The 144,179-nt window shown below is 42.0% G+C and overlaps 1 protein-coding gene across 6 annotated transcripts; it reads right to left on the bottom strand.

The window, feature by feature from the left end:
• Nucleotides 1-28,118: 28,118 nt before the first annotated feature.
• FGFR2 (fibroblast growth factor receptor 2) lies at nucleotides 28,119-115,989 on the bottom strand. 6 transcript variants are annotated; one of them, XM_077258717.1, is made up of 18 exons: nucleotides 115,399-115,989; nucleotides 77,995-78,210; nucleotides 68,685-68,951; nucleotides 68,176-68,256; nucleotides 67,874-68,043; nucleotides 56,214-56,337; nucleotides 45,209-45,399; nucleotides 43,947-44,094; nucleotides 41,205-41,410; nucleotides 38,339-38,490; nucleotides 37,010-37,131; nucleotides 35,926-36,036; nucleotides 34,169-34,359; nucleotides 33,523-33,645; nucleotides 32,815-32,885; nucleotides 31,424-31,561; nucleotides 29,888-29,993; nucleotides 28,119-29,657 (listed from the first exon to the last, which is right to left on the bottom strand). In XM_077258717.1, exons 2-18 carry the CDS (start codon nucleotides 78,140-78,142, stop codon nucleotides 29,490-29,492), a joined length of 2,517 nt encoding a protein of 838 aa, XP_077114832.1. In that variant the 5' UTR covers nucleotides 78,143-78,210; nucleotides 115,399-115,989; the 3' UTR covers nucleotides 28,119-29,489. The 6 variants fall into 6 exon arrangements, with proteins under 6 accessions (XP_077114832.1, XP_077114834.1, XP_077114833.1 ...); XM_077258719.1 differs by having other exon boundaries at nucleotides 41,211-41,410; XM_077258718.1 differs by lacking the exon at nucleotides 43,947-44,094 and adding an exon at nucleotides 42,608-42,752 and having other exon boundaries at nucleotides 115,399-115,943.
• Between the last annotated feature and the right edge of the window lie 28,190 nt (nucleotides 115,990-144,179).

Here is a 144,179-nt window from a genome sequence, read left to right as displayed (position 1 = left end):
CGGGGATCGACCGAAACACGAAACCCAATGCAAGTCAATGGGGAAGCATAGTCGGCAGTGAGTGGAGGCCAGGAAAACACCTACAGTGCCCATTTTAATGCCAAAAACATCCATTCTTGTTTCTGAAGCTTGTCAATCTTAATTAACTTTATAATAATAGTTGGGCATAGGGAATTGGGGGTCATTTGGCAAAAGTTGTGGGGGGAGTAGGGCCGGCTCAAGTTTTTCGTGGGCCCAGGAAATGCGGACTACGTCACGGCGGTGTTGCAGGGAAAGGTAATTATTTAAAAGTTGCAAGTGCTGTGATCCTGAGCAAGCAGGGGGGGGGCCCACTCGTTCGCATTGCCACTGGCACAGGGCCCCTCAAAGTACGGCGGTGTGTTTGCATGGCGGGGGCGCCTCCCACCAGCAGCGACACTTTTGCGTACTCTGAGGGGCCCTGTGCCAGTGACGTCGCCAACGAGTATGCCCCCCCACCTGATGAAGGAACCTGCACTTTCATCTGCACCTTCCTCTTTGTCCCTGTGTAAGGTGGTATAACATGCGGGAAGGGGAACCTTACTTTCAGCAGGGACAGATTCTGGCTGTGTAGAGTACAAGGGGAATGTAGTGGTCTCGGTCAATGTACCAGCAGACTCATTTAGCAGTGGCTGGGCAATGGGCAGGATGAGGAGGAAACAGATATAGGGCCAAAGAATAAAGTAGGCTACATGCAGTTCAAAATTGGTAACAGGACTAAACAGGCGGCATTGCTTTGTTCAGTGGAGTAGCAAACCCAAGAGCAGCAGACACTGTTTCAAGGGCCTAACCACACTAGTAGGCCAAATGCAGTTTAATATCTGATAGTATAGGGCGAAAGCCAGAATGTGGAAGCTCAGCTTTGTTCAGTTGAGGACAACACCAGGGAGGGGCAGACACCTTTAGTAGGCCGGAAAAGCCTATTGCATTTTTTAAAATGGTAATTTGGAGCAGAAGGTTGAAGCTCAGCTTTATTTAGTTGAGGGCAACACCAGGGAGGGGCAGAAGCCGTTAGTAGGCCCTAACCACCATTTTTTTTTTAAAACCACTTAATGAGAGCCGGAAGGTTGAAGCTCAGCTTTATTTAGTTGAGGACAACACCAGGGAGGGGCAGAAGCCGTTAGTAGGCCCTAACCACCATTTTTTTTTTTTAAAACCACATAATGAGAGCCGGAAGGTTGAAGCTCAGCTTTATTTAGTTGAGGACAACACCAGGGAGGGGCAGAAGCCGTTAGTAGGCCCTAACCACCTTTTTTTTTTTAAAACCACATAATGAGAGCCGGAAGGTTGAAGCTCAGCTTTATTTAGTTGAGGACAACACCAGGGAGGGGCAGAAGCCGTTAGTAGGCCCTAACCACCTTTTTTTTTTTTAAAACCACATAATGAGAGCCGGAAGGTTGAAGCTCAGCTTTATTTAGTTGAGGACAACACCAGGGAGGGGCAGAAGCCGTTAGTAGGCCCTAACCACCATTTTTTTTTTTAAAACCACATAATGAGAGCCGGAAGGTTGAAGCTCAGCTTTATTTAGTTGAGGACAACACCAGGGAGGGGCAGAAGCCGTTAGTAGGCCCTAACCACCATTTTTTTTTTTAAAACCACATAATGAGAGCCGGAAGGTTGAAGCTCAGCTTTATTTAGTTGAGGACAACACCAGGGAGGGGCAGAAGCCGTTAGTAGGCCCTAACCACCATTTTTTTTTTTAAAACCACATAATGAGAGCCGGAAGGTTGAAGCTCAGCTTTATTTAGTTGAGGACAACACCAGGGAGGGGCAGAAGCCGTTAGTAGGCCCTAACCAAAGTTGAAGGCCAAATGCAGTTTAATTTCTGATACTATAGGCCGAAAGCCAGAAGGTGGAAGTTCCGATTTAGACAGTGGAGCACAATTTGAATTAGGGACTGCAGACAGACTTAGTAGGCTGTCCCCTGTGGACCATGCATCCACCACATTAACCCATTGCGCCGTAATGGACACGTAATCTTCCGTGGCCATGCCTACAGGTCCATGCGTCTGTTGTCAGGTGCACCTTTGTACTCACAGATTGCCAGAGTGCATGGACAATGCGGTCTTCTACATGCTGGTGGAGGGTTGGGATGGCTTTTCTCGCAAAAGAAGTGTCGACTGGTTAGCTTGTAGCGTGGTACAGCGTAGTCCATCATGGCCTTATTAATAGTAAATAAAATATATAACTAGGCTCTATGAACTTTTAAATAGGTTCCAGGGGTACACGGGCAGCATTGGTGTGGTCAGTGGAGGAGTATTGCAAGTAGGGGCTGCAGACAGGCTATCAAAGGCCTAAAATAACAAACAGTAGGCAGTCATGGCAGTTTTACATCGGTTACATGGATACACAGGCAGGCACTCCAGGCAGCATTGTGGTCAGTGGAGGAGTATTGCAAGTAGGGGCCGCAGACAGGCTATCAAAGGCCTAAAATAACAAACAATAGGCTCATTGCAGTTTTACAGCGGTTACATGGATAGACGGGCAGGCAGCTTGGTGGTGGTGAGTGGAGGAGTATTTAAAGTAGGGACCGCAGACAGGCTTCAAAGGCCTAACATAAGAAAATGGGCTGGCTGTAGGCACTTTATAATTGGTTCCAGGGGTACACGGGCAGCAGTGGTCTGGTCAGTGGAGGAGTATTTAAAGTAGGGACCGCAGACAGGCTTCAAAGGCCTAACATAAGAAAATGGGCTGGCTGTAGGCACTTTATAATTGGTTCCAGGGGTACACGGGCAGCAGTGGTCTGGTCAGTGGAGGAGTATTTAAAGTAGGGACCGCAGACAGGCTTCAAAGGCCTAACATAAGAAAATGGGCTGGCTGTAGGCACTTTATAATTGGTTCCAGGGGTACACGGGCAGCAGTGGTCTGGTCAGTGGAGGAGTATTTAAAGTAGGGACCGCAGACAGGCTATCAAAGGCCTAACATAACAAACAATAGGCTCATGGCAGTTTCACAGCGGTTACATGGATACACGGGCAGGCAGCTTGGTGGTGAGTGGAGGAGTATTTAAAGTAGGGACCGCACACAGGCTATCAAAGGCCTAAAATAACAAACAATAGGCTCATGGCAGTTTCACAGCGGTTACATGGATACACGGGCAGGCAGCTTGGTGGTGAGTGGAGGAGTATTTAAAGTAGGGACCGCACACAGGCTATCAAAGGCCTAAAATAACAAACAATAGGCTCATGGCAGTTTCACAGCGGTTACATGGATACACGGGCAGGCAGCTTGGTGGTGGTGAGTGGAGGAGTATTTAAAGTAGGGACCGCAGACAGGCTTCAAAGGCCTAACATAAGAAAATGGGCTGGCTGTAGGCACTTTATAATTGGTTCCAGGGGTACACGGGCAGCAGTGGTCTGGTCAGTGGAGGAGTATTTAAAGTAGGGACCGCAGACAGGCTTCAAAGGCCTAACATAAGAAAATGGGCTGGCTGTAGGCACTTTATAATTGGTTCCAGGGGTACACGGGCAGCAGTGGTCTGGTCAGTGGAGGAGTATTTAAAGTAGGGACCGCAGACAGGCTATCAAAGGCCTAACATAACAAACAATAGGCTCATGGCAGTTTCACAGCGGTTACATGGATACACGGGCAGGCAGCTTGGTGGTCAGTGGAGGAGTATTTAAAGTAGGGACCGCAGACAGGCTATCAAAGGCCTAAAATAACAAACAATAGGCTCATGGCAGTTTTACAGCGGTTACATGGATACACAGGCAGCTTGGTGGTGAGTGGAGGAGTAGTGCAAGGAGTGTCTGTCCCAGTACTCCCAAAATATAAATAGATGTTAATGTCTCGCAAAACAACCAAAACAAAAAAAAAAGGTGGCATACTTAGGTACAGGGGTGGGCTCATCTACTGAGTTTCTGACATTGTAATTTGGCAGTAACTATTTAATGGTGCCAATATAGGACACAGACACAGACTACTTTAAGTTGCATCATAGATGTCTACAAATTTGTATTGTCAGTGCCAGACATTGAATGATGTCAGCGAATAGACTAAAGATTGGTGGAGCTGTGCGACATAATTTTGCACGTGGTAGAGCACATTTTGAGCTGGGGTAGGGGGGAACTCTCTTGAGGCCGGCGGGACCGCCCCAGGGCCCCTCATGTTACAACGGTGTGTCTGACGTTGGGTGCGCACCACCACCGCCAGAGACACTACATTGTACTATGAGGGACCCAGTAGCAATGCCGTCAACCAAAAGCGAGCACACCCACCTCTTCAGACAAACAGCAGTCTCACGGGTGCTTGCGCCAAGTCGCGATATCACGGCCCCGTGTGGGGAGTTTTGCCATTTAGGGAGGTGTAAACATGTCGTATGCTGTACAATCAGCTGCAGCAAATTAGACATTAGAAAAGTAATTCACAGGCAAGAGCTTTTCATAGGAAAGCTAGGTGTCGGCCGGGCAAGGTGGGGCAAAAGATTTCGAAATCCAGTTGTGGTTCATTTTAATGAATGTTAGATCGTCAACATTTTGGGTAGCCAGACGAGTCCTTTTTTCGGTTAATATTGAACCTGCAGCACTGAATACTCTTTCTGATAGGACACTTGCTGCCGGGCAAGCAAGCTCCTGCAATGCATATTCTGCCAATTCTGGCCAGGTGTCTAATTTGGAGGCCCAGTAATCAAATGGGAATGACGGTTGAGGGAGAACATCGATAAGGGATGAAAAATAGTTAGTAACCATACTGGACAAATGTTGTCTCCTGTCACTTTCAATTGATGCAGCAGTACCTGTCCTGTCTGCGGTCATAGCAAAATCACTCCACAACCTGGTCAGAAAACCCCTCTGTCCAACGCCACTTCTGATGTGTGCACCCCTAACACTCCTAGTCTGCTGCCCCCTGGAGCTTGTGTGAGAACGATCACGTGCGCTGTGTGCTGGGAATGCCTGAAGCAAACGGTCAACAAGAGTTGATTGTTTGGTTGCTAATATTAGTTCCAAGTTCTCATGTGGCATAATATTTTGCAATTTGCCTTTATAGCGTGGATCAAGGAGGCAGGCCAACCAGTAATCGTCATCGTTCATCATTTTCGTAATGCGTGTGTCCCTTTTTAGGATACGTAAGGCATAATCCGCCATGTGGGCCAAAGTTCCAGTTGTCAAATCTCCGGTTGTGATTGGTTGAGGGGCAGTTGCAGGCAAATCTACGTCACTTGTGTCCCTCAAAAAACCAGAACCCGGCCGTGACACGCAACCAATTTCCTGTGCCCCCGTGAAAGTTTCCGCATTAAAAATATACTCATCCCCATCATCCTCCTCGTCCTCCACCTCCTCTTCGCCCGCTACCTCGTCCTGTACACTGCCCTGACCAGACAATGGCTGACTGTCATCAAGGCTTCCCTCTTCCTCTGGTGCAGACGCCTGCTCCTTTATGTGCGTCAAACTTTGCATCAGCAGACGCATTAGGGGGATGCTCATGCTTATTACGGCGTTGTCTGCACTAACCAGCCGTGTGCATTCCTCAAAACACTGAAGGACTTGACACATGTCTTGTATCTTCGACCACTGCACACCTGACAACTCCATGTCTGCCATCCTACTGCCTGCCCGTGTATCCTCCCACAAATAAATAACAGCACGCCTCTGTTCGCACAGTCTCTGAAGCATGTGCAGTGTTGAGTTCCACCTTGTTGCAACGTCTATGATTAGGCGATGCTGGGGAAGGTTCAAAGACCGCTGATAGGTCTGCATACGGCTGGCGTGTACAGGCGAACGTCGGATATGTGAGCAAAGTGCACGCACTTTGAGGAGCAGGTCGGAGAACCCAGGATAAGTTTTCAATAAGCACTGCACCACCAGGTTTAAGGTGTGAGCCAGGCAAGGAATGTGTTTCAGTTGGGAAAGGGAGATGGCAGCCATGAAATTCCTTCCGTTATCACTCACTACCTTGCCTGCCTCAAGATCTACTGTGCCCAGCCACGACTGCGTTTCTTGTTGCAAGAACTCGGACAGAACTTCCGCGGTGTGTCTGTTGTCGCCCAAACACTTCATAGCCAATACAGCCTGCTGACGCTTGGCAGTAGCTGGCCCATAATGGGACAACTGGTGTGCAACAGTGTCATCTGCCGATGGAGTGGTTGGCCGACTGCGTTCTGTGGAAGAGCTGTAGCTTCTGCAGGAGGACGAGGAGGAGGAGGAGGGGGTGCGAACGCCTACAGCCAACTGTTTCCTAGACCGTGGGCTAGGCACAACTGTCCCTAAATTGATGTCGCCTGTGGACCCTGCATCCACCACATTCACCCAGTGTGCCGTGATGGACACATAACGTCCCTGGCCATGCCTACTGGTCCATGCATCTGTAGTCAGGTGCACCTTTGTACTCACAGATTGCCTAAGTGCATGGACGATGCGCTGTTTAACATGCTGGTGCAGGGCTGGGATGGCTTTTCTGGAAAAAAAGTGTCGACTAGGTAGCTCGTATCGTGGTTCAGCGTACTCCATCAGGGCTTTAAAAGCTTCGCTTTCAACTAAACGGTAGGGCATCATCTCTAACGAGATTAGTCTAGCTATGTGGGCGTTAAAACCCTGTGTACGCGGATGCGAGGATAAGTACTTCCTTTTTCTAACCAGAGTCTCATGTAGGGTGAGCTGGACTGGAGAGCAGGAGATCGTGGAACTTTCGGGTGTGCCGGTGTACATGGCAGACTGAGAGACGGTTGGAGACGGTATTGTTTCCGCCGGTGCCCTAGATGCAATATTTCCTCCTACTAAACTGGTGATTCCCTGACCCTGACTGCTTTTGGCTGGCAAAGAAACCTGCACAGATACTGCCGGTGGTGCGGAAAATGGTGGCCTTACAGTGACGGAAGGGATGTTGCGTTGCTGACTAGCTTCATTGGCCGAGGGTGCTACAACCTTAAGGGACGTTTGGTAGTTAGTCCAGGCTTGAAAATGCATGGTGGTTAAGTGTCTATGCATGCAACTAGTATTTAGACTTTTCAGATTCTGACCTCTGCTTAAGCTAGTTGAACATTTTTGACAGATGACTTTGCGCTGATCAGTTGGATGTTGTTTAAAAAAATGCCAGACTGCACTCTTCCTAGACTCGGATCCCTTTTCAGGGATTGCAGACTGAGCTTTAACCGGATGGCCACGCTGTCCTCCAACAGGTTTTGGCTTTGACACGCGTTTTGGGCCAGATACGGGCCCGGCAGATGGAACCTGTTGCGATGTTGATGCCTGCTGCGGCCCCTCCTCCACCTCCGCTTCTGAACTACTGCCGCCTGCACCCTGTTCCCCCAATGGCTGCCAATCGGGGTCAATAACTGGGTCATCTATTACCTCCTCTTCGAGCTCGTGTGCAACTTCGTCTGTGTCACTGTGTCGGTCGGTGGTATAGCGTTCGTGGCGGGGCAACATAGTCTCATCAGGGTCTGATTGTGGATCTGTACCCTGAGAGGGCAATGTGGTGGTCTGAGTCAAAGGAGCAGCATAGTACTCTGGCTGTGGCTGTGCATCAGTGCACTCCATGTCAGAATCTACTTGTAATGGGCATGGCCTGTTAAATGTTTCACTTTCTAAGCCAGGGACGGTATGTGTAAAGAGCTCCATGGAGTGACCCGTTGTGTCGCCTGCTGCATCCTTCTCTCTTGTTGTAGTTTTTGCTGAGGAGGACAAGGAAGCGACTTGTCCCTGACCGTGAACATCCACAAGCGACGCGCTGCTTTTACATTTACCAGTTTCGGAAGAGGAGGCAAAAGAGCTAGAGGCTGAGTCTGCAATGTAAGCCAAAACTTGCTGTTGCTGCTCAGCCTTTAAAAGCGGTTTTCCTACTCCCAGAAAAGAGAGCGTTCGAGGCCTTGTGTAGCCTGACGACGAAACTGGCTCCACAGCTCCAGACTTAGGTGGAATATTTTTATCCCCACGACCACCTGATGCTCCACTACCACTACCATCATTACCAGCTGACAATGAACGCCCACGACGACCTCTTGCACCAGACTTCCTCATTGTTTAAAAATCGTAACCAAACTAACTTTATTTGTTGCTGTCAAACAACTTACACGGTGAGCTATAACTTCAGTATGATTTCAATATCCCTTAACAGGTTGGTGAGACCACAAGGAAAATCAGGCACAATGTTACACACTCTGTTTTCTGTGACACCAAATCACAGAGATGACACACACGCAGGACTGTCACTCAAGCACTAATGTCAATATTAATCTCCCACCTAATTTATTTTTTTTTTTTTCTCTGTGAGACTTTAGAAACCAAATAATATTTAAAAAAAAAACAAAAAAACAAGGCTTTCTATGGCCCACTGAATGAGAGATGGCACGCACAGGAGTGGCACACAAGCCCTGACTGAGGCCAATATTTTTCTCCCACTGATTGATGTAGTGTTTTTGTGTTGAGGTTGATTTTAAAACACAAATGAAGGAAAAAAATAAAAAGGCTTTCTATGGCCCACAATTAGAGAGAGAGGTGGCACACCCAGGAGTCAAGACTGGCACACAAGCTGAAATGGCAATATTACTCTCCCACTGTTTTTTTATGTATTTTTTTTTTATTTTCAGGGAGACTTTAGAAACCAAATAATATTTAAAAAAAAAAAAAAAAACAAGGCTTTCTATGGCCCACTGAATGAGAGGGACAGAGGTGGCACACCCAGGAGTCAAGACTGGCACACAAGCTGAAATGGCAATATTACTCTCCCACTGTTTTTTTATGTATTTTTTTTTTTTATTTTCAGGGAGACTTTAGAAACCAAATAATATTAAAAAAACCAAAAAATAAATAGGCTTTCTATGGCCCACTGAATGAAAGGGAGAGAGGTGGCACACCCAGGAGTCAAGACTGGCACACAAGCTGAAAGGGCAATATTACTCTCCCACTGTTTTTTTATGTATTTTTTTTTTTTATTTTCAGGGAGACTTTAGAAACCAAATAATATTAAAAAAACCAAAAAATAAATAGGCTTTCTATGGCCCACAATTAGAGAGAGAGGTGGCACACCCAGGAGTCAAGACTGGCACACAAGCTGAAATGGCAATATTACTCTCCCACTGTTTTTTTATGTTTTTTTTTTTTATTTTCAGGGAGACTTTAGAAACCAAATAATATTAAAAAAAAAACAAAAAAACAAGGCTTTCTATGGCCCACTGAATGAGAGGGAGAGAGGTGGCACACCCAGGAGTCAAGACTGGCACACAAGCTGAAATGGCAATATTACTCTCCCACTGTTTTTTTATGTATTTTTTTTTTTTATTTTCAGGGAGACTTTAGAAACCAAATAATATTAAAAAAACCAAAAAATAAATAGGCTTTCTATGGCCCACTGAATGAAAGGGAGAGAGGTGGCACACCCAGGAGTCAAGACTGGCACACAAGCTGAAAGGGCAATATTACTCTCCCACTGTTTTTTTATGTATTTTTTTTTTTTATTTTCAGGGAGACTTTAGAAACCAAATAATATTAAAAAAACCAAAAAATAAATAGGCTTTCTATGGCCCACAATTAGAGAGAGAGGTGGCACACCCAGGAGTCAAGACTGGCACACAAGCTGAAATGGCAATATTACTCTCCCACTGTTTTTTTATGTTTTTTTTTTTTATTTTCAGGGAGACTTTAGAAACCAAATAATATTAAAAAAAAAACAAAAAAACAAGGCTTTCTATGGCCCACTGAATGAGAGGGAGAGAGGTGGCACACCCAGGAGTCAAGACTGGCACACAAGCTGAAATGGCAATATTACTCTCCCACTGTTTTTTTATGTATTTTTTTTTTTTATTTTCAGGGAGACTTTAGAAACCAAATAATATTAAAAAAACCAAAAAATAAATAGGCTTTCTATGGCCCACTGAATGAAAGGGAGAGAGGTGGCACACCCAGGAGTCAAGACTGGCACACAAGCTGAAAGGGCAATATTACTCTCCCACTGTTTTTTTATGTTTTTTTTTTTTTTTCAGGGAGACTTTAGAAACCAAATAATATTAAAAAAAAAAAAAAAAAAAAAAAAATAGGCTTGCTATAGCCCACTGAATGAGAGATAGCACACACAGCAGTGGCACACAAGCCCTGACTGAGGCCAATATTTTTCTCCCACTGATTGATGTAGTGTTTTTGTGTTGAGGTAGATTTTAGAACACAAATCACGGAAAAAATAAATAGGCTTTCTATGGCCCACTGAATGAAAGGGAGAGAGGTGGCACACCCAGGAGTCAAGACTGGCACACAAGCTGAAAGGGCAATATTACTCTCCCACTGTTTTTTTATGTATTTTTTGTTTTTTCAGGGAGACTTTAGAAACCCAATAATATTTAAAAAAAAAAATAAATAGGCTTTCTATGGCCCACTGAATGAGAGGGAGAGAGGTGGCACACCCAGGAGTCAAGACTGGCACACAAGCTGAAAGGGCAATATTATTCTCCCACTGTTTTTTTAGGTTTTTTTTTTTTTTTTCAGGGAGAATTAGAAACCAAATAATATTAAAAAAAAAAAAAAAAAATAGGCTTGCTATAGCCCACTGAATGAGAGATAGCACACACAGCAGTGGCACACAAGCCCTGACTGAGGCCAATATTTTTCTCCCACTGATTGATGTACTGTTTTTGTGTTGAGGTAGATTTTAGAACACAAATCACGGAAAAAATAAATAGGCTTTCTATGGCCCACTCAGTGAGAGATGGCACACACAGGGATGGCACTGTAGCAGAAATGCCAATCTTAATCTCCCACAAAAAAAAAAAACAAAAAAAAAAAAAAAACTGTCCTACAATTACTATCTCCCTGCAGTAATGTAAGCCAGGTATGGCAGGCAGCAATAGGAGTGGACTGATGCACAAATTAAATAAAAAGTGTGGAAAAACAGAAAAGATAGCTGTGCAGAAAGGAAGGAACAAGAGGATATGTGCTTTGAAAAAAGCAGTTGGTTTCCACAGTGGCGTACACACAGCAATACAGCTATCACGGAGCCTTCTAGGGCAGCCCAATGAGCTACAGCGCTGAGGGGAAAAAAAAAAAAAAATAGCTTCCACAGTCCCTGCACACCGAAGGTGGTGTTGGACAGTGGAAATCGCTGCAGCACAAGCGGTTTGGTGGTTAGTGGACCCTGCCTAACGCTCTCCCTGCTTCTGATGAAGCGGCAGCAACCTGTCCCTAAGCTCAGATCAGCAGCAGTAAGATGGCGGTCGGCGGGAACGCCCCTTTATAGCCCCTGTGACGCCGCAGACAGCAAGCCAATCACTGCAATGCCCTTCTCTAAGATGGTGGGGACCAGGATCTATGTCATCACGCTGCCCACACTCTGCGTTCACCTTCATTGGCTGAGAAATGGCGCTTTTCGCGTCATTGAAACGCGACTTTGGCGCGAAAGTCGCGTACCGCATGGCCGACAAGCACAGGGGTCGGATCGGGTTTCATGAGACGCCGACTTAGCCAAAAGTCGGCGACTTTTGAAAATGATCGACCCGTTTCGCTCAACCCTACTGGTGACGATGAGAGCTTACACTCTACAGGAGAGAGATAAAGAGATAGGATCCCGGTGATGATGAGAGCTTACACTCTACAGGAGAGAGATAAAGAGATAGGATCCCGGTGACGATGAGAGCTTACACTCTACAGGTGAGAGATAAAGAGATAGGACCCCAGTGACGATGAGAGCTTACACTCTACAGGTGAGAGATAAAGAGATAGGACCCCAGTGACCATAAGAACTTACACTCTACAGGTGAGAGATAAAGAGATAGGATCCCGGTGACGATGAGAGCTTACACTCTACAGGTGAGAGATAAAGAGATAGGACCCCAGTGATGATGAGAGCTTACACTCTACAGGTGAGAGATACAGAGATAGGATCCTGGTGACGATGAGAGCTTACACTCTACAGGAGAGAGATAAAGAGATAGGATCCTGGTGACGATGAGAGCTTACACTCTACAGGAGAGAGATAAAGAGATAGGATCTCGGTGACGATGAGAGCTTACACTCTACAGGAGAGAGATAAAGAGATAGGATCCTGGTGATGATGAGAGCTTACACTCTACAGGAGAGAGATAAAGAGATAGGATCCAGGTGATGATGAGAGCTTACACTCTACAAGTGAGAGATAAAGAGATAGGATACCGGTGACGATGAGAGCTTACACTCTACAGGTGAGAGATAAAGAGATAGGACCCCAGTGACGATGAGAGCTTACACTCTACAGGAGAGAGATAAAGAGATAGGATCCCGGTGACTATGAGAGCTTACACTCTACAGTTGAGAGATAAAGAGATAGGATCCCGGTGACGATGAGAGCTTACACTCTACAGGAGAGAGATAAAGAGATAGGATCCTGGTGATGATGAGAGCTTACACTCTACAGGTGAGACATAAAGAGATAGGATCCTGGTGACGATGAGAGCTTACACTCTACAGGAGAGAGATAAAGAGATAGGATCCTGGTGACGATGAGAGCTTACACTCTACAGGAGAGAGATAAAGAGATAGGATCCAGGTGACGATGAGAGCTTACACTCTACAGGAGAGAGATAAAGAGATAGGATCCCAGTGACGATGAGAGCTTACACTCTACAGGAGAGAGATAAAGAGATAGGATCCAGGTGATGATGAGAGCTTACACTCTACAAGTGAGAGATAAAGAGATAGGATACCGGTGATGATGAGAGCTTACACTCTACAGGAGAGAGAGATAGGACCCCAGTGACCATAAGAACTTACACTCTACAGGAGAGAGATAAAGAGATAGGATCCCGGTGACGATGAGAGCTTACACTCTACAGGAGAGAGATAAAGAGATAGGATCCTGGTGACGATGAGAGCTTACACTCTACAGGAGAGAGATAAAGAGATAGGATCCCGGTGATGATGAGAGCTTACACTCTACAGGTGAGAGATAAAGAGATAGGACCCCAGTGACGATGAGAGCTTACACTCTACAGGTGAGAGATAAAGAGATAGGACCCCAGTGACCATAAGAACTTACACTCTACAGGTGAGAGATAAAGAGATAGGATCCCGGTGACGATGAGAGCTTACACTCTACAGGTGAGAGATAAAGAGATAGGACCCCAGTGATGATGAGAGCTTACACTCTACAGGTGAGAGATAAAGAGATAGGATCCTGGTGACGATGAGAGCTTACACTCTACAGGAGAGAGATAAAGAGATAGGATCCTGGTGACGATGAGAGCTTACACTCTACAGGAGAGAGATAAAGAGATAGGATCTCGGTGACGATGAGAGCTTACACTCTACAGGAGAGAGATAAAGAGATAGGATCCCGGTGACGATGAGAGCTTACACTCTACAGGAGAGATATAAAGAGATAGGATCCTGGTGACGATGAGAGCTTACACTCTACAGGAGAGAGATAAAGAGATAGGAGCCCGGTGATGATGAGAGCTTACACTCTACAGGTGAGAGATAAAGAGATAGGACCCCAGTGACCATAAGAACTTACACTCTACAGGTGAGAGATAAAGAGATAGGACCCCAGTGACGATGAGAGCTTACACTCTACAGGTGAGAGATAAAGAGATAGGACCCCAGTGACCATAAGAACTTACACTCTACAGGTGAGAGATAAAGAGATAGGATCCCGGTGACGATGAGAGCTTACACTCTACAGGTGAGAGATAAAGAGATAGGACCCCAGTGATGATGAGAGCTTACACTCTACAGGTGAGAGATAAAGAGATAGGATCCTGGTGACGATGAGAGCTTACACTCTACAGGAGAGAGATAAAGAGATAGGATCTCGGTGACGATGAGAGCTTACACTCTACAGGAGAGAGATAAAGAGATAGGATCTCGGTGACGATGAGAGCTTACACTCTACAGGAGAGAGATAAAGAGATAGGATCCCAGTGACGATGAGAGTTTACACTCTACAGGAGAGAGATAAAGAGATAGGATCCAGGTGACGATGAGAGCTTACACTCTACAAGTGAGAGATAAAGAGATAGGATACCGGTGACGATGAGAGCTTACACTCTACAGGAGAGAGATAAAGAGATAGGATCCTGGTGACGATGAGAGCTTGCACTCTACAGGAGAGAGATAAAGAGATAGGATCCCAGTGACGATGAGAGCTTACACTCTACAGGAGAGAGATAAAGAGATAGGATCCCGGTGACGATGAGAGCTTATACTCTACAGGAGAGAGATAAAGAGATAGGATCCCGGTGACGATGAGAGCTTGCACTCTACAGGAGAGAGATAAAGATATAGGATCCTGGTGACGATGAGAGCTTGCACTCTACAGGAGAGAGATAAAGAGATAGGATCCCAGTGACGATGAGAGCTTACACTCTACAGGAGAGAGATAAAGAGATAGGATCCCGGTGACGATGAGAGCTTACACTCTACAGGAGAGAGATAAAGAGATAGGATCCCGGTGACGATGAGAGCTTGCACTCTACAGGAGAGAGATAAAGAGATAGGATCCCAGTGACGATGAGAGCTTACACTCTACAGGAGAAAGAAAAAGAGATAGGATCCCGGTGACGATGAGAGCTTACACTCTACAGGAGAGAGATAAAGAGATAGGATCCTGGTGACGATGAGAGCTTACACTCTACAGGAGAGAGATAAAGAGATAGGATCCTGGTGATGATGAGAGCTTATACTCTACAGGAGAGAGATAAAGAGATAGGATCCCGGTGACTATGAGAGCTTGCACTCTACAGGAGAGAGATAAAGAGATAGGATCCCAGTGACGATGAGAGCTTACACTCTACAGGAGAAAGAAAAAGAGATAGGATCCCGGTGACGATGAGAGCTTACACTCTACAGGAGAGAGATAAAGAGATAGGATCCTGGTGACGATGAGAGCTTACACTCTACAGGAGAGAGATAAAGAGATAGGATCCCAGTGACGATGAGAGCTTACACTCTACAGGAGAGAGATAAAGAGATAGGATCCTGGTGATGATGAGAGCTTATACTCTACAGGAGAGAGATAAAGAGATAGGATCCCGGTGATGATGAGAGCTTACACTCTACAGGTGAGAGATAAAGAGATAGGATCCAGGTGATGATGAGAGCTTACACTCTACAAGTGAGAGATAAAGAGATAGGATACCGGTGACGATGAGAGCTTACACTCTACAGTTGAGAGATAAAGAGATAGGATCCCGGTGACGATGAGAGCTTACACTCTACAGGTGAGAGATAAAGAGATAGGACCCCAGTGATGATGAGAGCTTACACTCTACAGGTGAGAGATAAAGAGATAGGATCCTGGTGACGATGAGAGCTTACACTCTACAGGAGAGAGATAAAGAGATAGGATCCTGGTGACGATGAGAGCTTACACTCTACAGGAGAGAGATAAAGAGATAGGATCCAGGTGACGATGAGAGCTTACACTCTACAGGAGAGAGATAAAGAGATAGGATCCCAGTGACGATGAGAGCTTACACTCTACAGGTGAGAGATAAAGAGATAGGATCCAGGTGATGATGAGAGCTTACACTCTACAAGTGAGAGATAAAGAGATAGGATCCCAGTGACGATGAGAGCTTACACTCTACAGGAGAGAGATAAAGAGATAGGATCCCGGTGACGATGAGAGCTTACACTCTACAGGAGAGAGATAAAGAGATAGGATCCTGGTGACGATGAGAGCTTACACTCTACAGGAGAGAGATAAAGAGATAGGATCCCGGTGATGATGAGAGCTTACACTCTACAGGTGAGAGATAAAGAGATAGGACCCCAGTGACGATGAGAGCTTACACTCTACAGGTGAGAGATAAAGAGATAGGACCCCAGTGACCATAAGAACTTACACTCTACAGGTGAGAGATAAAGAGATAGGATCCCGGTGACGATGAGAGCTTACACTCTACAGGTGAGAGATAAAGAGATAGGACCCCAGTGATGATGAGAGCTTACACTCTACAGGTGAGAGATAAAGAGATAGGATCCTGGTGACGATGAGAGCTTACACTCTACAGGAGAGAGATAAAGAGATAGGATCCTGGTGACGATGAGAGCTTACACTCTACAGGAGAGAGATAAAGAGATAGGATCTCGGTGACGATGAGAGCTTACACTCTACAGGAGAGAGATAAAGAGATAGGATCCCAGTGACGATGAGAGTTTACACTCTACAGGAGAGAGATAAAGAGATAGGATCCAGGTGACGATGAGAGCTTACACTCTACAGGAGAGAGATAAAGAGATAGGATCCTGGCGACGATGAGAGCTTGCACTCTACAGGAGAGAGATAAAGAGATAGGATCCCAGTGACGATGAGAGCTTACACTCTACAGGAGAGAGATAAAGAGATAGGATCCCGGTGACGATGAGAGCTTATACTCTACAGGAGAGAGATAAAGAGATAGGATCCCGGTGACGATGAGAGCTTGCACTCTACAGGAGAGAGATAAAGATATAGGATCCTGGTGACGATGAGAGCTTACACTCTACAGGAGAGAGATAAAGAGATAGGATCCCGGTGACGATGAGAGCTTGCACTCTACAGGAGAGAGATAAAGAGATAGGATACCGGTGACGATGAGAGCTTACACTCTACAGGAGAGAGATAAAGAGATAGGATCCCAGTGACGATGAGAGCTTACACTCTACAGGAGAAAGAAAAAGAGATAGGATCCCGGTGACGATGAGAGCTTACACTCTACAGGAGAGAGATAAAGAGATAGGATCCCAGTGACGATGAGAGCTTACACTCTACAGGAGAGAGATAAAGAGATAGGATCCTGGTGATGATGAGAGCTTACACTCTACAGGTGAGAGATAAAGAGATAGGATCCCGGTGATGATGAGAGCTTACACTCTACAGGAGAGAGATAAAGAGATAGGATCCCGGTGACGATGAGAGCTTACACTCTACAGGTGAGAGATAAAGAGATAGGATCCCGGTGATGATGAGAGCTTACACTCTACAGGAGAGAGATAAAGAGATAGGATCCCAGTGACCATAACAGGATATGCTCAGCAGGACAGAGAGAGGACCCCGGTGACTATAAGAGCTTACGCTCTACAGAAGAGAGAGACTTAAACAATAACTCTGTAAATGGAAAACGACTCTGCTGTACAAACTGTGCTCTGCTGATCTCTGATGGCTCCTGATGGCCCAGGTACTGATCACCACTGTACAGCTCTGTAAGCTGTGAAAGCTGCAGGCCATTATGCAACCACGCAAAAAGATATTAGACTGCACTCTGATGCTTAAGCAGTGTGGGAAATGGCGGCTGACAATGTTGTTGTTTCTTTTTTGCAAACAGCAAATCGAATTTCAAAGTGTTCAAATTTGCATAAGCCGTGAATTTCAGGGACTCAAACTTCATCCTCCACATATCAATCCGCTCATCTTTAATTGACAGTCTGAAATCGGACGTGCTGGATTCTTCTCTCTGCCAACATCTGTCGGGGAGTGTCGTGAGGGCCCCATACACATTAGAGTATCGATATCTGCAGGATCGGCTATCGTTAGTCTGATCATGTGTATGGAGGCCATTAATTGTGACATATACCTTTAGAATTCCCCAGATAAGCAGCATTGTTTGCCGCTCTGCACCTGAAATAACAGAGTAGCTCATATCACTTATATTTTACTTGGTGAATAAAGTACAAAAAAAAATAATTTGTTTGAATTCCATGTGCCAACGCGTTTCATCTTTTTCAGCTTTTGAACAGTCACTGGGGTTAAGCCAGGTTCTCCTCTCTCTGCCTTCATCAGATTGATAGGAGCAAGCACATGCAGGTAGTTACCAGGCAAAGTGCCAGGAGTAATATTTTCCCAAGGATGATCTATATTTGTAATGTAATATAAGAAAATAAAAATTGCATACCCTGCATTCTTAGGACAGACAGTCTCTCCTACTAATTACTTCTCCCTTTCTCTGGTCCCAACACACCTGGTGGGCACGGAGCATTAATTTAACAAATGACCAACTGTGTCTCTGGGTTCGGTATTCATGCACGGGACTGGAATACAATACAGAATCTGTAGACCAAAAAAAGTAACTGTCTTCAGCACAAAGCTCCTTCCATTTCCTCTGCCTGGCAGCGTTCTCGAGTTTATATGATGCAGCAGGAAGAAACCTCAAGGCAGTCAATTTGTGTGAAGGAATTGCTAACATTGGAGTATGGGAATTCTTCTGTGCCCAGTGGGTATGTAGAGGTGCCACCTGGCTCTAGTATGTCTATAGTCACAAAACAATAGTAATAAAAAAAAACGGGAATACGGAAACAAAAGTTATATATTAAATTGTATTTTTTATTAGTAAATTTATCACGACGTTCATTTATTTGAATGATTGACATTTTTATAAATACACAAAAAATAAACGTTTCTTTCATTTGCTTTTGTCATAAAAGGAAATACTCTGGGCAAACCTTGTTTCACGTGTTTATGGCAAAGCCCTGTGCACAATGGCCGTCTGAAAGCGATATTGTCCCCTAGTAGCAGTGCACTGAACCTTCTGTCACTTTTGTATAGGATCTGCATGCAAAATTTGCTCAAGAAGGATCGGTGTTAGGGCTTGTTTCCACATGCGAGAATCACGTCCGTGTCTCACATGTAGAAACCAAGCTCTGGCGCCGGCACTCAGGAGCGGAGCTGTGCGGCTCCATGTGTTCCTATGCGGCCGCACGCTCTGCTCCGGAGTGCAGACACCAGAGCTTGGTTTCTACATGCGAGACACGGACGTGATTCTCGCATGTGGAAACAAGCCCTTAGGAGAAGGTACAACTAGGGTTTTTTTAATGGTGTCCAAAAAATAGTGTGTTAAGAAGAAACCGCTTCAAGAAATTCTCCTAAGGGTATGTTTACACGTTCAGTTTTGCTTCAGGCTTTGGTCAGGATTTTATGCAGGTAAAATCCTGACCAAAACTGCACCTGAGGTCACTGGGGAGGTCACCTGCGGTGTGCCTGCGTGTTTTGCTCATAGTAGCAACATGCTGCGTTTCGAAAAAACGCACCACGCATGCGTTTTCGCGGCAAAAACGCATGCGTTTTTTAACGCATAGTGGAGTCTGGATTTCATGAAATCCCATCCACTATGATGTAACATCTGGACGCTGCGTTTTTGACGCTGCGGAAAAACGCAGCGTCAAAAACGCAGCGTTTCCTGAACGTGGACACATACCCTTAGGCTATGTCTCCACGGTCCGTCTGGGGGCCGGTATCGGCGCAGCGACGAAGCCGCTCGGCGATAAGCCCCGCCCCCTTTCTGGGACGCGATGGTGCCGGATGTGTACAGTACACATCCGGGATCATCGCACCCCTCGCCATAGGGCCCTGTGATATGCCTTGCGGGGACGCTGCGTCCCCGCAAGGTGTACGGACATGCTGCGTTCTGAAAAGACGCGCAGCATGTCCGGAGTCGCAGGGCCGCCGCGTGCGGGTTTCCACGCATAGTGGAGACGGGATTTCATAAAATCCCCTCCACTATGCTGGAACATCTGGACGCTGCTTGTTTGACGCTGCAGCGTCAAACAAGCAGCGTTTACTGACCGTGGAAACATACCCTTAGGGTATGTGTCGACGTTCAGGATTACATCAGGATTTGGTCAGGATTTTCCATCAGTATTTGTAAGCCAAAACTAGGAGTGGAACAATTAGAGGAAAAGTATAATAGAAACATATGCACAACTTCTGTATTTATCACCCACTCCTGGTTTTGGCTTAGAAATACTGATGAAAAATCCTGACCAAATCCTGATGCAATCCTGAACGTGGACACATACCTTTAGGGTATGTTTCCACGGTACGGTTTGCCGGCGGGATCGCCGCAGCGGCAAAGCCGCTCGGCGCTAAGCCCCGCCCCCTTTCTGGGACGCGATGGTGCCGGATGTGTACAGTACACATCCGGGATCATCGCACCCCTCGCCATAGGGCCCTGTGATATGCCTTGCGGGGACGCTGCGTCCCCGCAAGGTGTACGGACATGCTGCGTTCTGAAAAGACGCACAGCATGTCCGGAGTCGCAGGGCCGCCGCGTGCGGGTTTCCACGCATAGTGGAGACGGGATTTCATAAAATCCCCTCCACTATGCTGGAACATCTGGACGCTGCTTGTTTGACGCTGCAGCGTCAAACAAGCAGCATTTACTTACCGTGGAAACATACCCTTAGTCTGTTCACATGTGGCGCTTATGCAGTTTTTTTTCTGGTGCAAGAACTAAAGTGTTGGCAGGGAAAACGCTATGTAAAATATGTGCATTTTTGCTCTCCTTTTTAAATGGATGAAAAGTGCTACAAAAACACTGAAACAATTGCCTTGCTGCAGATTTAAAAAAAATGTTTTGAAGGTTTAAATCTGCAAGGAAAAAAAAGCAGAGTGTGAATGAGATTTCAGAAATCTCATTCACTTTGCTCGTACTGTTAAAACTTTGCGATTTTTCCGCGGCAAAAACCTGCAAGGAAAAATGTAGCAAAAGCTCCAGGTGTGAACATACTTTTCGAGGAGTTTATGGAGAAGATTTTATTATCCTGAAGAGGTTTTGGAAAAGGTTTTTCCTGATTTGTTTTTTTTTTGCAGCCTTTTGATTGGACAATCATTAGTTTCTTCTTTCCATCAGGCATTTTTCAAAACATGTTCAGGGGGAAAAAAAAGTTCTAACAAAGAACTCATGTGAACAGCAAAGTATACTTCCCATACAATGAATTGGAAGAGTTTTCTAAGGGTTTTTAAAACATTTTTTAGGGCAATTTTAGGCTAACTACACATAGCCAGCGTAGCCTTGGAATTTTCTTGCAGAAGCTTTGATAGTTCTTCTGCTGTCATTCTTGCTGCAACTCCGTCGCCCACGTCTCTTACGCTATACTATTAAATAGGGAGCAATCAGACATCCGTATAAATTGGTCTGAGATCAGACCGCAATGCACGGACTGGCCAGCGAGTCTCCCAACCCAACTCTACACTGTGTTCCAAATTATTATGCACAAAGAGTTTAGGAGTGATAAGGTTAGAATTTTTTTGTTTGTCATTTAAACTCATTGATGGTGATGTGTGTCAGGGCTCTTTATATCACTGAAAGCAATTGCAGATGCCTGTGCACATTAGTTTGGCAGGTGTGTCCAAATAAAGGCAAGACTACTTAAGAAGGCTGTTCCACATTATTAACCCCTTCAAGTCGCGGCCCTTTTTCGTTTTTGCGTTTTCGTTTTTCACTTCCCTCCTTTTCAGAGCCATAACTTTTTTTCCGTCAATATGGTCATGTGAGGGCTTATTTTTTGAGGGACGAGTTGCACTGTTGAACGACACCATTGGTTTTACCATGTCTTTTACTAGAAAACGGGAAAAAAATTCCAAGTGGGTGAAATTGCAAAAAAAGTGCAATCCCACACTAGTTTTTTGTTTGGCTTTTTTGCTAGGTTCACTAAATGCTAAAACTGACCTGCCATTATGATTCTCTAGGTCATTACGAGTTCATAGACACCTAACATGTCTAGGTTATTTTTTATCCAAGTGGTGAAAAAAAATTCAAAACAAAAAAAAAAAGTGCCATTTTCCGATACCCGAAGCGTCTCCATTTTTCGTGATCTGGGGTCAGGTGAGGGCTTATTTTTTGTGTGCCAAGCTGGCGTTTTTAATAATATCACGATTGTGCAGATACGTTCTTTTGATCGCCCGTTATTGCATTTTAATGCAATGTCGCAGCGACCAAAAAAACGTAATTCTGGAGTTTCTAATTTTTTTTTTCGCTACGCTGTTTAGCGATCAGGTTAATGCTTTTTTTTTATTGATAGATCGGGCGATTCTGAAAGCGGCGATACCAAATACGTGTAGGTTTGATTTTTTTTATTGTTTTATTTAGGATGGGGCGAAAGGGGGGTGTTTTAAACTTTTATATTTTTTATATTTTTTTCATATTTTTAAAAACATTTTTTTTTTACTTGTGCCATGCTTCAATAGCCTTCATGGGAGGCTAGAAGCTGGCACAACTCGATTGGCTCAGCTACATAGCAGCGATAATCAGATCGCTGCTATGTAGCTGAATTGCAGGTGTGCTGTGAGCGCCGACCACAGGGGGGCACTCACAGCAGGCCGGCATCAGTAACCATAGAGGTCTCAAGGACCTCTATGGTTACTGTCCTGACACATCGCCGACCCCCGATCATGTGACAGGGGTCGGCGATGCGCTCATTTCCGGCCGGAAGCGGTAGTTAAATGCCGCTGTCAGCGTTTGACAGCGGCATTTAACAGGTTAATAGCGGCGGGTGAATAACGATTTCACCCGCCGCTATTGCGCGCACATGTCAGCTGTACAAAACAGCTGACATGTCGCGACTTTGATGTGGGCTCACCGCGGAGCCCACATCAAAGGGGGAGACACGACATGCGCAGTAATAGTACGGCGCATGTCGTGAAAGGGTTAAGCAGCCTACATTTTTTGCCAAAATGGGAAAGAAAAAGGATGTGTCGGCTGCTGAGAAGCAACAAATTGTGGAGTATTTAGGTCAAGGCATGACTACAATCAACATTACCAAGACACTTCATCGTGATCATCGCACAATCAAGAAGTATGTAGCTGATTCCCAGCACACACGTGTGCGCGCTGATAAGGAAAAATTGAGGACTCTTTCCAACAGGCAATTGCGTAAGGTTAAAAGAGCAGCTGCAAAAATGCCTTGTCATAGCAGCAGACAAGTTTTTGAAGCTGCTGGTGCCTCCAACGTCCCCAGAACAACAAGATGCAGGGTCCTTCAGAGGTTTGCAGCTGTGCGTAAGCCATCCGGTTGACCACCTCTATCCACTGCACACAAGCAGGAACGGCTCCAGTGGGCCAAACGATACATGAAGACTGACTTCCAAACTGTTTTGTTCACCGATGAGTGCCGTGCAACGCTCGATGGTCCAGATGGATGGAGTGGAGGATGGCTGGTTGATGGACACCCCATGAAAACACGGCTAAGGCGCCAACAAGGAGGAGGTGGAGTAATGTTTTGGGCTGGAATCATGGGGAGAGAGATTGTCGGCCCCTTTATGATCCCTGAAGGGGTAAAGATGAACTCCATAATCTATGTGGAGTTTCTAAAACAACACTTCCTGCCATGATTCAAGAGGAAGAACCGTGCTTTCCGCAGCAAGATCATTTTCATGCACCGTCTCATGCTGCAAAAAACACATCTGCATCTCTGGCTGCTATGGGCATAAGAGAGGACAAACTTATGGTGTGGCCACCATCTTCCCCTGACCTCAACCCCAATGAGAACCTCTGGAGCATCATCAAAAGGAGTGTCTATGATTAAATATTAATATATTAAATTTCCCAGAGGAGCGTTGCACGGAGAATAAGCTTCCTTACCTTGACAAGCCAGAGCTGGTATGTCACTCTCCATAAAGAGAAACCTTACTCATTAGGCCACGTGTACACGTTGCGTAAAGTGATGCGGATTTTTCCGGACTGATTTTTGGCAAATTCGCAGGCAATCCGCACTCATTTACTGCAATTTTTTGGCGGATTTTGTGCGGATTCCACCTGCGGTTTTACACCTGTGGATTCCTATTATGTAGCAAGTGTAATCTGCACAAAGAATTGACATGTTGCGGAATAAACAACGCTACGTTTCCACGCGTTTTTTTCCGCAGCATGTGCACTTCGGATTTTGTTTTCTATAGGTTTACATGGTACTGTAAACGCATGGGAAACTGCTGCGAATCTGCAGCGGCCAATCCGCTACGGATCCGCAGCAAAATCCGCAACGTGTGCACATACCCTTAGGCCTCAGCCCAGAGCCTCTCACCTAGCCAAATCAGTTCTCATGCTTCGCACTGACGAGGGCCAACAGCCCAAAACACCGTGTCTGTGAATTGAGATACTGATTTGGCTTTTTATTCTAAGTCATATTGCACGACTCGTTAAAGGGTTGATTGTGACTTGTAGGATCGCTACTTCCAACAGGTGGCGCTATAGAGTTTAAGTCCTCTTTTTCTCTGAAGAGGCAATTTCCATATTTTTTTATGCCTGTAACAATTTTAATTTGCAACAGTTTAGTGCAAAAGTCAACCGTTTTGCAAAATATGTTAAAAAAATTAAACTTTTTTGCTGGCATACATAAAATAAGCCCAGGAGTAGAACTGCATCAAATATTTAGACTTTTGTAAAACAGTTGCATTTCATGAATCTGTCTAAAACATGCAGAAAAGCCACATTGATGGAAAAATCACAAAACTAAATAAACCGCAAAAGACAGTTTAAAAAAGGTACAAATTGTTTGATGAATTTGTCACTAATTCATGCCAAAAAACTGTGAGAAATGCAATGATGAATTATGCCCATTACTGTAGGAAGCTGAGGAGGACTGGATAATTGACAGGGAGGACATTTGTCCTGAAGACCGAGGCTAGGGTCTCAAGGATTTGTTTCGAGGTGTAAAAATCGAATGAGCTTTTCAGGAGGAGTCTATGCCAGGAAACAATCCTTTTCTTGTTTTTAGAGTTGTTTGTTTCCCAATCCATTTCTAAAAGCTTTTTATAAAAAAGGTTTTTGAAAAGTGATTTGCAGTTTTCTTTTAAGAATTACTGCAAAATCCTGTTATACATGAGGCTGTATTTGACGTGGCTATCATAAAAAACCTCATTAAAGACAGATACAAATTTAAACCTTTATTATTAAATCATAAAAAGGGGACAAACAACATGTAATAACACACACCATACAAAAAGTGCATACTAGGTCCACCCTAACAATGGTCCCTAAGCCTATCACCTACCTACCAGCGGAGGTTGGCACCCTATAAGAAAATACGAGAATGGCGCCCCCGCTCACCGATGGCTGAACCGAATGTCCTGTGTGTCCCTCCACATAAGTGACCAATACACAACTGAGATGTCCAAAGGGGACCACACAGTCACAACTAAATGCTGAAGGGACAGCGAAAAAAAGGCAGGAAGGTGTATACAAGGTCAGAGATAGTGACCTGTCATGCACAGTGATGGAAAAGATTATTTAATGCAATTTGCATAACCCCTCTGTACTATACCTACACTGTGCCCTGCCTACACAGCGGAGGTTGGCACCCTACTGGTTAGCGGATATGGCGCCCCCGCTCCACGACGCTATCCCTAGGAAGTCCTAATAGACCAATACCCCAGGGATTGCAAAATATATCCCATATACAATATCTGGAGACAGAGGGTTTGTGGGTGCCAATACAATTTGTATGATCAAATCCCAATCCATAAATGCAATGTCAAACAATTCTGTACTGATTAGATATCTATAGATATAGCCAAAGGCTCAATCCTCAAGTAGGATATTAGATAATGACCAAAACAATGTCCATAGATATGAACCACCCTTAAATACATCAGTAAGATATAGAATAACGCATGATGGCAAAGAAATTGCATGCAACATCCATCTATCTAACCTCCTGATGAGCCATGTGGTGAAACGCGTAGAGGTCACATGACATCTAATTGATAAGTACCCCTCTGACTATTTCTTTGCCATCATGCGTTATTCTATAACAAACATGTATGCATGACTTCATTACTTAGTTCTGCACATGCTCTGCAACAGACTGGCTCACGCGTTTTCACAGCATGGTTGGAAAAGGAAGGGGCCGAAGACAGCAATTTTGAATTGCTCCGGCTTTCACAAATAATTATTGAAAACTGAAAAAAAAGTTTAAAAATACTTCTTAAAGTGAAAATTTATAACTATGGAATGCCCCTTTAATAGAGCAATGAATGTCAGTAGAGTGGGGAAACTCTAGTGCGCACATACCTATACTTGTTGATCTCAGAAATAGTTTTAGATTGGATTGAACAGAGTACTCGTCAGCTGCCAGGTGAGCGTGTCTAGACAAGCTGCCCACTCTCCCTCCCTGCAGAAACCTAGAAGCGATTCCATAAATCCTCATTTTCTTCTCTTGTCTTCGGAGTTGCTGGGAGTAAACGTGCTGGGTCTGTAGGGAGGGCGAGGCAACATGTAGAACAATGGGGGTATGAACACATTAAGCTTTAGGCTTGCATCACCATCTAGTAATAAATGGCAGAGAAATAAGATGAAGGATCAGAGCCAACAGTTATCTCGTACATCTACCAAGATGCCAGAAAAATAATAAGCAAAAAGATGTGTGGACAGAGCAACCATGCAATAGATTAAAAGTTTCAGGCCCAGTTCTGAAGCAACTGACACGTGAACAATAATTATATTTATAGAGCACCAACATATTCCGCAGCGCTTTACAATTAAATATACAAAACCTTAGATAAAAGCAAAATAAGCAAATGCCTTGCAGTAAGTAAATAAATAGCAATAGTGTATGAAAATATAAAAAAATATAATTAAAAAAAAAATGCAAAAGCCATCCCACCATGTCAAGGTGACCTTATTCGGGGTGGTCCTAGCCTCGAATATTAAAATCTCTAGTATTATTATATTTTATATAAATATATATAGAAGTATTACACGTATTAAAAAGGGTCACCGTAACGTGGTGGGATGACTTATGCTTTTTTTATGCTTTTTTGATAAAAAAAAATATATGCTAAGTGCACTATATTATCTTCATGCAGTATTGTTAGTTATTTCATTATTTGCTGCAGGATATTTATTTTGTTTTTACCTTAGTTTTTGTCTGTTTAGTGACCAGTGTGAACATACGCCTCCATGCTGCATGCACAACAACTTATATCCCAATTTATTTCTTTAGGTTTTTGTTTCAGGTTTTTTGCACTGTGCAAATAAGGGTGTGTCCTCTCTTTTCCTTGAGCTGGACATTACAGTCCTATAGTTCCCCATGGCTGGGTGTCCATTAGCCAGGTCTCAGTCCTTATTCACATTGCGTCACTTGACATATGATAAGGTTTTAATACTAGAAGTTAGAACCATCCTGAATAGGGTCACCTTGACGTGGTGGGATGGCTTTTTTGCAGGCACCACAACTTACATTCCAGTTCATCTCTTTAGGTTTACAATTAAACATGTATAATGTCTACAATTTGAAGTGTGTAATACTCCACTAAGTAAACCTGTTATGTACACTGTATTCTGGCCTGGTTCATAGAAGATAATGCCTTAGGCAACCAGTAAAATAGCCCCCACTCACTGGTGGCTCAATAATGCAGTGAGCAAATTAATAGTAGATTTAAGAGTTTTTATTAAATATTTATTTTTAAATGTTAGCAGTAAATACAGGGTGCTGCTGGGGATCTTCATAGGAATCTAAGGCCCTGGGCATTTGCCTAGTTTGGCACACCCTAAAGCTGGATAGTACAAATTTATAGTGTAAGGCAATGGCAGCTTTTATAGGAGTTCAATGCAGGTGAAAATGAGCTTAATGGACATGTCCAAATTCCACATTAGTGATATAGGATTTGTATGCTTACGGTAAATAGAATCTGCAAGCATAAAATGACCATTCAAACCAAGCACATACACTCAGCGCAGGGGGAGGGGGGCATTTCATTGGAGCAGCCACACAGAGGTCCAAGAGGTAAGGGGGCCCACATCCATCTCGAAACCAGCTTGTCTCATAGACCGAACAATTGTACTGCAAAAGGCCCATATACTGGTATTGTACGGGGGCCCTTTTTTTCTATGTCAGTGCTAAATTGACATGGGTCATTACACTGGTTCCTGAGGAAGGAAATCGATAGATTTCCAAAACCCGTAAGAATTTGGTACTAAGTGTCCACCGTACTTCATCGCGAGGGTCACGTGACTCAATACGTCACGTAGGTCCTGCAGGCACTGCACATGCCGGACCCAGCGTATGAGCGCTAGTTACCGGCCGGAACAGCGCTCCAACTACATCATGTCTATATAGGTTGCGGCAGCTGCTGCTTGCCTGCTACACTTAACCTGGAAACGTTTTTGGCAAAAGAAAGATTACCTAGGACATTACGGAGAACATAAAGAAGATGTTGACCTCTTCACATCCACACCAGGTACACTCCACTCGATTTTATTGAGTAATGCAGACTACTCATGCTTATTACCATCGAAATTTGAGTTTTATCCCGGCCTAACTATACGCACAATTTATTCCTACCTTTCTAACACATTTAATCTTAGCGCAAGTAATAATTACTATTATTTGTGGTTTCTCCATTTGCCCCATGCGGTATAAGGCCTTATTTGCAGCTCATTAATATGTATATACTAGCGCTGCTAACCCACTCTTATAAATAATCACATAAGTTTGTTCTCACGATCAAAACAAGTTTTTACATAAGAACTTTATTTCATACATTTCTCAGAGAAGTGAGCTTGACACAACAACATTCTGACATCAGTAGCCTCACATGTGGTCCATGGTCCAACTAAAGGGTTGGGCCAGTGGAAAGGTCTTCATTTCTTAAGGCTGTGGACCCTCTGTGCAGCACCAATTAGGTGTACATAAAAGAAGGGTCGATTCATGATTTAGGGTGATGAGATTAATGTGTTATCACAATCTACACGTCTAGATGTTCCACATTTCCATTCACAAACCATTGGTAAAAACACGGTAAAAACTAAAATCATAGAGTAGCAACTGGTCTCTTTATTTACAAACTAAACATATCCTCGGTCTTGTCCGCCGTTATTCACAAAGTACATTTAATTTGCATTGAAAAGAAACAAATAGACATTTTTTTTTCTTTAAAGAAAGATCCATTCCTTTCTATTTATAGCATAAATATCATAAAAAAATCTTTTTATTACAATAAGGCCTTTAATCTTTAGATCGCATAGTATTGAACATAGTTGGGTTGTTGTTTTTTACGCCAAGTCAACCACTGGCACAAAGTCCTTAGATCTCTGGGACGGTTTGTGGAATTCTCAGGGCCCATGGGGAAATATAAGAAAAGTTGACCCTTTTTTACTTACATTTTTAGAACATCCACTGACCTGTTTTTTACGGGAAGGGAAAGGGCATTTGCCAATTTTGTATATATTTTAAAAACGAGGAATTCAAAATCCCAGATATCTATTCTGTCCCGGCATTCTCTGCTAGAAAAGGAGCATGGCACAAAACTGGCGCTCCTGTCTAGCACAGAAAGATTTCTTTGCTCTTTTTTATTAGTTTTTTTTATTAAATCAATACAAAAAATAATTCATTGTAAATATAATATATATTTATATATTTGTACATATATTGAATATATTTACATTTATATCCAACAGCGATAATGCTGCATATGTGCTCTGGTGAAGGATGGAAGGGGCTAGGGTGCTGGAATATATTTTCTCATAATATTACAAAATTAACAAGAAAGGCAGGGAAATAAGTGTATCAGCTTTGAGTCCATAGAAATCCATCTGGGAGCAACGGCGTAGCTGGCTTTGCCATGCCTGATGTAGCTTGGAACCAGGCACATTCTTCCTGCCGTCTCTTTGCATTCATTATTCACTTGGGGTTCACGCTTCTTACCAGCTGTTGCACGCCCATGGAATTTGCAAAAGAAAACCAGTGGATTCTGCCCTGCGTTCTCTTCCCACCACGTGTGTCCACTTTCACAGAAAGGTCCACATGCTTTTGGCGTTCTGCAGAATGAGTCAGTGCTATTGGTAGTGCTCCTTAGAGCCGAACTGCAGAACGCAAGGTGCCTCATGTATTTACGCTGCCATTTACATTTTGGATTTTGGGGAGGCAGGGTTCATGTGGCATTGGGTCAGGAGAAAAAACAGAATCATCACCGGATGAGGAAGCAGAACACGAAGAGTCAGGGAAACTTGGAGAATATTGCTCCAAAGGGACACTGAGGTCGAGGTACTCCTGTAAAGGGGGAATGGAAAATTCAATTAATATACTTATAATTTACAAAACGTAGTAGAACAAATAGAAAACCTTATTAAGGTGACCACCCAAAATTATATTAGAAAGTGGTCTTCTCGAAGAAGATGGCCAGTATGCATAGGGTATGGTGGAGCAGAAAATCTGTCTGATGAAGCAAGGTCTGGTTGCGATCTTTTCATGCGGTTTCACTGTATCTCCTTTCTACTGACCTCGGTACTGGTTAACGTGAGTATTCGGTCCAAATCCTCCACCAGCTGTTTGAAAGTAGGCCTATGGGAAGGAATGGCATGCCAACAGTCCCTCATCATCATGTACCTACGGAGAAGACAGTGTACCATTGTGAGGTCTGGAAGTCAGACAACGCACACTCCACATGGATACATTATACATCCTAAGACCAATAAATTATCTGCATGTGCCAAGGATGGTAATGTATCAGGATAAGCTAATCATTGAGCCAACAAACGTTTAGTAAAACGATATACAAAGAAGAGCAGATGCAACTGTGGCTTTCGGCTTAACAACCATCATTAATCAGGATGATTTACTAGAAGACGGACTGACAGCACTGAAAGATAAAAAGAAACTTTTCAAAACCACATGGGGAAATGTTTAAGCGACTTCTTGGCTAGATTCTTTATCAGACATGAAACTTAATACAAGAGTAATATCGTCTCTGTACATTAAGGAGGTAGACGCCCATGTGAGACCCTACGTGCAATGGGTGATTGCAATCTACGAGTTAGTATATTGATCACCAGTCTGTAACTATGACCTCAGCCCCCAATTAAGTCACTTTTTCATCCCTATTTTACAACAATCTCGAGTAGAAGGGCATGGGTATTAGCTTGTAAGATCAAAGGCAAAAGCCCCACCAGAGCTCCCGACTATCATAAGCCTTTATTAGTATTAGTTCTTTCATATAAGCCTCAGGTATCCTTGAAGAGCTCTCCATGGTTTGACATCTCTGGCAAGACTGCAAACCTCACAGTTATATCCAGGGGTGTAAGAGTAGACCGCACTACTGGTTGAGTAGATTGGAAATCGGTAGACAGCATAATGCATGTAGTATGAGATACTACTTGATGACAACTGCCTCCAAACTATACATTGCGGGTGCAGATGATAAATGGTCTATACAACCAAAAAAAAAAAAAGGAAAATTTTTAGAACATAGTCCTAACCGTTTGTCACTGACTTCTGAAGGACATCGGAAGGACTCCTTTTGAGTAACAAGGACTATGCGAATGCTCTCTATGCACCGAATGCTTAATGAAGATTGTGAGAATTACTTCTGATGCCTCAAACTTGCAAAAATTTCGATAACGGATAAGCTACCCATGACACTATATGTTACTACTTTACCTAGTCAGTTAATACCTTCACTAGTCACCATCAAGAACGGCACATGGGTTTTATTAGTTGAGAAGCGATGGTGCCTTGGATGAAAGTTGCCAAAAGACATCTGATCTCCGAAGAGGTCACTGACCTCCTGGACACCATTGTTTCCTGGCTAAAAAAAAAAATAGGATCAAAGAGAAATGGTGCTACCCTGAGCACTTTATGAATAATTGATATCATAAGTGGTATAACTAGATTATCATAATCAAAGTCAGATCTGGAAAAAGCTCGAAGTGTCACAGTAAGACATATTTTGATATAATCTTTGTCAGATGAAGCAGAAACCTAACGATAAATTGCTAGAACAAGAACCTGGGGCATTTTCTTATCACACCACCACTCACAGTTCATTGGTGCAGTTGGCTGGTTTGTCCATTCGATGACCCTCTTTCAGTAGTTTGAAGAGTTCCTCAACAGGAATTCCTGGATATGGAGAACCTCCCAGGGTGAAAATCTCCCACATTAACACACCAAATGACCAGCTATAAACAAAAGGAAAAATACCTTAATTAAACATAATAATCATTTCCCGTTCACTCCAGACTCCAGAAAGCTGAAGAGTTAAAAACCTCAATGTATTTATCTAGCAGAGCCCATACAAGCTGTATGTGTATCGGGTATGGAGCCTCCATACATCTAGACTGCCTTCATGATACAAACCTGTGATGGAGTTAACTGTTCATTCACACTGTCATGTCATAGCCTTTCTAATCTCTGATAATATAAAACTGACAATTGCTTCCTTTGCCTGTGTGTAATCCTCCCCCAGAGAACATTCCCAGACGAGTCACTACCATTAAAAGAATAAGAACTGCCATTTTAAAGATCTCATTAAATTGATATCTTAGAACTTTTGAGGCTGGTGTACTCACTCTTAAATTAGGTGTCAGAATAACTGTGTAATCCTTTTTAATTGTTTTGGTATGAAAAAAAAATTGCATTTTAGAATCCAGTTAAAAGCTTTAAAAAAAGATTACACATCCTTTTTTACATGATGTTTGAAGCACACCAGCCTTATCAGGTCTAAGACTGGAAGAAGCAGTGGGCGAAACGCGCGTCGGGGTGCCGGAGGGGGATACCGTGAGACCACTCGCACTTTTTGCCTCTTTATACGTGGCTCGGGGAAAGGTAATACTATGGTTTACTTAATGTATAATCTAATTGCAGACTATTACCATACAGACGTATATGTTAACCCCTTATAGGGAGGCCATCAATATGGAAGCCTCATAGCAGCTTTCATGTCTTGCCTGGTCTTTGCCCTGTATTTGTGGATTCTATATTGCATTTAGGTTTAGATACAATCTGCATAGTGGCTTTAATTAGTTATTTATTCTTTCCTGTATGCTGCATTATATTGGCTCTGTGCCGGTGGTCTACCATTGGTATTCCTCTCTGTGTACGTTTCTGTGAAAGGTAGAAATTTGGTTATTTTATATCTTTTTAATTTTAATAATAAATTATATGTTTTAAAGATTTTTTTGGTTCGCTTCATTGAGCTAGCAGCTTTAAGCATTCCTTGATCAGTCAGGTAAATGCCACACTGCTCAGAGCTTACAATATAAAAAATATAGACATTTTGTAATTTTTCACCATTTGTAATGCTTTTTGAACAGCCCGAGACTGTGATCTAGTGTGCACCATCACTCGTCCTTCCACTTGGCGAACAGAATCAACAGCCAAGAGAGTATAAAAGTATTACATCTAGATGGACAGCAGCCATGTCACAACTTACACATCGCTCTGATGAGTGTAAACCCGATCAAAAAGTGCTTCAGGTGCCATCCATTTTACAGGAAGTCGGCCCTGGATGGAGAAAAGAAATACAACAATTTACTATTGAAGATGATGAAGAATATAATAATCATTGCTGTCAGTGGTTCAAAGGACATATCATGGGTGCAACCGGTGGTGCAGCACAGGGGCCCTAGGGGTAAAGGGGCCCATTTCTACCTCCAAAGCAAGTGGAATTGTGCATTATGATGAGCTCTTGGGTTGAAAAGGGCCCATACACTGGTCTTACACAGGGGCCCTCTTCGGTGTATGTCCATCAGTGACCGGACACATGGTATAAGACCAGATCAGTAGGGAGCGCCCCGCGGCATGAGCAGACTAAAGGGGCGGCGGAGATATGGCGAGCACTACATCCACTCTATGGCTTACCAGGCGGAGTTTTATACATTTTGTTGTGAATGTACCTCGTATTGACTTGTTTTGGCCTAAGCTAAAAAGAGCTGCAGTACAGGAAAATGTAGGACACGGTGTTTGGTAACAATTAAGTCAACGAGGTTCTCGCCTATCAACTGATAAGTGGGTTTACTGCTGTTACACCCCTGTAAATCTGATCATCGTAGCCAATGGTAATCAATATTAGATTCGCAGAAACCCTTTTAATCACAAGGAACATGGTGGAAACACTTTTTTTTCAACCTGCATAACTTACATTTGTTGTTTTCTTATAATAATCTATATTGTTCACGTCTCTTGCCAGACCAAAGTCAGCAATCTTCATGACATTGCTCTCCGTCACCAGCACGTTCCTAGCAGCAAGGTCCCGGTGTATACACTTTGGCGAAGAAAAGAACACACAGCAGAATTACCAGATGGGTGGGTGTCTATACGGTAACGACATCATATCCCCCACTATTCTACGACTAATTGAATATGGAAATAAATTGGAACACAACTCTTAAAGGAATATTGACATATCAGATATCTACGGCATATCCATGTCTCACCCCAACGGGCATGGATGGCCCTCACTATTCACTTTTATTAGAGTTCTTTGTAACTTTTACAAAAGTGGGGAAAGTCGCACATCCACACCCATTTCTGCATTCACAATACTTCAAAAATGTTACTTTCTATCCTGACGATGGGAATATCTCTTTAATATACAATTTAGTTTGCAACTAGTGCTGTAACACCATTCATTTATGACTAAGCGCAGAGATACACAGTTTGTCTAACAGACAACAATTACACATTATTAAAAGTAATAACTGTACTCTGCCAGCAGTCTCCTAATACAAGACTGAGGAGCCATGAAAAGAGAGTACGCCCAACGCAGTTATCTCCCTTTATTATACCTTCTGTGATGCCAGGTATTCCATGCCCCTGGCCAGCTGATAAGTGCACGATACCAAGTCTTTGAAAGTCATCTGCTCTCCGGGGACCCTATTAATGTCATACGAGTATTCCATCTCAATCGGTCGCCGGGCCCGGAGGTACTCTCGCAGGTTCCCCTTAGCAGCATATTCTACGATTACATACAGGGTACCTGCAAATACATAGCATTGTGGAGTCAGTGGGATGCATACACATACCCACATACATACACACACATTATATTATATTAATATATATATATATATACACTCACCGGCCACTTTATTAGGTACACCTATCCAACTTCTTGTTAACACTTAATTTCTAATCAGCCAATCACATGGCGGCAACTCAGTGCATTTAGGCATGTAGACATGGTCAAGACAATCTCCTGCAGTTCAAACCGAGCATCAGTATGGGGAAGAAAGGTGATTTGAGTGCCTTTGAACGTGGCATGGTTGTTGGTGCCAGAAGGGCTGGTCTGAGTATTTCAGAAACTGCTGATCTACTGGGATTTTCACGCACAACCATCTCTAGGGTTTACAGAGAATGGTCCGAAAAAGAAAAAAAATCCAGTGAGCGGCAGTTCTGTGGGCGGAAATGCCTTGTTGATGCCAGAGGTCAGAGGAGAATGGGCAGACTGGTTCGAGCTGATAGAAAGGCAACAGTGACTCAAATCGCCACCCGTTACAACCAAGGTAGGCCTAAGAGCATCTCTGAACGCACAGTGCGTCGAACTTTGAGGCAGATGGGCTACAGCAGCAGAAGACCACACCGGGTACCACTCCTTTCAGCTAAGAACAGGAAACTGAGGCTACAATTTGTACAAGCTCATCGAAATTGGACAGTAGAAGATTGGAAAAACGTTGCTTGGTCTGATGAGTCTCGATTTCTGCTGCGACATTCGGATGGTAGGGTCAGAATTTGGCGTAAACAACATGAAAGCATGGATCCATCCTGCCTTGTATGGAGCATCTTTGGGATGTGCAGCCGACAAATCTGCGGCAACTGTGTGATGCCATCATGTCAATATGGACCAAAATCTCTGAGGAATGCTTCCAGCACCTTGTTGAATCTATGCCACGAAGAATTGAGGCAGTTCTGAAGGCAAAAGGGGGTCCAACCCGTTACTAGCATGGTGTACCTAATAAAGTGGCCGGTGAGTGTATATATATATATATATATATATATATATATATATATATATATATATATATATATATATATATATATATATATATATATATATATATATATATATATATATATATATATACATACACACACACACAATATATATGTATATATATATATACACATACATACATATTCACACACATACACAAACATATTATATATATATTATATATACATACATACATACATACACACCATTTAAGGTGAATGCAAGGTGCAAGGTGACTAATAACTGTACAGTTCACTAACTAGTAACTACTATGTACTTGAAAAAGGCAGACAGGCGCTATGCTCACTAATTAACATGTATGCTAATAACAGGACCAAGGAAAAATGAAAGCCTGCAGGAGTCACCATACCATTTACAAAGCTACATGTATTTAGAGTTTAGGGCCGGCGGCCATTGAACTCCTCTCATGTCCTGCAGGGCGTTCTTTCTCTTTCGCCCATTAGTCACTCTGGGCCACACTAATGAACTGCAACAGGTCCTTTCATTACTAGTGACAAAATTAAGGTTCTTGTGTTCGTAAAAGCCACTTACCCCCCTGAGTGCATGCTCCCAGCAAGTTTATGATGTTCTTATGCTTTCCAATCATTTTCATCATCTCCATCTCAGAGACCAGGTCCGCCAGGTCTTTCTCAGTAGCATCATCTGGATGGGTTACATTAGGCACGCAGGTCTTATTACTATACATAGCCAATCCAACAATTATACTATTATTTCAAAACTCCTCAACATTGAAATTGCAACACAGAGAAGGAAAAGTCATAGAATTGTGGAAATCACCAGCTGGATGGACAAATGTCTTTTTTCGGCCTTACTAACTATGTTACTATGTTACTATGTTACTATGGATAGACAGGTTACTGATATGTAAAAAATGGTAACAAAATGTTCAAAACATCTCGATTTATTCAATAAATCAGCCACAGGTACTGGAACCGTTCTTCATCACAACAATGCCAGTATATTACTGGTGACACTGTAAGCAGCCTGGTGGCCTAAACGTGCTACCTGCAGCGCCTCCGGACTCGCTTCCCATCGAGGACGTCATTGGTCAGCAAGTGCAAAGGGAGCTGCCAGCAGTGGATCAAGATATAGACATGAGGGGGACAGTTGTTATATATCATTTTCATGTTCGAGAATTTTCTTTCTTTCCTTTTTTTTTTGTTTGTTTTTTTGTTTTTCTTTTTTACACACAACACCCAATGTGAAAACCATTATTTAGCACATTATTATAAAATAATGATGTTTCTCACCACTAGCCACTTTTATACAAGTGTAGGATTCAGGAGGGTCTTTTTTTTATGATGGATAAGAATCCTTGTAGCCAAGTAGAAAAAGGTTTTGATGAGAGGGTAGGGCAAAAAAATAATTTTCAGACGGGATTTAATGGAAAAGAGCATTCATAGGACTAAGGGATCATACTAAGTCTTGGTGGCAAAAAGGATTGCATAATTCAAAGCAGGGAGGCTGTAAATTACGTCTTTCCATAGCTGCTGTCTTTAAATCACAGAAAGGGGCAGCAATGCTGAGAGGGTTGCTGATTTATCTGTAGGGTCAGGAATGTGACCTGGTATCCCCCCACTGAGAGGGGAAAAAGCATCATTCCCCCACCCTTTACCTTTCAGCATCTTCACAGCAACAGTCACAGATTCCTTGGGTCGGTCTTTGTCAACCCCAAGAGCCTCAGCCATGACCACTTGTCCAAAACAGCCCTCGCCAAGAGGTTTACCCAGCGTCAGTCTATTAAAAAAAGAAAAAAATCCCCATAAATCACACATTTTAGCAACAAAATCATTAAAAAAATTCTGCTAAATAGGTTAAATAATATTAATTATGCTGGTTGATACACATCTTACCTATAAAGTACATCAAAATAATATTGATATTGGGGGTTGGCCACCTCTGGGAGGAATTTTTTAATTTTTTTATTATTAATTTAAATGAATGTATTTGATGTTAAAAATCATTTTTACTATTTAGTTCCACAAAAAATGTTGCACTATTTAGATTTTACAGGTTCTTTGTTTACTGCCATATTAAATTTTGATGTGGTCCATGATCATAAATCAGCTGAGAGGAGCTCAGAAATAACAGGTAAAAAGAGTAAAAAAAAACCTCCCTGTTATAGAGGGCCTACTGACAAATTCTCAGTTAAAGAGGTTGTCCACTACTTTTACATTGATGGCCTATCTTTAGGATAGGTCATCAATGTCTGATCGGCCAGGGTCCGGCACCTCGCTGATCAGCTGTTATCAGTGCCGGCACCCCCGTCGATCAGCAGTCATCGGGGTGATGGTGGCTGCCGGACGGAAGTTGTTGTTTACGGAGCTGGCTTTCTCCTTACAGTGGTTGGGGCTTGGTACTGTACATCTGCCTCCTAATTATTTTTTATAGGAGGTGAATGTGTAGTACCCTGCAGCAACCACAACAAGTAGACGGCCATCTCCACAAATAAGTGCTTCCCAGCCAATCGACGGGTATGCCTGGTGCCGGATCCCGGCCGATCGGACATTGATGACATGTCCTAAAGATAGACCATCAATGAAAAAGTTGTGGTCAACCTGTTTAACTCATTCTGCAGCCAGTAGAGAACAAAGCTAAAAAAAAGCAAACGATGCAAATATTTTTTTTTATTGAAACCCAATTGCAAAAAATGTTTTAGATACAATTAGATGCATTTAAGTAAAAAATAAAAATAGTCTACAAAGGTGGACAACACCTTTAAGTTTACTTAATTTAAATTTTGTGCAATTATTTCTTAAAAAGATGAATTACCAGGAAATGGACCTATTTAAAACAAAATATGAAAAAATAGTTAAGACTGAATACAAAGCATAAAAAACTAGTATAATATAAAAAAAATCATTAAAATGAATATAGGCTTTAAAAATAACACCCCCTACATCTGTAAGACAAATACTATTAGTATACTACTAGAAATCCATACTTCTCTCTTGGAAACTCCCACTTTGGATCATGAGGAAGCTCGTACTCGGACACGTTTGGTAGGAGCACCGTGTCGGCGCTGGATAGGAGCCGCGTAGTGATCCTCACCAGTGGAGTTGTAGAATTCATAGAAGAGCTGGAATCTGCCGACACCTGAAAGTGGAAAGAAGTCTGTGATATACGTCTTATGACAGCAGAACAAAGAGTCATCTCAAGGCAGCCGTCCATGTGCAAACTCCGCTCTAGTCAGCAGATGTACCTCCATCACTCCAGAGAAGATCAACGCTTAGTAAAAACAAGGCCCTCCATATAGCAAAATAGTTCAAATTAATCAATAAATGCCCAACCCACGACCTCCACCACCAAATCCAAATACTTCCCTACACGCTCTTGATGCACTGCTGCGTAAAGTAGATTTTTATCCCATAGATTGGACCCCGGCGTTGATAATATTATGGCATATTCTACCAAAATGTTATAACATTATGAGAGGAGAATGTCACTTTAGAGCCACATCACTTTTTTTTGTTCTGTCACTATTGGATCTGTTTTTCCCATCTGTACATGGTAATCAGAAGACTTGTTTGGGTTTTTGACGCACTGGTAGTGTCTTGTCATTCAGTCTGCTGGCTCAAGTCAGTGTGTGTTACATTTCTAGCGTATATCACGATTACCCGATACCGCTGCCTTTTCAAGAGCGAAATACCAATTAACTTATGGAGAATTTGTTCATAAAGATATCCGAAACCAAAGTAAAGTTTTGCAGTTACATCACTTAGGTATTACAACCTTCATTATACAATACATGAGGATATAGAAAGATACATAGAAGGGTGAAAAATGATCCTTCAGGAGTCCAGTTGGCACTTCATGACTTTCCATTCTCCGAAAACAATCCCGAAGGCTTTGGCTGTTGGGTAGTTTAGGATTCACAAGTCGTAAAAGGTCCATTCTCGGTAGATATCAGGAACTACCATTTATTACTTAATCCATACAAGAGAAAAGTCATGTACCCATCATGACTGGATTACTTGGCATGACCACAATACCAATATATTTGCTTTGTGGTATCAAACCTTGGAAATCTGGCCCAACTAAACATATGCTGGAGTAAAAGTAATTTGTTATGTTTAACATAATATTATATTAATAGAATTACAAAAATGTATTAATTAAAGGGGTTGTCCATACTTGGGGTTCAAGTCTGTAGCCACTGTATGTAACCTTAGACTTGTAAATCCTCACATGCAGTGTGTGGTAGGTCAGGATTCTCTGGTGCCGAGAGAAGGCAGGTGCTTAACTGCAAGTATACGATTTGCATGCATTTGTTCACATGCCAACTAGACGTGTGTCACCTCACTCAAATTGAGCGAGGCCAGACACATCTAGTCAGAATGTGACCGGAAGTATGCAAATCACATACTTGTGATATTGTGATAACATGACTGCCTGCTCCCGGTGAATGCTGACAGCGCGCTCTGTGCGCGCTGTGAGGATTCACAAATCTGCAGTCGCATAGGGTGAATGCAGACTTGAGCCCCAAGCCTGCACAACCCCTTTAACCCCTGAAAAATAAACAAAAAAGCCACTTCTTAAGTTTGCCAGAGAATCTAGTATCTATCCCACCCGCAATAGGAGTTACAGTATCCACATACAGATCAGTAATATTTTTTCTCTCCTAAAAATGTATTATTGCGTGTCCCTCCAACCCTCAGAAAGTTAAAGAAAAAAAATCACAATGTCAGAATGTACATGTATGTATTAGTCTGGATATAAATCGTGGACCGAATTTTAGTTTGAATGCTCGCTCCAGACTATGGGTGGGACTAAAAAGGCAGGCACCTACTCATCAAAAAAATTAAACTTTTGTTATTAGGCTAGAAGATTTTTTGGCTTTAAAAAAAAATCATCTTTCTCGGCAGCACATTGTCCTGTGTAAACTGGTGTTCAACCGCAGCTAACATGATACTCTTTAGGAACAGAAAGATGGTGTTAATGATTATTCTGCGAGAATATAATATTTATAAGCTTATTTATGTAAGCTCATTAAACGACCACCAGTTGACTTGCATGTAGGCTGCCATTTGATGGCCTGGAGTGGCGCATCTAAGGAAGCCCTAATTCTATGTGCAATACAAGGTCTTTTGGAGCACGAGGCACAGAGTATCACAATGTCTCTCCAGCTGTTGTTCACATTTCTATTGCTAATATTCTCAACTAATGATATACAGTTTTGGCTCCACATCCGACAAAAATAAATCTCGTTCACAGACAAGTGCTTCTCTTTAGTGCGGGAACACTCTCTAAACCCTCTGCCATCAGTGAAGGTTTGCCATCAACACAGTGTTTCCAATTTGCTCTACAAAAAAAAATACAAGTCCGATTTTATTTTTACCCTATGAATTGTGCATCACTTTTCCTCGACATCATAGGCAACTGCTTACTTAGCATCCCCTTCATCCCAGCCTTGAGTGTCACTAAAAATAACTTTATACATATGGTGGACAGAAGGTATAAGGTCACGGGATGGTGCAACGTAGAAAGTATTTTAAGCCTTAGTCAAATAAAACAAATATAAAAAATTGGACAGGCAATATAAATGATGAAACTATGTAACAATACAAGTTACACAAAATGGTAGATAATGCCAAATAGAGGAACCCTGTCTTGAGGAGATCTGAAGATCCATGCCAGTAACTAGAATACTGAATGGACACCATGCCCATAACATAGCCCATAGACTATGGGCAGTACCCCTGGACTAGCACTGATGACGCACCTCACAATCAGATCACTGGTATTGGAGTCTCGGCACATGGTGGCTGCTGGTCGGCGCATAAAGTTTTTTGAACTCTTTATCTACTTTCTGTTACCTGGCGGTGTAGAGGAATTCGCTTGCTGAGCTTGTGGACTACAGGTGGCCCAATTAAAGTCTTCTTCTTCTTGGCTCCGTTAAGAAAGTGGAATATAAGGCAAATAGCAATAAAACCGATGATAAAGAAGGTTCCACCAATGTAGATTCCAATTTCCATGTAGTAGGGTAAAGAACTGACCTCTTCAGGAGGATCTATGCCTGCAAAAGGATTTAGGGTGGAAAAGGGAGTAAGATTTCCAGGAATCTCAAATATTCTATATTGTCCATATCAAGACTCACAGACACACCAGCATTCAACTCCTATGTCCAAAGGGGTCTCAGGATGTGTGGTGAATTAAATGTTAAAACTAATGAATGAAAAATCATAAGACTAACTCTTCTTTACAAATTCATTACTACAGCATCTCAATCCTAGCAAATATTTCCTAGTCCAAAGCACCCGGCAGACCACAAACACTACAAGCACAGCATGAGCACCTGATCTCTGCATCCGGGAACCTACTAGACATTAAGCGATGCTTGATTTGTGAGCACAGTGCAATCACGCATTGCTAGTGCTGGCAAAGATAATGCCCAACAACGGACAAGGCAAGGTGGTGACTCACTACGCTTTGACCTGATTTGACACGAGCCTACGGTTTCGACAGAAAAGCAACTAGACAATGAGGCACTGAAAGACTGGGAAACAATTGTAAGTAAAAGGGCCTAGATTTAGGTATCTAATCATAGGTTTAACCAAGATTTTTTTTTTAAATTTATGAATCAAAACTTAAGAAAAAAATGGAAGTTTTTACCCTATTGGATTATGAAATCTACCATAATGTATGATGTTAAAAATACACCTTTACTCACACATTCCTCCATGGCATTGACTTATTCATCAGATGAACAAAAAGGTAACTAGTACTGACGTGGGGGACATTACCTTTCTATTTCACGTAGATGTCTGTCCCCCAAAGTAAAAAAGCAGCAGGAAAAGAAGAAAAACAGAATAAAAAGTCTTAAGAGTTTGGATAGTAACGAGAGAAGAGTCCTGTACACCAGCAATGTTTTTTTCTGTTGTGGTTTAAACACTTTTTTCAGCAGTAAAGGGGTTAAAACACAACAAAGCAAAAACATCTCGCCCCCGAATGCATAAAGAGCCCATGCTATGCAATTCGGGAACTAGGAAAGTAGATGCAGAGGTAAACACGGTTACACGGCTCCAAATCCCCTTAAATTAAGGTCAGAGTGGTTAATGTTCTATTCCTAAAGCATACAGAGAATATAAAATGTATCACTAGTGTTTTTTTTCTTGTGTGATTTATATTGGTTTACTTGGACAGGAGCAGTGATCATGGTTTACCCCAGCAACAGAAAAGTTAAAGACAGAAACCCAAGACAGGAGGATAATACCTGGCAGAACCGTCAACCAGGCAGAGTGTTGAGAAATCCCAATGGAATTTCCAGCTATACAAGTATATTCCCCAGCATCCTCAAAAGAAACATTTCTGACATATAAGACTTCTATTTCTTCATCTGTAATGTTAACACCGGCAGCCTGGAAGAGAACGATGGCAAAAAGAAAAAGAAAAGCAATACCCCATGAGAAAAGGAAACACGTGGAGTGTGCTCAGGAGACATCTCAAGCCTAGGAGAGGCACATTGACCTTTGAGGATCTCCCTTGCTTTCCACAGAGACCTTCTCCAAAAGACCCAACACACCAAGAGCCACCATGAAAACATTATGAAAACAGACAGCAGTTTATTGCACATTGCCCATCACCAGAAATTACCACCATTTATGCATGCAGTGCAATCACAGAACATGGAAAAAAAATCCGACCCACGAGTAAGGATTTCATCTTCCTACACAAGATAAAGGGGAAGTTATCGGAATGCTATTGACTTTCCTAATTCTAATCAGCAAGTATGTAAAAACGTAGCTGAATGTTCAACTTGTAATTAGATTTATTTACTGTCTATCCCTTCATAAAGTTAGGTAATAAGGGTATGTGCACAAAACGTCTTTTTCAGGTGGGTTTCATCTGAAAAAGTGCTAAAAAAATCGCCAAAAAGAGAGAACATATGCACAGCAATGTCAAATCGACTTGCTGTGCACATATTCCATTGTTTTTTAATTTTTCATTGCATCAGACTTTGAAAATCGTAACGCGGCCAAATTAAGTGACTGATCCATTTTTCTGGTGACACGATGTTATATATAGAGAGAAAAAAAATCGATGTCGGCAAAGACAGCAAAGTAAACGTCAAAGTGGATACTTCGGGGAAAACAAGCATCTTCTGCTTCAAAAACGTTGTGGGTATGCCAGTGTCTAAAAAACTTTGTATGCACATACCCTAAGTGGGCCAAGTCAGCCATCGTATCAGGATAAACTATTAATTAAAGAGGAACCATTGACCTCATTAAGAGAAGCGGGGTGTCCTCATTAACGTGTTGCAACTTTGTGAATATAGCTTTGGCCTCCAATGTGTGTGGAGGTCATTAGAGGAAGACCGAGATAGAAAAATATGGAAGAACGTGTAACACAACAAGAGGAGTTTGGGTACTAAAGTGTTAGGGGAAAACAAAAGAGGTTAATAATTAATGAAATCCTTTAGCTCAATGGGTATTTTTCCATGGCCGTAATTCAGTACGGCATAACACCACCTCCAGATTTTTTGTCAAACGCCACCTTTGCCAAAAGCACCAAGAGCCCAATCGTAGCCCGTGTGCAGCGGCAGGAGACGTTACCTGGTTCTTTCTTCACCACCGTGAGCCAGGCTGACTTGTTGGCCTCTCCAATATAATTGGAGACCGTGCAAATATATTCGCCAGCATCTGCTTCTGTCACATTGTACAGATTCAGCACCTCAGCGCTGGAACTGTTTATTCCTGAGTGCTAAACATGGTCAGGTGACACAGGAAGAAAAAACATAGGGCTGTTGACTATCGGGTGTATCGGTATTGGTGTCCCTATATATATATGCAACATGCTCATTAAAAATGGTTGAAATGCTATTGCTGGTAAACTTCATAAAGAGGTATTCCCATCTCAGAATAGAGAGAGGCGCACATGCACTGTAACATCTCCATTCACCGTAGTGGGTGGTGGTCCAAGTCGCAAGTCTTGCATCTTACAGACATTTATGGCATATCCAGTGATGGGAATACCCCTGTAACTGAATTATTCTATTCCAAAATAGAAACTTTGCTCTTTGCTACTCATGATAAATTATCAATGTTCTACAACATACACTAAATATATTGCGTAAGATATTCTGATGTAAGGTAAAGGTATTTTTCAATTAGGATTAATCAGTAATGTTTGATTAGTAGGGACTGATGAGCATATAAAGGGCCTGACACTCCAGAGGTTGAGCTACTGTGCCCCTGGAAACAATGAGGGGGTACAGCAACCCAAAAATAATAAAGTGACTACCGCGTTTTAATCAATAGTGATCCCAAGGGATCTAGTCCCCAACAAACAAACATTGATGACTTATCCAAGTGTAGAAAGCTGGCTATGCACATCAGATGGCTGTCAACTGAACAATGCTTTGGTCGATAGCCATCTCAGCCAACTCTCCCATACAGAGAAGTGCTTGATCGACTGAGCGCTCGTGATCTCTATGGGAAAGCCTCAGACTGACACATTGGCTGGTGGCGTATCTCCAGAAGAACAAAGCGATCTGCAATCCAAAATCAGTCATGTGAAATTGACATCACTTCCAACCAGTCAGTCAGCTGCCACCAACATACACATTGGACAGTTGGCTGAACTTTTCAATATCGACGGGTTTGGCTGACAGTAGTCTATAGGTTTAGAGGCCTTAAGTTCTAGAGGTGTTATATAATTTTCTACTCTTCCTTTACAACAATAGAAGTAGGTTCCAGTAAACCTTGGTAATAAAGCATATCATGATATCATCAAGACTAATAACTATTAATATTCTGGTTATAAGGAATCATTTATTAAACACCTTACACATTTATGCTATGTAACAGATTCTTACCTTCAAGACCTTCATGTACGGGATCCCGTCTACTCCGTATCGGCTTCCATTCTTTTCCACATATCTCACCCAGCGAATATGGGGCTGGGCATCGCTGTATACCTTGCATACAAATTCTGCATCTCCTCCAACATAGGCAGTTGTGTTGGCTGGGAGGCCTGCCTGAAGTATAGGCCGATGTGAGGAGCGCTCTGTTGGAATAAAAAAAAACAGTGAAAGGGGGAATTAAAATAAAACACAAAATTTGACTTTCAGAATTCTTGACCTTAAGGAGGATCTCTAAGATTTGGAGCATGGACTTTTCTTTCGTGAAATGCACACAAGGAACTTAATGCAACTTTCTCAAGAACATTAGTCCCAAAAAAAAATCACAAATGAAAAAGAAATACATTGGTGTGCAAAAAGAAAAAAAACTTGTAGCTTAAGGTCGATATTTTTGTAAGACTGTTCTATATTAAAGTTGTAAAGTGTATTTAAGGACCTTCTACAACAGATCACACATTTACACCACAAGCATATATGTTCAAAGTTATATATGTTATAAAATAAATAAGGGCAGAGAAGCCAACAAAGGAGGGGGGAATAACTCCAGTCTGTAAACCCGTTAAGTTCCTGGCAAGGGTCCCTAAAGCAAAATCAGTGCCAAGTTGGAAAGGAGGGAGATGTGTATTTGTAAGTAATGGGGAGGGAGGAGGGAATAACTCAATCTTCAAATGATACCGCCAAGGGGAGGACAATAGAAAACATGCTAGTTTATACAGGCCAGAGAAGAAAGAAGCAAAGGGCATGGATTCCCTGCCCATATATTTGGTTGCCAAGATTTGTGTGTCACCTGTGACAGAGTGCTCCAATTAACCAACGTGGGTCTAGAATCCACCAACGATGGTAGAAATACTGACCTGAACGACACAATACTTAGAGGAAATCATGGCGCCAAGCAATGCTCCTACAGTGTCCTGTCCAATTCCTCTGATAACCAACTTTTGCTTGGTTCATTACTCGGTCAAGCTGTTTTCACAATACTACTTGGGCTTCCTATTACCCATCCAGAAGTTTTCCCACCTGCAGCAGCTCTCGTCACTCCTGACGTACAAATGACGTTACTTTTCACACTTTCGATGTTATGAGAAGAGCGGAAAAGAGTAATAATGTGGATGAGTAAAGGAGATTGACACTTTCTAATTTTAATCTTCGCAACAAAACTTTCAAAGACTGAGGCTACTGATCTTTAATTGCGCTCCGTATTCCACTGGCAAGGAAGGTGTTAAGGAGCGAAATGAATCCAATCTCTGGGAGCGTCTTACACACACACACACATACCATGTTCCAATAAATTGTTTCACAAACAGACGTCCAGAGAGCAGCCTCATGTAAAGCCAGCACACCTCCCTGGAACAAAGGCGGCTTTCATGCAGGTTGCTCTCCCTGGCACTCTGTGGGGAATTGGTCCACTGACGTAATCCTGGCAGCCCCAGCACAAGCGCCAACCTTGTTTAACTTGCAGTAAGTTAAAGCGTAGAAGGAAAGGGGGGAGAAATTTTATGAAAAAAGAGAAAGGAATCTTAAAACGATCACTCCGGATTTGGGGCACTGATTTAGAGTACTAGAGAATGATGTGTGGTTCAAAAGATATATTTATCAAACTGTATTTTTTCCTTTGAAGTCACAATAAATGATTCCCTGCCTACATTTTTACTACCCATTAAGCTAAACAAGCGACACACAGCTCACCAAGACCAGACAGAAACAAAGCAATGGAGAAGATCATTCTGAACTCCATAAAATAAATGTCAAGTAGACCCCCATGTGAAATACTCTTCGTAAGATCTGTAAATGCTCTTGGAATACGGCCTTATGATGTATTATGGTTGACTGTCCATGGAATCCTTAGAAAGAACAAGATGAAGATTTTCCTGCATGTATGTGCACCATAAGAATCCCCTATAGCTGCTATGGGGCGCCCGGTGAGCAGGGTTGCCAACTTGAGTTTTTACTTTTGCTGGAAGGTTATCAAAAAAAAAATCAAGGGCAGACAAAAATTTTTACAGACACATTGGAAAACCATCATAAGTCATTATGATTGTGATACATGTGTGCCACAACACAACGATGATAAGACGACATCAGCTGCATTCACCATAAAATGTAAAATGATGATAATTACAATCAAAATAATCTGTATACGTTTCTCCAGCCTGAAAAAAAAAAAAAAAAAATCACAGGTGCCTTAAGTTTTTCTTATGGAAAAAGCAAAAAAGTTCCCTATTTTTACGGACTATCCTGGAATTTTTAAATGGTTGTTAACCCAGCCGGTGAAAACGGGCCTGCTATTAAAATGGAGCACAAAATGACTGTTCAAACCAAGTACAGGTATATATTGTTTATACTGCAGAGAGAAGTAGGCAACTACTTATATCGGTCAAAGCTGCTGCTTCATTGGACATTGGTTCATGTAGGGGAAATCCAGTTCTTCTGAGAATTGGCACCAGGCGTTAAATTGGGAACACTGGATTCATACATGATTTTGGTTTGGTGTCATTATCCTTTCTCCATGACTATTGGGCCAATTTTCACCTTCGTTTCTTGTACTTTCATTGCAGTGCTTATACAAATAAGTCCTTCACCAAATCTTTCAGTGCACCATACCACCTACTTCTTTTCCATCTATGTCCTTCTGAAGCTCCTGTAAAGCCACAGGTGTCAAAGAAAAAGTTGATAGAGATGGATGGAAATTAACAGGCTCGGACTGGCCCACAGGGTAACAGGGCAATCCCCCGGTGGGCCCCTGGGCAGAGCTGGGCCCCCAACCTCACTGTATGGGCAGTACTTGGCATAATTCTCTTGATTCACTCTGATCAAAAAAAAGCAGCATCTCATCATTCATTAACCAAACTACCCAGTTTATTATTATATAGAGAGGTAAATTTGTGAAGGAGGGTAGTGTAATATTTGCATGCAGGTGAAGAGTGGGCCCCCAAAGTCAATGTTATTGGTGGGCCCTTGTCACCCCAGTCCGACACTGAGTAGGTAGGAAGGTGCACTGGACTGTTTAGCCACGTCAAGGGTACACTGATCATATGACCTTAGTTTGAATAGTCCATTTCTTCTCACAGACCTTTTAAGTAGAGGGAATCTATGAAGGACTTATTTGTATAAGCACTGCAATGAGAGTACAAGAAATGAAGGTGAAAATTGGCCCAATAGTCATGGAGAAAGGATAATGACACCAAACCAAAACCATGTATGAATCCAGTGTTCCCAATTTAACGCCTGGTGCCAATTCTCAGAAGAACTGGTTTTCCCCTACATGAACCAATGTCCAATGAAGCAGCAGCTTTGACCGATATAAGTAGTTGCCTATTTCTCTCTGCAGTATAAACAATATATAGTTTAATAAAAAGAGTAGGTAAAAGGCACAAGATTTCAATGGTAAGTAAAATGTTTTCCATGCTTAGGAAGAGACATTAAGCAAAAAATATGAGCAAGGTGGTCAGAAGACAGCTGTGGAGCCTCCTAGAACACTATCAAGGCTGCAATCAGGAGCCCAGCCTAAACTATGTCAGCATCCTTTCCTGGACAACCTTTTAGCAGCAGAACGATTTCATTAACCCTGTGCTAACTAGAGCCATATTACAATCAACTTATAAATAGCAGTAAAGCAGTCAACACAAACTTGACTTTCACAGAAATTGTTTTCATGTTGACGTTGTTTAGTTCCAACATGAAAGCAGATGTGTACAGAATAGAGGTCGAATGACAAATCTACAGATGTATAAATAGATTCGGTGTAGACTCAGTAGTGCATGCAGGAGCACACCTAGGGATGGTTAAAGAGTTTTTTTTATACTTCTTTCTGCTCGATATCGAGCCATGGTGACTTGATGGATGAATGATTTGTAGGAAGATTGATCTTGTGCAAGCCTAGATAGGTCCACCAGTCTTCTTCGCCATTATCTTGATAGTATCAAGTCATCAGGTGGCTGGACTTCTTCGTCCTTCTCCAGTGATTGCTCTGATTGCTCTCATTGTATGATGGGTTCAAAGTAGGCAAGCCGTAGCTGAACCTTGCTTTGAGTGACATTTCTAGCTTGATTTGTTCTAAGAATGATTTGTTTGTTCTTCTTGCCATCAATGGCATTGATAACACCTACTCCAACACCACATTTCGAAGACATTGATTCTTCTTCAGCCATCGATTCTTCTTCAGCCTTTTTTCTTTATCGTCCATGATTCGCATCCGTGTATTATCACGGAAAAGACCAATCTATGTACCACCCAAAAGTGCACAAACTTTGTAACATACAGTATCTTATCAGAAAATTCCACTTCTTTCTCCTCCTGAGCAGATGTTTTATTCTTAAAATTCGCAATTCTTGGGTAAAATCTGTCTTCAGTGAACACAAATATTCCCTTTACTGAGAAAGGAGATGACACTTGGTGCTCATAAAGTATATGGAGAACAGTAACTTGTTTCAGAAGAATGACTCTTCTAGCTCCTCCCTTCATGGAATTTTAAGAGCACCAACTGTCATCTCCTCTCTGAGTAATGGAAAACACTGAATACAGGTTTTACCCAGAAAAAATATATATCTTTGTACCATATTAGCCAGTATTTGTGTTCCATAAAGGTGCGGTAAATTCTGGAATCCTCCATTTTGATACAGAAAAAATATATATCTTTGTACTAGTGAGCTAATTCAATGCCTGATGAAGGGACCTGAGTAGTCTCAAAAGCTTGCAATTGCTTGTTACCATCTTTTCAGTTAGCCATTAAAAGCCACTAAGATAAAATTTTCACCCATGAATTGCGAGTGAAGGATAAGTCCAAGAGAAGAAAGAAGCAGATTTCTCTGATAAGATGTATTACAAAGTTTTTTTGTGTGTGTCTATAAAAGATTGACCTGTGATCAATGTCCTTGAACTCACGGCAATATTCTTCGATACTAGGGCCAATTAGTTGAACATATATATTCTCCATGGGGGTCAAAGGAAGATTCCTCTGAGAGAGATGTCTCGAGAAAAGATGGACTCCTTTGGGAATAAGAAGAATGCCCACCATGAAAGGCATTATATCCAATGCAAGGGACTAACATTAAATAAGAAATTTGCAAGCATTTCCTAGAGGGAGTCCAATTTTTATTTAACATGCTCTGAGATGGTAATAAAAGCTTCTTACGAAAATTGTCCCAAGGATGAGATAAGGAAATTGAAATATTGCAGTCTGATGACTTCAGGAAAGTTCAGGTTTAGGAAGAATTTTCTATAACCGTGTGCAGTGGATTTTCTATATCAAGGAACAACATCCTTTGAGTGCCCTTATCCGTTCCTTCACAAACAGGTTTCAAGTGTGCTTGCTCCACCAAATTCCTCTGCCGGTGAGTGCTGGAAAGCCGTGCTTAATGCAGTCTGGCTTGGAATCTATGCTCCTTTTCATTTCTCCTTCAAACATTTTGTGGGAAGTTGACTTTGTTAAAAAAAGGCAGGTTTCTGCACATGATCCCTGCATAATTGGAACCTTACAGCTCCCCCACAACCCTCTCTTTGCCTCCTATGGGAACAGCTACGGTGTTATTACAAGTCTTACGTTCTTGCTTTTCCTTCACTTTCCGAGCTTTGGGTTTCAGAGCTCAGCAGCAGGATTTCATTTCCTTTGCCCTAGAATCACTTTGGGTAATGGGGCCAGCAAGGGAACTCATCCTAGGCCAATCTGGGATATCATCAATAAAAGGGTTAATAGCCATCCTGGTCATCATATTCATGATCTCCTTAATAGAGAAACTGTATGAACCGAAAATATTGTAATATGTTCCCTGAGCACTTAGGATGATCACTTACATTAGTGATTAGTACAATGCCACATTTCTCAAAGTTCACCATCACTAATATTTCAATTGTAGTTCTTTTACCAGGAATGAATAAAAAGTGTTCACACCCTGAATAATGGGACACTTACGCTCAAGGGGAATCTGTCACAAAATTTATGTTGCCCAAACCATGAGGAGTATGAATCAGAGTCTGACTCTATATTGCAGCCAGGTATGGTTTATGCTGAAATGCTTCATCCTTCTGTGCACACATGGGTGAGATCTGTCAATCAACTGGAGTAGGATGAGGAGAAGTTCTCCACATTGGACTAGTCACGTCTCTCCCTATGGTGCCAGGCCGACTATCCAAACTATGTTTTCTCTGAGAAGCTAGGCATTGATTCACGGTATCTGTGTTTCAAGCAGAATGAATGTAGTGACAGGTTCCCCTTAATGTATTATCATAAAAAAAAGTTATTATGCTAATCATATTTTATAAAATTTGTGATTTTTTAATTTTACTTTTACATACAAACGCACACTCTAATATATGTTTTTTTTTTTTATTTTAATCCAGAAATCTTGCAGTTTTCACACAGACCACTGAGTCTAAAAATTAGCTGATATATCCTGTTCTGTAGATATCAGACACATAACACCTCTATATGCAGTAGATAACATACAACCCACCATTCACAATAGATGATATCACAGCTCTCCTCTTCCTCCTCCCTGCACAAAGACCTCTGCACAGATCACAGGGCATGCCCACAACACACCACTATAGAGGTGTATTGGCTGATGTAAAGATATCTAAATGATGCAAAAAAAACCCAAAAACAGCCACGATTGTGGACCCCATAATCTATACCGCGCTGCCCCATCTGCAGGGCAACATGGTGGCTCAGTGGTTAGCACTGTAGCCTTGCAGCACTGGGATCCTGGATTCAAATCTAAGCTAGAACATCATCTGCAAGGAGATTGTATGCTCCCCCTATGTCTATGTGAGTTTCCTCCCACCCTCCGAAGACTTATTGCTAGGGAATATAGATTGAGAGCCCCAATGGGGACAGTGCCGATAATGAATGTAAAGTGCTGTGGTATTAATGGTGCTATATGAGTGAGTAAAATCAAATAAAAAAATAATCATGTACAGAAAATAGAAAAAAAAGTACAATCAGAAAATCCAACGAGATTAGAAGAAATTACTATTTATCAGTATCTGGTTTGAAGTTGTAAAAATAATGTGTTGTACAGTCCCCCAAAAAATATTTATAGTACCACCATCCAGCAAAATATAAACAACTACTACTTCACTTCGTGCTTTCTTGGCGCTCATCACCATTCTACACATGGTAGCAGTCGCGGTGCAGAAGATGCCTCCAGCTTCGTGAGCTCTGCACAGTCATGTCTCCGCTTCCAGCTCACCTAACCATTTTCAATGTATGTCAACAACTTCTTCCCCACCTGCTGAACAGGCAAGTCAGGGCAGGACAACACGTAAAGAGTGAACATCTAATAATCTCATCTTCAGCAATCCCTCACTATTGTCCTTCAGATTCACGCCTGAGCCCACAAATCTACAGAGCAAGGCGCTCTCCTCATCCTTCCTGTTATCTTGTAGAATATCTCATCTCTATGTTGTGTCCCTTCATTCACTGTCTGCATTAAATGCAGGAAAGGTGTAACATAATCTTGATATTGGCATGAGCACCATGGCGGAACACCTGGTCTATCCATAGTCACACTTTCGCAGAAAATCATAACTTGCATTATTCTGCCGGCTAGTTCCCGCCAAGATCTTCTGCCATGGTCGAAAAATTACATGGATCTTATCGAAGCACAATGAAGGCAAATCCTATTATACTGGTTCAATACAGTTCAGATGGAGGTTAGAGGGACTGGTTATCACAGTATATCACAGACAATTCTCTATACTCCTACTTCTAGACCTGTCCTCTGCCTTCGACAAAGTTGACCACTGCCTCCTACTACAGATCCTCTCTTCTTTTGGTGTCAAAGACCTCACCCTATCCTGGATCTCCTCATACCTCACCAACCGCACATTTACTGTTTCCTACTCCCACACTACCTCTTCATCTCGCCCCCTTCTCTGTTGGTGTCCCTCAAGGCTCTGTCCTAGGACCTCTTCCCAATCTATACCCTTGGCCTGGGACAACTCATTATTATTATTTTATTATTATTGTTTATTTATATAGCACCATTAATTCCATGGTGCTGTATATGAGAAGGGGTTACATCAAAATACAAACTCATAAAGGCCTATGGCTTCCAGTACCATCTATATGCCGATGACACTCAGATCTACCTCTCTAGCCCAGATGTCACCTCTCCGCTCTCCAGAATCCCAGAGTGTCTATCAGCCATATCCTCCTTCTCCTCTCGCTTCCTCAAACTCAATGTGGACAAAACCGAACTAATTATCTTTCCTCCATCTCGCACATCTTCCCTACCTGATCTTTCTATCACAATAAATGAATTCACTCTTTCCCCCGTCCCGGTAATCCGCTGCCTCGGAATGACTCTTCACTCTGCCCTGTCCTTTAAACCGCACATCCAAGCTCTCGCCACCTTCTGTCGCCTCCAGCTCAAAAATATTTCCAGAATCTGTCCTTTCCTCAACCCTCACTCTACCAAAATGCTTGTGCATGCCCTAATCATTTCTCGCCTCAACTACTGCAACATCCTCTTTTGTGGCCTACCCTCTAACACTCTCGCACCCCTCTACTCCATCCTTAACACTGCTGCCCGACTAAGTAATCTCTCTCCTCGCTACTCTCTGGCTTCCCCTCTTTGCAAATCCCTTCACTGGCTTCCAATTACCCAGCTTATCCGGTTTAAACTACTAACACTGACCATCAAAGCCTTCCATAACCTTTCTCCTCCATATATTTCCGTACTAATCTCTCAACATCTTCCCTCATGTAATCTTCAGTCCTCCCAAGACAGCCTTCTCTCCTACATGATTATTCGCTCCTCACCCAATCGCCTCCAAGACTTCTCCCGAATATCCCCCATCATCCGTAATTCTGTGCCCCAACACGTCCGGTTATCCACCACATTTGGATCCTTTAAAAGGAACATGAAAACCCATCTCTTCAAAGAAGCTTACAACCTGTAATGACCACACAACCACCTCAACACCATCGGAGCTACCGCAACCCCTGACCTAATGTCTCCTTCCCCACAATCCTGTAGAATGTAAGCCCGCAAGGGCAGGGTCATCTCCCCTCTGTATCAGTCTGTCATTGTTAGTTTTGTTTACTGTAAGCGATATTTGTATTTTGATGTAACCCCATCTCATGTACAGGACCATGGAATTAATGGTGCTATATAAATAAATAAATAATAATATATTGTCATACATCCTTGCTGGGTCTATAACGTGAGAAAAGACCCCCATGCACATTAGGTAATAGTCAAATGAACCTGATGATCCTTTTGTACAGTGGTAAGGTAAGCCACTGTCATGGAGAACACAAACGCTTGGCCAAGAGTTCTTGTGTATGGGGGAGTTCGGAGAGATGACGGTCAGTGGGAAAAACATGTGGCTAACAGCTATGTCATGTGTATGACTATTTTAGAATAGTTGATGAAAGTTAAAAAAAAAAGAAACTCCTCCCAGGTTATGCTCCTTGGTGAGGAAGGCGTATATAGTCCACGGCACTAAGGAGGAATAAGTTTGGCAGGTAAGATACAGATGATTGAAGGTGTAGTTTGTAGTTTGACAACAGCAAGAAAGCCAATGATTGCATAAGACATTAAGCACGCTGGATTCCAACATTTAATTTTCATTAAAGCAGGGCCATTTCTTTACCTTAAAATAGTACATCTAGTACAGCATGCCAGGAGCCCATCTAGCCACACACAAAGCAGCCCATTGTGTAGGTGCGAGAGCAATGCTGAATTTAACTAATTTACTGTGTAAGCTATGGCACTACTGGGCCCAGTTTGGCAGGAAAGAGAACCTATTCTTGGAGACTTATTTGGAATTTTCCTCCTCGGCTCCTGGCCGCCCTCTGTGATGGTGTGTCAGGTTTAACATTATGGAAGTCATAGAATAAACTGGTACTATTGACGCAATCTGACAAAATCACTTGGCTCTAGCCTAAGGAATACAGTCCCAGGGTAAGGAATATAGACCTATGCCTACGGAGGTGGAAATGGTGAAGGATATATTAACGTTTCAGTAAGGCTAGAGGTATACAGCAGTGTTTTGTGACCTGACAACTTGCACATTTTCAAATTTAAAAAAAAAATCCAACACTTTTGCATGTGACCAACTTGGTTTCATAGGCTTCAATGTAAATTGACTTCTCCCTCCCATGCCACATGCCTGCAAGCCAGATAAAATTTCTAATATAAAGTGACGTGATAGCAGGTCACACTAATTAATTTGGTCACACAACTTGACTAAAAAATGCTGTGTAGCCCCTAGCCTTTTAAGGGTGTTTTACGGGATTGTAAAAACATGGCTGCCTTCTTGTCAGTTGTGTTTGATATCGTACTTATCCCTATTCTGTCAAATAAGACTGAGCTGTAATACCAGGAAGGGTCCAAAAACAAGCGAGTGGCGGTGTTTAAAAAAAACCAAACAAATCAGCCATGTTTTTTTGCCGCATACAATCACTTTAAGGTGTTGACAAGGATGGACGGCACCATATTTATTTCGGCTTCAGTTCATCAAACTCAATGCATAAATAAAAAATTGGCACAAATTTTTTGGAGCAGACTTGAATCAGAAAAACTAGCAAGAACTGTTTGTTAGGCAATCCCTTCATGTGTTGCTGCTGTCGAACAGCCGCGGTGACTCAAGCATTTTTTTCGCGCATGTCAAAAATACTCGTTTAGGACACGAGCGTGCTTGGATAAGACGCTCGCTCATCACTACTAGGAAGCCATATTTTTATACACTCTGGCTTCTGCTTTTGTGCATGTTCTCATGGTAATTACATAATACTATGGAACTATTAAATTTCATTCACATGTATGTGAATGGAAAAAAACAGTTCCAGTATCACAAAAAAGTAAGCAAAATAATAATAATAAACGAAAAACATTGAAAAAAAAATATGTAAACCCTTATATTAAACAGAGCATTGCGGTCCGGGTGTGTGCTGGAGAGATTATTCCTTGCTTGCGATCCCACATGTAGTGATGAATTTTGTAATGTCACTCACCTATGACATCAAGGCTGTATGTATGATTTATTGACCCATATTCATTTTCTACGATGCACGTGTAGACGCCTTTGTCCGATGGAACAACACTTTCCATAATCAAACTCCAGTGCTGGTTACGAACCTGAAGAGATAGCCAAAGTTTATTAATAATCATTTTATAGGCAATACACTATTCACATTCATAAATGGCTGTAATATCATATTATACAGTTCGCCAAACCCCCCAAAAATACAGTATTTAAAGGGTTTCTCCATGTAAAAATATAGTTAAAAAAAATGAAAGTAAAAAAAAAAAAAAAAAAAAAAAAGAAAAATGTCATTATAAATTAATTCCTAAATACCTTTAATTAGCAAATCACACTCATTTTTTGTCTAGGTAGGTAATCACCATGGAACATGAAAATAGCCTCTGTTTTGCTAGATTGACAGAAACCTGCCCTAGAATGTTAGGACTGGTCAGGTGCCTGTGGGTATGTGCAGAAGGAAGCTCTGCTGCTGTGACCTGAAAATAACCTATACTGGCAATCTATTTCCAGGTCACAGCAGCAGAGATTCCTTCTGCACATGCTCACATGTATCTGACCAGTCCTAACTTTCTAGGACAGGTTTCTAGACCAAGGATGCTTTCATGCACAACAGCTATTAATTCCATAGACATAATCAGTGTGATTTGCCACATAATATTATTTAGGAATTTAATGATGACATTTTATTTTAACTTTCTTATATTCCCTTGTAAGTAGTGTCGGACTGGGGGGCCAAGGGCCCACCAGTAACATTGACTTTGGGGGGGGGCACACTTTTCACCTACATACAATTATTACACTACCCTCGTTCACAAATTTACCTATATCTCTATATACTAAGCTAGGTAATTTGGTTAATGAATGAGGAGATTCTCCTTTTTTTCTGTACAGAGTGAATCAAGTGAATTATGCCAAGTACTGCCCATACAGTGGGATTGGAGGCCCAGATCAGCACAGGGGCCCACCGGAGAATTCCCCTGTGACCCTATGGGCCAGTCCGAGCCTGCTTGTAAGCAATTGAAGAGACAAGAGTAGAGGTAAAAGTATGGATCAGTTATCAATATGCACTAAAAAACCATAAAAAAAGTCAAGATCTACTACATCCATACGTAAAAGTCTTCTAATACTCGGTAATAACCATCAGTGATGCGGAGACCGCGCAGATGGTCTCTCTACACGCTTCAAACCTATATACAGCAAATCTGGTGCCCATTACTGGTCCCAAATGTAATTACAGACTAAGGAACTTCTATCTATCAAGAAAGAATTGCAGAGAGCTGAGAGACAGAGGAATGCAGAGGAGGGGAGTAGAGCCGGTGATGGCATGGAGTGGGGGAAGGGAGAACAGGTATCGCTTTATTTTAATGGAATAACAAGCCTCCTTTCAGAGTATACAAAGTCCTATTCAGCAGAGACCTCTGCTCTGTCAGCAGCTCATATTGTGAAATCATTTTAGGGTGATGAGGGACAGTTCTGATCAGGGGAATCCAGAGTATGCAATGGCTCTTTATGTCACTTTTAGGTAGGAATCCCAGAACGTTCCTCAGGCCTTAGGGTTTTATGTGGAGAATGATTCACCTAAAAAGAGTGATTCAATATGCGTAAAACATTCAACGTAAAGATTTTTATTGATAAAGCTCATCTAAACCTTTGACCCAACTTTTTATGCCCCTCTAAGGGTGTGTGCACACGTTGCATATTTGCAAAGGAATTTTCTGGGCCAAAAACCAGAGTGGTAGAGGGAAAAAACAATGATTACACTAATTAATACCAACACGCGCAGAGAATTTGCACATTTTTTTTTAATTATAAGAGCAAAAACTATATTGCTAGAAATAATCAGTTTAAAATAAGCCCTTTAATTCCCTTTCAGTATATGGGTTTTCACAAAAGGGCAGATGGAAAGGACAGCTTTCTCTAGCTCATCTTGGATTAGGCCAAAATGATCCATCCATATCTAGTAAATGTTCTGCTAGTCTGTAAACTGATCAGATATTCTAAAAAAAAAAAAAAAGAAAAGAGGATAATAGATAACATGGAACCTGAAACTGAAGATAAGACACAATGGCGTTGTTCTTGCTGTATAAAAAATAAAGGTGTCAATACACAGACAAAAACCAGCCAAAGCTGCAGATATATGGGGCCTCGAAACTCAGCCAATACATTTCAGCAGCCGCTTCTTCTGTTCTCCATGGAGGTAAGCCACCACCAGGACTGTCTGGACTACTTTGAGCATAATAAATGTTTGTGAGATTAAATTCAACAACAAACAACAAAGGATCATTTTACCATCCTATCACATACTGGCATTGCCTGGAACGAAGTTGGCCAGGCTCAGTTTTTCGGGGGGAGTGAAACATGAGTAATTGTTCCATGGAAGGTCTTTGTTCTTCTATTAAAAGCTTCACTTCTGGAAATACATTATTCGTTACTTGGAACATTCAGCTCTGGCAAAAATTAAGAGACCACCACATCAGAACCCTGTCATGGGCAGCCCAATCTCCAGACCTGAACCCCATTGAAAACCTCTGGAATGTAATCAAGAGGATGATGGATAGTCACAAGCCATCAAACAAAGAAGAACTGCTTACATTTTTGCGCCAGAAGCAGTGTGAAAGACTGGTGGAAAGCATGCCAAGACGCATGAAAGCTGGGATTAAAAATCATGGTTACTCCACCAAATATTGATTTCTGAACTCTTCCTGAGTTAAAACATTAGTATTGTTGTTTCTAAATGATTATGAACTTGTTTTCTTTGCATTATTTGATGTCAGAAAGCACTGTTTGTTTGTTTTTATTTTGACCATTTTTCTTTGTCAGAAAAAAATACAAAATTTATTGCTTGGAAATTCAGAGACATGTTGTCAGAAGTTTATAGACATAAAGAACAATTTACATTTTACTCAAAAATATACCTATAAAGAGAAAAATCAGACAAACTGAACATTTTGCAGTGGTCTCTTAATTTTTGTCAGAGCTATATATGGCTACTTCAAATAACTAGAATGTTCATTATCAAATAAATGTGATATTGCAGCTGTAATTGCAGCAAAAGGTGGCGCAACAAAGTATTAAGTTAAAGGAGCCGAATAATATTGCACGCCCCACTTTTCAGTTTTTGATTTTCCACAAAAATTTAAAATAACCAATAAATTTCGTTCAACTTCACAATTGTGTTCCACTTGTTGTTGATTCTTCACCAAAAATTTACATTTGGTATCTTTATGTTTGAAGCATGATATGTGGGAAAAGGTTGAAAAGTTCCAGGGGGCCAAATACTTTCGCAAGGCACTGTAATATGTACGGAAACCTTTACTGGTGCTCAACATGAAGCGAGGTCAGAAGGGTGAACCAGCCTGACATAGAAGCCAATCTCTATGAACATATGACACTTTGTGTTCAAATAGATTAGTACTAGTAGTAAAAGTGCTCAGCTCGGTGGGCATGTGTGCATTGTCAATCGGAGGCAAGTAAACCTCTGTTAGACATCCATGAAGGTGGCGCACCTCCTAGATGAAAAAATAAAATCAGACATTAAAATGGTAAGTGGACTGCAAAGTATGTCCCACGAGGAACAATTAAAGGATCTGGGAAGGTTTAGCTTGCAAAAAAGAAGGCTAAAAGATGACTTAATAGCTGTCTACAAATATCCGAAGGGATGTCACAGTGTAGAGAGACCATCCTTATTCTCATTTGCACATGGAAACACGAGAAACAATGGAATGAAACTGAAAGGGAGAAGATACAGATTAGATATTAGAAAAAACTTTTTGACAGTGAGGGTGATCAATGATTGGAACAGGCTGCCTCAAGAGGTGGTGAGTTCTCCTTCAATGAAATTCTTCAAACAGAACCGGTCTGCTTTTGTTTTTTTAAATGTGGTCAATTTAAGGGGGATTGTGGCTGGAGCAGCTTGGGGCCATAGAGTTCTTCTCCAGGCAACAGGACCTGAAGTGAAGTCACATCCTGTGAAGTGGCATCACGTTACTGGATCTTGGGTCCACGTGACCAGACCAGGAAGCACAGCACAGGAGCAGTACTGCAGCAACAGAGCAGGATTGCACGGAGAGCTCCGCTACCGGAGTTGTGCAGGGGTACACAACCCTTCCAGGTGAGAGGCTAATCCCCCCACCTTCCATTGCAACATCCAAATCAAACCACCTGGTGCATCTCATGCTGCGCTCTTCCATGTTTATTGTCTTTCAAACAGAGGCTGGACAGACACAGATACAGATTAGATATTAGAAAAAAATGTTTACAGTGAGGGTGATCAATGAGTTGAGCAGGCTGCCGTGAGAGGTGGTGAGTTTTCCTTCAATGGAAGCCTTCAAACAGAAGCTGGACAGACATCTGTCTGAGATGGTTTAGTGAATCCTGCATTGAGCAGGGGGTTGGACATGGTGACCCTTGAGGTCCCTTCCAACGGTAACATTCTAAACATGATAGACTTTTCTTTCCACCCTTTTTGTTTGTTGGGGTAGAGTTGGAGTCTTACATATGCATTACATGGTAAACCAGTCCCTCAAAAAAATAATTTGGGGGATGACTTTTTCCTAATTGTTAGGAGGTCTGTTTATCAAGTGACTACTAGTTTAGTGTGGTAGTAGTGAACGGTTTACTACCAACTTCTCTTCTCCTCAATGCTACAGTTGACTGAGCAATAGGGAGTAATAGCAGATTACGACAAGGTAATAGGGGTTAGGAGATTAAATCCTCAACTGAGCGTCAGTAATATTCCATGTTAAATTGCATTCCAGAGCTTTTTCGCTAATCTCTAGCTAATGGGTCACTCGGGATAAATCCACCTGTGACGCTCAGGCATGCTAAATGAAGAAACAGAATCACTCCAGTAGGACGAGGCTCTACATGCCCTGACAGTCCAAGTGACAAGTGTTATAGCTCCCATCCCAAATTCTGTATTCCCATTAAATGTGTTAAAGACATTCGCTGTCAATCAATAGCGATCTCTTAATCCTGACTCTTCACGTCTAGAACTCAGAGAAGCCCTAGACGTACAAACATGAGTAGCTATCTGCCAGGTGCCAGAAGGCATGTCTGTGGATTCAAGGCCATATTAAATAGAGAGGTATGCCCCTGGTCTGCTAAATTCCAGGACACTCGCCCTTCATTCCAGGGCAGTCATCTCAGCTACAATCAGCGCTGTGTACTCAGGCAATTCCCAGCGATTAAACTGTTTGTTTAGCCTTTTATTTACCTTCATCAACCTGTGTAGAAAGGGTTGTGGCGGGAACGACTTATCGGGGCCAGCAGATGTGGGAACAGAATTCTGTTAATGTTAAACTTAAGTCCTGAGATGAAGCAAGTTTGGTTTTTGGGAGGGGCAAACAAAGTAATGCTGGATTTTGTGACCAGGGATTGCATGCTATATAAGAAAGGTTGGCTTAGGTGGGCACAAATCTCACAAAAACAGTTGTTAAATATATAAAGACATCCATCAAACTAGGCTATCCTGCAATTTTCTGAATATTGTAAAACAATTTGTATGAAATTCGCATATAAATGAAATTCAAAAATTGTAAATCTATATTTTAAGCAGTTATACTACTTGAAAAAAAATATATAAATTTACAATTTTTGTATAGAATTCCATACAAATTCTATACATGGCGTTAGCTTTCTTCTATTTGCCTGGCTCATATACAAGTATCACCTCCTCCCTCCCACATTACACAGAGCATGCAGTTATTGGAGAACCATGCAGAAAGGTATAACAGCATAATACTGAAAATTAGAACTCTAAAAAAGTGACTCTGCATAGTGCGAAATATCATGCTCATGGCATGGGATATTCCTACATCATTGTCAATATCCCAGTGTGAGACAGTGGTCTGACTGTCCAAGATAGATAAATGTTGCCATGGACAATCGAGGTGACGATTTGTCCACCAAACTGTTTACAGGACACTTGAATGTCATCCTTTCCACTCATAATACTTTAGGTGGAACCTAAAAGGATCCAGCATGACCAGATATGCTTCTTTCTAAGCGGAATACCCTCCCATGTGGATAGGTTATGGCCAAGCATTAGGTTGGCCAATCTTTTGGCCAGCAACTATCTCGTCAGTCTATCCCATACACAGGAGCACTTGCTCTCTTGAGCGCTCCTGTGTCTTCTATTGAGACACCTGCTGCCACACATCTCTGGTGGCAGGTTATCTCTCGGAGAACAAAAGGACAAACAGTCTGAAATTGGCCATACTGAATTCTTATCTCCTCCCCATATCATCTGGCAGGGGAGCCCATACACATTAGACTGTTCGTCGGCTGAACCCCTCGATATCGGCGTAGTTGGCCAACATTAGTCTAAAGTGTAAAGGGGTCCAAAAGGCATACGCTAGACTGTCAACACCAAGAAGACCAACAGCAGAAATGAGACACCTACATCCCTTTCAACATGAGATAGTACCCACAAAATGCCTTCCCTTATAGAATTCTGCTCTTAATTTCCGTAGTTTGAATATAGCCTACCCCTAATGTCTATACTCAGGGTATATATTCTGTATATTTCTAAACATATGCTTTTCTACAATAACCCTAGAAAGTGCTTACATTACTAGTCCCGTCTCACTGAAATTAATCGTGAATTGAAGAACACAAATTCTAAATTGAACTTAAATTTTTGTATGTTTTTGATCTAAAATATCCTAATTTTATCATCCCTGTCAGTTTGGGCCCGGTGTATGTAGGAATTCCTTTTCCGAAGCAACCTTATCAGTCTACGAAAGTACGTTTTGTTTATTATGTCCAGATTTACAAATGGCTTTGCGCCTCATCGGCAAAGAAGAAAAGCAAACACAATAAGGAGTAAATGGAACAAAACCGAAGAGGCAGGACACAGGTAAAAGTGAGTGGAGAGTATAAAGAGTAGAAAAAGGTAGATATCCAACACAGTAATTTATACGAGAGAAAACACACACAACAGCTGTAGAACGCACGCCCAGGAGTGCTTACATATACACTGCAGGCGGGGAGGGAGACCGGCCGGTGGAGGGGGTCGGTTCAGCACTTACATATTGCTATAAAAATGTGCAGTGAAAACACACAGGCACCATCGCAAGTACCAACACGCAGCCGTCTGAGAGCTCACGTATGAACTCCAACAGACAAAAGCACATAAAAAGCACACGTACAGTACACAACCCACCGAGCACAATTACTGCATGAGTCAAAGTGTTGAAGCCTCACAATGTGTGCTGAATAGACTTTTAAGGTCCATCAAGCTCATTACTGAACAAAACAATGATACCTCTGTCTGGGCATCTGAGGAACTTTCTGGAACCACAGTGTAAAACTTGACATATATAAATGAACAATTAGGAATGTCATTACTACGTCATAGGCTGAATTAGTAACTGACTGTAGAAATCTAGAAGGTAAAAAAAGAATATAGCACCCAAACTAGACACCGATCTACAGACAGGTTTTACTGGGGATCTTTACTCCCACCAGTAAGAAGTAGGGTGGTGATTGTACCGATTCCTTTGAAGGGTACCAATTTTTATGTAATAGATCCAGCTTGTATATAGAGGTTTAGTTGCAGGAAATACTCAGGTATGCAAATTAGCTCTCATCCAGATGTAAGAAAATGTTTTCATAAATAGCTAAACTAGACACTAGGCTCTGTACTGACGAACTCCAAAACAGCTGTCTACAAATGAGCATCTGGTTTGACCGATCTGCAAATTAGCTCTCCTTCAGAAGGAAGAAGACAATTTCCTACAATTTCTAATAGAGCATTGCCTGTAAGTAAGGCCCCTATATAGATTAGGTTAAAGTTGTCCAAACCTGACAATTTCTGCCTGACTGGCTACCATCCAATGTGTATGGGGGGTCCCATGACTGTCCCCAACAGATGAGGTCAGGGGAAATAAAACTAGCCATACACATCATATTGCTGTTGGCCAAGCGATCATATGGCTGACAGCCATCTCTCCCTACCCCATCACACAGGAACATCCAGCTCCGCAGAGTATGCCAGTGAGCAAGACTGCCACAATCATCTAGCAATGTCTTATCTCTCCACCGAACAAAAGGATCAAGAGATTGAATACCAACTTCCCAATGTTCCCTAACTTATACTGTCAGGGGAGAGTTGGGAGGCATCCTAAAAAAAAATATGATGGTGGGTAGATCTCACAGAAATCAGCAGGTTCAGACAACTTTTAGCTAATGTGTATGAAGATCTTAAGGATCAGGCATTTTAAGTTTCAAACTCCAGCTAGATCTTTTCAGGGAGACTGGGATAAAAGACTGAAGATACTTGACACTCCAAAGTATGCAGCTGATAACAATCCAGATAACAAGTCAGTGATGTTTTGGCCCCAAGATATGGGCCTCCATCAGACACAAATTGGTCTAGTTTTGTGGTAAAGTCCTAGGATGGACGTGACAGCGCTGAGGAAAGACAAACCTAATCGCATGTTGCAGGGTGCCCTGCAACATGCGATTAGCTTCGCCTTTCTTCAGCACGGTCATGTCTATCATAAACCACAATACTAGAGCAATCTCTGCTTGATGAAGGCCCATATCTTGGGGTCAAAACATCACTGACGTGTTATCTGGATTGCCAAAATAAAAAACAACTGCATACTTTGGAGTGCCAAGTATCTTTAATCTTTGCATATACGGGGCAGAACCCTTTTTGAGCAACTGTGGCTCTCTCTTCAGTAGTGCCCTGTACCCATTCCAATCCTGTAAAGCAGTGTTTCTCAACTCCAGTCCTCAAGACCCACCAATAGGTCATGCTTTCAGGATTATCTTAGTATTGCATAGGTGATGGAATTAATGTTTGAGCGGGTGATGAAATTATCACTTGAGTAATACTAAGGATATCCTGAAAACATGACCTGTTGGTGGGTGTTGCGGACTGGAGTTGAGAAACACTGTTGTAAAGGGTAAAAGATTTTCAGAGAGGTTTTTTCAGATTTTTTTTTCATTTTCTTGAATATCATTATAGCTACGGTCGCAAAACTATCCACATTAGGAGGAAGAGTATATAGAGTAGATATGCAAAGAAAAACCTCACGTTACCAGAATTTTTTGCTTCCACATTTTCACGTCTTGTTGGAGAGGAGATTGGGTTGGTTGGATTTTACTATGCGGGTTTCTGGTGCAATGTAAGACTTATAGAGGAGCACTCCGGGCAACCTGAGCTTCGTCTACTCCTCAGTGGCTACTATCATTCGTTACTAAAAAAAAATAAAACTAACCACTATAAACTGGTCTTCGCACCAGTTATTGCAGTATCTTCTGTTCTACAACAAGGTCCCAATGTGCCAATGACACAACTGTTCTTTCTACCAGTGAAGAACACTCCTATCGTTCATACATACAATCTACAGATGCTAATCAGGATTTCTTACGTCTCCATGAAAGATTTCAGACACGAGCAAGAGATCAAAGCCTCTAACATCTCCATAATTTACAACAGGAGACATTTTAAGGCCAAGGGACATCCTGATTATACAAGCATGAATACATTTTCCTTCTCTACATTTCCTGGGCATCTAACCCTTCCCCGTCAATAGGAAGTTACCCCTTTTGTTATTGTGGCTACATATCGCACACTTTAAGGGACATTTTTGTCTAGAAGATGCCAGCAAAAGAAAAAGAAAATATTTACTAGCTAAACTACTCCATATAGTAACGTTCTGGCCAAAGTCCCAACACACCCAAACGCTACAATCATATCTGAGGCTACTGCTGCTATTAAGGGTAATTGCCCATGTTAATGGTCTGATAACTGCTCTGCACCTGGCTCTTTTATTATCCACATATAATTGGGATTTTTTTTTCATTATTATGTAAAAAATATTGACAGAACTGCAATTTATCCGAACTCTGCCCTTTAATCTGCACCGATCAGGTCATTTTCCAGTTATTTAGTTACATTTAATTCTCCCGTGCGCGCTTCAAGAAAAGAAGTAGCCTATTTATTAGGATCTTAAACTAACGCTCCACCAAGTATGTTACACCTTTACTATCTATCTTTCCGATTTTACCTCTTTTGACACCTTTCGTATAGTGTTTGAATTATCACCTGTTGGAACCTAGAAAAGATAGCGGCTGTTGACGGATCCTAATATGGCTATCTCTATAGTCTGGTTTATAGCTTATGCTTCATAAATAATATAAAAGCATCTAAATAAGCAGATCAACCATTTGGGAAATGGGAATTCTTACTAGAACATAATTATGGCTCGTGCACACAACCGATTTTCTCGGAAAAGTGCTACCTCCGGTTTTCGAATATAGCACTCGTATCTATGATGTTTTGTGGGGCTAGGTGGAGAGATTCAGACCCATCGGATCAAAATCGGCAATGCAAGTCTATGACCAAGTGGGGTCCGATTTTCCCCGAACTGACTGATTGTAGAAGGTGGAGATACTTTTCTTTTTGTCTCAATGTCCAAGAAAAGCTGATAAGAATTTGATCAGAGTGGCATCAAAGTCTGATCGGAAGTCAGACCATTTTTCTCGGATGACGATAAAACAGGTCATGCGATCCTACCCTTGGGCTGCATTCCTACATCCATCACATCCATGTGCCGTTTGGTTTTTATCTCAGACAGCACACGGACTCAGCCTTTCATTGATGCACACATGCGTACATTTTAAAAACGAATCCAAGAGACTCGGGACACGTCCTATTTTAATCTGTTTTGTGGACCAGACTCAAAGTCTATGAGGTTTCAATAAAAACCGATGAAGAATGTATGACATCTTTTATGTCAGCGTTCCATCCATGTATCATGATTTTAAAAATAAACTTCAGACATTCTACCTCTTTACGGTTTAAAGATCGATGAGGAAAAAAAATGATTGAAACATGGATGTAAAGTAGAAGCAAAACGGGTGACGCAGAGAAAAATGGTCCCTTTTAGGCAGATGTAAGAACAGAAAACAATCAGCAGATTCTCTGATAATTTCCACAAATCAGATCTGAACAACAAAGTGCAGACTGTCAAAACAAATATGTGTAAGGATAAGTTCACACTAGGCGTTTTTTCAGCGGGTTTTTCGGCAGCAAAACCTAATCTCTGGGCAAGACAGAATCAGCAGAAAAACGCAGGTTTTGCTTGATTTTCCTTACATTTTTTCTGCTTTTCTGCTGTGTTTTTGGCATGCTAGATTTGTCTCTTGTGCATGCTGACAAAAGGTTAAAAAAGCCCTATTTTACAATATCAGGTTTTGGCACAAAAAACGCAGCAAAATCTGATACCTGTGTTTTTGCTGAAGATTTTCACCCCCCATTCATGTCAATGGGTGAAAAATGGGTGACATTCTATTGCGCAAAAAAAACATGCAAAGCACAAAACATTGATGACAAAAAAAACAAGGTGTGTGCATGATATTTCTGAAATCTCAGGGACATAGCTGGTTCTGTAAAAAGCATCTGAAAATTTGTATTAAAAAAACGCTAAAAAAAAAACGCCATGAATTTACCCTAACTGTAAAACAAGTTAAATCAATTGAAAAAAAAAACACAAAACACAAATTTGTGCTCGCCTTGTTCTACATATTCACTGCAACTATATGGAAAGGGACTAGAAGGGATTATTCTGGGGTCTAATTTAATTGAATAACATATATAATAAAACATCACTTTACCTTGTACCCGCCAATCCGATGTTCTTGTTTGAACTCCTTATTGTTCTTCAGCCACCTCATAGTAGGGACAGGGTTCCCTGCAGCCGGGCAGCGTAACTTTACTGTATTGGCAGCTGGAACAGCATGGAGTTTTTTCTCCATTTTCTCAGGATTGGTCCAATAAGGAGCCTCTGCAAAAAAGGAGAAAATATCATATTTGTAATCCGGGTCTTCTGAGAGTTGCCATGTGAGGCCAGAACCCCATTGTGGTCAATGGCCACCATGATCAATATAAACTAACGAGACCACATTCACGCACTTACTGATATTATTGATGTCATTGATGACATTTTCAGAAACATCATTATCGTTATCATCTTCATCATCTCCTGAAGAGCTGGCCTCTGCAACAAAAAGAGGATCACACTCCGTAAACAGAAATGCAATGGGAAAAAAAAAAGAAAATTTGTATTAAACCCCCAATTTGGACATTGGTTGCATTAGTGTTATCTAGTGACCAAACAGTAAAAGACTTGTTCAAGTGAATTTTTAGAAAGCTGAGCAGCGTAGAAGTAAGCTAACACCACATGCAACCCTTGTGAGCTTTGGTGGAACTTTACAATAGTTCTTGGATATTGCAAAAATGGAGGTAAAAAAATTGAAAGGGTCGAATTCTTCAACATTTAGTCTAAGAATAGAGTGGAGTCGGAGGGCTCATTAATCTTTTTCAATGGCAAATTGTTAAATCCAGTTTATTGTTTGCAACAAAATGACGATGACATACAGAGTATTCAGGTCTGATAGGTGACACCTCTCTTCTCCAGTCACTCACCTGTGACATTCACAAGGAAGAAATGCGCATTGCTTTGGCCGCCTTTATGCGCAGCGCAGGCATACAGCCCTGAATCCCTGAGGGCCGTCTCGTTTATCAGCAAGTAGTTCATGACAATCACCGTCCTATTGCCGGATTCTAATTTCACCCCATCCTTAGTCCAAAGCACCAGGGACACGTTGTTGTAAGGACAGCGCAGATCAAGTGGCTTGCCGGGGCTAACGGTAAAAACGTCCGGCTGGGAGATTTGGTATTTGGTTGGAGGTTCTGCATGAAAGGATAGAGGAGAAGCAGCAGAAAACGGAAAGACACCACAGGTCAGTAAAAGCACCCACAGCAAATCAATTCTCAGCAAGCAGTGCAGGTCCTACTTGCTGGTGTACAAGCTATGCAGAGATATTAGTGAGGTTAAACACACCATGCATTGTAGTAGTGTAGCAATACGGAGTGTAGTGCGGCAACACCAAAAAGCGCCAGTGTGAGACGCACAAAGCACACAACAGGTACAACCACCTGCAATTTGCCCAAATGCCCAACTCCCCTCATTTCATAGATCCTCTATGAGGACGCACACTGCCTCCCACTGTCAGCTATACGGCACGTAGAGGGACTGATCTACTGGTCTGGCTCAAAACTACTAGTGGATTGTTCAAGAGTGGGTTAAATTGTCCATGAACGTCAGGCTCACCCATTCAACTATTTCTCCAGACTTCTGCACACAAATGAATGCTCGAGTTTGGAGAATGTATACAGTTATGGATTTTTAAAGGGAGTCTGTCACCAGGTTTTTGCTCCCTCATCTAAGACCAGCATAATGTAGGGAGAGAGACCCCGATTCCAGTAATGTATCACTTAGGTTTCTGGCTGCAGCAGTTGTGACACAATCGAGAGTTTTTAAATGTAGCAGAGCTAAGAAAGCTAACCCCGCCCACACCAGGCTCTCTGTATACATTGTATACTGACAGTGAGCTGCTAATCACAGGAGGGGGCGTGGTCGGACCAGGGCTCCAGTGCCCTGTAGTCCAGGCAGTGATAATCTCATAATGATAAAACCTTAATTGTAAGAAACAAAACAGTACACAGTCCAATAATTGACACATTGATGAAATATGTGTCTCAGTCTCTACTTCATGCTGTCCTCAGATTACATCGCAAAAATCTGTTGACATATTCCATTTAATGGTGAGCAGGGAGTAGGTCCCTGATGTTAGGGGAAATTTGAGAAGCCCCTAAACGGATAGTCGGCCAGTCCTGCAGAAATTGTCAGGTTTGGACAACTTTTCTGTAATGTATATGGCCACCCTAGGAGGTGATCGATATTGAGCTGATGAAGGTGCCAGGGGTCCACATACTGCTCATACTTATCGTAGTCTGCGTCAGCCTCTGAATATTTCCTATTAAAAAGGGTTGTCGGATTGGAACAAGTTATCACTATATACAGGACAGATGACAACTTTTAGAACAGCGGTGGTCCTATTATTGAGACCCTTATTGGGTATCCAGAATAAGGCATTTTTATCCCCAGAAAAATGGAGCTGCAGAGCACATGATCCATTCATTGTCTTTGAAAGTCAAGTTTACTTCTCGAGCAGTCTCAGAGAATGAATGAATGAATGAATGAATGAATGAATGAATGAATGAAGTGTCCGTCAAGCCTGCGCAATGCAGCTCTTTTCTAATGGGGATTAACAGGGCTCTGTTTCGGCAACTGATGGAGGTCCAAGTGGTTTGATCCCCCACTGATCCTAAAGTTATCACCTATCCTGCAGATAGCTGATAATTAGCTCCTTTAATGATCTAAAAAAATGAAGTTTTGGCTACAGAGTTTCACCACCTATTAACCAAACTTTGTAATGTATCGTAAGTGACACAAAGCAGAATATTTTACATTAAAGCCACATATCGTGCACATGAAGCCATGTTACTACACCGAATTATGTCACCTTCTAGTAGTTACAAAGCAAACACTGAACCGATAGCAGGAGCTCTACCTTGGTGAAGCTACAGATACATTTCTTAGAATTACGTCACCGCACAGAGTTATCAGTTCGGCTGGAGCCTCCTGCCAGCACTTTAGTTAAGTGACCATCTGTTTTGGTAACACGGGCAATGTAATGGGAACCTGGTCAGGATCATCCTTTGGTTCAAAATTAAATTGACTTCAGGAATCTGTCGGCTTTAGCTATACCAGGCTGTGCGTATCGGAGGGCTGACGCCGTTTTCACTTACAGCTATCGCTGCGTCGTCATTAACCATTTTGGTAATGAAAAAAAAGTTGCAGCTCATTTTAATTAAATCCAGCTGACAAGAGAAGCTCCCTATACACCGCGGAATTCACTAACGCGGAGAGACAATTGTGTTCTCAATTTGCATGCATGACCATAGAAGGAGAAAGTCGAGTGAGAAGCTTACTCCTTCACGCACAAGTAAGAGAAAAATTTACGGGTGCTCTCCAGCCGGGGAGGCCCTCTCCAGCCGGGGTGGCCCTCTCCAGCCGGGGCGGCCCTCTCCAGCCGGGGTGCCGCTCTCCAGTTGGGGTGCCGCTCTCCAGCCGGGGAGGCGCTCTCCAGTCGGGGCAGCACTCTATGGGTAAAGTGAATCTGTCACTAAATTTTTGCCGCCTAACCAGAGATCTGGAGAATGTAAGAGCAGACACCCCGATTCCAGCGATGTATCACTTACTGGGCAGCGTGATATAGTTTTGATAAAAATCACAGTTTTATTAGCAGGAAATTATCACTAGAGGACTAAAACTTGCTGACAGGTAGTCATATTCATCACCTCTGTATAACTCCGTCCCCACCACTGATGTCAGTTTTCTGCCTATGCACAGTGTACACAAAGCAGCCAATCAGTGGTGTGGGAGGGATTATACAGAGCTCAGCATTCAGAGAACTGGGAGGTCTGTAGCAGAGAAAACAGTGATTTTTTTTTTCAGAACAGCAGCAAGTGATATATTGCTGGTATCAGGGTCTCCGCCCCTACATCATGCTGCTATTGGATGAAGTAGCAAAAATCTGGTGATAGATTCCCTTTAAATAAGTAAATTTCAAATTTTTTTCTATATTATAATACAAACCATTTTAAAGTCTTTCAGTTAAAACCAGAAATAAATGATTATAGTAATCCAGAGATAATCTAGTCCCTACTGTTTGACAGTCAGGGAGATTCTCTGCATTTTCCTGAGATGATCAGTAGGCAACACAGTTGTCTCATTTCCTGCCCATCTGATCCATGATTGGCTGTGACGTGGGGGATCGGTGGGCTAAGCCAAGTGAGCAAGACTTAACAGTCTCTACTACAAACAGAGCAGATGGGGAGAGGCTCCTGCTGCAGTCAGTTGTATTCTAACCATACATTGGTTGTGAGCAAGAAAGACAAGGCGCAGCTCCTATCCAGGCCATCAATAAGGGGTCTGGAAGCTAAAATTAGGTCATTAGCATCTATTGTCACATGTAGCACCACCTGACGGACCCAATGTGACAGATATGAGGAAATCTGTGATCATCCCATATAGGTGTGAACGGAGCCTTAGGGCAGCTCTCGGATACTGCGGTTGAAGGACCTACTGAGGTCCATGTGATGGGTCTTGGTTTGTGTTTCACATGATTTAATGTTACAGATCTTAGACCAATCACTCCACAATCAAAATCTTTTTTTTTTTTTTTCCAAGCTTGTTAGTCAGGCTTCTTACAACCTAGCGAAAAGGAAAATACCTGTACACGCTGTACTTGGTCATGGCTGGTCTGATCTCAATGCAAAGCAAGACAAGTCAACTATACTGGCTCCCAATGTTTACATAAGGGTGTTTACACAGGGATGGGTGCTGAGGCTCCACCAGCAAAACCAGAGCCCCTGCTTGGAAGTAGAGGCACAAGCCCTAACACGGCCAGAAAGCAAAGAGAAGAAAAAAAAGGCATTTCAAAATGATTTCTTTTTACATGACTACATGTTTGAAGTTAACTCTTTACTTGCACACAGTAGGAGCGCAGCGATTTTAGAAGAGGATTAACTTTAATTCCTAAGAATGCAACCTATCAAGAATGATGGGCATCGATACGTGCATCCTGCCTTAGACAGGTCCTCCACTCCTTGCAAATTAACTGGTTAACTATTGGTTTATACCAGAAAATGGACATCGAGAGCTAAAACTCATTTTATTGGCTTTTTGGAAACTCCAGTTTTATGTGAATATTTTAGTAAAACTAAACATATTAAACATGTTTCATATATTCGAGCTTCTGTAAAGTGTTAATGATCAGTGGAGCTCCGAGTCCTGAGTCTCACACCGATGTTTTAAACCATGTGGTAAAGACCTCAGCTTGGGCATCGGTGTATGGACTCCATAGAAAGTCTATGGCTTGCTGCTCTGCTGTCTGGGGGATCGAGCTGAGAGTTGGTTGTGTCTGAAGGGTTAAATATGCATTTCGGGATCCAGCCCCCACAGATTAACGTTTTGTGTTGATAACTCACCAGAAAGATTTTTGCTTACTGTCCTCCTACTTGTGGAGAGTGACATGCCTGACATGCCAGGGTAAGGAGACTTATAGGCCATGCAATGCCGCTTTGGGAATTTAAATATGCAAACAGTTTCTTTTGAAGAGTAGAGGACTTGAATTCTAATGTAGCAATCCTAAAAGTCAATATCGACCCTTTAATGGTCCTTGCCACATGACTTAGCATAAAAGCCAAACCAAAATCTCAATTTGAAGACACGTTTCGGAGCGTTGCCCCTCATCAGTGCAAAGCAAGAGATCTGATTTGGCTGTATGAGAGGCCTCTGACTGGGGTCCTTCTGGAGAGCGACATGCCTGACATAAAATATTCTGGTCTTATCCAGATCCCATCATTTTCACCAACGACCATTTTCTAAAATTCTTTCAAATCTAGAAACCCAACTATCTCCCAGTCCCAATAGTTTGCACAGTATCTATGTCAGTAAAATGTAGCCGCAGTTGCTTAGACAGGACACACTGTGGCAAACTCTCACCTGTGGGCGGTATAAGGTCTGTATAGGTGGTTGTAAGCAGACTGCTGGCAGTGCTCTGGGCCATCTTCCCTATAAATGTAATTTTTTACAATGATGATGAACTTTATTTTAATTCTTTTTTTACTAGACTAATGTTGTGTGTCCTGTTAGAACGGAGGTGACTGCATGGCAGCTGTTCTTGGAAGATTGCGCCTGGAATACCTGGTATTTGCCAACAACTCCCTTCTATTTATATGCTGCACAGTACACAATAGCTATTTTAATAAGCTTTGGAAAAATTAACAATTTAAAAAAAAAAAGTGTATTGGAAAGACATTAGATTGCTCTTGGCTGCCTTTGCATGCTGGGACCTGTGGTTCCAGTACTATAGACGATCCATAGATATCACTTTCTGAATGAATAAGATTGTGTTTGAATTCAAAAAGTGATATCTATGGATCGTCTATAGCACTGGAACCACAGGTCCCAGCATGCAAAGGCAGCCAAGAGCAATCTAATGTCAAAGCTGTCAGGTTGGCTGATCAGACATCAGCAGGAATGTACGTCTTAAGTTATTTCTATTTTGCTTCTGGTATAACTTCCTTCTAAATCCCATAATAATACTAGTGCTCTCCTCATATCCTGATGTACGCTCTTGAAGATAATTATGTGCTGCTTTTTAGGGTGGGGGCTTCAATGTTGAAATATGAAACTGAGTGCAGTAAGAATTCTGCCTTTTTCTTAAGATTATGGTGAGCCAAAATGTCTATTAGATACATGGAAAGGAACTCTATGGATCTCTTTGTGCCCCAGGTTAGAAACTGATCTGCACTGCATGCACCATATTTTTCGGACTATAAGACGCACCGGACCATAAGACGCACCCTAAATTTTCAGAAGGAAAATAGGGGAAAAAAATTAATGCGTCAAATGAGGGTCCGTCTTACAGTCCGAATTCAGCTTACCAGGTTGGGGGAGGGGGAAATTGGCAGCACTGGTGGCAACGATGATATGACTCTCATTTCAGACTGATGCGGAAGGTTCGGCGGTGCTCGGTGGTACAGGGGCATTTTGTGAAAGTCCAGAGACCCCCCACACATCCATTGCTGAAATACAGTGGCTTCCAGAAAAATGGCCGCCGGAGGCAGTGCATACGCAGATTGCGGCAATCTCAAACTGCACATGCGCCGCCTCTGGCAGCCATTTTCCCAGTGGACACAGCATTGCAGCAGTGGAATTGTGGGGGCTCCGGGCTTTCACAAAATGATGGTGGAGCCCCGGCACCACCGAATCGAATACTGCTGCACCAGTCTGGGATGGGAGTCATATCATTGCCCTGCAGCATCGGACCACAGAACACCCCCTCTTCCTAGCCCAGGGCCGTCAGAATCACCAGACTCCTGCTGCCGCCACACTCCTGGGAAGTACATTACGACTATAAGACGCACCCCCATTTTCCCTCCAAATTTTTTGGGGAAAAAATCATGTCTTATAATCTGAAAAATACAGTATGCAAAAAAAAAAAAAACTACCTTAATTTCTATTGTGAACATCTATGATAATTCTCTATAGGCAGAGAAACTGCAGTGAAGGAGAAAAATGGTAATCAGCTCACCTTCCAAGGAGGACAATTCAGTGTGAAAACCACTTGCACTCACATAGGAATCTTAGTAGACCTTGTGCACTCACATAGGAACCATGGTAGACCTTACTTGGTCATAGTTTGGTGCATGGAGTGCAGAAACACGTCAGGCTGGTAACCAGGACAGAAATGGAAGAAGGGTCCATGAGGACCGAGCTCCAGCACCAATGAGAAAATGTCAAAACAGAACTTTTACTGTGCAATTAAAATCATGGTGAGAAAAAGCAAAAAGATTTTAAAAATTAAGGATCCATACAGGCTATGCGTTTTGGGTTGGCAACCCTTATTCAAAGCAGTTACCATAACTTAAAATGTTTAAGCTTATGAATCCTTAATCTTTTTGTTTGCTTTTTCTCACTGTTTTTGAATGCACAGTAAAAGTTCTGTTTTAATATTGGTTCTGGAGCCCTGTCCTCATGGACCCTTCTCCTAGAGAAACTGCTGTGTACACACATTTTTTTTCATAGACTTACATTGCAGAGACAGGAACTAGTTATTCACGGATGTATATATGTGAGGGGTCTCTATGGCTAATTAAAATCCGCTGCCATCTGAACTCCTAACCACCTAGGACAGACTAGTTTGCACCCCTTGCCCCTTGCCACGATCCTTTGGTGAATTCCCTAAATGGCCGTTTGCTAACTTGGGTAATATAGCAGCTACATTGGCTGCCTAAAAAGAGAAAACAAGTCTCACATGTAATGACTTTCTGATGTCGTCCACCTCCAGGAGTCACATTGTGTGTCAATTTCAAATTTAATGAACGATATGTCAAATGAAATCACATTATGTCCGTGGTTTTGATTGGTGGGACCCTCATTTATCCTCTGAAATTGGCAGAATTACAAGCTTAGATGAAGATGGCTCATAGATGTCTACGGGTCCATCTTCACCTAACCCTTTTTCACAGAGCAGATCACAGCTAATGAAGACTGACTGAGCACCTTGGCACCCCACCCCCCCCTTTTTTTTTTTCTTTTTTTTTTTTAAGTAATTGTTGGGGGTTTTCAACACCAAGACCAACACAGATCAAAAGTTTTGATATTTCATTATGAAATGGAAAAAGTTTTCTAAAAGGCACTCTGTTTTAAACTAACCTCAATAGAGCATATAAAATCGCGCTGCCCAAAGCAAGTGGATTGTGATATCACTTGACCGTCCAATTATTTTATTGAAGCATACAAGTGAAGTCACCAGAAGTGTTTTAAACAGTTTTCAGATTCAAAGCTTGTTATTTACTAAATCTCTTGGTCAAAAATTGTACCCGCTGACACACGTCTAGAATATGTTGAGTGTCAGGTTTTCCAGAAACTGTTACAAAACATAAAAGGACTGCAAAATCGCCAATGTGTGAAAAACAGTAAAGAAGAATGCTGATGTGATGACATTAAATAAATGAAACTATGGTATATGTATAGCTCCACCTGCCTAGACACAGGGCAAAACTAGTTTACGAAAACACATATACGTTAGACTATTTTACCAAAAGCCATCAGAAAACTATGTTGTAAGAATGTTATAAAGCCGGTTATCTTAAAGGAAAGTTCTCAGTTCGCTGCTCCTATACCTAAACCTTGGCACAATAGGAAAGTTGGCAGCACAACCTTAAGCCGATCACCACTGGATGGAGGGTTGTACAGGTTCAGGTGTGGTCCTGCAGACACTACAAACAGGACAGGCGGCATTGCTCCCATACCTTTTAAAGCTGCACATATCAGACGGATTGACAGCCTGGAATTCAGAGTGATGACTATATGCTCTGATGCATCATGTCTTCAGGAAGAGTCTCCTGCAGGGCAAAGTCACCGGTGTTCTTACAAACTATCTCCCCTGGGCAAGGGTGCAACCAGTGCTTACGAATTTTAGGCTGGGAAGATGAGTGATCGCACTTTTTAATATGTTACGGAGATGGGGGCCTTACAATATAAACGGTGTGTAAGAAGTACGCCTAGATTGTAGATTATGCATCGCTACCTTTCAGCTCATCATGTCAGAGACTTGTAAATAACATCAATATCTTAATAAAAGGGCTCGTGCACATAGCCATTTTTCTCGTGTGAGTGCTAGCCATGGTTTATACAGATAACACTTGTACCTTTGATATTTAATGGAGCAGTGCACATGTCCAATTTTTTTTTCATACCTAGCAGTAGATAGAAAATATCAGAGACATGTCCAATTTTGATCCGAAGGTCTGATCAAAATTGGCAATGCAAGTCTTAGGTTTCTTGAAAAAAAAAAATCAGACCACACTCGGATGACATGCATGTGGGGCACAATTTACATGGACTTACAGAAAAGACTATGTGGAGTAAAACAAATTTTCTCTCCATGCATGAGAAAAACTGGTCAAACTCTGGTCAAACTCTGGTCAAACTCTGGTCAAACTCTGGTCAAACTCTGGTCAAACTCTGGTCAAACTCATCAGTCCGTTTCGGTCGTAATGTGGAGAAATCGCTCATGTGAACCTACCCCAATTGTAAGACAGAAAAGGCAATGGCACTGGGTATTGCATAGAGTGGAGTACTTATTTTTTCTAAAAAATATTACTTCCAAGTTTAAAAATAAACGCTCCCCAAATATTGCCTTCAATAAATTATATCAAACATCAAAACAAGAGTGTTCATCTCCAACGTTTTCTAACTGTCCCTTGATATGTTTCTGGTTTTCAATCGGGACACATTTTTGCTATATCTTACCTTCTGGTTCAATGGTGGTATCCTCTCCTCGGCTGTAAGATGGACGAGCAATCGCCAAACCAACCAGAAACAGGCAAAGAAGTAGCAGCATGTTGTCAGTGTACCCACCGCCTGTTTTCCCTGAGCGCCACACCGAGAACAACCCCATCTGACTGGCTGTGAGCAAGCATGAGACGTAATCACCACTATGTGGCCCTCGATCCTGTTTGGGAGATCCTGTAAGAGATTAATGGGAACATTAAAATGAATTCATAATTTCTTTTTTTTTAAGCCTATTTTCATGTCGACACTTATCAGCCAATGTAAATGTTCATCTCAGAACAAAGTACTTGTTCGCCAAAGTGACCAGATATGATATTAATGATTTTGATGCAAAAGATCCAAAAACTTTTCAATATATGGTACTTTATATATCTGTTAGCCAAACGATTGTTCAGCTGACAAGTCATCTCTCCCAACCTTCCCATACACAAGAACGATCAGCCGATACAAAATTTTATACATTTTCAATGGAGAAGTAGGCAGCTGTCCAACATTTCTGGAAAAGTATAGCTCTTGGGAGAACAAAAAGACGGGGCATTTTAATCCAAACTGCCTGATCCTTCTCTTTCCCATCAAGTACCAAGGACAGAGTCAGAAGTCACCCCACCATATACATTAGACGATTAGCTGGTGAGTTCAACCAACTCTAATCTAAAAAATCTAGCCAAGACTACTGTGTAGTCAGTATTTTACAAACTTCCAATTTCTCTTGTATCCTCGGTAAGAAAAACAAAAATGAAAAAAAAAAAAAAACTTATATACAACTGTAAAAAAAAAGTTAAGGAATGTGTACCTTTATGGTGAAAAAAATTGCGTTGGTCTTTGCCAATAACCAGGGAGGTGAGGGAGATTGTGCAAATGTCATCTTACAAACAGATTACTAAGGAGTGGTTAAGACTCCATTATGAAGACTAGATTAGTTATTGTTCTTAATTATATGGATATTAAAGCTCACCGATTAAATAAAGTTCACATGGCAGCAGTTTCAATGGTTATAGTAACCCTTGGTGACTTGTAATATCAACACGATTTACAATGCGGAGAGTAACCCAATAGAATAAAACGACATAGAGAATAGTAATGTGTAATAGTAATTTTATATATTCTTTATACATGTAGACTGTACACCAGTCGTGTCACTAATTACTTAATTATATGGATAGGTTACAATACATATTTCCATTTTTATAAAAAGCGTCATTATTAGGAAAACATAAGTACTCAGTATAATTTCGAGATAGTTATACTCTTACAGAAATTAATAGAAAGCTCTGGCACCAATGTCTTGTTGACAGATCCCACCACAGTTGGGAGTAATCTGCCAATGATCTAATGTCTGTGGACCCTGGCAGGCTTTGCCGGCTGCTTGTCAACAGAATTGGCCATTTTGACCATATTTCTTAGCCAATCCTTCACAGGGATCATAAATGTTAGCCAAGAGCTCTTCACTTATTGCATAACAGCTTTAGTGAATCTGGCCCAACATGATGATGTCTATGGTTTATCTTCTAGAGTCAACTTTCTCAAATATATCCTTGGGGAACTCCCCACAGGCGCTCTTTAGGGTTTCCTTAAATGTTGACTCTGCCGATAATAATTAACTCGTATTTCACTATAGGAAATCTCAAAGTATTGCCTGTTAATGTTCCCTGAGGAAATATTTGAGAAAAACATGAATCCGACATCTTTTGGACAAATGTGAACCCACCAAGTTTTTTTGGGGATACGCAAAGCATACTAAGACATTCCAATCTCTTTTGTCCTGAAGTGACTTTTTTGTGTCTTTTCCTGACCACTCTTTTGCAATATCTTTGGCCAAGAGCATTTTTTTTAACACAGTGTGAATATGTACCTACCCATTCTTATATCAATGTGTTCCTGCTCATTTCTTTAGTTTTTTGTACATATGGGAGCATGGCTCTCCTTTTTGACCTGTGCATCTTATCAACATAGCTTTCCAAGGGCAGGTGCCAAACAGGAAGGTCTGGGTCCTGATGTGCCGCAGTCTGTTTTGAGATCTGCCGACACGTAGTGAGGTGAACTACAAGAGTTAGGGATCATCCTGATTGGGTCACTTTTTCGCAGTTGGATGGCTTTTACTCTCTTTTGATCAAAATAGTGTCAACTAAGTATCCTATGCTATTTGCATGTATTATTACTACCGTATTTATTTAAACTCACTGCAGGGTATGTGCTCATTTTGTTGTAATACTAGGTTTTTGATTGTTTAAACTAGAGAATGCCTTTCAAGCCGAATCTGCCTGAAGAATGGTCCGGTCACTTCTTTCAAATGCGGTTAAAAGAAGCTCAAATGCCTGAACATATGCACAGCAAGTCATTTTTAAAAATACATATGTTCATTCTTTTAAGCATTTAGTTTTTACTTTTATACTATAAAACAGACACTTCCATTATGAATGGTTGAGTCCATGAAATCCAGTCAATCCGCACAATAAAGTAAATTCAACTGTCACCATTAAATGTTGTCATTCTCTCTATTGTGAGTCAACTTCATAAAAACAGCTTGGATACATTGCTATATTTCCCATTCTCCCGTCACATTTGGCAATGAGATATTGAAATAAAACAAATGCCATAATTTAGACATTAAGATACCAACCATAGTAAAGCGAAGACTTCAGTCTTCGAAATGATTCCAAAATTCCATGAGTACTGGAGAGTGAGAAGATTTTTCCCCATGTAATCCACTTTTATTAGGGTGGTAGAACAAAATTCTGCAAAGCAAGCAAACCACATGGAGGATAACTTGCTGCCACATCTCTGCGATAAAAATTCCTCCAGTCCAAAAGTATAGATCTCCATTTCTAAAATGAAGATGTGGTGAGAAACTTTCATCTCAACATAAAATGTGGTTGGATTTATTAAATATGAATCAAAATTGTTCTGAATTTTGGTGCAGGAGATTGTGCTGCGTTTTGTATGATTCCTAAATACTCGAGCAGATGCTTGACCCTAGTGAGATGCAGGAAAAGGATGGGTGTACATCTATAATCGATAAGCAAGGACGGCTATAGTAGGAAGGGTCACAGGGGACCCATAAAGCAGGTGAAGGCAGCCTACACAATAGGAAGCTGTAATAGTTCTGCTGTTACAATAGGGTGAAATATAAGCTAAAAATAACCCAAAAAGTAAGACGCTTAGAAGAATTTTCTAAGATCACGTTTATACTAAAGAATTCATAAATCCATGTGAATGATATGGTTGGATGTTTGGTGATAAATCATTAGGATATGATGGCCAGCAATGGAGGTAGGGGTAAGTTGATCAAGTTTATACAATTTATTTAGACTTTGTATAAGGGATGGAAAACTGTTCTCATTTGCTTGAAAATAACATATCCATGGACATATATTGTAGACTAAGAAATCTGTAATTGCAGACACTATGGATGCCGATTTGGTGCTAGATTGGTGGGAAAATATGGAAGAAGCCACAAGTTGATTTTAATATAGTCCCCATCATCACTGGGTACAGAACTATTGACATCTATATGTGAGAAAAAATGTTTATACCCTCTGTACATTAAAAGTTAGTACCCACCGTACATATTGGATAGCTGTCAGCCAAACAATTATTCGGACAGCAGATATCTCCCTCAACTCCCATACTCTGGAACACTCAGTGCTGGTGTTCTGTGCGGAAGCCTTTACCAAGTTCCTTTAGCTTCCAAAGAAGAAAAGGATTAGCTATAGGGCTCATACTCAATTGCGCGAGACTCTGATGAGTCTGGCACGGCAATACCTGGAGCTGCTGCCGACACTCAGATCGGAGCGTGCGGCCGCATAGGAATACATGCAGCCGCACGCTCCGCTCCTCTGTGCCAGGTGCAGTGCTCATCCGAGTCTCGCGCAAGTGAGTATGAACCCATAGAGGGAAAGTTGGGAGCCCCCCATACACATGTTCAAATGATTTTAGGCTAATAGATATGGAGGAGAGACGGCTGCAGCGTGCCTTTTCCAGAACGAGTCCGGAACCACCGGTGCTGTCACCTGTGTTGCAGGGGGAGAGTTTAATTCCCGGACAGACTTTTGAACTTAAGACCGGGGGGCGTGGAGGACATAAAAGGGGGACAATACATGGGAACCAGTGCAGTCTGGGCAGGAAGCGATAGTGTGCGGGAACAGAGTGCTAGCCTTCCCACACAGCACGGTCAAGATGAAGTAGGCCTAAACCAGAGGGACCTACATCAGCTTGCCAGAGACCACAGGCACAGACGCTTCTAGAAACCTCTGACTGTGCTGACTCCCGTAGCGTTACCGACCGTGAGTGGTTCCTCCCTGCAGCCAGACCGTAGAGGGCGCACCCCGAGATGGGACCACCAGGCCGCAGACAGAGTGCAGCTGCCTGACATACCAGCTCCGGTACACTCACATACTGTGCCGGTACTTAAAAGAAAGGACTGTTCCTCCTCCAGTGAATCTTCCCCTTGGCTCCAGAACCTGCAACTGGACATTCCAAGACCATCTGCGACACCAGAATTCAAGGCCCTTTCCATACCAGGACAACACCAGGTTCTTCAAGCGTTCAGGCCAGAATGCCACCGCGACCATCTCAGAAACTACTACTTTTGAACTCTTCTTTATGTATTCATACCTGTTGCCCCTAAGTTGACAATATACAGTTTTACTGTCCAATCTTACATTTATCCCCTCCCTGTGTGGAGTAACGCTGTTAGATTAAATTCTTCTGTTAACCTTTGCTCTGCCTCCGACTGTTACTGCATCCGTTTACCTGCTTTCAGCCTTATAGGGGTTGTCCAGGCTTGTGGCTTATGTCAGTCTATGTGGCTGAAGACTTGTGAATCCTCACAGCGCACAGTGTGCACACTGTCAGGATTCTGCAATTTGCAAACATACTGTCACAAGCCAACTAGACGTGCACGGCCTTGCTCAATACAAGGGAACTGAGAGATCGGACATGTCTAGTAGGAAAGTGGCTGGGAGTATGGACATTGCATACTTGCTGTCACCTGACCACCCATTCCCGGCACCGGAGAATTCTGACAGTGTGCAATGTGCACGTTGTGAGGATTCACGAGTCTCCAGTCACAAAGAATGACTGTACATTTGAGCCCAAAAGCCTGGACAATCCCTTTAGGATACTTCAATTCACACCCATGTATACAAAGTGATGATGGCACCAAATACACAATTCCATGCATACAAATTAATGTATATGCTAAGGCAAATCACTGTAAGTTATCAGGAATTTTCGGCAGGCAAAGTTTATGCTCAACAACTAAATTCTGGACTCTTGTGAGAACAGTTTGTTTGCAGGACCTACAGCCATTTTTTTAAATCTTGCCTGCAGAGTTTTTACAGCTGCATTTTCCAACTTGCCTCCCTTTCTACTAGGAATAAAGAGCGTCACTTTCCAGAGAGGGTGAGGGGGGCTCAGCTTTGATTGCATAAGTCTGTGTAAATGACCTGTAAAATTAAAAAACACTAAATGCATTGTACGTAATGTATGTACCAACTATTTATAAATTGACAATGTATTCATTCAACTATACATAAAATCATATTTATATTATTAATGTAATATTTATTTTTGAGAAACCACAAATCAACTTTAGGAATGTAGATGATAAAATCTCTATGCACCTGGTTTTTCCAAACTATAAAGCGGCTGTATATTTCAACCTACAGTGGATGGATGCGGGCACACAGAAACATATAGGGGAGGTAGAGTAGTTCATCAAGATTTTAGAAACTTATTTTAGGACGCGAGATAACAAATAAAATGGAAATAATCTAGAGTTTTTCAATGAGATTTTGGAGCAGAAAATCTCCTAATCTAAAACCTCCTCCAAAACTTGGCGTTTCTTGGTCAGAAAATTCCATGTGCACAAAGCCACTCGTCTTTTGAATCCCTTGGCTGCATGGTCATCAGGATTGCTTCCATCAGTTTTTTCTAGCCATGCTAGGAGATTATGAAGATCTGAGGTTGAACTGACGAGCAAGCAAAGTTCTAAAAATAAACTAAACAATAAGATCGGCGTAACCGATGTTCCGTGCTGGAAAAAGTCTGCATCCCTTAGAGCCGAGGACTCCACTCTACGTCTTTTGGTCCAGTAGTCTTAGAACAAGGCCTTACAGGGTATACGCATGATTTTGACTATTAAAAGGAGAACTCGAGCAGCAGTACATAACATTCACACTTCTCCACTTTTCATTGGCGTTCCCCCATAAGTCGAATATCTTTTTGTTTTATGTCTTAACAACACAGGATGATGTTATGGTGTATGCAGCTCAAAAGGGAAAATAAGAATAATGTTTATATGTAAACCTTGAAAGGGCAGCATTAATAATGCTACCCACAGACATTACTCTTTCACTAGAGGATCCTGTACACAGTATAAGGTCTACGCAGCGACAAAATCCTGACCTGACAACTAATTTCAAAGTAAACATGGACCCAACAGGATAGATTTTTCAGTTCTATACTTTTGTTTTCTCTTGGGATAAGTGGTTCCAGACGCCTATCGCCATGCTTTATTACGTCTGAGGACAGGGTAAAGAGTAAAGCTAACAAAAAGGAAAAGATAAATGTGGGTGTTTTATAGTATATTCTTGGGCAGGGGTCCTCAATCTGTGGCTCGGGAGTCAATATGTGGCTCGCATGTCTCTCACGTGTGGATCCGGGATGTCTGTTCAATTGTGTGTCACTCAAATGTATTGGACTACACCAGGGGCATTATTACATATTATGGGGGCACTGAAGGACTAATGTTATACTATGGGGCAGTGCTGATCAGCGGTTTTTCTCATGCCAATTCATTCTATGGACACATAGAAATCATCGGACTGCACTAGGGTGACATCTGAATGCAGTCCGATATCCATGGACTCAGACAATGGAGAAGATGGAAAAATTGTGTTCTCCATCTTCTCCTCACCCGTGATATGGTTCATCACACCAAGCTGACACTCGGATCAGAGTTTGATTGAAGAGTCATTACCATAAATCGATCCAATTCTCTCGGAGGAGAGAATGTACGCTTGTGTGACCCTGGCCTTATGACTCAGGTCATTACTACTTTTTAAGGTGGTTCTCGGGGGGGGATTAGTACTTTGTAAACCGGCATTCAGGGTATTATCAATTTCAAAGAAGGCACTTGTGGCATTATTACTTTTTTAAGGGGGTACTCACATAATTACTACTTTACAATGGAGCACTTGGGAATTTATTATTTTATATAGGGACACTTGGCAATATTATTTTATAAAGGGGCACAAATACTTTGTAAGGGTGGTCTTAGGCCATTATTTATTTATAAGATGGCACTTGGGGTATTACTACTTTATAAAGGGGCACAAATACTTTATAAGGGTGATCTTGGGCCATTATTTCTTTATAAGATGGCACTTGGGGTATTACCACTTTATAAAGGGGCATTTGAAGTATTGTTAGCTTACAAAGGGGTACTCGAGGGATTGTCATTTTCAAAGAGGCGCACAGGGGGTTTCCACGATTTTTTTGCATTTTCTGTCGTTTGCAACCATCGACAGTACTAAATTTGACTCTCAAGGTAAGAAAGGTTGGGGGGGGTCTGTTCTTGGGGGACATATTATAGAGGCACTCATCTCTTCAAGGAACTGGAATGTTAGCACACAACAGGGGAAAGAACAAGTCCCAAGGATCATAGAGATGGTGTAGATGGAGAAAGGCCAGAAATGCCCTCTCAGTAAGGCATTGCAGTAAAACCGGACCCCAGTGCTACAAAACAACAGTGCCAACCACCGAGGCACCATGCTGCCAACCTTTATCATGAGTGTCAAAATCTAGCACTACAATGTGGAGCCCCACAGCGCAAAGAAGTAAGATTGCCTTCCCTGGCCAAGAGGAAAAACATAAGGGAATGTATGGTATGTGCACCGTATGGAGATTATTATCGACATCTCAACTTGTGGTTATGATTTACTACACAGATCTCAAATTTAAAAAAAAAAAAAATACATTATATATATTCATTGTGCTGGATCTCTGGAGATGAGGTTTTAGATCTGCCCTGATGTAGTCACAAGCAGCTAACGATGGCCCAAAGGGTTAAAATGAAAATTCTGCTCCGTTACATCTGTATGTATATATACACATCTTATTAACATTCATGGACATAACAAAACACCATGTAAGCTTCACTGCTGCCAAGTCCTCCCCATCAGCTAAAGCTTGGGTTTCTCTCACAATACACAATCATTTTTTTCATGTTGCACCTATGTACACAAGTGTAGATATACATAGAAATGGCAGGGCGGTATACACAGAAGGAGCGGGGCGGTATACACAGAAGGAGCGGGGCGGTATACACAGAAGGAGCGGGGCGGTATACACAGAAGGAGCGGGGCGGTATACACAGAAGGAGCGGGGCGGTATACACAGAAGGAGAGGGGCGGTATACACAGAAGGAGCAGGGCGGTATACACAGAAGGAGCAGGGCGGTATACACAGAAGGAGCAGGGCGGTATACACAGAAGGAGCGGGGCGGTATACACAGATGGCGCAGGGCGGTATATACAGATGGCGCAGGGCAGTATACACAGATGGAGCAGAGTGGTATACACAGAAGAGGGGCGGTATACACAGATGGAGCACAGAGGTATACACAGAAGGAGCAGGGCGGTACACACAGAAGGAGCAGGGCGGTATACGCAGGAGGAGCAGGGCGGTATACACAGGAGGAGCGGGGCGGTATACACAGGAGGAGCAGGGCAGTATACACAGAAGAGGGGCGGTATACACAGAAGGAGCGGGGCGGTATACACAGGAGGAGCGGGGCGGTATACACAGAAGAGGGCGGTATACACAGAAGGAGTGGGGCGGTATACACAGAAGGAGTGGGGCGGTATACACAGAAGGAGTGGGGCGGTATACACAGAAGGAGTGGGGCGGTATACACAGAAGGAGTGGGGCGGTATACACAGGAGGAGCGGGACGGTATACACAGAAGGAGCAGGGCAGTACACACAGAAGGAGCAGGGCGGTATACACAGGAGGAGTTGGGCGGTATACACAGGAGGAGCGGGGCGGTGTACACAGGAGGAGCAGGGCAGTATACACAGGAGGAACAGGGCAGTATACACAGGAGGAGCAGGGCAGTATACACAGGAGGAGCAGGGCAGTATACACAGGAGGAGCAGGGCAGTATACACAGGAGGAGCAGGGCAGTATACACAGGAGGAGCAGGGCAGTATACACAGGAGGAGCAGGGCAGTATACACAGGAGGAGCAGGGCAGTATACACAGGAGGAGCAGGGCAGTATACACAGGAGGAGCAGGGCAGTATACACAGGAGGAGCAGGGCAGTATACACAGGAGGAGCAGGGCAGTATACACAGGAGGAGCAGGGCAGTATACACAGGAGGAGCAGGGCAGTATACACAGGAGGAGCAGGGCAGTATACACAGGAGGAGCAGGGCAGTATACACAGGAGGAGCAGGGCAGTATACACTCCTTTCCTGAAGCCCCCTGCCTTTACCATGGAAGACTTAAATAAACACTCCCCTATAAAAACTGCACTTAAACATTCCCTTTATACAAATCTCCAGCCGAAACTTGCTGCCTCCATAAAAACATATTTATGGCTTGTGCCAGCTACTCAGACTGGAATCATTTTTTAACTTTCTTGACGTGAACGATTTTTTTCTTAACCTAAAGCTCAAGAAAAAAAAACAAGAGTGAGAGAAAAAGAGGCCCCTGAGCTAAAAATGCAGCGAGTTCAGCCAGAACATGAGGACTAAGAATCATTAGATGAAATATATATACATTCTGCCATACACGTGTACAAGTATTTGGGACAGTTGCGATAAAAACTACAATGTCGTCATTTTTTCTTGCTGCTGCTCTGTTTAGCAGTGCGGAAGTTTACAATTAAAGTTCTTGCCCATGATAAGATAGAAAACAAAAATCATAGGCAGAACATGGCACACTGTTTCCAAGTCCTGAACAAGCCCTCGAAATGACACCAGTGATGGAAAGGTTTGCATCAGACCTCACTCAGACATCTAATTTTCATGTATGTGTTCTATCCAAGTTTTTCCCTTTATAGAATATATTAATTTTTGAATAAGGCCCCTCTTAAAAGGGTCGTGCTCCTCTGTGCACCTCGCCACAAATCGTACTCCAGTCGTTGACTGGAGTAAGATTTGTGTCAACGGTATATCAGCAAGCAGGCATCGCCACTCCCCGTCCCCATACTGCTCCAGCTTTGCCCATTTTGATGGATCTGGCCAAAAGTGACAAAAATACCAAAAATTGCAAAATTTGTGAAAAAATGTTATGACTTTTCAGAGCATTTCATTCCACAATTCTAAAAATCACTATGATGAATCAGGACACGAGTGACAGAGAAAAAAGTAATAATACAAAAAAAACAGGGACAAGTGCATGTTTGTTACTAGTCTCAGATAAAGCTCATAAATACAAGTCAATGGGTTAGTACAAAAATAAATGGATAGCACATGAACATCATTTGTGGCTCATTCAAGTGTTGTAAATTTTTTACTTGTACTGGGCAAGGGAAGCTTGGAGCGTTTTGTTTTGCATAATAATACGCTATAACAGACACATAGATCAACAATGGATGAAAATTGGATTAAAACTTGCAAAAAAAATTAGATGTCTGAATGAGTCCTTATTAACACAGGCCTTGCAACGGTTCATATAGTGTGTAGTTATCCATCCGTTGGCCAGACCAATGTCTCATTTATAAAGGAATGTCTCTAAATTATAAACAATTAGAGAAATGTATGAAAACTGGTGCAGAGGAAAGGGTTCTTCACTTCTCATTTTTCAATGACATTTTGGAAAATGAAAGCATTAACATGGTTACATTTTTATGCATCTGCCCTACTCTGCGCAATTTTCCTTTGTTGTTCCATCTATTCTTGTTCTGTACAACACAGAATGAGCGAACGTGCTCGGATAAGGTGTTTGACAGCTGCAACACAAGCATGGATGGCCAGTTTGTTAGGTAATCCTTGCATGTGATTCAGCTGTCAAACAGCCGCGGGGACTCGGACATATTATTCGAGCATGTCAAAGTCACTCGCTTAGTACCCGAGCATGCTCGGATAAACAGTAGTGGGGACTCGGACATATTATTCGAGCATGCCAAAGTCACTCGCTTAGTATCCACGCATGCTCAGATAAACAGCCGTGGGGACTCGGACATATTATTCAAGCACGCCGAAGTCACTCGCTTAGCACCGGAGCATGCTCGGCGGATAACACCTTTTCCGAGCCCGGTCGCTCATTACTAAGAGTTACCTATTATCAGACAATTCAGGATGACAGCGATATCCTTTATACTATTTACTGATAAGTAAATTTCTTCAGTTTACATACAGTTCCTCTCAATATTATTTTCTCTGTACTTTACACATGAGTGTTACTTTGGTCCCTTTGGTTTCTGTAGAGCAGGGGTGTGGAATCTTTTTTCTACCAAGGGCCATTTGGATATTTATTCCATCCTTCGGGGGGGGGGGGGGCATACAGATTGCGCACTAACTCTGCCCACAAAGTTTGTCCTGACACTGGCACTGGTGTCAGGTTGTAATCTTTCACTGCATGCACCTCAGCGTTGAGTAGTGAACACTGCGTATGCTCACAGAGCAAGAAGAAATTAAATGTCCAGGGGGTCGTTAAAATACAGGTGCTGGCCCAAGCACTGCAGTCCCCGAGAATCTACTCGGGGGCTGGATAAAAGGTCATTGAGGGCCGTATATGGCCCACGGGCCTGAGGATCCCCACCCCTACTGTAAAGAACCTCATACAGATTAGATGTAAGTTGGTTGGACTCGCCAATTTCAGCAGGACTGCCTGACCATCTAATGTGTATTGGGGCCTCCCAATTGTCCCCCGACAGATTATATGGCAGGATATAAGATCGTGCCATTGGAACTCAATCCTCCAGTTCAATGTAGAGATAAGCTGCTGCCGATGATTGTGGCAGCAACTCTTTCATAGACTGGAGAGGAATGCTCAGCCGAGCAGAGAGTTCTTATGTATGGGAGAATCAGAAAAGAAATGTCTGCTGGATTTTTCCGGGTCTGTCCAGATCTGTTAGATAAAATCCTCATAAATTCAGTCTGTTAATGGCCAAAAAAGATATAAAATTTATGTAATACCAAATAATTATTAAAAAAAGGACATTTTTGGGCAGGTCGAGAACTCCCAGTACGGGACTTAAACCTCCCTATGCCACCAAATGATGGAGAGGATCTGTATGAATCCAAAACGGGCATGTTCTTCATCCAGATGCCATACTATGGAGCTAGTCCTGCCTAGAGGTCTTGCTCTTATGGAAAGCAATTTCAACGTACATCTCTAGAGTTCTGCTGGGAGCATAAAGCCAGCTATACACACTTCATAGCTATTCGCGGTTCAGATTTTATCCAATATCGATGGGTGCAGCCGACAGTTTAAATATGTATGGGGGTCCCAGACAGATGAAGTAGGGGCACATATGGATACGGCATGCCCAATTTTAGACTGCCAATCCTTTTGCTCTTCCTGAGATAAGTCATCAGCAGAGATGTCCTGCGGGAGAACACATAAGCACTCAGCAGAGCGAGAGCTCCTGGGGATCAGAGAAACGGCCAAGATAGCTACCGCATAAACCAGCTTTTAGCCAATAGCTATGGGGGACTTACAAGATCGTGACCAATAGCTATTGAGAGTGTCTTGTCATGTTAACATCAGTTACAAACAGTTAAATGTAGATGATGTCCAAAAGAATATTCAGCCAATAAGTAACACATATATTGAGAAGATGAATTGTAGATTTGGCCTACAGTCACGCGTTTTGTTAATTTTGTATTTTTTTTTGGGTGGTATTTCTTTGTGCACAAAATAAGCTGCATTTTACAATACTAGCAAAATCTAATGCACACACAGAGCTTTTATTCTCCTTCATTTTTTTTTAAATCTGCAGCATGTTTACCCATTAAAAGTAATGAGCAACTGAAAAAAAACGTATAACATTTGTGCAGCGTTTTTGATGTATAAAACGAACTTTATTAACGCACTTGTCAAATCACACATGTAATCTGCACCAAAAAAATAAACATTTAAAATGCAGCGAATTTACTTTCAAGAGAGAAGGTTTTGGCTGCAAACAAAAGAAAAAAAAAAAGCTCAAAAAACGCCAGCCATGCTTGTGTGGGTTTCCTCTGGGTGCTCTGATTTCCTCCCACACTGCAAAGACCTACTGATAGAGAATATAGATTGTGAGCCCCAATGGCCACAGTGATGTTTGCGTCTATAAAGTGCTGTGCAATATGATGACACTATACAAATAAGTATACTAAATAAATTGTTATATTGTTAGCTTGGAGTCAAGAATGATTGGCATTATGTCTTCATTTATGGTGGCTGTTGAACCTCTTAGGCATTAGTTATAAACTGTTGCTGTGTATATTATATGCATGTATCTCTGCTTGCGCTTTATTTGCACTTGTTACTTATAACTTAGTATTTTGAGAATTGAAGGTTGATTTAATTAGCTTTTTTACTTTCTGCACAAGCACTTTATATAGCCCATTAGGATTCATGCATACTCTATTGAATACTATTCGTGTTATTATTGACCTATTGAAAGATTATGGAGAATTTTCTATTTAACGATATTCAATTTTACAGCCTTTTTTGATTCCTCAAGTTTTTGTTTCTTGTTTTTTTTTTGCCCCAAGTGTTGTGTGCCTTCTTTGCGGACATGGCACTTTGGAGTCACTTTTTGTCCCCTCTTTTATTCTTCCTTTTTCTTTAAATTTGTCTGGTGTTTTTATTAATTGTCCAAATAAAGATTGCTATTCTTATACTTGATATGCTCCAGTGTCCTGTATTTCTTTTGGGGTTATATGATAGGAAATGTACAGTAGATTGTGAGCCCCAATTGGGGCAGTAAAGATGGTGTCTGTAAAGTGCTGTGGAATATGATAATATGATGGCATTATACAACTAAGTATACTCAATAAATCAATAATAAACATAACCTTAGGGGCTGATTCATCAAAGCTTTTATCCAAGAAAAATGGTGTAAAATCTTTCAAAAATGACAACATTTTTGCTCAACACACAGTTGTGCAAAAATTTAGCAACTTTTGTTGTTTTTGGTGCCAGTTTGAATCTGGGGAGGAGCCGAGGTGCGATGTGGTTTGGCCGCACTTGCCTATCCAATTCATCAAAAGTGAGAATGTGGCACATGTAGGCACAAGTCACTCAATTAATTTGGCGCCCTATATTTCAGCAAGACGGGCCCCAGTCTTGATTAACTGGACCATTAGTATATTAAAAAGACAAAAATACCAAAATTATTGCTTTTTAATAAAAAGTTTTTTATGTAAAATTCACACAATGAATTTCAGTGATCTTTCACGGGTTTATTTAGACGAGGGAAGGCGGAGAGTTAATCAATTTGTCGGCTAAAGAACTGATTATTTACACGGTCAGGACACAATAGGAAGAACTGTTCCAGTTCACTGACACATATACCAAGAGCAAGTTTATATTGGAGACTTGTAGTAATGCCCCGACATAACTGCATGGAAGGAAAAATGAGGCAATTAATTCTAATTGTAAGAACCAACCCACATTCCAACCGCTAAGCACACACATACACACACCTCCACAAACACACAACATGCTTCAGCAGACTACCACAAAAGGCACAAAGGCCCGTGTGTTACAATAGTCAAAAGCCTCTTTTGTGAGAAGGTGAAAGGAAGAAACGTTTCGGAATGTAAGTGCCCAGGTGGTTGTGTTTGTTGACCGTCTCTGGAGACTTGGCTTTTGTAAGCTATATATGTAAATAGAACTTTATCTTTCAGCTTTCTCCTTGGGCTTATAGAAACTTGGGGGAGATGCTTTGTGAAGGACATGAATTGTGTAAGCCGGCTTGTAGGCTGTTTGCCTCGGTAAACAGTGATGAATTCAGAAAATGCCATATCCACAAACTCATAGAAAAGAGCTTAGAGAGAAAAGTCACATAATGTATGTAAATGCTCAACACGGATTATGTGGAACACATTTTTCTTATATTTTTTTACTATTTGACTTTAAATTTGCCACAATCATCCAAGGTTGATGGTTTTGAATTGGAGCTAGTAATCTCGACTGTTTCACAAATAAGATGCTAAAGATCACGAGTAAATAAAAAAAAATAGATTTTATTTATTACTTGTTGTCACCCGTGTGCAGTCCATATACAATCCATTTTTTTCCCACCAGCAACTATTAATCATTTACATGACCATTTTTTACCATTTCCTTCGTTACAGAATTGCAATATCGGTAAAAATTGGCTGCTCTACCGTGGTTCCGTATGGCATCCAGTTTGTTTTTTTTCGCACCCATAGACTAGAATGAGCGAGTCTCATCCAATTTATGGAAGAAACCACCACATGCTGCATTTTTTTTTTCATCTGCAGATTTGGTCAGCGAAAAAAAATAAAAAAATCAGTCATCTGGACTTCCCCATTGAATAGTATTGGTCCGTTTTTTCACAGTCAGCAGTAGGACCAAAAATGGGGTCTTATGAACGAGCCCTTACAGGGAGAGATTCTGCAGCTCTTCAGGTATAAGGAACCCCATACACATGAGGTTACAAAGGTTGGACAAAACGGATGATTTCAACCACAACATAGGACTCTTAGTTTTGACTTATAAAATCATCTACAACACCGGATGGGCATGTTGGATTTTTTCCAAAGATTTTTATCCGATTACGTTTTTCGTTTTTCCATGGGTTTGCCCCACATGACCCGGTTTTCTGTCAACAGCACCTATCTCCTTGGGCGCTAGGTCCTTACTTTATTTTTCTGAAGAGGTTTAGCAATATTGGCTGATGTAGTCAGTGATGGGTTTTAGGCCATCGACGCAACAAATGTTCATTCAACAGATGAACAATCACTCATTGTCCCAGTTTCACATAATTTGTACGGAAAACTTTAAGTTGCCCATACAGATTAGGCTAAAGTTAATGAAAATTGATTTTTGTTTTCAACCATAACAAATGTTCATAAAGGTAAAATTATACAGCAAAGGACCATTTTACCTGACAGATGACACTCCATTTCTGTCTGGAAATAAGTTGGACACACGTGCACTTTTTGTCTAGTTATTGGACAAAAGATTTGATTCTTTTAACAAATCCTTCATCCACAAGTGAGTTTTCCTTGAAAGAACATTCGAAGAAAGGTCTATAGTCCATCACCAATTGTCATTGAAAATATATGCTCAGGCTCAGTGACTAACAGGCAATAATGATCATTCATTCGATCGATCCAGTATTTATTGTGTATATTCATCTTTTTACGTATAAATGGTGACACTCATGCTGTATTCACCAGTCCAAAACCTAACTTTTTGCAGTCAGTAAGGAGTCAAGATGCACATGGACCCTACAGCCGAGCACCTGAAGTCTAAAAATGCAGGTCCATAACACTGATCCATATGTGCCCTATGAGCCACCCAATGGGCCTCCATAAGGCACTGTCCCCCCCAAATAAAGCTTGTTTTGGAAAATACTTGTGTAGCGTAACAATCATTGGAAAGTGCCAAAAATTTCATAGACATATTTCCCTGAAGGTTAACACGTGACTGTAAAATATAGCTGGCACGGCTTATCGTATGGGAAAAATCCAACCCCTGCAATCCCATTGATCTCATTTCTCCCAGTTATCAGACTATAGCCTTTTCCAGTGTCGGACTGGGATTCCAAGGGCCGACCAGTAAAACTGACTCTGAAGGCCCCCTTTTCAGCTACATGTAAATATTACATTACCCTTTATCACAAACCGTTGATACATTAGGTTAGGTAGTTTGTTAAATGAATGATTAGATGCTGCCATTGTCTGTATATAGAGAATCAAGTTTTTTGTGCCAAGTACTGCTCATATAGATGGCTTTAGTGGCCCACCGGGGGATTCATCTGTTCTCCTTTGAGCCAGTCCATATCTCGTTAATCTCAACTGGATCAACCAACACACATATGAAAACTCTAGCTACCTGTGAGAATATGGGCCCCTTTACAAGAAACAACTGGGTGCATTGATCCGTAAAAAGTTAGTCTATGTAAATGGGCCCTATGGCAGAGAGAGTCAAGTTCTCATCCAGAATATCTCAGGCTGGTTTAAAAAAAAAAAAAAAATAAAATAAATATATATATATATATATATATATATATATATATATATATATATATATATATATATATATATATATATATATATATATATATATATACACATACATATACACACACATATACAGGTCCTTCTCAAAAAATTAGCATATAGTGTTAAATTTCATTATTTACCATAATGTAATGATTACAATTAAACTTTCATATATTATAGATTCATTATCCACCAACTGAAATTTGTCAGGTCTTTTATTGTTTTAATACTGATGATTTTGGCATACAACTCCTGATAACCCAAAAAACCTGTCTCAATAAATTAGCATATTTCACCCGTCCAATCAAATAAAAGTGTTTTTTAATAAACAAAAAAACCATCAAATAATAATGTTCAGTTATGCACTCAATACTTGGTCGGGAATCCTTTGGCAGAAATGACTGCTTCAATGCGGCGTGGCATGGAGGCAATCAGCCTGTGACACTGCTGAGATGTTATGGAGGCCCAGGATGCTTCAATAGCGGCCTTAAGCTCATCCAGAGTGTTGGGTCTTGCGTCTCTCAACTTTCTCTTCACAATATCCCACAGATTCTCTATGGGGTTCAGGTCAGGAGAGTTGGCAGGCCAATTGAGCACAGTAATACCATGGTCAGTAAACCATTTACCAGTGGTTTTGGCACTGTGAGCAGGTGCCAGGAAGCATGAAGTGCTCCAAAATCTCCTGATCGCTAGCTGCATTGACCCTGCCCTTGATGAAACACAGTGGACCAACACCAGCAGCTGATATGGCACCCCACACCACTGACTGTGGGTACTTGACACTGGACTTCAGGCATTTTGGCATTTCCTTCTCCCCAGTCTTCCTCCAGACTCTGGCACCTTGATTTCCGAATGACATGCAAAATTTGCTTTCATCAGAAAAAAGTACTTGGGACCACTTAGCAACAGTCCAGTGCTGCTTCTCTGTAGCCCAGGTCAGGCGCTTCTGCCGCTGTTTATGGTTCAAAAGTGGCTTTACCTGGGGAATGCGGCACCTGTAGCCCATTTCCTGCACACGCCTGTGCACGGTGGCTCTGGATGTTTCCACACCAGACTCAGTCCACTGCTTCCTCAGGTTCCCCAAGGTCTGGAATCGGTCCTTCTCCACAATCTTCCTCAGGGTCCAGTCACCTCTTCTCGTTGTACAGCGTTTTCTGCCACATTGTTTCCTTCCAACAGACTTACCATTGAGGTGCCTTGATACAGCACTCTGGGAACAGCCTATTTGTTGAGAAATTTCTTTCTGGGTCTTACCCTCTTGCTTGAGGGTGTCAATGATGGCCTTCTTGACATCTGTCAGGTCGCTAGTCTTACCCATGATGGGGGTTTTGAGTAATGAACCAGGCAGGGAGTTTTTAAAAGCCTCAGGTATCTTTTGCATGTGTTTAGAGTTAATTAGTTGATTCAGAAGATTAGGGTAATAGGTCGTTTAGAGAACCTTTTCTTGATATGCTAATTTATTGAGACAGGTTTTTTGGGTTATCAGGAGTTGTAGGCCAAAATCATCAGTATTAAAACAATAAAAGACCTGACAAATTTCAGTTGGTTGATAATGAATCTATAATATATGAAAGTTTAATTGTAATCATTACATTATGGTAAATAATGAAATTTAACACTATATGCTAATTTTTTGAGAAGGACCTGTATACACACATACATACATCTTTTTCTAGCCTATTTTTACTATGCTTTTACCATCAAAAGTCACGGCTCAGTATTGTTATCATTCCAATCTAGATTCAATTAAGTAATTATAGGTCAACAAAGCGAGAGCTATAAAATCATTTTTCTCAGGTGTCCTTCCATATTGCGTCCATATGCAACTATATCCAGATACATTGTTTTTGTCTTGAAGAAATTGTGCAATGCTAAAAGTTAAGTCAATTGTGGATATTATTTTTTCCTTTGTAAGTAAATAGTCAAAGTGACTATACAGAAAGATCTGTCACATAAAGGTAATGATGTACCAGATGGTAAACCAACTGTTGACTTTGTACCAGTGGAGCGCTGTTTGTTAAGATCACTGCCATAATGGTAGCCTAAAAGGAAGAAGATGGTTTCAGCCTGACTTTGTTCCCTTAAGGCAGAATTTAACCTCTAGTTAGCATAAGTAAATATATTATATATTTAGCAGGGTTGACATCTACATAATTGTGTTGCAACAGCGACCTTCCTAATAAAGAAGAACAATGTTGTACAATGGCTTATTCAGTTTTCGAAGGCTCGAAAAACAAATAATTTTTTGTGCAAAGTTGGATAAAGGTTATCAAAATCTAACTAGACTGCCTGAGGCATAAAACTAAAATGAGAATAATTGTTCTCTGTAACAATACTATGTCTTTTACTATAGAAATAATTGACATCTACATCAAGTGCCCAGCCTACTGTATTCACTGTCCAAGTACAGACCCTTCTTCGCAACTTCACCTAGCCTTAATAATGCACAAAATACAAATATAAACCAAATGGCATGATCCCAATGCATACCATGTCCCCAGAAGGCCTTTTTGTGGTGAACTGCTTATGTCCTCCATTTCTGTGTTTTTAGGGTTCATTTCCACTGGCCTATTGTTGCAAATAAGCATTCCTAGGAAAACCCATTTTCCAATAATCGGACAGAGCAAACAGGCTGCCAATCACCCAATGAGCAAGTAGACCACGTTTTTTTTTTAAGAAATTTTTCTCAGCAGCACAATGCCTTAAAAGGACCTATGCTGCTGAGAACAATGACTGTCTAATGCACAGAATGACCTATAACAGAAGTGTGGTCGGCCCGTCTATATAGACTACTCAACGACCACCAATTGGCAAATTTGTAGGTGATCAGCGGTCATTTAACATCCGTTGTCACTGAGCATAAACAAGCCCTTAAGAAAGGGAAAGCTTCAGATTGTAAAACTGTAATGTCGCAGCATTTTATATGACTATTAGCCCGTAAACACAAAACATGACGACTAAACACAAGCGAGTTTTACAGACTTCTTGTCCAGGAATTGTAAGTACAGGGCTCGATTACTGAAGGCTAGATGAAACATGACGCCGGTCTCTGCAGATTGTGCTCGGGCAGGTTACTGGTCCTTCAGGTTGAAAAGGTTGTTTGTCCAATGCTTGCAGATGTGGATTAATACACACAACATCGAGGAACGTGCATTTGTTCCGAGGAACACAAGTTTGAAGATTCAATTCAGTCCAGGAGACTCTAGCTGAAAAGTGAAAGATATCCTTTATAGGACTAGAAGGGATTTTATTATTTTTTATATCCGATAATGTGTAATCAGTATTCTAGTTAATTTATCTTAATTTTTAATAGGCTTAAAGGATTACTTCTTTCTTCTGCTCTACTATGACCCATTCATTGTCAAGTGTTTTCTAATAATTGAATTCTCTGTATTATATACAACAATCGCTCCCTTCTTCGGGCTCCTTACATAACTAAATGGAGGTTTTAAGCTGACACCACCTAAGTGCAGCGGAAACAGCCACTTTCTAGGTTGAACCACGACTAATTTCATAATGATCTCACCAGTTTCTAGAAAAAGCAGGTGGGTGGAGAGTAGATCAGCCTGAACAACATGGTTTCCTTTATTGTGTCTACATGGCAGATCCAAATAAAATACCCATGATAGTTGAAGCTGCATGATATCCTCACTCTGGTATTCAAAAGTAGGGATGGGCAAATTTTTCAATATTGGGTTTGGATTATGATCGCCGGCAAATATTGTACTTGCAATATTTGCCTAACGCCACTGGAATCAATGGGAGTAGAGATGAGCTAATATGATCGGAAACGATCGTCATCGGATTCGGCGATCGTTTTCTGAATATATTCGCTCATTTCTATTCAAAAGGTCCGTTAGCAACACTGGTATATGGCTGTCAAACATTGACACAATCTTGTATCCTGAGTTAAGAAAAAAATACAAGACAACGTGGAAAATCCAAAATTGGGCAATCTGTTTTTTTAGGAAGCTAAAATAGACTCAAAGGTGACGATACACATAAGATAATTGTCAACAATTATTTTTTTTAACTCTGCCATACACATTCAACGTAGATGAGGGTGGATGTAATCAGAATTCAGAATAGGTCCAGGAGGAGACATCTCTTCTGATGGGTAGTCTCCAAGAATAACCAGGCATCGATTTCACCATATCCACCTCTTCTTTACCCTGACATCATCTGACGGAGGAGAGTCAGGAGACTCCCTATGCTCAGTATATATAATCTGTGAAGCTTCTCCCAAAATTGTAGGGGTTCTGTCTACATTGCACTAATGTGTATGGGAGCCTTTAAATAACACTAGTTATCAGAAAGAAAATTTGAGACTCCTGGATCACAATGCAAATTTTTTTTTATCAGGGCTCTCATCCACCATGTGCCATGTACCATTTATGGCACTAGTGTTTTTTGGGATGGCAAAGGGCCTTTAGGGATTCTCATTCACCCCAGTCTAGGTACAACTACTACTTCTGCACCCCCATGGTGTCCCTTCCTGTTACTTCATTTACAAACAGCGTGCCAAGTTAATTTACCTAAGGAGTCATATATTGAAGGGCCATTTACACCGCAAGATCATCGTGAACGAGTTTTGTTAAAAACGCTCGTTTCACAATCATCAAACAGGCCGCCGATCACCTGATGAACAAGGAAAACGTTCTTCACCTGGTGAAATGGTCTTATGTGGCATAAAAGATTATCGTTTCTGGCAGTGGAATGTCCCATGTCAACTGGACTTGCGCTGTCAAGAATAATGGTAGCCTATCCAAACTAAGCGATCTATTAAAAAAAAAAAATAGTTTGTGTTGGTTCTTTGCCTATATTGATGATGTTTGTGCCTTTGTTTTTTTCATTTCATACATCATTTTAACCCATGACTGCACATTAACTCATGTTTTCATGTGTTTAGCCATGCGAACCAAACAGCACGTGGAAATGGGGTGTGTGATGAGAAAAACAGATGAAGAAAAACAATGAAAACCCACTAGCTGGCTATTAAGGGCTTTCCTCACACCCTGCCGCTTGGCATCCATTGCGTCTGTTACATATTCCATTATGGAATAAATTACAAATGTAATATAACGACGAAATAGAAGAAGTGCCAAACCTTGTGTTACCATTGGCCAACAGAACGGAAACATGTAGGATTTCTTCTTAAAAGTCAGAACATGAGGCATGACCATCAGTCTCTCTCTCATTAGTGACCCCAGCTCCGCTCATGTCAAGGCTGCAGGTGCAATTTATACCGTACCCCAAAGATGGCCGTAAGATGTATAATAGTATCGGAGGTTGGCCTACTCTAAAACAAGGCATTTTCCTCTTCACGCTGCCTGACACTGCTTACTGACTGCGCCCAATTAAATATCTGGCTCCAAGTCACTACATCATTCACAACTGAAAAGGCAGCTCTTTTTCACGCAACTGTAAATTTTAATTAACTACACAAAACCATACAGCCGTGAGTGGTAAATAGGCTGCTGTGTTTTTCTATTGTTCAACCCACATGGAAATGATTCCTAAAAGGTTTTACAAAACCTTTCATGGCCGAGCGAGCCGGTTTCTAAAATGGATCCAAGTCAAGAAAAAAAGTCTCAGATTTCTATCTTCCATATGTAACATCTGCGGCACATGGCAGCAACATACCCACATCAATGTGCTGGCAGCGACTTCAGGCGCGAGAGCAGAAGGATGTGTCCCATACCATGGGCAGAATACCCAGCATCTATTGGCGAGCTTCTTTATACCACAGGCAGCTTGTGTCCTGGGCTATTAGGTCTCATTAGCTCCAATAACTACTTCCCCCCCATATGCATGCAGGTCCGGAATTGTGAACATATTGGGATCCACTTCAATAAGAAATCTAAAACGCTTATATATCTCTACTTTCATTCTTCGGTTAAGGTACCGTCACACTTAGCGATGCTGTGGCGATATAGACAACGAGCCGACCTAAACTAGATCGCTGGAGCGTCGCTGTTTAGGTCGCTGTAGAGACGTCAAACACAGCAACTCCAGAACGATGCAGGAGCGATCCAGTGACGTAACAGCAACTCACTTCTCGTTCTCGCTGGTTGTTAGCTCCATGTCAAACAGCCGGAGTGTACCGACTGGCTAGAAGGAGACGCTGCGACGCCCCCTATGCTCGTTGCTGGCGTCGTTGCTTTTGATGTCAAACATGACGATACACGCCGACCTGGCAACGAAATAAAGTTCTGGACTTCTAGCTCCGACCAGCGATGGCACAGCGGGATCCAGATCGCTGCTGCGTGTCAAACACAACGAGATCGCTATCCAGGACGCTGCAACGTCACGGAGTGTTGTCGTTCTCTTTGCAAAGTTGCTGAGTGTGACGGTACCTTTACACGTTTCTTTCCAACAATACTTGGAATGTCCAACCTTATGATGTTGACGACTTATCTTTAGGCTAGAGTCAAGCCGTCATATATTTTCTCTCACCCAAGAGAATCCGGCGGATTATGCTAATTACACGCTGATCACAGTTTGATTCAATTTTCTCGGATGTGAAGAAAAATAAATACATTTTTCCATCTTCTCCACTCTGTCAATCTGTGAAATCGTACCGCATTCTGATGTCTACTGAGTACGGTCCGATGTTTTCTACGGACTTATTGACTTGCGTGGCCGAATGTGATCGGAATATCAGATACAAATTGTAAATGCAGCGATTTTTTTCCTCATACAGACTCTGTCCGAGGGAAAAAAAAAAATATCAGACATGCGCCCGGCCCCATAAAAAAACATTGGTCCGAGTGGGATCAGATTATTTTTGCTGGATCGCACTAGGATCAAAAATCCGGTCGTCTGCACCTGCCATTAGAATAGGTAATCAATATCAGATTGATGAGAGGTCTGGCACCCAACACTTCCACCAATCAGCTGTTTTTAACTCCATTAAGACAAGATGATCAATGAGTGGAACAGGCTGCTACGAGAGGTGGCGAGTTCTCCTTCAATGGAAGTCTTCACACAGAGGCTGGACAGACATCTGTCTGAGAGGGTTTAGCAAATCTTGCATTGAGCAGGAGGTTGGACATGATGACCCAGGAGGTCCCTTCCAACGCTAACATTCTACGATTCTATATGAACAGTGAAAGGAGCCGGAACAACTCAGCTCCATTCATTATTTAATGGCCATTGATGAAAACTACAAATCAATTCCTGAGTAGATAGATAAATTGTGGATAGGTCATCACTATCTTAAGGCCAGACAACCCGCTGTCTTGTCTCATCTTGTTAAAGAGGGAAAACTGCAAAGTGCTTCCAAAAACAAGCAACTTTGCACTTTACCTCTTATTAAAAGTCCTCTCCGTCCTCCGGTATGTAGGGAATTTATTTCCATAGTTTACTGCTTGTTGCCTAGATTATTGATCACCGCTGAAGTCTATCACAGGTTGATGTTTTCCTAGAGCCATCTTGCAAGTGCTTCACCGAAAACCTCATGATGACCTCTGTGACCCTGCGCTCCTTGGATGCTGCAGAGGCAAAGCAGCCATTGTTTGCTGCATAAATCCATGGCATTGTCATGCTGCTGGCTTGAACTGTCAATCTTCAGGAGTGCACCGCCCCCAGCAAGCTGTGCGCACGCCAGGTGAAAACATGAGGAAAAACCCCTTAAGGGTATGTTTACACATCACTTTTTTTGCAGTAACAAATGCAGAGTTTTACTCTCCCAGCAAAGTGAATGAGATTTCTGAAACCTCAATCACAAGTTGCTTGTTTTATTCTTTGCAGATTTGAAGCAGTTTTAAATCTGCAGCACGTCAAGTCTTTCAGCATTTTTGAGTGGGATAAAAAACACATAAAAAAAAAAAAGCATCAAAAACACAAAAGCACATGTTTTTTATAAAGCGTTTTGTATGTAGACATGTCTGCAGCAAATATTTAACGTGTGCACATATCATTAGCCTTTATTAAAAGAAAATCCCATACAGCGATCCCACAATAATTTGCAAGTTTCACCGTATAATTTGCCTATGTTCACTTAACAACACTAGATGAAGGTCATCAGCACTTTCCAAGAAATATTTGCTCTGAGGTCTGATATCATATCAGCAAACTCCATTTGTAGTATCTGATGATTTTACATTTTTGTTAATAGTAATGCGGTTGTCATGACTCAGGACGGGGTGGTTCTGGCTCCGTCCTGGTCAGGTCAGGGTTAAGTTTGTCCGCCTTTGGCTCTGGGGCGGCTATTTAATGCTGGTAGTTCCTGGGTCCAGTGTCGGTGATACTTCTGTTTATTCGGCTAGAGAGATTGCTGACCCAAGTTACTTGTCTGTAATCGCTATTCCTCTGTGTGTGTGTGAGTTTCGCTGTGTATGACCCGGTTTGTCCCTTTACTACTGCCTGTCTTCCTGCTCGGTACTGCTTTGTCCCTCCTGGTGTTCTGACCCCTTGACTTGTCCCTGTTTACTCGTCTGTCTTGCCTTGGTTACCTCGTACTTGTCTGGCTTCTGACTATTGGCTATGCTTTGACTTCGTTATTCGGTTTGCGCACCTTTCTCAGCACCACGGTCGGCTCTCTGTCTGCTTGTGTGGTAGCACTACCCCATGTGGTCATGTGACCAGCTTATCTCCGCCCCTGTGATCACGTGATTAGCCTAGCTCAGGACCTTTGCACTCTACACACCTCGGTCTTCTTGCTCCGTGTGTTATCGGCTCGCAGTCCCGGCTAGCGCCCCTGGCCTAAACCCCGGTGACACTATCCCCGTGTCACTACAGTGGTAAATTAGGAGAACTAAAGGGGCATTTATACTGCAAGAATCGTGAACAAGCGTAGTTAAGAACATTTGTTTCATCATCATCATCTTGCCATGTCAACAGGCTGCCGATCACCCAATGATCCTTTGCACAGCGTCAAAAATCATTGCTCTCGGCAGCACATCATCTTGTGTAAACAGAACTCGCACTGCCGAGAACTACAGTGGTCTATGTGCACCGAGTCATTTAGTATACATGGCTCAATGCATATCATTTACTTTGGTCTGCCTTCATAAAAAGGCATTCAACCGATCACCAATAGGTGAAAGTTTACTGATCAGCAGTCTTGTGACACCGGTCGGTCCATGTAAATAGACCTTTACTCTAGAGCAGATGACTTTTCAATGAAAAAGCAATTGTTTTAAAGTTATCTTTTTTTAACTGTATATTTTGACTAGACTACAATTGGGCAGTTGATGTCTAAGTTTTGGCGGAATCACAGCATCACTGCCTCTCTCCAATTGCCTAAAAGTTTCTCTATGAGGAGAGGAAGTCACATGACAGTTTCATAAATTTGGATATAGTTAGAGTTCCTGCTATTGTCAGAACTCGCCAGCAACCTTTTTCTTTGACTAGAGCGACTCTGGTAGCACCACAGCAATTCTCAGACAAGTTATGACCAAGTAGGCTTGTGAGATTTGTCTGTGACTACTTTACAGCTGGGATTTGTATGCTCAAAAAATAAAAAATGACAATCACAAACATCCTAAAAAGGTAAAAATTTGGGGACAGATTTATCATATTGTCTAAAGGCCTTGTTGCCCATAATAACCTGTCGAGGTTTCATGTTTCCAGATCAGCTTTAAAAATGATCTCTGATAGGTTACTGAGGAAAACAAAGCTAATTTTTAGACCATAATTTTTAGACTTTTAGAATATTTTGATAAGTCGTCCCCTTTGAGTTGCAGTAACGGCATGATTTTGCTTTACAGGAAACAATTTAATAGATTTTGGTAAATGGTGATTCTGTGCTGTCGTCAACATCACAGTCAGACATAAAAAATAACCTGTCCTGTCTGCCCCAGGAGGTACAGAAGAGTCATACATAGACAGCACAGGCAGACAGCAATGTTTCTATAGCTGGTTCTATTGTCCTACCTCAGATATAGTTGATTTACTGCTTAAATTCAAGAAAGGCCTGGATGCCTTTCGTAAAAAACATAATATTATAAGTCATGGGCACTAAACTCTGTGATGGGATGTTGATCCAGGGAACTAGCCTGATAGCTGTATAGCGTCTGAAATTAACTTTTCCCATAATAGAGCTATTAGAGTATGCCCCATTGTGTTTTTACCTTCCACTGGATGAACATTTTAATCTATAGGTTGAAGTCGATGGACTTAAGTCTACCTTCAACCTTAAAAACTATAAATATGCAATAAATAATGGTTGTAAACAACACCACCATCCTGGAGTGGAATTACCCATTCAACAAAATCCCAAAATTGCAATCCAAGAGTCAATGTATTGGACCTCAGTGTAAAAGCCATACGGGAGCAGATCAAACAATTATGTCACACATGGTATGATGATGCTTTCACTTGCTGAGATTTTTCGTGTCCATGTAAAATTTTGAGCGTCATGGAGAAATAATCTCTTTGTACAGCTCTGCAGAATATGTCAGAACCATACAAACAGCACTAAAGACATTATTAGCCAATAAGCATGATATATAATAGCACATCTAACTGCACTGTTCTATGTCGCAAGAAGTGTATGCGTGCTTCAGGTATAGGGATTAAAGGTGTTATCATCCTTATGAATTTTTATGGAAAAAAAAAAATGACACTGAATATTCCAATATATCTGCATCAAGAGATAACATCTATTGCTGTCACTTGTAGGCGTTTTTAACACAGTTTTTGAGGCATTCCAAAACAATGTGTTTTTCAAGCAGAATCTGCTTTAGGAACCCGCTCTTGTTTTGAGAAGTTTTTGGAGTCCTTCTTTTCCTCATGCTCTTTTGAAGAGTTTTCAAAGTTTTTTTCCTTAAAGCGTTTTTTTTTTGCAGCCTTTTGAGTGCCTAGTTTGGCGTGTAGTCCATCAGGATCAAAGAAGCTACATGCTAATTTTTTATTTTTTTCCATAGGGTGTTTCTCAAAGCCTGAAGATTTGCTCAAAATGTTTCTCATATGAATAGCAAAGCATAATGTAAATTAAAGTAAACTTTTCAAAAACATTTTTAAGCTTTCAATTATTTATTTTTTTTGGTGGGGGGGAAGCGAATACACTCCACCAACTCCTCAAAAACTATGTGAATATAGCCATGCTGTGAAGCTACTACATGTGACTGCTTCTACTGAACGTGTAGTACAAGGAGTTTGTCCACATTTTGCTTTTTTTATTAACTGGCTTGGAATAGTCTGTAACTGCTACCTTAAACCTGCAGCCGCCTCAAACTGCCCTAATTGTTGATTCTTTTCCTCACTCGTTTTGGGGTCTGTTTTATGTCATCCCCAAATGCCAGTTTCACGTTTACCAAAGAGCAGAGCTCCAGTGTGAAGCTGTCAACCTGCCAATGATTAATTACATCCAAGCACAGGCTGCTAAACTCGCCGCCCGGTACAAGCAGAGGCCTGCAATCACAATCATCAATCCGCTGCATTCTCTCCATCCCTCTGTTTGTCAGCCATGCACACTGGACAATGCCAGAAGGACTTGGCTAAACTCAAGAAATGAGACCAAGGAGATTTGGCAGGGAAATGCGCCAAATACCTTCGTAACAGCAAAAGAACTGTGACATTATGGCCCCAGGCGGGGTGGTCCAGCGGATAATAATAAGATCATATTGTGCCGGTCGTAGAGTTACTCAATACATCCTCTTGTTCCTCCGTGTCCATGTTAGCACTAGAGCAAAAACAACAGTAAATTTATTAGCAAAATATGAATGCGTTCCCACATAAAATAACTCCCCTTGCAGAATGGACGAGTGCGGACACTAAGTTCATTGTTGAGCATCAGCTCGCAAAAAAAAATGATTCCCAAAAAGGTGATATTATTGTAACCCTCATGTTTTATTCAATGTGATACATTCTAGATTTAGGACATTTGTGTCATGACAGCTGCGAAATGTTCAGATAATCTAATGCAGATAGAAAACTGTCCAAAAGGACACAACCCAGAAGGCAGGGAACAAACGCGACGAGAGCTTTGCTGCTATCACCTGACTTTTTGGGGTATGGGTAGACTCTAGAGACACCTAGAGCAATGGCCAGGGCCGGCTTCACTACCCAGCGTCCCCGGACAAGTGCCAGGGCTCTGGACAAAGGATGGGGTCCCACTCATTAGCATATGGCCACCAAAGCAGCAGACCACACTGCCGATATAAAGTCCATGAGTCGGGGGGAGCCCGTCCCCTCGCCCCCATCATGCATTCAACTGTTTCAGTATCCTGAATGTTGATACAGTTGAAAGCAATGATGGGAGAGGGAACTGTCCTCTGAAGCTTCCGCTCCCATTATTCCTCCACTGCATCTGTGCTCTGTGACATCTCAGTGCAGAGGGCGCAATGAAGTCACTACAGACAGTGCAGAGGGTCAACAGATCGGAGACTGCAGAGACAGGAGCACTAGAGTAACAGGGAGAGGCAAGTATTTGTTTATTTTTAATGTATGCAGCAATAGATGGGGCCCATTGTACTGTTTGGAGCAATAAATGGGGCCAATTATACTGAATGGAGGGCTTCGTGGGCCCCGTTATACTGTATGGAAGACTATGTGGTGCCCATAACACTGTATGGAGGACTATGTGGTGCTCATAATGATATATGGAGGACTATATAGGTAGAAAAGGACTTTTGTATAGGGTACACTTCTGAGGATAGTGTCTATTAGTAGGGTACATTTATGAATACCACGTTTACCTCTAATACTATAGGTACTGAAATGTATATTTCTGTCGATCACCTGAATCCCCTCTGCTGTATGGCATTGTAGAATTTACAATAGATATCACTCATGTAATGTAAGAAGTTAAATCTTTGGTATTGTACTATACCTATATTTCTCTGCCATATCTGTGCATCATGAATCGTGGTATGTGTTAAAGGGGCCAATGAAAACCTGGAGCCGGCCCTGACAATGGCTAGGGATGATGCAGATATGATTGTATCTTGGGCTTGCTAGCTTCAAGAAACATAAGTCACTAGGCAAAAAACTAAGAGCATCTGCCTTTGGTGCCAGGTACTAGACGTGCCATTGCACTTAATCCTTTTATTCGGAGATATATACGCTCTTGGCATACAACTCCAATGGAATTCTCCAATATATGACATAAGGGGGCATGACATAAGACACGAGGGTTCTTTCGGGTACTTTCAAGCCCTGTGTTAAATAAGCTGAGCCTGGAATCCCCCTTTTAAGTGAATGGAGGGAGTACTTGATACATTGCACATGCATTTTTTTTTCTAAATAGGGCAGGGTCCACATGGTTGTACTTCCAGGGCATTGTTCATTTGTATTTTTATTATTACCCAGAACCTTGATCAGATCTTAACAAAATGAGAAACATAAAATGAGAAACATAAAAAGAAAATATCGTATGTCTCTCTTTTGGAGCAGATCCCGACTTTGGGTACGAAATAAACAACACATGCGGTCAGCCCCCAAAAAGATTAACCATAGACTTCAGGCACATGGCAGAACATGCTAGTAATGGTGGAAATGCCCATCAGATACTGGATCACTAGGCCATTGCAATGCAGATTTACAAGCCAATGTCAGGAGGGGATCCTTAAAGGCAGGGAAGTATTCAGAAAGAATTCTAGTAGTTTTGATTTAATTCTGTTTCAGAATTGAAAGCCCCATAAAGAATAAGATGCAAATAAACTATTTTGGATCAACTTACATTCTGTATAGATCTATAGGATCATTTATGGATCTGCTTCTTGTACTTGTCCAAAATTCAAGTGAAGAAAGGTAAAAGCTAGAAGAAATTCGGCTTCATGGAAAAAGTCAATTCTGAAGGTAAGGTCTACCTCTCCTGATGTCCCATAACAGGCCATATACTTTGCAAATTAGTGCAAAGAATACAAAATAACTGACCATTTACAAGGTAAACAGCCATTGTCCACCTCCAGAATGGGGCGGCATAAATCACTTAGTTTATAGGAGGGGAGTGAGGATTTTAGCACCTGGAGACCATTACTGGATATTTGTTTATTTTATTTTCACTTTCAGGATGAGATCTTAAGGGATCTGGAGCAGTTTACATATCGCAGTCACTAATCCATCCATCACACCTCTCCCAATCTGGCCAGTCAGATAGACCCCTGGAGAAGAAAAGAGTGGGGGGCGACTGTCCATAGTTCAGCTAAAACATATAAACAAAATGACTGAGATTTCAAGCAGACACATCTTTCTCCTAATGAGACACCTCAACCAAGGAAATGTCCTCCTTCAAAATGTAGGAGCAGCACAGGAATATCAGTGGTCACTTGTGTAGAAAGTTCTCTTGTATACATTGGGGAATATGCAGAAACTTTTTTCAAGTCCCTATAGGAATAGAATTGGATTTCTTCTTAACTAAAGTAAAAAAAAACCCTATATAAATACATAGATATAATTGCCCAAACCCCAAAACGGTGCCACCCTGGTGCATGGGCTGTGTCTGGTATTGCAGCTTACCAAAAGTGTAACTTTCAAGAACTTTTCACATATTAGAAGTTTAGATATGTGGGGGTCCGGGCACTGTGATACCCACTTATCATTAAAAACATGGAGGTGGAAAACCTGAGCTGCCACTCTTCTGAGACTGAAGATGAGACAACAGACGACTTCCTTCTTCAGTCTCGGAGGAGCACAATGCTCAGCCTTCATTTCTGAATCTCAGAACCTGAAAAAAACTGATCAAAACATCCGATGTATCAAAACAGTTTACTAAAAGCCCAGATACAATTTTAGGCTAGGTTCACACATTGCATATCTGGTGCGGATTTTCCTACTGTAAATCCACAACATTCTACAGTGACAACATTCACATCCTGTGGATTTTATTTGAGTTGCGGAATCCGCATAGTAATTAACTTTTTTTTTTTTAACCTTCTCTACATCAATTTCTGATTCAGATATTCAGTAATTTGGTGAGAATTTTACACGTTACTTTCAATGTGGACCCTAGGTATACAAATTAGACCGATGATACAAACATGCATACAAACACACATGAATAAGTACTACGGTTTCTGGGGAAAATGAAGACCTTTTTGTCATCTTAAAGAATCCCTTAACTCTTGGTCAATCATTGATTTTTTTGTACTTTTTCACTAGGCAGTTCATTAGAAGCACAATGGCAGACAGGACCACAGCTTCTTTTGTCTTTGGGCTAGTTCGGAAACAAAGTTGTTTAGCTGAAAAACTACAAAGAAACTTTGGATACATTGCTTTAACCAACACTCATTTTCATTTTCTGATAAAGGCTGACTGTAGCTTTAAACATTTTGGGATGGTGGCAGATTTAATTGAGACATTGGAACAAGACAAAGAGTTATTATTGTGCCTCTCCACCCCTCATAAGGCATTGTTTTTCTTTAAATGACGACATTAGCACAATAAAAGTCTTTCAGTTCCACAGAAACAATTCATCCACAGCCTTTGTATAGTGAATAGTGATCCTCAAAGCTACAGTCTGCACTATAACTGTTCACTTTGAGGGGGGGGGGGGGGGGGGGGTGGAGACGACACATGGGTGCACAATTTTGAGAATTTTGCCATAGTTAGTCAATTTCACCTTAAATACCTCAAGTGCCTCATTTGTCTATTTCTGGTAAAGATTATTTATTTTACTTATATAGCGCCATCATATTCCATAGCACTTCACAGACGTTATCATCGCTGTCCCCATTGGGGCTCACAATCTAGATTCCCTATCAGTATGTCTTTGGAATGTGGGAGGAAACCAGAGAACCCGGCGGAAACCCACGCAAACATGGGGAGAACATACAAACTCCTTGTAGAGGTTGTCCTTGGTGGGATTTGAACCCAGGACCCCAGCATTGTAGAGAAACAGTGCTAACCACTGAGCCACCGTGTTGTCCTTATAAAGACAACAGCATGTAGAAGCCGTCCATATTGGCGATTATTACGTTTTCCCAATTAATTGGAGATTTCAACAGTTTTGGATAAGAGGGCACTTGAAGGACTTAGATAAAGAGCTCCTCCACATGTGAACCAAGAGGCCCATGGTAAAGTTGAGCTGTTGTCCTCCAGCTCTTCTGATAAACGTAGTCCAAAGCAATTTATCAAAGCCACCTTTGCAATCATTACAGTTATTAGCACACTATCAATTAACAGAGCATCTTTAAGCAATGTCAGAGCCAACTCGGAGTCTCATTTCTCCACACTTCAAGCAACTCCTTTCTATGGCCAAGAATTCCAATTATAAGAACATCTCGCCTCATTAAAATGGCACCTTCTTTACACGATTCGTCGCTCTTTAACATAGCTATCTCTAAAGTTCTTTCAAGCCTCCATGTAAAAAGGGGTTTAACCCCTGCTCCCCATTAAATCTAAATCCCTAGAAGGCAAATTGCCTTCATCGCCATTAATTGCACTTACAAATCCCATATAGAATTTCTCATTTTAGTTCCAAGAAGATCTGGCCTCCTCCCTTAACACCCCACCATGGATATTAATTCTAAAGCTTTGTAGAGATCACAAAATGCTTCTAATCTGCATTTTAATTGGCATTCTGTAAAAGGCATGGGAGGGGGGTTGCCTCTTCTCCCTCACTCACTACTTAGAATCAAGAAGCTTTTCGCAACCCCCATTAAAAGTTACAATGAGACCTGAAAGCCTCTACAGCCGTCACATACACTTCACTCTACAGGTTAAGAATGCAGAATTTCACACGAACATACAACCGTAAGTCCCAGATGCCAGAGCACAAAGTACATTCACCGAGCCTGGCACAATACATGTTTCATACAAAGGACATCTAGATTTTCCTCCAGCAAAACACTCCGGTCTTATAGCTTGGAGAGTACTGATAATTACTTTAATTAGATAGCACTTTTCCCCCAAACACTTCAGATCAGAGCATGAAAGGACCATTTACAACCATAGAAGAATCCAAACACTGGGCACATTATAGGCAGAAGAATTGCAGCAGTTGGCATATGTTACTCAACTCCTGAGGTGCATCATAATCAAGTCACTCCAGTGTTTAGAGTCGGGGATGGCAACCTGTGGCTATTTATCTACAATACTCAGGCTGGCCAAAGACCTGAAGATTCCTTCTCAATCTGAGCAGCTCCCAATGTAATTCTCCATTGGGAAAGAGGCAAAGTTTTCTTTCTACAAGTTTACGCATCCATCATGCCACATTTATTTTTGTGATAGTACGTCAACATCACCACCAATGAAGTTCGAGCCAATAAAAGTTGCTAATACATGAACGCTTTTACCTCCAGCAGATCTGATGGTTGTATCACTGGGAGCTCTTCTATAATGTGCTTCTGCATTGGGAAAGAGGCAAAGTTTTCTTTCTACAAGTTTATGCATCCATCATGCCACATTTATTTTTGTGATAGTACGTCAACATCACCACCAATGAAGTTCGAGCCAATAAAAGTTGCTAATACATGAACGCTTTTACCTCCAGCAGATCTGATGGTTGTATCATTGGGAGCTCTTCTATAATGTGCTTCTGCATTGGGAAAGAGGCAAAGTTTTCTTTCTACAAGATTACCCATCCATCATTCCACATTTATTTTTGTAATAGTATGTCAACATCACCACCAATGAAATTTGAGCCAATAAAAGTTTGTAATACATGAACACTTTTACCTCCAGCCGATCTGATAGTTGCATCACTATAGACATTGCAATTTTTATTGGTCAGATTGCTAACAAGAATCTATAGAGCTGAGAACTTAGTTGTACGTACATATTTTTGGCCAGGATTTCCTTCCTAGACTGCATATTAGGACTCATTCAGATATCAGGGGTTTTTTTTCACATACAAGAAAAAAAGTTTCAAAAGTGATTTTGTTCAGTTTTTCTCAGATGAGTATAAAACTAGTGTCCCAAGCTTCTCCTATATGAAAAATGGACAGCATCCAAGTGCCATCCGATTTTTTTTTTTTTTTTATATGCCCATAGACTCCCATTAGCGTTTTTGATCCGAAAACCTGGATCGTTATCAGCCACGTCTCCATGATTTTGCGTAGACCACTTGGTCCGATAGTCTATGAGGCTGTTTTCTATCATAGGTGCAAGTTCTACTTATGAATAAGACGGAAGGAACCTGTGCGTGAAAAACGGATGTCTGAATGAGCCCTTTCCCAAAATTTCATACAAACTACAGAGAAAATTGTGCACTGCGGATCTGAGACCTGCAGTATATGTCGATTTACACTGCAGATTTTGGGTGGAATGGAAAGCAAAGCCGCAGCATTTCAGCAGTGAAATCTGCAGCGTCTTTTTATTATTATTATTTTTTCTTTTTAATCCCTGCCACCAATTGTTGCCTATTTTTAAACACTTTTGGTGCTTTTCTTGGTGGGTCCTTAGGATTTTTTTTTTTTTTTTTTTTAAATCTAGCATTTGGTGCATATTTTAATTATTTTTTCCTTTAAGTTTTTCTATTGGAGACTCGAAAAAAAAATTCTTTTTTTTTTTTCATTTCTTTTACAAGCCACAAGTTAATGCCCAATTCTGAAATATAATTTAGCAATATATACTTCATGCATCCATCCAACAGCTTAAGTGTACATATATATGGACATAACTCGTACCCCCTGAGCTCTCATGGGGTGTAAATAGTTAACCAAGCAGTGATTGCTAACTTTCACTGCACAGAAGAGGAATCCTTTGTTATAATGAGGAACATAAAAGGCCTCTCAGAGAAAATAGGTTTACACTACACAGGGATGTGACATTCCAAGCAGGCCCCAGACATGAGCAAAACCCTACAATTCTCCTGTACCTACCCCCAGACTGTAAATCTGTCACTAGTTAAGACAGTTTTATAACCAGTCAGGTCCAAGCTATTCAGTGCTAGATACTTCATTTAACTATGAATTGAAGAATGCAATGACTGGAGAAGCCTGAAAGCATTTAACCCGCTGCACGCCAGGCATAAAGGGAAGAAAATACTTATTGCAGTAGTATAGTTAGCTAATAAGCACAAATAAAGGTCCTATTCCAAGAGGTGCTGCAGCAGCAAGCCTTTTTAATGGTCCGGTTGGTCGTGCACGTATCAGATTCTTGAATAATATGACCAATACTGAGCCTTGTATTAATAACTATAGCGTTTATGGTGCAAGAACCATTAACGGGACAGATTTATTGGACAGGTTAGTTAGATTGATCGCCATATACCATAATGATGTCACATATACTTCGGAATATCATAAGTGGTATATGACGGACACCGGTAGCGAATCCGCAGTGATTAAATCACGTGTCTGTGAATAATCTGCACCTTTGCAAGGTTGTAGGACACTTGGTTTTGGTTTTGAATGAATCCTTAAGTCTTTGGACAACTTCGCCAGGAACAGAAACTTGCTCTCCAGTCAAACACTTCCAGCCAGTCCCATCTTATAACATACAGATAATACACAAAGGCGAACCCAGTGAACCAAAGCGGAAGATCTAAAGCAGAGCCTTAATACAATGACAGAACGGGACCTCCCTTTACTATTGTTCCACTTTTCAACAATTAAGACTTATATTTCGCCCACGTGAAACGAGACAGGTTCGCATACACGGGCAGATTAACCCTGCCCAAGCCGTGCACCGCTGCCATACCCCTCCATGATTTTGATAAAATTTTACCTAGAGGCCAATTTATGTGCAAAAATAAAAACAAAATTTAAAAGAAGTGATTTCCCAGCAAGCGTACTACTGATACCTGTATTTACATGTAATGCAATATTGTAACAATGCCAACGACCGGTCAGGTTTACGACATCTTCAGATTTTACGGAAGACAAAACATTTTTTTTTATTTATTATGTAAATGCTCATTATTATTCCTTTTCAATAAAAAAAAAAAACAAAACAAAACAAAAAAAACCTTCAATGGAAATAGGCCTTTATGTAAAAAAAAATGTTTAAAAAAAAGGGAATTATCAGGCTACGTTCCCACGATGAGCTTTTGATGTTGCAGGTTTTTTGCACTTTTTTTTTTTTTTCGAAAATACGCAGCACGAAAAACGCACCAAAAACTCATTGTGGGAACGTAGCCTTAAAAGCCTTGTTAACCCTTTATGACCTGGATATTACCTCTATATCAGCATGCAATGAGGTGCTCTTACAAGAATTAAGTAAAGAAACAATCGGCGTCACTCAATGGTAAATCTGGGGAGCGCCGGTTGAACTTTTGGCACATGGGGGGCAACAAGTAAAGACGCAGCAGTGAAATGAACTTTGTTGGCATTACCTGCAGAGACTGTGGTGTAAAAAGATCCCCCTGCCTTGCAGCAGGCGTGTGCCTGGCAAGAGGAAACACAGAGGTCTCAATAACTCTCTAGGGACAGATTCCCAAGTTCAGTTCTAGCAATCAGAAGAATTCATTCCCTTCTCTCCAAGAAATGGACATAAGGATCCCAAGGAGGCACAGTCCAGGGTGTGTAATCCTCAACAGCAAGCAGTGAGTGAGGTTCAAAAGAGGGGAAGCAGCCAGATCCCCCATCCAGGGTGAATGAGTGAGGTCAGCACAAGTCCTGGGCTCTTTTCTTGGAAGATGCAAAAAAAAAAAAAAAAGTCTCTTTTTGTTTTATTCTTTAAGAAGTAGCAATCCAAGGTGCAACAATCCACAACATCAGTTCAAGCATTCCCCAAACACCAGTGTCATTGTATCATCTCCATGAAGACAACAAACAAGCAACATATGTAACAAATAAGTGAACTTCCCAAAGTGAGCAGAGAGGTGAGGTGCAGGCAGTGCAGCCTGAGTGTGAGGAGCAATGGAAAGTGGACGAGGCTTTTCCCTCCCCCTCACTCTTCAGGCACATTCCCAGCCCTCTCCTCCTCCCTGACCACTCCTCTCTGCCTGAAACCTGAACTTCTAGCCCTTCCCCTCGCCCAATCCTGTGGCGTTGCTTTTGGCTTTGCGCGGCAGCCTTTTCTGCCTCCCTCCCATCCTCCTTCTCTCCTCCCATCCTCCTTCCCTCCCTCCTTCCATCCTCCTTCCCTCCTTCCCTCTGTTGCACAGTTTGGCACACATCGCTGCACAGAGGGCTGGTTTGTTTGGATTGGAATTACTATGCTATGTGCACTCTGGCTTTTCTTTTTCCGTCTCTTTCTCTCTAGTTCTTTTTACCTCTTTAATATACACCCTAAATAATAAGCAGATAAAGCGCCATTTGTGCCGTCACAGCCGCCGACACCCGGGGCATCATTGAACCACTCTGTTCCCATGTTGAGTTTTTGATGCTGCAGATTTTCTGCACCATTTCTTCACCTATAATGTAAAATTTGGTTCTTTGCGTTTTTATTGCGTTTTTTTTATATGCATTTTTTGTCTAAAGTTGCTTTGGTTTTGATATCTCCCAGTATTTGGCTTTGCCCAAAATGTATTGATATATTTAGTTGCGTATTACATGTGTTTTTAATTTGTTTCCAGAACCTAAAGCTATGATCACACGTTGCGTTTTTTCAGCAGTTTTTTTTTTCCAATTTTTTTTTTCAATGCAAATTTTCAGCTGCATTTTACAATACCAGCAAAGTCTATGAGATTTCAGAAACCTCATGCACACAGCTTGTTTTTTTTTTTGTCCTCAGTATTTTGTGAATACTTTTGTTTCTGCCAAATGCAGCCTGTCACTTCTTTCAGTGTTATTTTGGCGTTTTTCACCTATTGAAAGCAATGGGTGGTGCGTTTTTGGTGCATAACTGGGCAGATGAGTGATAGAAGTCATGGGGGGTCCTATGAACGGGTCCCTCAGCTTTCCCAAAAATAGATAAAACTATGAAATAGTTGAAATAAGAGGACAAATTCAGGAGGCCAAGTACACATGGTGCTGATAATTTGTAAAATATCTAACAAAAAAAAATTAACTTCACATGTGACAGATTTGTTGCAGAAATTTCTGAAACTAAAAATAAGTTGTATTTTGGTAGGCGGCACATTATAAATCCTTAGGCTAGTGTCACATCATCATATAGATTCTCAGTTGAGAGAATGGGGCAGATTAGGCTAATCACACTCTGATCAGTGTTTGATCAGACTGTGCTCTGATTCTCTCAGATGAGGAGAAAATGGGAAAAAATTCACCATCTTCTCCATTCCATGGAAATTGGACTGCACTCAGATGTCATCCGAGTGCAGTCTGATGCTTTCCACTGGCTCATTGACTTGCATGGCCGAGTGGGATCCGATAATTGGATCTAATTTGTGAATGCTGCATTTGTTTTCATGTACATGGCCCTATCGAATGACATTGGTCCCCACGCAATTAGATGTTTTTTGGATCGCACTCGAACAATACGGTCTGTAGGAATTTCTCCAGTTGTGACTGCACATGCAGATTTTCCAGCGTATATCATCACTGAGTGAAGTCCCATGCAATCTGGATAAAATCTGCAGCATGTGCTGAAATGTGGCATAGGTTAGTGAGATATCAATTTTTTTAATATGCAACAACAAAAATGTCTAGCTTCTCCTTGCCATTAAACAGTAAAAAAACGGACAGCACTTGGATGAAAAGTGGATTTTTCACGGCCCTTGTGACTGACATTTGCGAGTTTGATCCGTGACGTGTTCCAAAAAAGACCAAAAAATCACTGACGTGAACAGCCCCATAGACTGTATTGGAAATGTGTGCTGTTCATGAGAAACCTGGATAGACGAACATGCAGGTGAAAAATGGGCATTTCAATGAGATCTTAGGTTGTGTTCACATTGAAGCTTTTTTGCAGAGTTGTTGAAGCAGAAATTTTCCAAAAACCATGAGAAGTTTGAAAATCACGAGATTTGATTAAAGAGTTAAAAAGTTTCTGCTCCGAAAACCCATCAAGAAAACAGTGCGGCGCACACATAAGATATGTACACATAGAACTGTTCTGCACCAAAAACCAGTGTCAGCAGGAAAAACGCAGTGTACTGTACGCCCAATTTTGCCATGTTTTTGCAGTCTTTTTAGTTGCCTTTTTGCATTTTTTTTTCTCCATTCATTTCAATGGGTGAAAAAATGCTGAAAAAAATTTGATGTTCTGCAGATTTGAAAATACACATTGATGGTTGAAATTTGCAAGGAATAAAGTAAGCAGCGTGTGAATTAGCTTCCAGAAATCTCATTCATGTTGCTGGTACTGAAAACTGCAGCATTTGTTAGCCTTAAAAAAGGAATGAAATAGAAGATGGATGTGAAGAAATATCTGCGTCTCTTGGCAGGAAAATTCAGCCTCAAAAATGTGCGTTTTTGGTGCGGTTTTGGAGCGTATTTTTGCATGTGTTTTTAAAGGCTTTTTTAGACACAAATTTAAGCTAATTGACAAAAAAAGAACAAAAGCTTTTTCCATTCATTGAAAGCAAATAAGAATAGTGGATGGTGATGGTAATAATTATTATGGGTTTGCATAGTTTTTCTTTTTAAATTGTTTAACCAATGACCCATGTCAGGCTGGTGACAGCAGGGGGGCTGCAGTTCATCGCAAGGGGTTGTTTGAAATTTCCTCCATAAAAAGTTAAACACCTTCAGGTTATGGTTACATAAGAGTCTCTATCTCTCAGCTTTCTGCCTATGCACAGTGTATACAAAAGCTATCAATCAGTGATGTGGACGGGCTAGCGGGCAATACAGTGCTCAGCATTCAGAGATCTGCAGCAGATAAAACAGTAATTTAATCAAAACTGTATAAAGCAGCCCAGTAAGGGACATCGCTGGAATCAGGTTGTTAGGAGATGGACATGTGTTCCCCCTTAAAGACACATGTATTGTTACAGTGTATGCTAATGTGTAATGTGTATCGTGGCGTGTTATTGGTGACAAGTGTTATATTTTGCTTGACAGTGGGGAGAGTAAGGGTACCGTCACACAGTGCCATTTTCATCGCTACGACGGCACGATTCGTGACGTTGCAGCGTCGTATGATTATCGCTCCAGCGTCGTATACTGCGGTCACACGTTGCAATACACGGCGCTGGAGCGATAATTTCATGACGTATTTGCGATGTAGAAGCCGTTGGTTACTGTGCGCACATCGTATACAACCTGTGTCACACGATGCAATCATGCCGCCACAGCGGGACACTAGACGACGAAAGAAAGTTTCAAACGATCTGCTACGACGTACGATTCTCAGCGGGGATCCGGATCGCAGTAGCGTGTCAGACACAGCGATATCGTAAATGCATCGCTGGAACGTCACAAATCGTGTCGTCGTAGCGATCAAAATTGCACTGTGTGACGGTACCCTAAGAGTTAATGATTGGGACTATCCCAGAGTGGGAGGGACAAAGGGGAAGGGACAGAGACAGTTTCCTGTCAGGAAGACAGATAGTGCCGAGCCTGCAGTTAAAGCAGACCTATGGTCTCACTAGTTGTCAGAGCCTTGTGATGTGGGTGTCCATGACCTGAGTGGAGACCGAGGTAGTGGAAAGCGTGATCCTGAGTAAAGAGAGAAGTGATCGAAGGATGGGGTGATGCACTGGAGATGGGTCCTGGGACAAGTCGCCTAGCAGTATGTCCCCGAGGTTATAAGGCTGCCGTCACACTAGCAGTATTTGGTCAGTATTTTACATCAGTATTTGTAAGCCAAAACCAGGAGTGGGTGATAATTGCAGAAGTGGTGCATATGTTTCTATTATACTTTTCCTCTAATTGTTCCACTCCTGGTTTTGGTTTACAAATACTGATGTAAAATACTGACCAAATACTGCTAGTGTGACGGCAGCCTATCTCAGAGAGGTAACGGGCTGAGAATAGGACTCTCACTACCTGGACTGTAGTACTAATGATGCTCTATGTGTAAAAAGGAAACGTATGTAAAGTATGGCACCCACTATCTACTGTACATACAGGGGCGTAACGACCGCGGTCGCAGCGGTCGCCATTGCGACCGGGCCCCGCAGGTCAGGGGCCCCGGGCCGGCAGGGCAGGGCCGGGCTGGACATCGGGCACTTCTGGCAAATGCCAGAAGAGCCGATGCCAGTAGTGGGCCGCTGCACTGTTCCTCCCCCCCCCCCGCCGCCGCCGCCGCCGCCGCATTTAACTATACCGGCGTCTATGACACCAGTATAGTTCAATGCAATGATGGGAGGAGAGAGCGTCACCTGACGCTCCCTCTCCCATCATTCCCCGCTCTGCCTCTGACAGTACACTGCGGGTGCGCGATGACGTCATATCATCGCGCACCTGCAGTGTCCTGGGCAGACTGCAGCCACCAGGAGCAGCGCGGGCAAAAGGAAAGGTGAGGAGAGTTTTTTTTTTTCTTTTTCACCGGACTGTGGGGCCATTATCGGGGGGGGGGAGATGAGATGCGGGCTGTGCTCTATATACCCCTGTGCTGGCTGTGCTCTATATACCCCTGTGCTGGCTGTGCTGCATATACCCCTGTGCGGGCTCTGCTGTATATATCCCTGTGCGGGCTGTGCTGTATATATCCCTGTGCGGGCTGTGCTGTATATATCCCTGTGCTGGCTGTGCTCTATATACCCCTGTGCTGGCTGTGCTCTATATACCCCTGTGCTGGCTGTGCTCTATATACCCCTGTGCTGGCTGTGCTGCATATACCCCTGTGCGGGCTCTGCTGTATATACCCCTGTGTGGGCTCTGCTGTATATATCCCTGTGCGGGCTGTGCTCTATATACCCCTGTGCTGGCTGTGCTGTATATACCACTGTGCGGGCTGTGCTGTATATACCCCTGTGCCGGCTGTGCTGTATATACCCCTGTGCGGCTGTGCTGTATATACCCCTGTGCGGGCTCTGCTGTATATACCCCTGTGCGGGCTCTGCTGTATATACCCCTGTGCGGGCTGTGCTGTATATACCCCTGTGCGGGCTGTGCTCTATATACCCCTGTGCGGGCTGTGCTGGATATACCACTGTGCGGGCTGTGCTGTATATACCCCTGTGCGGGCTGTGCTGTATATATCCCTGTGCGGGCTGTGCTGTATATATCCCTGTGCTGGCTGTGCTCTATATACCCCTGTGCTGGCTGTGCTCTATATACCCCTGTGCTGGCTGTGCTCTATATACCCCTGTGCTGGCTGTGCTGCATATACCCCTGTGCGGGCTCTGCTGTATATACCCCTGTGTGGGCTCTGCTGTATATATCCCTGTGCGGGCTGTGCTCTATATACCCCTGTGCTGGCTGTGCTGTATATACCACTGTGCGGGCTGTGCTGTATATACCCCTGTGCCGGCTGTGCTGTATATACCCCTGTGCGGCTGTGCTGTATATACCCCTGTGCGGGCTCTGCTGTATATACCCCTGTGCGGGCTCTGCTGTATATACCCCTGTGCGGGCTGTGCTGTATATACCCCTGTGCGGGCTGTGCTCTATATACCCCTGTGCGGGCTGTGCTGGATATACCACTGTGCGGGCTGTGCTGTATATACCCCTGTGCGGGCTGTGCTGTATATACCCCTGTGCGGGCTGTGCTGTATATACCCCTGTGCGGGCTGTGCTGTATTTACCCCTGTGCGGGCTGTGCTGTATTTACCCCTGTGCGGGCTGTGCTGTATATACCACTGTGCGGGCTGTGCTGTACATACCACTGTGCGGGCTGTGCTGTATATACCACTGTGCGGGCTGTGCTGGATATACCACTGTGCGGGCTGTGCTGGATATACCACTGTGCGGGCTGTGCTGGATATACCACTGTGCGGGCTGTGCTGGATATACCACTGTGCGGGCTGTGCTGGATATACCACTGTGCGGGCTGTGCTGGATATACCACTGTGCGGGCTGTGCTGGCACCCAACACCATGTTGCAGTGCAGGAGATTCCTGCAACAGTCCGAGGCGTATCTAGGGGAAGGGGGTGGGGGGGCGTCACGGAGGTAGGGGGGGGGGGCCCCATTTGGAAGTTCGCACCGGGGCCCATAACTTTGTAGTTACGCCACTGTGTACATAGTTCACACCATATTGCTATTGAGTAAAGGACAGTTTATTGTTGGGTGGTGGTCTCCTGATTGAACTTTACAACACCTGCTCCTGGCCACCTGAAATGACTGGCATCATGCAGGCAGCATGGTACAAGTCCACACACCCAGCCAGGACCCCCACCTTCATGTAACGTGCCGGGACGTAAGAGACCAGTACCTCACTCACGGCTGCTGTAGAAAGGAGCCCAGTAAGTGACATCGCAGGAATCAGGGTCTCTCTCTCTGCAATATACTGCTCTCACATGGGGTACCAAAAACTTGATGACAGATTACTTTTCAAATGTCTAAAATTTTAAATTACTCTTAAACCTGTGATAGTGGATAACTTACTACATGCTGGGGTCCGACAGATTGGACTCCTTACAGTCCTAAGGACTGGGCTCTGCAGGTCCCCATCTGGAATGGAGCGGAGGTGCACATGTCAGACTGCATTCATTGTCTATGGAACTGCCAGACACAGCCAAGCACTGAGATCCATAGCCAGTGAATGCACTGGCTACAGTGACAATGAATACTACAGTAGCAGCACTTTTCTGAGCCGTCATCCTTTCACCTGTGAATTTTGCATCTGATCCTTTGTTTAAAATTTTTTTGAATTTTAGCAAAGTTTCCAAATCCTGACGAGGCTGAAAGTCCGATCCAAACTTTGTTATAAAGAGGTCACACAACAGATACATTTTATCAGTAAAGAAAAAGTACTATGCGATTGCTAAATATTGGTGACAGTATTTTAATTTGTGTCTTTTTTTTTTCTCCAAAAAGCAGCATAGGGTTTTAATGCACATGCACATGTTTCAGTAACATTTTTACTATACCTATAAAAAACACAAAAAAGAGACATATAAAAAAATGATTATTTCTGTAGTTTTTTTGTATCCAGTTTTGCTTATTTAAAAAAAAAAAAAAAAAACGCATCCAACAAACTGCCCCAAATCTGCACGGTGTGACTTCCCAATTACCCAGGCACTAGATGCGCACACAGTGCTGTGAAATACAAGGGTAATAATACAAAATGCCATTTATTATTATGTGAAAATTGCTTTTTTTGGAAAACCTTTCTAACTCCCAAGCAGTTTCTGTAATAAATGCCATATCTGATATTTTGTACAAGTGATTTTAATATTCTAACACCGGAATGACACATCTAATGCAATTGGAAATTATGCAACTTCTTCTTGTGCAAGATCATTGTTCTTTCTTCTCCAGCTTGATACATACACTGACAATAAATAACAAGCAGTATTGTTCTCCCACAGCTTTACCTGTCCATATGTTTAATATTCCGAGTAATAATCAGCAAGCAGCTCCTCGCCTGCAGGTCCCCATCGACCTAATAATTATCACACAAGTGTTATCAAACCATAAATGATTCCGACTCAACACAGACTTCGTCATCCTACAAAACTGCAGGTACCTGCAATTGTTGTGACACTACAACTCCCAGCATATTCAGACAGCCAAGAGTTGGAGTCATAGTGTTGCAACTGATGTGAAAACACAGAATGGAGACCACTGTTTAAGGTTATTAGGAAACAATAAGGGTAGTAGTTTTGCAACAATTGGATTGCCACAGTTGGAGATTACTGCTCTAGTGCCTTCAGGCATCAGCCTGAAAAACTGTGAAATTCTGTCTTGATGGACTTTCATCTCACTGAGGGATTAGCTAATGTGCTGCCCATAGAAGTCTATGGAGAAGTAAAGAGGGAGAGGCAGAGACACACACACACACACATAGATATTCTGCTGCTTCTCATAAGTAACTCCAGCGCTGGATTCACAGCTACACTGCTCATCAATGCTGTATAATGTTCTCATAAAGCTGATGCTTCTGAACATGTGCTGAATGGAGATAGGGGCGTAGGATCTACTGAGTGAGGGTTCATCCACATGAGCAAATAATTGTTTAAATGATGAACACTGCAACTATAACTCACAACAAGAAACAATGTCAGACAAGTAGATGAAAAAACAGGTATTTTCAGAGTGGTAAGCTCCTTCGTCCCTCTCCCTGCATCTCACAATGTCAGACAAGTGTTTATACATCACGAGAATCATGAATAAAATGGTGGAATAGGGATCAATACATTGTCATATTGAACATGGGGCACTGTGGTCACAGATAAGGTGTAGTCGTGTTCAACGTACAGATCCCAAAAGTGATTCTAATTATTTCCATTACATGAATTCATAAGATATTGTACAATCATTTCCATTGGTTAAAAAGAAGCAAATAGGTGAAGCAAATTTTTTTCCCGCTAATTACGAATATATTCTTGCTCCTTCTGCGAATATGTACTCGCTCCAATGCCCCGACTGCTGCTGACCTTCTGCCATAGAATGCTGTCAATCCTAGTTATGAATTTCTGCTCTTCATTTTTGCTGGTTTAGTCGTTGAACAAGAGAACAATTTCAATTCACATTACACAATTTTTGAAAATTGAACAATATTTTTTTCCTCTCGCCTACACGATTTGATGCACAATGAACGAGCGTTCTTGACACATTGTTCAGTCGTTCCTCCCACTCCCATTACACAATTACCGAGAACGATGGATCGTTACCATTAAACTCCGATGGTTTATTGACCAGTATAAATGGACCATGAATGGAGTCGACACAGAACGACTGTTCATTTCAAGTACAGGTGCCCATTAATCCAAAAAGATGGCCAAGTATAATACAGCTCTATCACAAAAAAACTGGAATATTACCCAAACAAAAAAAAGTGAGTCACAGAGCAGAATTCTTATTAAATATATTCTTTTTAATAGAAAATACAAAAGTAATTAAAAAAGTTGTTCATACAATAAATAATAAGGCTGGTGACACCTGGAAACCATGTCAGGTGAGATTAAGGTAATAGATAAATAGTACCAACCTACTGCCAAGACGTGGACAAGAGGATCCGACGCGCGTTTCGCTGTCAGTGCTTCCTCGGGGGGTTGGTACTATTTATCTAATCACTCTTCATCTTCCTCCCTCTGTTCCTTCATCTTATATACATGCCTTCATACATTTTTTTGGCGGTAGTTAGCTTGTGATGATGTGTTTTGCGCAAAGATACTATTGAGTATATTATGGCTCTCTAATGCACCTTATATATTTTTATATGCACTGGCAGTAGTTTATGGACCTTATATTTATTGATACATCTTTATATTTGCTTATATTTTTACTTCACACAAGCATTTAAATTGGAAAGAAGGGATGTGTTTACGGTTTTGAATGTACCTTAATCTCGCCTGACATGGTTTCTAGGTGTCACCAGCCTTATTATTTATTGTATGAACAACTTTTTTAATTACTTTTGTATTTTCTATTAAAAAGAATATATTTAATAAGAATTCTGCTCTGTGACTCACTTTTTTTGTTTGGGTAATATTCAAGTACAGGTGCCCGGTGCATCATGGTGGTATTTTCCATCTATCTTCACCCTTCTATGGCTCTATAAAGCCAGAGCTGTCAATCAAAATAGAGGCGGTTTGCTGAGTTAAAGGGAAAACAAATTGGTGGGACCTGTTTGACCATGCCAAGGGTGCACCGAACGGCTGTTCTTAGTTTAAACAGTAATTCTGTGCCGACAGACTCACTTTTAAGGTGGTATTGCCTGACAATCACGGGAAATCCCGTATGTTTTGAGGCTGTCTAACAGCCATGAAACATGTGGCCCCAGGGACTTAAACATGCCACTCGATCACCCGCTAACTCGAGTAACGAGCACTAGCGCTCATCACTAGTGATTAACCCCCATTGGAGGCCATATTGAATGCCACCCATTTTTTCCAAAATGAGAAAAGACTAAGAATTAATGAAAAAATATTTTTACCAACTTGATAGAAGAGAACATGTTAATAATTTATAATAACTGGGGGATATACCAATGTTTCCTAATTATTACTCGTCTGGACTGTTTGTAATTAAAGATTAAAAATAAAAATGGGCAGACGCCTGTAATTGTCAGACTGAGGAACAGAAAACCCCTGAAGTGAAGAAAAGACATATTCCTATTACTTCCAGGATTACAGAAGACGGACCAAGTCTCCTAATAATAAACACAGTCAGGAAGAGAAGCTGCGAGGAGACTTTTAGGGCGCACGGAATACAAGAGCCATGCAGACCAGAGAAAGATCCCCTCACCATTTATTTATCTTGGGATGGAACCAAGCAGCTTCTAGACATAATATGCACTTTGCCCCATGTACAGCACTGTGTACATGGTTGGGGTGACAGTAGATTTCATTGTTGTCACAGTGCTGAGCCTCCTGACTATAGACACATAGGGAAGACTCATACAAAAAGCCTTTTATTAATTCATTATTCAATGGGAAAGCTGGCGATTGACGTCCACTTAAAGGTATTAAAAGATAGAGGTTCATGAAAATAAGAGCAATAGGGAACATAAAGACTTGTTGCATTCCTACTATACCACTATATATGCGCCTAATATAGGGATACAAAATCGAAATTATGCAGTAGCCAAATCCCCCCAAAATCTCAAAGGGGATCAGTCACCAGATCTTACAATACATACATTATTAAATAACTCTGTTAGACCTGATGAGATTGGGGTGCACGTTTTAAAAACCATGTTAGAATGGCTGTATAACGCTGAGAACAAAATTTGCATAGGTGCAGAGAAGATGGAGAACTTGGTGGATGGAGCGGACAAGCCAGTCCATAGCATCAATGCCTTTATCATACAGGAACTGCTCACACACTTCAGCTACATGAGGCCTAGCTTTGTCATGCATCAGAAGGAGTCCAGGTCCGAGTGTACCTGCATGTGGTCTCACAGTGAGTGAGGATCTCATCTCGGTACCTAATAGCAGTCATGGCACCTCTGGTGAGCACATGGAGGGCTGTGCGGCCCTCCAAAGAAATGCCACCCCACACCATTACTGATGATCCACTGCCAAACCAGTCATGCCGGAGGATGTTGCAGGCATCAGAACGTTCTCCATGGCTTCTCCAGGCTCTGTCACATCTATCACATGAGCTCAGTGTGAACCTGCTTTCATCTGTGAAGAGCACAGGGTGCCAATGTCTAATCTGCCAATCTTGGTGATCTCTGGCAAATGCCAATAGCCCTGCATGGCGTTGGGCTGTTAGCACAACACCCACTTGTGGACGCTGGGCCATCACACCTCCCTCATGGAGTCTGTTTCTGACAGTTTGAGCATACACATGGATGTTAGTGGCCTGCTGGAGGTCATTTTGCAAGGCTCTGGCACTGTTACTTCTTGCACAAAAGATGAGCTAGCGGTTCTGCTGCTGGGTTGTTGCCCTTCTATGGCCCCCCTCCAGGTCTCATGGTGCACTGGCCTGTCTCCTGGTAGTGCCTCCAGCCTCTGGACACTACACTGACAGACACAGCCACTCTTTTTGCCTCAGCTCGCATTGATGTGCCATCCTGGATGAGCTGCACTACCTGAGCAACTTCTGTGGGTTGTAGACACCGTTTCAGTCTGCTCTCACCCTAGAAGTACAGTAATGACAAAATGCAAAAGTGGCCAAAACAACAGACAAAAAAGATGAGAACAGAGAACTGGTCTGTGATCACCCCCTCCAGAACCACTCCTATATAGGAGTTGTCTTGCTAATTGACGATAATTTCTACCTGTTGTCTGTTCAATTTTCACAACAGCAGGAGAAACTGATTCACAATTCAGTGTTGCTTAATGACTGGACAGGTTGATTTTACAGAAGTGTGATTGACTTGGAGTTACATTGTGTTGTTTAAATGTTCCCTTTATTTTTTATGAGCAGTATATATATATATATATATATATATATATATATATATATATATATATATACTGTATATATTTATATTATATATGTACATATATTGCAGAGTCTATTAAAGGCATTTTCCAGTTTCCGAAGACTTCTATACCCTGAAACAGTTTGTTTACAATATTAATCTTTACTCACCCTTCCCAGGTGCAGAATTGAGTCTCTGCCACTGCTCCCAGTGTCTGTTATTGCCTGTAGTGCTGACTTCACGTCAGAAGCGCTGCAGCCATTCAGTGAGCTCAGCAACTTCACCCGATTTGACTACATGACCCACTCACAGCCACTTACCTATCCAATTGACTGCAGAGTTATAAACGTGATATCGGTACTGCAGACACCTCAGCACTGGACCCGAGGAGGGTGAATAAAGCACCATTTGTTTTTTTTGTAAAGAGACAGGAGTTTTCTGTAACCAAAGATCCCCTTTAAATGTGACATGTTATAGTGAGCTCGGGGAAAGTATTATTGTGCACTGTATGACACGTAAAGGACGATTCATAGAGAAGGAACAGAAAGTTTAAAACAATTTATGTCAGTTCTGTTCTTTCAGCCAAGAGAATGCAAAAAAGAAAAGGTTTTTCTGTGCTAGATATATATTTTAATAAGTCTTATTTTGGGAAATGTTTCCATGCAATGCAGATCAGACTATGGGCCATGTACCTGGACCTGTACCACACACATCTGTAGTTGGCCACATTCGGGAAGCCTTGCCCTAACGGGAATCACTTTGACACTATTTTATATTTGAACAGCGCCACTGAGGATAATGGCGCTGCATAAATAAATATTAATAATAATGATAATTGCTCCATGACATAAGCAGCACAGATCTAAATCACTCTACAAATAAATACTCCATTCCAGAAATGTATATACATCCTGTACGTATGTCACGGTGGCATGTGAAGTCATTGGTGGTGGGCCCATGTATATCTATTCTAGCTTGTATTACAGTATAAGCTTACCTTGGAGATATACAAAAATATATAAGGGAATCATTCAAAGGGACTTACTTGCCGGTGGTTTGGAATTTCAGCAATCCCGTAAATTCTCCAAATAGGTTCCATGAAGGTCACAAGCCGTATACTGGAATCAGTGACATTTTCAGTGTGAAGTTAGACCCCGATCTACTGTTCCTATGAAGCTAACATTGCTTGAGCTGTTGGAAAGATCAGAAAGTGAGGGGGTCATCAGTGTTTTGTGTCTCTATAACAACTATCAGTGATGTGCGATGCCTGCAGTAGTGGGGTCTCTGGTGTACTCTAATCAACCAACGCTTCATTGTCAAATAATTCAAGAGAAACTATCAGCACATTTTTACATATTGAAGTAATGTTATGGCTGTATAGGCGCTTGTCCTCCAATAAAAATGATACCTTTTACATAGAGATCCGATTTGTCAGTCATGAGAAAACTAGTGTAAAAGACATATGCAAATCAGGCTTGCAATGCATTGGGGGTATGTCTATAGGGACCGCCTCTTCCAAATGCATTGACACACCCCCAGTGCATTTTCAGTCTGATTTGCATATGTCTTCTACACTAGCTCTCTAATAAATGACAGATCAGATCTCTATGAAAAAGATACCATTTTGTGGGGGGGGGGGGGGGTACAGACAAGTGTTTATACCGTGATCTTGGTACTTCTATTTGTAAAAACGCGCTTAAAGACTCTCTTTGATTCTCACATTATTCACTGCAGTCGGTTACTCCAACATCAGTTTATTTTTAATAAGTCCAAAATAGAAAAAAAAAAAGACATGAATATGACTTAAATAAAAACTAGTGGCATGCTTACCCTCCAGCACAAGCCAGTCCAGAAGTTTGCATCAGGTCCTTTTATAGTCACCTGGCTTCTAAACCGGGCAGGAATGGTTTCCAGAGCTGTTTCAGTCCTCCAGAGTGGCTTGCATTGCAGACACGGGGGTGCTGGAAGGTGAGGAGGCCACGGTGTTCTTTTTATTGCATTCTTGCCTTGAATTATATATGTGTGTGTGTGTGTGTGTGTGTGTGTGTTTATACATATTGAACAACCACTTTAGGTCTTATATTATGTGTGTTTCTACTATTAGGACCTATAAATGAAAATTTGGGGCGCATAAAAGCAATGTTCAAAATCTATATATTTAAGTACATCCAATATCTGTGACCATCTTTCTGAAGCGACTGAACCCACTGGATTTGGCTGGGACAACCATGTAATATGCTTATGGATCTCCCGACCCTCCCCCAGAGGCAGATGTCCAGGGAGATAAGGATCATGCAGATGGATTTCAAACACTAATCTTTTTGTCCTTGGGGGAAAAGGCAGCAGCTTATCTTGACCACACAAATTAGATTGCTATCGTCTAAATGATAGTTCAACTGTCAGGTGTCTCTCCTGACTCCACCATACCAGCTTGGCTTTATGACAGAGCCGCAGCCAGAGGATTTTGGCAGAGACTTAGGGTACCGTCACACTCAGCCACGCTGCAGCGATATAGACAACGAGCCGATCGCTGCAACGTCGCTGTTTAGGTCGCTGGGGAGCTGTCACACAGACAGCTCTCTCCAGCGACCAACGATCAGGGGAACGACTTCGGCATCGCTGAAACTGTCTTCCCTGCAGCACCCGGGTAACCAGGGTAAACATCGGGTTACTAAGTGCAGGGCCGCGCTTAGTAACCCGATATTTACCCTGGTTACCATTGTAAAAGTAAAAAAAAAACACTACATACTCACCTTCTGATGTCTGTCACGTCCCCCGCCGGCGGCTTCCCTGCACTGAATGTGTCAGCGGCGCCGGCAGTAACAGCGATGACGTCACCGCTGTGCTCTGCTTTACAGCCGGCCGGCGCTGACACATTCAGTGCAGGGAAGCCGCCGGCGGGGGACGTGACAGACATCAGAAGGTGAGTATATAGTGTTTTTTTTTAACTTTTACAATGGTAACTAGGGTAAATATCGGGTTACTAAGCGCAGGGCTGCGCTTAGTAACCCGATATTTACCCTGGTTACCATTGTAAAACATTGCAGGCATCGTTGCTTTTGCTGTCAAACACAACGATACACACCGACCCAACGACGAAATAAAGTGCTGGCCTTCTAGCTCCGACCAACGATATCACAGCGGGATCCAGATCGCTGCTGCGTGTCAAACACAATGATATCGCTATCCAGGACGCTGCAATGTCACGGATCGTCGTCGTTCTCTGGAAAGTTGTTCAGTGTGAAGGTACCTTTATGGCACTGATGAAAAAATGATAGTCTAGAAAATTCCCACAACTTAATCCGTCTCTCCCCCACCTTCCAGACGTGTATCTAATGTGTTTGGGGGTCTTGATTTCCCTTTTGCTACTGAGTGCAGTCGGCCCAATGAGCAATGCTAAGATTCTTACAGCTGTTCCAAAGAGCTCCATAGATAGCACATGCTCTGCTTTCACAGTACGATGTGCTGCCGAGAACAATGCTATTTCACCCGACGAACAAGCATTTTGCTTGTTCAACAGGCAATTGACAGCTTATTTGGATTACTTAAAATGTATTTCCCTTTTATCGGAGAATATGTATTAGAAATGTCTCTATTATTCCAAAGGGGTGGGGTGCACAATAGTAGCCATTTGTGTTTTTACATATTAGCATGACATTTACCATGGTAGATAATGTGTGACATTATCTTGTATTGAACCACTACCAGAGCCAAGAACATTGATAACAACTGTGACTACTACCCATAAGATAAAGGAGACATATTGCTTTGTGAACTTACTGAGCCATGTCAATGCCATTTATTAGCATGCCAATGGAGCACTGCTGTTTACCCGTCAATGACTGCCCATTAGTTGGCCTCAGATGCATTTGAAACAAATGTAATGATCTGCAATTATGGGATCATTACACCATAATACACTAAGGGATGGTGCAGTAAATGTTATTTCAAAAGACGTAATAAGGGCCTGTGCACACGTTGCAGATTTGTCACATTTTTGTCGCATTTTTTTTCTGGACAAGTTCACCAAAAAACCTGAAGGATTTCCTGATGCCAGCAAAGTGAATGAGAATCCTGAGGTCTCATGCACACGTTGTTCACTTGCTGATTTGGTGCAGAGTTAAATCTGCAGAATGTCAATTCTTTCAGCGTTTTTGCTGCAGAAATCTGCACCAAAAACAAATGGAAAAAAAAGCGCTGCAAAAACACATCTATGTTACACAGCCTTTTTCCTGCCAAGAGAAGCAGAAATGGTGCAGAAAGTTCTTCACCAAATAGTTAATGTGTGCACATGCCCTTATAGTAACATCTCAAGAAATACTAAAATGGAAGCACTGGATCAGTCCTAACATCTCCCGTCCTTCTGTAAGGAGAACAATTTGACCAAATAATGTCCAAGTGACCATGACAAAGAAAAATGTATCTTTACTTGAAACCATTTGGCAAATACAGCAGGGGGAAATAAGTATTTGATCCCTTGCTGATTTTCTTAGTTTGCCCACTGACATAGACATGAACAGTTTATAATTTTAAGGGTAGGTGAATTTTAACATTGAGAGATAGAATATCAAAAATAAAATCCAGAAAATCACATTGTATAAATTATATAATTGTATTTGCATTTTGCTGTGAGAAATAAGTATTTGATCCCTCTGGAAAACAAGACTTAATACTTGGTGGCAAAACCCTTGTTGGCAAGCACAGCAGACAGACATGTTTTGTAAATGATGATGCAAAATGCAAATAAATGTATATAATTTATACAATGTGATTTTCTGGATTTTATTTTTGATATTCTATCTCTCAATGTTAAAATTGACCTACCCTTAAAATTATAGACTGTTCATGTCTTTGTCAGTGGGCAAACTTACAAAATCAGCAAGGGATCAAATACTTATTTCCCCCAATATGTAAAATATTATAGCCTAAGGAAAAAATTGAGCAAAAATTTGCAAAAAAAAACAAAACGTTTCCAATGGAAAAATCTCTTTGCAACTATGCGATTTTTCCTTAAAATTTTTATTTTTTTTAAGAATCTCCCTTCTGTAGCAAGGGGTAGGCCTGAAATTGAATATGTCAGTTCTTCTGCTGTTGGAGGGGGCAAGATTCATGAAACATATGCAATTGATTTTTTTGTAATCCCATAAAACAAAAAACTTCAAATATACCTACATCCTAATTTTTTCCCACCCAAATAACCTTTATTGGGAAAACCTCATAATTACAGGGAGCTCTGGAATTTTGGGAATCTTGGTGCAAAATGCTAGATTTTTCGTATTTCTCATAATGGGAAGAATTAAATGGATTGTTTATTTTCAGAAAATCCCGATCTCTGGGCACAGTTTATTAAAACATTATTTACTCACTGTAAGTCTCCACCCCTGCCCCTGGTGTCAGTTATTGGCTGCAGCGTTAATGTCACGTCAGTAGCGTGGCAGCCAATCACTGAAGTCAATGGCTCTGCCCTTGTAGTTGGATGCCCCCGCTTAGAGCCACTGAGCTCACTCATTGGCTGATCCGCTGTCGACATGATATCAACAATGCAGCCAATAACAGAAACTGGAGCAACGGCCGTTTACTCAGTGGTGGTGTCACAAAGGTATTGGGACTTTTGTCGCTAACCAGGTCCCCAGAACTAGGGGCCAGTCCCCCAGATTTTTCCTGAAGGTGGAGACATTCGGTTCTTATGCCTTGCTATGATCCTATATCTACCCTGATCTGTCTCCTCCTACACCCAGGATAGTGGGAAGCTAAAGTGTTTAGGAACACTTTAGCCAGACGAAGAAAGAAAGACAGACAGGGTTAAAGTAAAATACTATACAAAATACTCAGATCAAACAACAGACTAGGACTCAGGGGAGGTAATGGAAGGAGAAACCGAATAGGAGAGGATGAAGATGTGCACACAGACAAAACTCCAAGCAACAATCTCCTGAACAATCTTCAAACACTAACTCCAAACACGAACTACACCTCCAACTCTAGAACCAGGCAGTAAGAACTAATACTGGCAATCCCTCAGTGCCAGATGTGAGCATATATAGCAGAGGGGAGTTGCCAACACTGAACAGCTGAGACAATCCAAGTAAGAAAGCTCCAGGAGCTTCAACTGAACAGATTAACCCTTACACTGCTAGCAAGGATAAAAACCTGCACTGTTTCATACAATGGTGAAGTACTTATAACCTGCGCAGGAGTGCGTGAAACCAGACGGTCTTCTGGCCCCTCTGTGTCACAGAATACCCGTGGAGCATTCAGAGACCTTCATACACATTAGTTGGTCGTCTGAGCCAGGCAAAATTTGCCAACTTTTATTTAATGTGTTCAGGGGCTTTCTCTTCACATTTATATGGGTTTTTGCAAAGAAGCTTGTCGTAATGAACCTTAGGAAAAAAAAAACGTATCTACTATTCATGAACAGGTCGAGATAATGTTACTACAAAACACCAATCAACCTGCACACCAGGATATCCAGAAAAACCTGTGTGGCATTATTCTGCTGCATTGGGAACTGGTCAAGTTGACTACCATGTTTTTCCAGTCTTTTTCAAACATTTAATCCTAGACAGGCCTAAATCATTTACCTACCTTCTAACCAGTCATACTATGGAAAAATCTCACTTTTCATTGGTAGGTCAAAAGTTGAACTCAGGTTTCTGTTCAGAAGTTGACAGTAGATAGAATTCAGCTATGGTTGTATTTGGGATCCATGGTCCCTCTATGTAAATTAACTATATAGATCTTCATATATATTACAGTTTAATAGCGTTACGACACCTATACCTGCTGGGTGCAATTATGATATAACTGAATGTACCCAAGTGTGAAAACTTACAAGTATTAGAAAATAAAAGAGATATCACAGATCTAATGAAGTGGCCACATCACCATAAGCATGTGCCCACTATACTGGCAAAAATCAAAGATTGTAGGCTAAAAGCACCACTCCAGCATTTTTCTTATTTCAGCTCTGGAGTGGTGCCATTAATCTAAGTTCCCTGATCTTAGTTTTATACTTACTAGCTGCTGTCTTCAGCTGTTCTGGTGTGCTACGGTCGGTCCTGATCAGCCATCTTGTGACTGACCGGAAGTCAGAGGTAATGGTCACAGTCAAATAGATAAGGCAGCACACTGCGCCGCTAAGACATGCAAACATAAAATATGAAAATTGAACTGCATTACTGCACTAGAAATATGAAAAATGAGAGCTTTTAGTGCAGAAATTGGCCAATTCATGTGTACCTGGTAGCCACTTTATGGCATCTCTCGTATACCAGGTCCTACACCTGCCTTTCCTCACTGAGAATAAACGTCTTCATCTGAATGGGAACCTACTGTGAATCCTCTTCTTAGACTAAATTTCTCTCTCTCTATGGAGAGGTAACGGACCTGCTGCGATTAAAACACTTGTGGCTAAGAGGCGGAGTGCTCGGTCAGAAGGCTAATGGATACTTAGAGGTAATGGTCACAACCTCGCAATGTAAGTCTATGAGACCCTCATTCTGGCATTGTTCGGGCTCTCCTAGCTATCCGGCAGGTCACAAACTGCAGAAAAACTGACTGGAGCAATGTTGATAACAGATGAAGATGGGGGTACTATTAGGCCAGGGGCGGACACAGACTGCAGAGGGCCCCTGTGCAAGAAATTTTCCTGGGCCCCCCCCCCCCATACTGCAACAAAGTTATGTAAACATATAGGTTGTAATATTTATTATCTGTTTAGAACACAACTATCAAATCTAAATAATAAATTCACGTTCAATATTACACAACTGAATATAACACAAAGCAGTCATCTATAAAGCTGTGCCGCCACATATAATGCTCCATACAATTCATTATGGCCCCATAGATGCTCCATATAACGCTGTGCCGCCACATATAATGCTCCATAGTCCATACAATTCATTATGGCCCAGATGCTCCATATAATGCTGTGCCGCCACATATAATGCTCCATACAATTCATTATGGCCCCATAGATGCTCCATATAACGCTGTGCCTGTGCCGCCACATATAATGCTCCATACAATTCATTATGGCCCCATAGATGCTCCATATAACGCTGTGCCGCCACATATAATGCTCCATAGTCCATACAATTCATTATGGCCCAGATGCTCCATATAATGCTGTGCCGCCACATATAATGCTCCATACAATTCATTATGGCCCCATAGATGCTCCATATAACGCTGTGCCTGTGCCGCCACATATAATGCTCCATACAATTCATTATGGCCCCATAGATGCTCCATATAACGCTGTGCCTGTGCCGCCACATATAATGCTCCATACAATTCATTATGGCCCCATAGATGCTCCATATAACGCTGTGCCTGTGCCGCCACATATAATGCTCCATACAATTCATTATGGCCCCATAGATGCTCCACATAACGCTGTGCCGCCACATATAATGCTCCATAGTCCATACAATTCATTATGGCCCAGATGCTCCATATAATGCTGTGCCGCCACATATAATGCTCCATACAATTCATTATTACCACATAGATGCTCCATCCATAATATGGAGCATCTATGGGGCCATAATGAGTAATGGAGCATTATATGTGGCGGCACAGCTTTATATGGACTCCCTCCCTATAAAGCTGTGCCGCCAGATATAATAAATGCTCCAATTCATTATGGCCCACATAGATAGATGCTGAGTGTCTGATGCTCCGTCCATATATAACGCCTGTGCCGCTCCAATTCATTATGGCCCCGGGCCCGGCCCCCAGGGCCCCATAGATAGATGCTGAGTGATGCTGCTCCGTCCATATATAACGCCTGTGCCGCCACATATAAATGCATACTCACCTCGGCTCGACTCTCGTCTCTGCCCGCCCGCTGGTCCTCACCGTCCCGTCTCTCCGCACTGACTGATCAGGCAGAGGGCGGCGCGCACACTATACGTCATCCGCGTCACCGCGTGCCCTCTGACCTGAACAGTCAGAGCGCAGAGACGGGGCGGGAAGATGGAGCGGCGCGTGGATCATGGACAGGTAAATATACTCACCTCCTGCTCCTGGCTCCTTCTCCCAGACCCGGACTGTGGACAGATCATGGTCTCCGCAGACTCCGGGCAGTGGCGGGCGCCGGGCACGGCAGCTTCTGAGGCTGCTCCAGCGGTCATGTCACTCGCCGGCCCGGCGCTCATTACAGCAGGAAATTCAGGAATGATGATCCACGCGTCGCAGCGGCAGGCAGGCTGCAGTGCAGCAGCACAGTCACGACTCACGAGTCACAACAATTGTCGATTGCCGACGTGCCGTGCATGTCCGTCGGGTCGGGCCCCCTCCCCGCTCTGGGCCCCGGTGCGGCTGCACCGGTTGAACCGGCGGTATGTCCGCCCCTGTATTAGGCCATGTGCACACGTTCAGTATTTTTCGCGTTTTTTTCACGTTTTTTCACTATAAAAACGTGATAAAAACGCGAAAAAAACGCTTACATATGCCTCCCATTATTTTCAGTGTATTCCGCATTTTTTGTGCAAATGTAGCCTTTTTTTCCGCGAAAAAATCGCATCGCGGAAAAAAAAGCAACATGTTAATTAAAATGCGGAATTGCAGGGGATTCCGCACACCTGGGAGTCCATTGATCTGCTTACTTCCCGCACGGGGCTGTGCACACCAGGCGGGAAGTAAGCAGATTATGTGCGGTTGGTACCCAGGGTGGAGGAGAGGAGACTCTCCTCCACGGACTGGGCACCATATAATTGGTCAAAAAAAAAGAATTAAAATAAAAAATAGTGATATACTCACACTCAATGTCTTCCCGCTTCTCAGGTGCATGCTGTCACTTCGGTTCCTGTAGCTGGTGTGCGGTGAAGGACCTGCCGATGATGTCGCCGTCTTGTGATTGGTCGAGACCGGTCATGTGACCGCTCACGTGACCGCGACGTCATGGAAGGTCCTGCGCGCACACACCATCTATACGGAACGGACGCCGGTGAGGAGATCAGCTGTCTGCGGGTGAGTATAAGCATTTTTTTTATTTTTTTTATTATTTTTAAACATTCTATCTTTTACTATAGATGCTGCAAAAGCAGCATCTATAGTAAAAAGTTGGTCACACTTGTCAAACACTATGTTTGACAAGTGTGACCAACCTGTCAGTCAGTTTTCCAAGCGATGCTACAGATCGCTTGGAAAACTTTAGCATTCTGCAAGCTAATTACGCTTGCAGAATGCTAAAATAACCGCGAAAAAACCGGAAAAAAAACGCCAAAAAAAAATGCGGATTTCTTGCAGAAAATTTCCGGTTTTCTTCAGGAAATTTCTGCAAGAAATCCGGACGTGTGCACATGCCCTTACAGGTAACTTAGATTAGTGGCATCACTCCAGAGGTAAAATAATAATACAGTGGTAACAGATTCCTTTTAAAACAATGATTTGGATTTTTCGGTGTTAACCTTTGATATAGCATCCCAGCGTTTCCCACTATTTAGCAATAGTCCTTTCCTATTCCTTCAGGCGCGTAGCTTAGTGCAGAAGTGTCAGTCGATTGGAGGGGTGGGGGAGGGGAGGATTAACCTGGATGGGTTTATCAGAAATGCAAGATCCCAACCAGCTTCTATAAGCAGGATCTACTCGGTGATACGCAAAAAATGGTCATGGGAGGGAAAGACCACGGGAGTGGCGAGGTGGTTGGGGGACCTCCCGGGCCTCAGGGTGGAAGACCTCCTTGACGCTACAGTAGCGCAAAGGAAAACTTTGCCATACAGTAGCTACACCGACATGGCAATTCTAATATTACACAGAGCCTACATTGCTCCTTATCTGCAGTTCAGGATGTCTCCCTCCAACATCTATTCGTGTTCTAAATGCAAATCTCGCAACACTGATATATACCACCACTTGTGGAGTTGTTCAAAGATTCAGGAGTTATGGGGGGCTGTTCACGATGAGCTGCAGAGACTGTGTGGATTCAGTTTCATGCTTACCCCACAATGGGCCATTTTTAACATTCTAGATGAGGCTTATCACAAATTGCCCAGACACATCAAAGCTACACTCATGATATGGGCTTCGGCAACCAGGAAAAGCATATTGCATCATTGGTTGAATCCAACAATTCGATCACTCTCTCTTATCCGCACCAAGATTCAGTTCAAATTTAGAATGGAGTGAATGGACGCACTAACCAATAAGGAAAAGATGTCAGGTAGATTCTTATCTACATGGTCTACCTTCATTCCGTCTCTTCCTCTAGAGACTAGGGAAAAATTGAGAGCACAATTTGAAAACACCCAATGGTATTTATTACAGCGGTTAGGTGGTAATACACCAATTCCATAGCACACTTAGATGGTGGTGCACATGCAGAGAAAGGGTTTTGGGTTGGGGAGGGCATGGGGTGGGTTACGGGTTTTAAAACCATTTTGTTACTACTGTTTGTTTGTTTTGAAAAACTTTAAATCTAATAAACAGATTTACAACAAAAAAAAACAAACAATGATTTGGCCTTATTTCTACGCCTTTTGTTTATTAGTGTTCCTAATGAAGTTCCCAGTACAAGATTGAAACATGTTGCGTCCAGTTTGTGAATAAAAGTGTTGCGAGGGTCTTTTTTGAGTGTCTGCTTCATCATTGACCTTGAGTATTTTCATTTTTCTACTTTATTTAATTCCATACTTTTCAGGATATTGGTAGAAAACTTGATATGCAAGTGCTTCTCACAAAATTAGAATATCATCAAAAAGTTAATTTATTTCAGTTCTTCAATACAAAAAGTGAAACTCATATATTACATAGAGTCATTAGAAACAGAGTGATCTATTTCAAGTGTTTATTTCTGTTATTGTTGATGATTATGGCATGCAGCCATTGAAAACCTAAATGTCATTATCTCAGTAAGTTAGAATACTTTATAACACCAGCTTGAAAAATGATTTTAAAATCTGAAATGTTGGCCTACTGAAATGTATGTTCAGGAAATGCACTCAATACTTGGTCGGGGCTCCTTTTGCATCAATTACTGCATCAATGCGGCGTGGCATGGAGGTGATCAGCCTGTGGCACTGCTGAGGTGTTATGGAAGCCCAGGTTGCTTTGATAGCAGCCTTCAGCTCGTCTGCATTGTTGGGTCTGGTGTCTCTCATCTTCCTCTTGACAATACTCCATGGATTCTCTATGGAGTTAAGGTCAGATGAGTTTGCTGCCAATCAAGCACAGTGATACTGTTGTTTGTAAACCAGGTATTGGTACTTTTGGCAGTGTGGACAGGTGCCAAGTCCTGCTGGAGAATGACAGCTCCATCTATAAAAAGCTTGTCGGCAGAGGGAAGCATGAAGTGCTCTAAAGTTTCCTGGTAGACGGCTACGCTGATCTTTGATAAAACACAGTGGACCTACACCAGCAGATGACATGGCTCCCCAAACCATCACTGATTGTGGAAACTTCACACTAGACCTCCAGCAGCTTGGACTGTGGCTTCTCCACTCTTCCTCCAGACTCTGGGACCTTGATTTCCAAATGAAATGCAGAATTTACTTTCATCTGAAAACAACACCTTGGACCAACAGTCCAGTTCTTTTTCTCCTTGGCCCAGGTAAGAGGCTTCTGGTGTTGTCTATTGGTCATGAGTGGCTTGACACAAGTAATGCGACATTGTAGCCCATGTCCTGGATATGTCTGTGTGTGGTGGCTCTTGAAGCAATAACTCTAGCAGCAGTCCACTCCTTGTGAATCTCCCGTAAATTTTTGAATGACCTTTTCTTAACAATCCTTTCAAAGCTGCGGTTATCCCGGTTGCTTGTGCACCTTTTTCTACCACACTTTTTACTTCCACTCAACTTTCCATTAATATGCTTGGATACAGCACTCTGTGAGCTGCCAGCTTCTTTAGCAATGACCTTTTGTGGCTTACCCTCCTTGTGGAGTGCATCAGTGACTGCCTTCTGGACATCTGTCAAGTCAGCAGTCTTCCCCATGATTGTGGAGCCTACTGAAACAGACTAAGGGACTTTTATAAACATATAGGAAGCCTTTGCAGGTGTTTTTTGTTAATTATTCTAATTTACTGAGATAATGACTTTTGGGTTCTCATTGGCTGTAATATGAGTTTCACGTTTTGACGAACTGAAATAAATTAACTTTTTGATGATATTCTAATTTGTGAGAAGCACCTGTATGCGTCATCCAGAAACTTCCAGGTGCAGGTTTTGGTAAAAATGCTGTCTAGCGATGACGCCACAGCAACGTCAAGTGCTGATGATGATATCGGAGCAGTGATATCTGACAGCAGAGGTGAATGGCAGTGGAAAAAGGTGAGATATCTTACAAAGGGCCTGTATTTGTCAGGTCTGGGGTCATTTTGTGGTGTGATAAAATGGTGAAATGCTGTATATTGGGGGTGCATCCTTTATTAACGGGTGCACATACACCCCCTTTCAGAATCTGGGTTGGCGAGTATGAATCTACATTAAACGACATTAAAGTATACTATATAATGAATATACTGTAAGACAAGTAAGACAAGTAAGACAAGCCATCTAGTCAACTGTAGCGTCCAGGTGTAAGAGAAGGCGCAGCATGAGCCTCCACATTCCCAAATAAATGGAAATGAATGATTTACTTATGAATGAAGTCCTTTTTATTCTCAGGTTATTGCAATTAAAGCATTAATTGTTTTAACTAATTATAGCTATTGGTATATTTTGGGATTTCATAGATATCCTCTTTAGAAGACACACACTGTGTGCCAAGCGGTGTTAAGTGGTGGATGAGCTTAATTTCCCTCCCTGCCAGAGGGCCCAGAAATCTGTTGAATTGCCATTCACTCCTGAGCCCTCTGGCAGTGGAAGGGTGAAGGCAACTTGGAGAAAAACAGCTTTTCATTGAGAATTGGTTAGTTATATTGTCTTCGAACGGATGTTCTCAGGGTTTCTGTGGCTCTGGCTCCAGCCTCACAGCGCTGACATTTCGTGTGCCAAAGTGTTATTCTTGATGGAGGGTTTAAGGCAAAGCATCTCCCAGGCAGCGCTGAGAGGCTCCGAAACCGTCCCAACCATTCTTTTATTCCAAGCCTATCCTCCCGCCCCTGTACACACACACAAGATTACGCCATCAGGAGCAAGACAATGCACAATTAATCCTCTCCCTTTTTCTCTGGGAACGGCAAAGATGTGACATGAAAAACAGGGGTCTTTGCCAGGAAGGGACAGCTCAAGTCTGGGTGTGTTGTCTTGTGCTGGAGAGATGTTTCTTCTTGAGAGATTAGTGGGGTTGTGAAGCTGACCACCCAATTATTACAGGCCCAGGTGTCTCCCATCACTCCGATATCACTTTGGTAGAGAAGGTCAGTTCTAGGTCACTACATTTATCACCGATCATTGTCTTAACCTCCTCATAGACTTTCTATAGTTCTCAAGTATTATGATGGCCACATGCTTCGGTTGGTTCAGGAAGGTCAGCGGACACTTTGGTTCCACTTTAGAACTACCTAAAGACTACGGCTATGAATAATCAAAGAATTCTGGTGTTAATTGCTTAAAAAATTTGTAAAAAAAATTGTGACTTTTGGAGTTTTCTCACCAGTTTCTCCTGCCTCTGTATAAAATGAGCAGAGTTGGGGTGGAACACAGTCATGGCGGGGAAGTGATGCCCCAGCTCGTCTAGTCTATGACAAACTGTTGCGTTCTCTACGCCAGAAATCTTATGCCAGTGAGTGACTGGAGTAAGGTTTCTGGTGTGATGTAAAGAGGTACAAGTCACAAAATTTTTGTGTAAATATTTGGCAATGTTTGGCGATTTTACGCCATTTTGGGTGGGGCGAGGCAGAAAGGGGAGTGGTGATATCTACTTATCTAATTCATGGCGTGCTGCACCCTGTCTTATGATACAAATCTTACTCCAGCCCCTGAGGAATCCACATGAAAAAGACTTGTTATGCATATGCCCTAAAAAAGAAAGAAAGCGTGACTGAAGGTCTGAACAGCAAGTCATTTTTCACTAGAAATGAATATAAAAAGTCTTTCAAGCGTATGTTGAGTGCTTTTTTCAGGCGTCTTTTGGAGTGAACCAGTTCCAAAGGGCTCCTGAAAAAATTCCTTCTGTACAGATCCCAAAAATGCAGGGCTACATCCTCTATAATTCTACGTGTGTAATGTATATTTTCAGTCTGGGGCTGAAAGACTTTCTTTAAGACCAAATCAATATGTCCGCTTTTCGACAGGGTGTCCCTAAATTCTGGACACATAGGAATTCTCATTAACTATAATTTTTTAATTAAATTAATTTAATTTAATTAACTATAATAGAATTTTGCCAAGACCATCAACCTTTGCATCACAACTGATGGAAATAATAATAATAATAATAATCTTTATTATATTGAAGAGGTTATTTACTATTCCAGTTGAATAGAATGTTGTTAATAAATTTAATTTCTTGAAAATATTTATTTTTTTACTTTGCCTATGTGTCCTATGTGTCCAGACCTTGGGTACACCCTATAATGTCATAGCATGGGGGGCCACAGGGGCGATTGCCTGTATACCAAAGTCTGTGGAAGTACAAAATCCCACTCCTCCTCGTGCCTCTCTCACTGTCAGATGATCTTTGCATGCCAATACTATGTCTTCTTGGAGCGGTGTAGTGAGCGCTCCTCCTACACTGGCTATGCAGAGCGCAGCAGTCTAGAAGAGTTTGTAAAGGGAGCGACCAACATATTAAAGCTCAGCATAATGAAGTGAGCTTTGTCTTCTTGGTTGCTGCCTATGCAGGGTGCAGGAGCCTATGACAAGCTCATCTCGACTGCTGCACTCTGCTTAAAGGGAATCTGTCACCAGGTTTTTGCTACTCCACCTGAAACAAGCAAGATGTAGGGGCAGAGACCCTAATTGCAGTAATGTATCACTTGCTGGGCTTCTTTCTGCAGCTTTGATAAAAATTACTCTTTTACAGTTATATGAAAAAGTTTGGGCACCCCTATTAATCTTAACCTTAATGTTTTATAAAAATTGCTTTTTTTTTGCAACAGCTATTTCAGTTTCATATATCTAATAACTGTTGGACACAGTAATGTTTCTGCCTTGAAATGAGGTTTATTGTACTAACAGAAAATGTGCAATCTGCATTCAAGCAAAATTTGACAAGTGCATAAGTATGGGCACCCTTATCATTTTCTTGTTTTAAATACTCCTACCTACTTTTTACTGTTCTTGTTAAGGCCATACAACGCACTTTGCTCAAGGAGAAGCTGTATGGGAGAGTGATGCGAAAGAAGCCATTTCTGCAAGCACGCCACAAACAGAGTCGGCTGAGGTATGCAAAAGCACATTTGGAGAAGCCAATTTCTTTTTGGAAGAAGGTCCTGTGGACTGATTAAACCA

This window comes from Ranitomeya variabilis, chromosome 4 (genome assembly GCF_051348905.1).
Source record: "Ranitomeya variabilis isolate aRanVar5 chromosome 4, aRanVar5.hap1, whole genome shotgun sequence".
NCBI classification, from domain to species: Eukaryota; Metazoa; Chordata; class Amphibia; order Anura; family Dendrobatidae; genus Ranitomeya; species Ranitomeya variabilis.
The sequence above is the reverse complement of the archived record's forward strand: the minus strand, read 5'-3'. Positions and strand labels throughout refer to the sequence as shown.

Excerpts from the sequence above, each read along its gene's own strand:
- FGFR2 (XM_077258717.1), bottom strand. The coding sequence starts at position 78,142 with ATGGGGTTGTTCTCGGTGTGGCGCTCAGGGAAAACAGGCGGTGGGTAC. Across the intron at positions 33,646-34,168 it reads AATACCTGGCATCACAGAAG|TGTATACACCGGGACCTTGC; the intron begins GTATAATAAAGG and ends TCTTCGCCAAAG. Across the intron at positions 32,886-33,522 it reads ATTATAAGAAAACAACAAAT|GGCCGACTTCCTGTAAAATG; the intron begins GTAAGTTATGCA and ends TTCTCCATCCAG.